Source organism: Schistocerca americana, chromosome 7 (genome assembly GCF_021461395.2).
Source record: "Schistocerca americana isolate TAMUIC-IGC-003095 chromosome 7, iqSchAmer2.1, whole genome shotgun sequence".
NCBI classification, from domain to species: Eukaryota; Metazoa; Arthropoda; class Insecta; order Orthoptera; family Acrididae; genus Schistocerca; species Schistocerca americana.
This window is the reverse complement of record NC_060125.1, coordinates 117,881,702-118,025,880: the sequence shown is the minus strand read 5'-3', so window position 1 is coordinate 118,025,880 and position 144,179 is coordinate 117,881,702. Positions and strand designations below refer to the sequence as shown.

The window sequence follows — 144,179 nt, the reverse complement described above, 5'->3', positions numbered from 1 at the left end:
GCTTAATTTCCATGTTGGAGCTCATTTTAGTTTCGTCAGTATATACTGTACTTCCTCGATTCACCGCCAGTTGGCCCAATTGAAGGAAGGTAATGTTGACTTCGGTGCTTGTGTTGACATGCGACTCATTGCTCTACAGTACTAGCATCAAGCACATCAGTACGTAGCATCAACAGGTTAGTGTTCATCACGAACGTGGTTTTGCAGTCAGTGCAGTGTTTACAAATGCGGAGTTGGCAGATGCCCATTTGATGTATGGATTAGCACGGGGAAATAGCCGTGGCGCGTCACGTTTGTATCGAGACAGATTTCCAGAACGAAGGTGTCCCGACAGGAAGACGTTCGAAGCAATTGATCGGCGTCTTAGGGAGCACGGAACATTCCAGCCTATGACTCGCGACTGGGGAAGACCTAGAACGACGAGGACACCTGCAATGGACGAGGCAATTCTTCGTGCAGCTGACGATAACCCTAATGTCGGCGTCAGAGAAGTTGCTGCTGTACAAGTTAACGTTGACCACGTCACTGTATGGAGAGTGCTACGGGAGAACCAGTTGTTTCCGTACCATGTACAGCTTGTGAAGGCACTATCAGCAGATGATTGGCCTCCACGGGTACACTTCTGCGAATGGTTCATCCAACAATGTGTCAATCCTCATTTCAGTGCAAATGTTCTCTTTACGGATGAGGCTTCATTCCAACGTGATCAAATTGTAAATTTTCACAATCAACATGTGTGGGCTGACAAGAATCCGCACGCAGTTGTGCAGTCACGTAATCAACACAGATTTTCTGTGAACGTTTGGGCAGGCATTGTTGGTGATGTCTTGATTGGGCCCCATGTTCTTCCACCTACGCTCAATGGAGCACGTTATCATGATTTCATACGGGATACTCTACCTGTGCTGCTAGAACATGTGCCTTTACAAGTACGACACAACATGTGGTTCATGCACGATGGAGCTCCTGCACATTTCAGTCGAACTGTTCGTACGCTTCTCAACAACAGATTCGGTGACCGATGGATTGGTAGAGGCGGACCAATTCCATGGCCTCCACGCTCTCCTGACCTAACCCTCTTGACTTTCATTTATAGGGGCATTTGAAAGCTCTTGTCTACGCAATCCCGGTACCAAATGTAGAGACTCTTCGTGCTCGTATTGTGGACGGCTATGATACAATACGCCATTCTCCAGGGCTGCATCAGCGCATCAGGGATTCCATGCGACGGAGGGCGGATGCATGTATCCTCGCTAACGGAGGACATTTTGAACATTTCCTGTAACAAAGTATTTGAAGTCACGCTGGTACGTTCTGTTGCTGTGTGTTTCCATTCCATGATTAATGTGATTTGAAGAGAAGTAATAAAATGAGCTCTAACATGGAAAGTAAGCGTTTCCGGACTCTTTCTTTGAGTGTGAGGAACGTTTCCTGAAAGTTTAGCCGTACCTTTTTATAACACCCTGTATGCAGATGGCGACAGTATTGCTTACACAAGGTATGAAACGGCAGCACACTGGCGAAGCTGTTATTCATTCAAAGGTGGATCATGTTAAAAACTTCCCGAAGTGATTGTGACCATACGGTGAGAATTATGACTTTCGTCGCGGAATGATAGGTAGAGTAGACGCACGGGAGATTCCGTTTCGGAAATCGTTAGGAAATGTAGTATTCCGAGATCCACAGAGTCGAGAATCTGCGGGGAACACCAAATTTCAGGCATTGCCTCTCAGCACGAACTACGCAGTAGCCGATGGCCTTCACTTAAAGACCGAGAGCAGCGGAGTTTGCGTAAGGTTGTCAATGCATACAGACAAGCAACGCTATATGATATTACCACACAAATCAGTGCGGGACGTACGACGAACATATCCGCTAGGACAGTGCTGCGAAGTGTGGCACCAGTGGGCTGTGGCATCAGGCGAGTGCCTTTGCTAACAGCACGACACGGCCTGGAGGGCACCTCCTGGGCGCGTGCCCTTATCGGCTGGACCCTAGACGACTGGAAAACTGTGGCCTGGTCAGAGGCGTCCCGATTTTAGTTGGTGAACGCTGATGGTAGGGTTCGAATATGTCGCAGACCGCACGAAGCCTTGGACCCAAGTTGTCAACAAGGCTTTGTGTAAGCTGGTGGTGACTCCATAATGGTGCAGGCTGTGTTAACATGGAATGGATTGGATTCTGTGGTCCAACTGAACCGATCATTGACTGGAAATAGCTATGTTCGGCTACTTTGCCATCATTTTGAGTCATCCATGGACTTCATGTTCCCGAACAACTGTGAAATTTTTATGGGTGACAATGCACCAAGTCACCGGACAACAGTTGTTCGCGATTGGTTTGAAGAACATTCTGGAAATTCACCCAAATGATTTGGCCACCCACATCGCCCGACATGAAGCCCATCGAACATTTATGGACATAATCGAGAGGTCAGTTCGTACACAAAATCCTGCACCGGCACACACTTTCGCAATTATGGAGGGCTGTGAATTTACTGGATCCTCTGGTCCTCCTGAGCTGATCATTGACTGGAAATGGTTATGATCTGTTACTTGGAAACCATTACGAGCCATTCACTGACTCAGTGTTCCCAAACAACGATGGAATTTTTCTAGATAACAATGTGCCATTTCACTGGGCCACAGTTGTTAGCGATTGGTTTGAAGAACGTTCCGGACAGTTCTACGAAATGACTAGGCCACCCAGGTCGCCTGTCATCAATCCATCGAACATTTATGGGATGAAATCGATAGGTCAGTTCGTACACAAAATCCTGCACCGGCAACAGTTGCGCTGTTATGGACGGCCTGAGTATTTCTGCAGGGGACTCCCAACGATTTATTGTCGATTCCATGCCAGGTCGGGTTGCTGCACTACGCCGGGCTGAAAGAGGTCCTACTCGGTATTGGGGAGGGGGGGGGGGTGGTATCCCATGACTTTTGTCATCTCATCGTATAGACTGAAGTACACACAAAACGGCGGCTTCGTGAAAACTCGAGTGGACAATCACCATATACAAAAATTTTCTAGCAAAGAAAAAGCTCTTTATGTGACCAAGCAAGTACACATCTCCGTAAAAACGAACTGGGAAAGTATTACTAACAGGAAAATTTGCACAGAATCACCAGTAATTAGTCACGTTCAGGATGCTATAAAGCGTCTAAGGTATTATAGCCTTTGTACAAGCAAAGCAGGAACGAACATGCAAATGGAGATTACCTTTCTTTAGTATTTATTCTACAGTTCACCCGCAGAGCCGCGCGGGATTAGCCGAATGGTCTGAGGCGCTGCATTCATGGACTGTGCGGCTGGTCCCGGCGGAGGTTCGAGTCCTCCCTCGGGCATGGTTGTGTGTGTTTGTTCTTAGGATAATTTAGGTTAAGTAGTGTGTAAGCTTAGGGACTGATGACATTAGAAGTTAAGTCCCATAAAATTTCACACACATTTGAACATTTTTTTCACCCGCAGAGAGTTGTTTGTGGCTAATTGAAATCTTGAATTACCTCAGTTTATCTGTGGCTTGCGAGAGGCTTGAATTACGAAAATTTATTTATTTAAAAAAAATGTTTGTGTTAGAGCATAAAAGTGTTAACCAGCACAAGGTGAGTCCGGAATGCAATAGTTTATTAGAGCCATCTGGCTATGGACTTTTAAACGTCCCGAATTGATAGTGGTTAAATGTGAACAAATCTTTTATGCTGTAAGGTAAAGAATGTAAAGTTCCGTGTTCTGGTGCTAGACGGGCCAATCGCGTCCGACCGACCGCCGTGTCGCCCTCTTCTAATGGTGTCATTGTACGCGGTATGGAGGGGCATGTGGTCGGCACACTGCTCTCCCGGTCGTTGTCGGCTTTCTCGACCTTGAAGCCGCTACTGCTCGGTCGAGCGGCTCCTCGCTTGGCCTCGCCATAGTGAATGCATCCCGCACCAGGCCTCCCAACGAGGAAGAATCCCTGACTGCACTGCGCATGGATGGCAGGTCGCCCACACGGCCATCAGCAGTGTTGACCAATCGGCCGCGCAGGCGGACTCTTTGTACTGTACCGTATTGCAATTACACTACAATCCTAATAATTCTACTACAGCCAAGTTTGTCGTATTGTCTGTTTTTGACTATATGGCGTTGAACATGTGTTGCCGGATGTCTTTTTTTACCGTTATATTGCTATTATCAATTTTAACTTAACGGTAGATACTTGGACAGACTAAACAGACAATGTGGGGACGTTCATCTTTCCAGATAGTATACGCTCAGACCGTTTAGAAATTATTTTAACTGAAGTGCACTGGTTGTTTATAAGACAAAAAAATGTTGAGCAGGAGCAAAGTAAAGTATAAAATTGTCGCACACTGCAACAAGAAAGGGTAAAATCGTACGTTATACGCCAAAAATATAGAAAAGAGGAACACACCTCCTGGCTGCAAGATAGTCGTATTATGGAACTGAAAAGTGAGTAGTGGTGAAACTCAACCGACAGGAAGTGCTACTAAGAATCTGCACCAGAAAGAATCCCTGATGATGATATGATGATATGTAATATAAAATATCTGAAAAGGAATTCATCCGGAGTATCCATTAAGGGACACCTTGGTAGCAGGGAGTAAAAGTTGTGGCGTAAGGTAGTATGTATCGTACCGACTGCATCTCGCCTACTGAGACTGATCGTTCACGTACAATCTACAGTTTCAACACGGAAACTATATTGACACAACACTGCAATTTAAGAGGCTGGCCATGAAAATCGTTGCGCTGAATACTACTAGATTACTAGCAATTAACGTAAGGTAACACATGCCAGTCATTATTTAAATTATTTGTTTGGAAATATAATCCACTATTTCCAATTAATTTGGCTTTTCGCTGAACTTGAGCGTCATTATTGTTGTTGATTCCCTGGAGGTTGACAGCAAATAGAGATTTACTATTAAGCACCTTGCAGTAAGCAGTAGAGACCAACTAGTTAACAACGGAATGATGGATTTTATGTCAGCATTTGTGAGATAAGCAACGCGAAGTCACTTCGTTCTCTGAACACCAAGTTTCGTCGTAAATGAAGAGTGGTCGTATGTCATTAAAGACGTGAATTACCAACAACAAAATTTGTTACCTTTCTTGGCTTAAATGTGTCACTCGTGTTCCACGCTCCAAAACTACCTTTTTCCAGATGTTCTTTCTCACAAGGGTTGGGGTTAAGGGACATGATGTGACAACATGGTTGGTGGGGATACTAATGAAGAGGAGAAAGTGCTACAGGAAACATTCTGCAAGTATTTCACAACGGTACTTGCACGACATGCGAGTGTTGTTTGTTGTAGGACATGATGTCTCTTAAAAGAGTGCACTTTCTGGAGGACACTTACACAAAACGGACTGTATCTTCACAGGTAGGTCTGGGACGTATGAAACTTTTTAGATGCAGTGGCGTGTCGAAGAGGCAAATAGGAGCAGCCGTTTTAAGTTTTACATTTGAATAAGGCTTGTCAGTTGGCAGGGGCGATTCTAGAAGTCGGTCAACGGGGGAAGGGCTAATGGGGGGGGAGGGGGCGGGAAGGGGGTTTGGGGAAATGGAATATGGCTTAACAAAAGGAGAGTTGGGGTCCTCTACCGACAAACTGGTAAACTTTGGTGTTGCTTAAAGCAGTTTTGGTAACTGCTTTGGAGTTCAGGGCAAAAAATGTGTATTAATAAATAATAAGATGCCTGTTTTAAGTCAGATGATATTTATTGGTTTAGGTAGTAAGATATTTGCCGCTCTTATTCTTTTGTTAAAATGTGTTTGGAATACATTGCAACCTATATTGCTACATAATTGTAAAAAAATGATTGAACCTGTTGGAGTAATATATCCGCTGATTTCTGAAGTAATTTTATCCACTGTAATATGATACTCCATGGGGGGTGGGGGCTGTAGCCCCCATAGCAGCCCCCCCCCCCCCTTACCACCTGCCCTGTCGGTTGGGATACAGTTGTAGCACATGTTTATACTCGCAGTAGGCAGCGGGGTGAGTTCTACGTTCTTGAATTAGATGATCATTGTAGGCAAGGAAGCAACAGAATATCTTCCTCGTAAATTCAGCGCTAAACAGTAATAAACGAGAACCGTGAGACATTGTTTGTTGCCCTATCTAACGACGTATTACATCTTTGACAATAAAATAGTCCAACACAAATTATTTGTCAGCGGCTGTTAATAATGAAACCTGTCACATTACTACATTACAAAACACGACCAGAATATAATGCTTTTACAAGAAAATTATGTGCCAAGATGTATAGTGCATGATAGTAATGTCTTGTCATTCTTCACTCATCATGGTGGGTGAGATGCTGACTTAGTTCTTGAGGCAGACTGAGGCAGACTGAAGACATGCATGGGGCAGAGTTGCACGTTCCCGGGCTCGGAGTCAGTTTTTCGAACAGAGTGGAGTTGGTGCAAGGTACACAACAACACGTTAGTGGTCCAGGAGTCACCAGTGGGTGTCCTTAACCTGTCTAGCGTTGAACCGAAAAACCATATTTTATACGGTATCGTGTTACTTGGAGCAAAGTGTGTGTAAATGAAATAACAGTGTGGAATAGCGGCTAACTGAGCAAGACAGGACAGTTGTTAAGACACTGACCTCGTTTTCGAGAGGCTGGAGTTTGTTCTGTCCGGTAATACTGATGTAGGTTTGCCGTGGTCCTCCTAGATCATTTCAGGGAAGTGGTGGCGTGGTTCCTTCATCGAGGCCGTGGCCGACAACCTGTTCTGTATTCTGTTTAAATGTATGTTTTCAGCTATTTATTATAATGAAAAATCGTACATCACTGTGAGATGATCTCTGGATGAATAAATAAATAAATGACTAAATAAAAATAAGCAACCAGTGCATTAATATTTGGCTTTCTGATGCACTGTGAAGTCTTTGACGTTGTTGTAGTAGGTGGCTAAAAGATGAATGACGAATCCGGTCAACGTCCGAAAACAGATAGGCAGGGAAACGGCTTGGTCACGCCGAGCCCACCACTCAGGGCTCCACTAGAGGGCGTGGTCGGCTCCCCACCACTGCTCCGATACTGGGATCCCCGTCGCGTGTGCTCGGTTCTTGCTGATTCACTGGAGCGACTCGGCGCGGTGCAGAATCTGTCGTGTCACTTCATCGAAGAAGCCTGGCCGCTGACGTAAGGGAAGGACGCAGCAGAATTTGGTGACCTATAAATACCGGCCGTAGTGAGTAGTGAAAGCAGGAGTCGGATTCCACACAGTCGCGTTAAGGACTGTCTGTATTACGTTTCGGTCCGACCGGTTCTACACCTCGTCGATCTGGACTCTGCCTCTCTCCAGTTAAAGAAGTCATCGACTGTGGAATCGGAAGCTAACAACGTTACACCCAGTGCTGCCGTTTCAAGGTACGTATCTGTCGCGTCAGCACTTGAGTACTCACAGCCGTACCCCGAGCCCGATGGTCTGCCCGCTCGGTAGTGGCTCATGTGCGTCCACAGACCGGTCTTCTTACAACCGTACATTCTTGTGACCACAGCTGTCAGCAGCCACGTATAGTAACTACATCCCTGCAGTATCGCACAAGCGACATCATGTCGCCCTGTTACTCAACCTCGTTCATACCCACTGAGGCGGCTTAAAAGCATTCTTGACTAACATCAACTCACCACGTCCAATCTCAAAGGCAGTGAAAACTGAAATGATCGAATGGCATTGTTGGCCGGGAGGCCCCATGCGGGGAAGTTCGGCAGCCGTATTGCAAGTGCTTATTAGTTTGCGCCACTTCGGCAACTTGCGAGTCAGTGATGATGGAGAACACACAACACCCAGTCATCACGAGGCAGAGAAAATCCCTAACCCCGCGGGGAATCGAACCCGGGACCCCGTGCGAAGGAAGCGAGAACGCTACCGCAAGACCACGAGATGAGGACTCAAAGGCAGTTAACGCTCACAACTTTCACAGCGTGTATTTAAAGCAAACCTGATTTGCACCCACATAGAGGCGTTACTAGCGCCACTATTATTCGACTGGCGCGAAATTTGAATGAACGTAATCTTTCAGATGTAGAAACACGCCTATCAACTTTCGTTTATGTTGCACAACTCATTCACGGTCTTACGGTTTTTTTAGTGAGGTATAGATTTAGTTAAAGTTAAGGCTATTTGTCGAATATTATCCTATCGTTCTAAATCAATACTATACAGGTTAGTAATTCAGTTACTAGTTGTTAATAGATATATGCAGATTTCAGGTTATTGCAATGTGACAGGATTTTGGTTAATGAGAATAGGTCTTTGTGTAAGGTGCGGAGATGTCGAGATGAGAAGCCGGCCGGGGAGGCCGAGCGGTTCTGGGCGCTACAGTCTGGAACCGCGCGACCGCTACGGTCGCAGGTTCGAATCGTGCCTCGGGCATGGATGTGTGTGATGACCTTAGGTTAGTTAGATTTAAGTAGTTCTAAGTTCTAGGCGACTGATGACCGCAGAAGTTAAGTTCCACGGTGCTCAGAGCCATTTGTCGAGATGAAAAGAGAACAGAAGAAGAGGCGGCCGTTGTGGCCGAGCGGTTCTAGGCGCTTCAGTCCGGGACCGCGCTTCTGCTACGGTCGCAGGTTCGAATCCTGCCGCGCGCATGGATGTGTGTGATGGCCTTAGGTTTAAGTAGTTCTAAGTCTAGGGGAGTGATGACGTCACATGTTAAGTCCCATAGTGCTCAGAGCCATTTGAACCATTTGAGCAGAAGAAGGGTGGGTAAGGAGATCGACCTGCCCTTCAGCTGCGAATCATTCAAGTATTGACGTCGCGTGATTTACACAAACCACGAATGACCTAAATCAGCTCGGCCAGGGCGTGATTTGAACCGCTTTCCTATTGTATACAAATTATGTGTGTTAACAACTCTGCAACCTGGCTAACCAACATCTTTCTCTTATCCGTGTCCGTGGCTGTTGAGCGACACCAAATACCTTTCCTGGTCGACAGGCGTTCTCTGCACTGAGAGTGACGATGCTTTCTCTTCAGCCTGCTCGTATTATTCTATGAGAACAATCTGTTCGACAGCCCATCAGAACAGTGAAACCCAGTGCGAATGAACCTGCTGTGACGCGTGTCTGGACAAGGGATTATAACGAGGCTGCGTGACGCCGGCGACCTCGTGGATACGTGTGCGCCGTCGGTTGTGGACACGACCTTCACTCTGGTAACGGGGTGAGAGTTCGCTGAACGGGCAAACGCAGCCGGACCTCCTCAACGTTTCCGGCAGCTCTGATGTTTTCGTAGACGACACATCTATTTTCCGCCCCATGGTAACAAAGTATGTTAGCGAGTTGCCGATCTGCTAATCGTCCGTGCTGATCACAGAAATGTATTCAGTTGCTAGTTAGGTTCCGTTTGTCACCAGGCTGCTAGAGTGCTACCGTTACCAGCTGCTAGATCCAAGAACTCGGTCCAATTCCGACTCCCACCTCTCACCCTGTAAGTAGACAATGTCAACATCTACATCTACATCTGATATACACGCTGGCGGCCACCGTATATCTGTAACTGACCTGAGCGCTGTGTAATGAAATGAGCACATTGAAGGTATAAGGAAAGGGAAATTACCACGTAATGACACTGTGCGTCAAATTTTAAAGGCGCAAACCCACCTTTATACAGCAGGTTATGTGGAAATAAGCCAAAAGTAACTTACGTAATACGTTACAGAAACACTTGAGACTAAACGAAAGTAGACTAAGTCATTTAATAAATGTAGTTTCTAGGGGAAACGTTCAGGGATAAATGTTTCTCAGAACCCTTGTGGCGTTTTATTTTTATGTCACCTCAAGCTTCCTCTGTAGTCACGAGTTGTCGTAGGGCCGAGTGATTCTGTCTATAGTTGGGCGAATTACGTTATGGAGTCGTAAGGAAATCACGGAACTTCTGTTCGGTACCAGAGATTATTTTAACGTCAACGATTGCAGATTCCGTTACATGGTGGACGACCCAGGTTATTTCTCTGTAGCCTTTCGGTATCAAGCTCACCACTAATCGTATTTTCGCTGTCTCAGTTGATGTCTTTGCTCCGTCTGATCTCGATGGCTTCTTTAATGACAGAATGCCAGTGGGCAGATGCATGGAATATGATGTTCGTTTCATCAAACATCATCGTATGTTTCTTTATGACGCTGTAATCGGCAAACGCACATTAGCTGAACTCGCGATTTTTAATGTGTTCTGTATATAAAGTTCTGAAATTATTATACGTATAGTCTGACCAATGTAACTACCACGTTATTCACAGCGGGTTTTACAAATTCCGGGAACTCGGAGACCACGGGTGTTACAGAGTGCAGCATCTGTTAAGTTTTCTTCCGTGGTCGGAAAATTAACTGAATACATTGCCTTCCCAGGACTATTATCTCGCTCAATAAAACTGTTCCTTTTTTTTAGATTACGTTTATCCAAACAAAAATCGTAGCCCCTACACCTACATTCTGAGATTCTGTCAAAGAAGCTAGCGAGATCAGTATGTGCAACAACTACATGAACTGACATCGTGGCTATACCTTTAGTGGTGCATGGAAACAGCACCACGATACTGAAATGCCACTGAGAAATAACATGATTACGCTCCATCAAGTGGCATCTGCATCGCTACTAAATTTACCCCGTCATACACATCGACGTAATCTATGGTACCACACGGACTTTCCGTGGCTTCGTGTCGTCCCCACTACACAATTCGGCCAATCAAATAAAGTAACACAGGCGTTACAAATAGTTATTGAGAATGCTCGAGATTACGTACAAATCTGACGTAGCAAAAAAACCCTGAAGCATTTATCGAAGCTGAGCCATCATTTGAAAACCAAATGGTATATATAATGTAAATAAATTTCTCGATAACCATTTGATGTACAAAACAGTGACTGCCTCCCTTCCTCCCCCCCCCCCCCCCGCCCCATTCTTTAAATATTCGTACTCCAGTTTATAAAACATCCGTTTCAAGCATCTCAATATTTACGTCACATCCTGAACTATGTGTCGTAGAATGATACTATTTTTGAAGGACATTCAGTGTTGTATGTCGATACTGCTTGCAAAATACATTAGTAATAAAGCTCACAGTAAAGAAGTAATAAAAAAATTAATTTACTATACGCGTAGCGAAAATGAAGTAAGTTAACTTTTTTCCTGTTCATCATTTTCTGGTGGTGTCTCAACGAGAGAAAAGTTTTGAAATTTTGTGTGTAGGCGGCTAGAAGTCGTTAAGAGCTATCATTCTCAAATACTTTATTACGATCTGCATAATTTGGCCTCTCTGATTTACGCTGCCTCGGGACATATACACCGGTTGTAACATAAATACTCGATTTACTGTGTTAAACGTTTAACGTAAGACTTAACTTTGTAATGAGTAGAATGTGGCAGTATTAAATTTTCAATTTTGGTCAATAGTGATCCGAAATACGGGACAATCAGACTTTGTTGAACCTGAAAGGCGGTAGATTGCAACCTGCAATTAAGCCTAGGTAGCAATGTTTCCCGTTCAGTAATCATATCGCTATACATCATGACAATGAACCCAGAATAATTAAACATGACACAATTTCGAGTTAGTCTCTCCAATAACAGCTGTTGATATAGGTGTTACCAACACTAACGTGAATTTGGTAGCCACATTTTACTGTGGGCCCTTATCCAGTTACTTCCACTTGCCCAACCGAAAAAAAGTTTCAGGGCCAGTAAAGTGACCGCAATGTTACACTTTTCTACTCCGCTTATGGTCGTACATTCCCTATCCTAAAATAATTTATTAGTTACTTTGGTTCCAGGATTCGAACACTGTTGTTGCACGTTCTGAAAATCTACCCGGTGATGTGTGTCAGCTCATTAATTGACTGTTCGTCGTATTCCACCACTTCGATAGCGTATTGCAAAAAAGCAACATTTTCTTTTCAGGCGAGATGAGTTCGTGCCTGGCGTTTGCGTTGTTGCTGTTGGCGGCAGTGGGCGGCTGCTGGTCGGCGGACATCTTGTTCGTCGCGCCGACGCCGTCCGTCAGCCACGCGCTGCCCATCAACGCCGTGATCCGCGCTCTGCTGGCCAGGGGGCACCGCGTCACACACATCACGCCGGACCCCATGCAGGTGAGGTGCCGACAACAGCAGCACGACGTCGGGAAATAACTTGTTGCAGCTCAACTGCGACCAGACCTCCTCTTGTAAAAGGAGGCACAGATACGTAGGGACATTTACAAGTTCTGTACGGTCCTCTCACTACAGGTGTTACGAAACAGAAATTCGTCACTACAGAAAAAATTCCTTAAAAGATGTATTTGGCCTCTCTACTTAAATGGCGTCTTCAAGAGGACCCCTTCTCTAACGAGGTCCGTCTTATTCTCTTACAGACTTAGACAATGCTACCACAGTTTTCTCCGTTGTTGTTGTTGTTGTTGTGGTCTTCAGTCATGAGACTGGTTTGATACAGCTTTCCATGCTACTCTATCCTGTGCTAGCTTCTTCATCTCCCAGTACCTACTGCAGCCTACATCCTTCTGAATCTGCTTAGTGTATTCATCTCTTGGTCTCCCTCTACGATTTTTACCCTCCACGCTGCCCTCCAATACTAAATTGCTGATCCCTTCATGCCTCAGAACATATCCTACTAACCGATCCCTTCTTCTAGTCAAGTTGTGCCACAAACTCCTCTTCTCCCAAATTCTATTCAATACCTCCTCATTAGTTGTGTGATCTACCCATCTAATCTTCAGCATTCTTCTGTAGCACCGAATTTCGAAAGCTTTTATTCTCTTCTTGTCCAAACTATTTATCGTCCATGTTTCGCTTCCACACATGGCTACACTCCATACAAATACTTTCAGAAACGACTTCCTGACATTTAAATCTATACTCGATGTAAACAAATTTCTCTCCTTCAGAAACGCTTTTCTTGCCCTTGCCAGTCTACATTTTAAATCCTCTCTACTTCGACCATCATCAGTTATTATGCTCCCCAAATAGCAAAACTCCATTACTACTTTAAATGTCTCATTTCCTAATCTAATTCCCTCAGCATTACCCGACTTAATTCGACTACATTCCATTATCCTGGTTTTGCTTTTGTTGATGTTCATCTTATATCCTCCTTTCAAGACACTGTCCATTCCGTTCAACTGTTCTTCCAAGTCCTTTGCTGTCTCTGACAGAATTACAATATCATCGGCAAACCTCAAAGTATTGTGGCCTTTCCTTAATCTTTCTTCTAAGATAAGTCGTAGGGTCAGTATTGCCTCACGTCTTCCAACATTTCTACGAAATCCAAACTGATCTTCCCTGAGGTCGGCTACTACCAGTTTCTCCATTCGTCTGTAAATAATTCGCGTTAGTACTTTGCAGCTGTGACTTATTAAACTGATAGTTCGGTAATTTTCACATCTCCGTTAGCAAAACTAAAACTAAACAATTTCTTTGTCCCTTAACGTATTATCTCCTTGTGGATTGTAATAGAAATAAAAAAAGAAATATTAGGTTGGTGCATAAATACGTAGCGTTTTTGTTTTGCATATTGTTATTCCGGTTGCTACGGGTTTATTTATCAACTGTCGTTTGCTATTTGTATTTCACTATTGATATCTGAGTTAATATATTGTTATTTTGTCATTTGGAGATAGTGAGTGGAGCTGTGGACTCTAGAAAATCGAGTGCCAAGTGAAGAGATAAGAAAATTTCCGACATATTCATCTGTCTGAATTTAGTAGTGGAGTGACAGCAGCGGAGGCAGCCTGAAACATTTGCCCGATGTGTGGGGATCAGGCCATTGGACGGAGCACGACGAGAAAATAGCTTTCCTCGTTTTAAGGTGGGCCTTTTTGTCGTTAGTCACTCTTCACTTTCAGGAAGACATTCGGGATTTGATGAAGATCGTTCAAATGCATTAATCGACAAAGATTTATGTCAGTGCACTTGACAACTGGCAAATGTGGTGAAATGTGATCATTCTCCCATCGTGTGACATTTGCAATTGGGAAGATTAAAAAATAGTCTGTTTGGGTACCGCATGCTCTAAGCCAAAATCACAAAACACAATGGGTGGTCATCGTTTAATAATGAAATTCGGAGGATAGTTATGAAGCAGAGGCTGTTGCACTCTCGGTTCAAAAGGGAACGCGCAAACGACGACAAGTGAACGTCGGCAAAGATTCGGGTGTCTGTGAAAAGATGCATGCGCGAAGCATACAGCTGGCAACAACACATCTTAGCAAAGTATCTGCTTGACATATTCAAGTCGTTTAAATATCTGGGCGTGACATTGCAAAGCGAAATAAGATGAAACGAGCATGTGAGAACTGTGGTAGGGAGAGCGAATGGTCGACTTTATTGGCGGAGTTTTAAGAGTGGTTCACCTGTAAAGGAGACCGCATATGGATCCCTGGTATGACCTATTCTTGAGTACTGCTCGATTGTTTGGGGTCCGTACCAGGTCGGATTGCAGCAATTAAGAGGCGCACTGCTAGATCTGTTACCGTAAGTGTTACGGAGATGCTTCGGGAACTCAAATGGGAATCCCTGGAGTGAAAGCGACGTTCTTTTCGAGAAGGACTGTTAAGAAAATTTAGAGAGCCGGCATTTGAGGCTGACTGCCGAACGATACTACTGCTGCCAACATACGCTGCGCGTAAGCACCACGAATATAGGATACGAAAAGTTATAGCTCATACGGAGGCATACAGACAGTCTTTTTTCCCTCGCTCTGTTTGCGAGTGGATCAGGAAAGGAAATGACAAGTAGTGGTACAGGGTACCCTCCGCCACGGACCGTACTATGGCTTGCGGAGTATATATGTAAATGTAAATGGAGATATGTGCATCTCTACCTGTTTCTCGTCAACTGCCTCGTGAACCACACCGGCAATTCCTATCCTGTATAGCTACTGGTAATGAGAAACAATGTCTTCATGCTAACGTAAGAAAATGAAATGAGTGGTTGATCCCAAACAAAGCAACTCCTTGCACAAAGACCTGTGCAGCTCCACAATACAAAACGTTATGCACCTCACGGAACAGATACGGTGTGATGTGCTACGAACTGTTTCCGCGAGGTGTATCCATCACTGCTGACATTTTTTTGTCAACAACTGAGATGTCTTGCAGGCGCAATCCAAGAATAGCGTCCAAGAAGTCTGCGTGAAGTGGCGCTGCTCCACAACAATGCCCGCTTCCATTCTGCTAGACTGACAGTAAACGCTATACAAGACGTGGGGTTGGAAGTCCTTCAGCACCCTCGACATTCTCCTGATCTCACGTCCTCGGATTTTCCCCTTTTGCTCTCTCTATTGAATAGCTATTTAGAATTATCCTTTCCGGATAAAAATGCGCTCCAAACACAGCTCGACGAGTTCTTCGCCTCAAAACCATTTGATTTCTACAGTTTCGGAATCCTTAAATTATCACAGCGTTGGCAGACTGTTGTAAATAGTGAAGAAAAATCCATCACTGACGACTACATTCTTTGTTATGTGTTTGTCTTGTGTTTACTAAACTAACGGAAAAGCGCAACGAATTTATGCAACAACCCAATAACTATTCATATATAACCATTTAATTTTCGATCTTAATATATACATCCGGACAGTGTAATATTAACTTTTCCTGCTTTCGTTTAATTTCAGACCGAGAATAAGAATTACACACTGGTAGACTTATCATCAATTTATTGGGTTCTGAGCAGCCAGAACAAATCTGTCTGGGCAGATACTTGGCCTATGAAATTGGCCGAGGCATACCACGAACTGGGCGTCGGGTGCTGCGTCAATGAAATGAAGCATCCTGCACTACAAGACTGGCTAAAGTAAGTCTGTACTTCACGACATTCAACCAAAAAATTCATGGAAACAATCGTTGCAACTGTATGTCTCTAATGGTATATGAAAGACATGTGTTACGGGTGAAGATAATTTTGGGAGATGCATATTACATGGACTGTACCTAATTATATATGAGGGTTAGAACTTTAATAGTGGCAACTATTTATTTACAGCTCGTACAAAATAGATACCTGTTTCAAAGTTTCACTGACCTTCAAACTAGTCACCAGCATTGTGTATAAGCCATTGCCAGCGATGTGGAAGTCGTAGGATACTCTTAGGAGTGCCAGTTGTGTTGACAGTTCGAGCGATGCGGTCTACTGTCCGACGAATTTGTAGCAGTTCTGACGCGAATGCCATGGAGTGTTTCCATCAGTTTAGAAACTGAGTTGAACTCATGAGGGCTTAAGTCAGGGGAGTGCAGTAGGTGGTATAGCACTTAGCAGCCCAATCAGTCAAACAAATCAGTAGCAGCTTGCACTGTACGTGCTCGAGCATAGTCCTGCAAAATGATGGTCAGGTCCTGCAGAAAGTGTCATCACTTCTGTCTCTAAGCTGGTCGTAGGCTGTGTTCCAAAAATAAACAGCATAGAGACAGAAGTGGTGACAATTTCTGCAGGACCTGACCATCAATTTGCAGGACAATGCTCAAGCATGTACGGTGCAAGCTGTTACTGATTTGTTTGACTAATGGGGCTGCTAAGTGCTGTACCACCTACTCCACTCCACTGACTTAAGCCCTAGTGAGTTCTACTCGATTTCTAAACTGAAGGAAACACTTCACGGCATTCGCTTCAGAACTGCTACAAATTCGTCGGGCAATAGACCGCGCCGCTCGAACTGTCAACACAACTGGCACTGCTAAGAGTATCCTACGACTTCCACATCGCTGGCAACGGGTTATACACAATGATGGTGACTACTTTGAAAGTCAGTAAAACTTTGAAACACGTATCTATTTTGTACGAGCTGTAAATAAACAGTGGACACTATTAAAGTTCCTACCCTCGTATGTGCCATGTTATAAATCCACGGGTTTAAGGTTCAGTCTTACTATTTTTTCAATTTTCCTGTTTTTTCTGTAACTTATGGCTTCTTCCAGCTGTGTTACTGATACGTATATGTAAAAAAACTTCCACCGTGGTTGTCAGTCAACGCTGAACTGTACGTCCCCCTACGTAGTTGACAAAATAAGTCCGGTGCAGAAAATATTTACAATAAAGCTGAGGCACGACTGGCTTTTCTGACTGAACATCACAGAAGGTTCTGGAAATGACAAACTTTGATGCAGTTGTGCCACCAGCTTTTTTACTGCAGACATAGCAGGAGGTTTTGCTGCTAATACACTTCCGTTCTATAACTCTTGCACAAACATTTCCCTACAAATTTTCCAGGAACCTACCTCCCAACAAAGAACAAGTACTTAAGGTGAGCACTTAACACGTCTACTCCTCTGTCTCACTTACTCAATGTAATGACACAGTGGAGTACACAGGACAGAGCATGTGTGAAATGCGCAGGCGCGGGCATATGACGGCAAATCCACTGGTGCACTGAGCTCATCGTGACCACCATTTTCTGTGATGGCCCTCTTCTCCTGTTCATTAACAAGGGTCCTGTGAGTCTTACATTTCCTATTTCGCCACTCCTTATAAGTAATTGTATAAGTCGGTTCAAAGTCGGGCGCAGGGAATTTATACCGTGTGCAATGCGGTCACGCCTGTTGAAGCACGTTTGTATTGCGACTAACCTTAAGAATGAGGCGATCTTTCGCTTTGCATTAAGTGACTGGAAGGTTATCGTTTCTAAGTGGTGGGGTTAGAGATTCAGTTAAAAACTCGCAGCGAGCTAATAGGGAAGTACAGAGGCTATGACCATATCTAAACCATACTTGCTGACGATACACAAATCCTGTGTGCATTACACTGTAAGAGTTTGTGTAATGAGTGCCATTACATCCCTCTTTCTCACGAGCAACTGCAGTGTTCAGATGACGAGAGACAGTGTACTAGAACTCATTTGATGGAAGGCATGGTGAGGGGGGGGGGGGAGGACATGTGTGTGTTGGGGGGGGGAGGAGGGGGAGGAAGGGCGGGTGATGGGAAGATGTGCAGGAGCACTGAAGATCCTTTTTAATGGATGATAAGTTAAATATTAACATGTCGACTACGTTGTACTCATTACAACAGAGCATTGGGTCAGCTGGACAAGGATGGCGTAATGAAGTGACCTTGGTCCTTTTAAGGAACTATTCTGGCGTTTACCAGGAGCGACTAACAAAATTACAGGAAAAAATGAGGAGAATGAGGAGGATGGACGGTCTCTTGAACGACATGCCACCGAACAACTGAGAAATAGCATTGCTTTACCTTTGTTTTACTATTTGTAAGAGTTATTATTTTTGTAATTTCTGTTGATTTCGTTGTGGGTACATGGAGTGTTATTGTATAGGAGAACCCTACGTATTTAGCACATGTGTCACTATTATTACTAACGAGAATCATACATTCCAGGTCCGAACACCGGTTTGATTTGGTGATCATGGAACGACTGCCGTATCAGTGCTATTACGGACTGGTCCATAAAGTTGGTTCACCTCCGTTGGTCGGTTTTCTAACGCTGCCCGCCATGCTACCGGCTTACTACGCCATAGGGAACCCTATAAACCCAGCTTACCTACCAGACGTCTTCATCGGTTACAGCGACCACATGAATTTCTGGCAAAGGCTGTACAACACTTACTTCACCTTGAGGTTCCTCGATTATTGGCAGAGAACTGTATTGCCTGCTCACGAGGCCATCATGAGGGAACATTTTGGCCCGGAACCACCTTCCGTTTACGAAGTGGAACGCAACTTCAGTATGCTGATTGTAGCTGCCCATTTCAGCGGTCACTACCCGAGGCCAAATGTACCGAACGTGATTGAAGTCACGGGACTACACGTAGAAGATAAAGTGAAGCCTCTACCGAAGGTATGTGCAATATTTTCTTTATTTTGCCTGTGCCCATTCCTTTCACCCTCTCTGTTCATCTCCGCCTATCCGCTCCTCTCTCCACAAGATCACCCCCATACCAATAGGAAGTTGCTGGTCCTTACCCCCATAGTATTTTTTCCATTTAGAACGTAGTTTGTTTGAAATCGGTCAAATGGTTTAGGAGGAGCTTTTAACACGTGGATTTTCCCGCGCACGCAAATGTCACAAATACTCGTATTTAACATACTTCCCACATATTTGTCCACCGAGTTCACTTGTATCTGCAGCGAATCTTTCCACGCTGTTTCCTTTTAACGCAGCTCAATATTTATGATACTGTACCTCCTGAACTGTGTGTCGTATAATGATATAATTTTGTAGGTACATTCATCGGCATAAGTGGATACTGCCTGCGAAATATGTTGCAAATATAATCAGTAAAAAAGAGGTAATAAACTGAAAAGTGATGCATCATGCGTCAGTGTTTCACGCACCTCAGTAATTATGAGGTCATCTCTTCTGAACTATATGTAGTAAAATATTACAATTTTGTAGGTACATTCAGTGGTATATGAGAATACTGTCTGAAAAATGTGATGAGAATGCATTAGTAGTAAAGAAGTAATAAATTAAAACCTCATCGCTGACGTGGCAGATTTACATTATGAACAGCAAAATTTAGTAAGCGTAAACATTTTTCCTATCGTTTTTTCCTGGTGGAGTCAGCGAGTAAAAGTTTCTTAAAGGTGTGAAACTATGTGTTAAGTCTATTACAGGTCACTAACTACTCTCATTCTCAAATACTGGATGAATTTACTCTGGCTATTAGCATGTCATGGGCTACACTACTTTTTCACCCACACCCTCACCCTTGATTGGTAGGTGGTTCATACTCACAGACAGTAAGTGGTGGGTGTACCAAGTTTGGCTGAAACCGGTCCATTGGTTTAGGACGAGATGTGGAACATACATACATATATTTTTATAATGTGTGTGGATATAAAAATGTAATATTTTTTCACGATCATTATCATCACATTCTTTTTCTCTAAGTTAATATTAGAAATGGACGTGAATTGTATGATCCAATTTAAATATTGAACATTGTTCATATATAAGATCTCGATACTTATGATCACATTTGTGTTTTTAAAAGATGAATTTTTGGTTCCGGTTGACATTTTCACTTGTCACCTGACGATATCCTAAAATAACCAAAGACAGGTTTTTCACGAAATAAACTATTACAGAATATGAACGTGTGCTATTTTTTTCATGACGGTTATCATTGTCTTCCGAGATGAGTTAATATCAGAAACGAGTTTTCATGTAGTGTGGAATTACTATTCGTAATACGCAATGCTCTTCAGGAGTTTTACGTCACATAAAACTGGTAACGGCTGTGTTGATTTTCTATGTAGGATATCCAGAAGTTTCTGGACGAAGCAGAGCACGGCGTCGTCTACTTCAACCTGGGCTCGAACGTCAGGAGCAGCGAGCTGCCGGAACACAGGAGGCAGGCGTTCGTGGACGCCTTCAGGGAGATACCGCAGCGGGTTGTCTGGAAGTGGGAGGACGACAACATCCCTGACCTCCCAGACAACGTACTCGTGAGGAAGTGGCTCCCGCAGCAGGGCGTTCTGGGTAAACAACGTTATCTTATCCTGTGACTGTGTGGAAACAGCGTATCAGAAGTCAAGATCTTCATACATTCGCTTCTACTAAATCCAACCATTGCGTTGCATAAACCAGAATTGGCAGATTCAATGTTAATGCAAATTCATTCAAGCTTCCAGAATGAGATTTTCACTCTGCAGCGGAGTGTGCGCTGATATGAAACTTCCTGGCAGATTAAAACTGTGAGGACCGGGCGTGAGTCGTGCTTCGGTAGCTCAGATGGTAGAGCACTTGCCCGCGAAAGGCAAAGGTCTCGAGTTCGAGTCTCGATCGGGCACACAGTTTTAATCTGCCAGGAAGTTTCATATCAGCGCACACTCCGCTGCAGAGTGAAAATCTCATTCTGCAAACATCCCCCAGGCTGTGGCTAAGCCATGTCTCCGCAGTATCCTTTCTTTCAGGAGTGCTAGTTCTGCAAGGTTCGCAGAAGAGCTTCTGTAAAGTTTGGAAGGTAGGAGACGAGATACTGGCAGAAGTAAAGCTGTGACGACCGGGCGTGAGTCGTGCTTCGGTAGCTCAGATGGTAGAGCACTTGCCCGCGAAAGGCAAAGGTCCCGAGTTCGAGTCTCGGTCGGGCACACAGTTTTAATCTGCCAGGAAGTTTAATTCAAGCTTCATTAAATAAGATTACCCGTGATAAAATTTATAATTTAAATCAAAGAACAGTGGGAACATTTGTCGTTACGTAGGAATACCAGTTCTTTAAAAGCAACTGAATGTGCAGGGTGTTCGGAAATGCCCGTTACAAACTTCTAGGACTTATGGAGGGGGGTGAGTACGGAGTATTTTGAACAGGAACCGGAAACTACAGTTTCTGTTGTACGACGGTTTCAATACAGACGTTTAACTCACCCACTAATGCTTGAGGAATTGAATTAGGCGTGACGCAGTACAATTATCACGTAATAATAACGAATCAGCAGTTCATCACTTACACATTTTTTTTTAAAAAAAGCAACATACTATACGAACAGAAGGCTACTGATACAACAGCGGCTCGATGTGGCGACCACCAACGCTGTCACAGATATTGTACCTACAGGCGTTCTGGTACAAACTCTACATCCCACCTGGTGTCTCTTCAGTTTCTAGTGAAGCGGCCAGAACTCGTGCCAGCAGATCTTCCTCTGTCTCTACAGGCGTCTAGTCAATTAAACTTTGCATCTGATCCCACAAGATGTAATCCAGAGGAGTTAAATCCTGCGGCCGGGCGGTCGGAACGCCTCCGCCTATCCATCTTTAACCCTACCGTCTGTTTAGATGTCTCCGAGGCGCACATGAGAAGTGAGGTGGTGCACCATCGTGCTGCAACCACATTTCCTGACGGACGTCCAGTGGAACAGCTCCCAAGAACGGGTCCAATACGTTTCGTAGGAAGATAAAGTATTCAGGATCAGTTAAATGGGAGGAGGTATCGTCACATCTGTACTGAAACCGTCGTAGAAAGGAAACGGTACATTTCCAGACATGGGTTCCTATTCAAAATATTATGTACTCACTCCCCTCTACAAGGCCTAGAAGTTTGTCACGGGAGTTTCGGAACACGCTGTATGCGCAAAACAAGTTCATACTTTGCGTCCGCCCGCATCTCGTGGTCGTGCGGTAGCGTTCTCGCTTCCCACGCCCGGGTTCCCGGGTTCGATTCCCGGCGGGGTCAGGGATTTTCTCTGCCTCGTGATGGCTGGGTGTTGTGTGCTGTCCTTAGGTTTGTTAGGTTTAAGTAGTTCTAAGTTCTAGGGGACTGATGACCATAGATGTTAAGTCCCATAGTGCTCAGAGCCATTTTTTTGAACTTTGCGTCCGATAGGGAACTGCTTAAACACAAAAACCACTTCATGCCGCCATTCATAATTTATAGACACTGACAATTTGTCACTACATCTAACTTTCATTTATAATTTCATTTTATGTAGCATTTATTGAACTCAAAGTAGCGTTCCGATGGTGACACCAATAGCCAAAGATATACAACTATTAATCCAAGAGTGAAGAGGGCTGAAGTAAAACTATTTGTTTACCATGACTTGTGACAGCGTAAGTACTAGTGCACTATGGTAGTGCGGTTGATTATTATCTCAAGAAATTTCTTGACCACTGGTACAGTGTAAGCTATGAATTGCTGATTATACCACGTTTCATTAGGTCGCTTCTTGTCTGTCTGTCTGTCTATCTGTTTGGTACAAATTTTTCAGCTGAATTTAAACTAACTTCCCAGTTAGCTAGAGGCATGAAATGTTTAACATAGTTCAGGATTGTATGACAATGCTATATTAGCTTGCTTTGCTGTCTGGTGCGTGTCGGGACATACCGTGTGTACCACTACCGTTGACCGGTTTTCCTGTCCGAGTCGCGAATGGTTTCCAGGATAAACGATTGCTGGTAAGCATCCGTGTGAGCTCGAATTCCTCTATTTTTGCTCTCGTTCTTTTTGAGAGGTATGCGTGGAAGGTGGCCACATACTAGTTGAGTCACGTGAAATGAAACTGTTGTAATCTCGTCAAAATGTTTGAAATCTACTGAAAAATTTCGCGCACGCAGGAAGCTGTAAGTATTTTTTAAAATAAAAACGAATTTGTAATGTGCGACTCGTTTAACTCTGCCTAACAAGTATAAATTTAATTTTCCAACCTCATAAAAATTCCTAACACCATACAGATAAAAATGAAAACTTGTGACCATGAATTTTTAATAGCTATGAAAATTCGTGAAAGGTTGAAAACGGAGAATGTGGGACAAACGCTACACGTAATCGAAGCAAGAATATTTCATCTTCTTATTACTGTATTACACTACTTATAATCGATGCGTGAATCGATCACCTTCTTACTCTCATCTGTTGCATGCGCCCCATGTCTTTCATTCAAAACTTGCATGACTGACAAAAACTGACAATCACAAATTTCCAGAACTATCTGTATAGAGACAGGAATCTGTATGGGACAGCTGGCCGTTGTGGCCGAGTGGTTCTAGGAGCTACAGTCTGGAACTGCGCGACCGCTACGGTCGCAGATTCGAATCCTGCCTCGGGCATGGATGTGTGTGCTGTCCTTAGGTTAGTTGGGTTTAAGTAGTTCTAAGTCTAGGGGACTGATGACCTCTTCCAAGTCCTTTGCTGTCTCCGACAGAATTACAATGTCATCGGCGAACCTCAAAGTTTTTATTTCTTCTCCATGGATTTTAATACCTACTCCGAATTTTCCTTTTGTTTCCTTTACTGCTTGCTCAATATTTTTACCTAAGTACTTATTTTGTATATATGGACCGCATAATGTATGAAGCACACAACAATAATTTTATCCGTGCTTTTTTCATATGAATCAGCTCCTTCATAAGAGCGGCTGAATTGCTTTAGCTTTATGATAAGAGTTGAGTTGGTCAACCAAACAGCAGTCCCTTGAAAGTAGATCTTTAGTCAGTTCAATTTATGGTTTGGTCTTCATTTCACCTCGTAAGTGTGCAGGGTAGTACGAAATGAAGTGACACTACAGACAAGGGTGAGGAAACAACACATTATAACCTAACTCGTTCATGATGGTAAGAGCAAGAGAGTGAAACTAAGTGCTTCCTGTTTGTTTATGAATAAAGTACATTTTAAGACAAAAAACCGACACACCACCAAGAGATTATCGGAGTGGGGCGGAAATCAGTAGATGTGATATACACTCCTGGAAATTGAAATAAGAACACCGTGAATTCATTGTCCCAGGAAGGGGAAACTTTATTGACACAGTCCTGGGGTCAGATACATCACATGATCACACTGACAGAACCACAGGCACATAGACACAGGCAACAGAGCATGCACAATGTCGGCACTAGTACAGTGTATATCCACCTTTCGCAGCAATGCAGGCTGCTATTCTCCCATGGAGACGATCGTAGAGATGCTGGATGTAGTCCTGTGGAACGGCTTGCCATGCCATTTCCACCTGGCGCCTCAGTTGGACCAGCGATCGTGCTGGACGTGCAGACCGCGTGAGACGACGCTTCATCCAGTCCCAAACATGCTCAATGGGGGACAGATCCGGAGATCTTGCTGGCCAGGGTAGTTGGCTTCAAATGGCTCTGAGCACTATGGGACTTAACATCTATGGTCATCAGTCCCCTAGAACTTAGAACTACTTAAACCTAACTAAGGACAGCACACAACACCCAGCCATCACGAGGCAGAGAAAATCCCTGACCCCGCCGGGAATCGAACCCGGGAACCCGGGCGTGGGAAGCGAGAACGCTACCGCACGACCCAGGGTAGTTGACTTACACCTTCTAGAGCACGTTGGGTGGCACGGGATATGCGGACGTGCATTGTCCTGTTGGAACAGCAAGTTCCCTTGCCGGTCTAGGAATGGTAGAATGATGGGTTCGATGACGGTTTGGATGTACCGTGCACTATTCAGTGTCCCCTCGACGATCACCAGTGGTGTACGGCCAGTGTAGGAGATCGCTCCCCGCACCATGATGCCGGGTGTTGGCCCTGTGTGCCTCGGTCGTATACAGTCCTGATTGTGGCGCTCACCTGCACGGCGCCAAACACGCATACGACCATCATTGGCACCAAGGCAGAAGCGACTCTCATCGCTGAAGACGACACGTCTCCATTCGTCCCTCCATTCACGCCTGTCGCGACACCACTGGAGGCGGGCTGCACGATGTTGGGGCGTGAGGGGAAGACGGCCTAACGGTGTGCGGGACCGTAGCCCAGCTTCATGGAGACGGTTGCGAATGGTCCTCGACGATACCCCAGGAGCAACAGTGTCCCTAATTTGCTGGGAAGTGGCGGTGCGGTCCCCTACGGCACTGCGTAGGATCCTACGGTCTTGGCGTGCATCCGTGCGTCGCTGCGGTCCGGTCCCAGGTCGACGGGCACGTGCACCTTCCGCCGACCACTGGCGACAACATCGATGTACTGTGGAGACCTCACGCCCCACGTGTTGAGCAGTTCGGCGGTACGTCCACCCGGCCTCCCGCATGCCCACTATACGCCCTCGCTCAAAGTCCGTCAACTGCACATACGGTTCACGTCCACGCTGTCGCGGCATGCTACCAGTGTTAAAGACTGCGATGGAGCTCCGTATGCCACGGCAAACTGGCTGACACTGACGGCGGCGGTGCACAAATGCTGCGCAGCTAGCGCCATTCGACGGCCAACACCGCGGTTCCTGGTGTGTCCGCTGTGCCGTGCGTGTGATCATTGCTTGTACAGCCCTCTCGCAGTGTCCGGAGCAAGTATGGTGGGTCTGACACACCGGTGTCAATGTGTTCTTTTTTCCATTTCCAGGAGTGTACATGTACGGAGAAATAAATGACTATAATTTCAGAAAAGAAAGAGCTTCACAAGTTGAACAAGTCAATAACGCGTCGGTCTGTCCCTGGTTCTTAGGCAAGCATTTTATTCGGTGTGGCATTTACATGATGGCCGGCCGTTGTGGCCGAGCGGTTCTAGGCGCTTCAGTCTGGTACCACGCGACCGCTACAGTCGCAGGTTCGAATCCCGTCTCGGGCATGGATGTGTCTAATGTCCTTACGTTAGTTAGGTTTAAATAATTCTAAGTTCTAGGGGCCTGATGACCTCAGATAATCCATAGTGCTCAGAGCCATTTGAAACATTTTTCTTTTTCAGGATGTTCTCCTGATGGATAAGGCTCCAAAGTCTGTCCAACTGCAGTATTCCATCATCCCAATCCCGAGCTGGTTTTTAGGGCCGCGCCCATAATGCTGCAAACGTTCCCAATTGGGAAGATATCCGGCGACCTTACCGGCGAAGGTGGAGGTTGGCAGGCACGGGGACAAGCAGTGCAAACTCTCGCCGTTTGTGGACGGGGATTACCTTTCTTAAATGTAAGCGAAGGATTTGATTACCATGAAGGGTAACAAAACGGGGCATAGAAAGTCGTCACCGTACCGCCGTGCTGTAAGAGCGCTCCGGATGACCATCATGCTGTGAAAAGAAATGCCTCCCCAGCCTCCTGGCTGTGGTATGGCAGGTGACCCTCACGTTGGTACCCCGCCACTGCCCGAGGCATCTCCAGACACCTCTTCGTTGGCCATCGGCGCTCACTTCGAAGCGTAATTAGTCACTGAAGCCGGTTCTACTCCAGTCAACGGGATTACAGACCGTCTGGAGACGCCCTGGACAGCGGCTGACTGTCGCCCGCCATACAGCCCGACAACCAGAAATGATGGTCTGAGCAGCCATTTCTTTTCCATAGCAGGACCCCTCTGTTGGGCATCCACGGCCGCCTTACAGCGCAGCGATACGTCGACGATATTCTACGCACAGTTTTTTTTTTTTTTTTGCCCTTCATGGAAAGCTATCCTGGGCTTACCATTTCATCAAAATAATGCCCGCCCGCACACGGCCACAGTTTCTACTGCTTGTCCTCCTGCTTGCAAACCCTACATTGACCAGTAAGGTCGACAGATCTCTCTCCAACTGAGAACGTTTGGAGCATTATGGACAGGGCCCCCAACCATCTCGGGATTTTAATAATCTAACGTGCCAATTGGACACAATTTGGTATGATATCTCTCAGAAGGACATCCAACAACTTGTCAAGCCGAATAACTGCGTGTGTAACGCCCAGAGGTGGGGTAACACGTTATTAACTTGCTCAGTTCGTGAAGCTGTTTTTCTGAATTTGTAATCACTTATTTGTCTGTATAGATGAGCATCACATCTACCGATTTACGTCCCATTCGGACAATTCCTTTCTTTCTCTTATAATGCACTTTGAGGATATCAGCTTGAGCAAACAATAGTTTACTTCAACACGTACCAGTGGTTTTTCACCGTCACATGTGGGTCGGTTTACTCAAAAATGGGAGCTATAATGAGAGGCATGTGCATCTGGACATGGTTTTCGTCATCAATCAAAGTATAATTTTTTAAAGTACTTGTTCTGTAAACCTAAAGAGCGATATTGAAGTCTGACATCACGCATATAATATGTGATCAAACGTATCCGGACACCTGACTGAAAATGTAGTACTGAAGATTCCGTAAAACCAGAATCAGATTCAGAGATGATTACAAGAAATTTGACCTCAGAAAATGTTGAGATAAGTAGAAATATGACTGAAAGTAATATGCCCGTCAGTGAACAGCTTGAAAGTCCCCATGAACTTGAGGGAAAAGAAGCCGCATCCTCTTCAAATAGCGTGCAGAATACTCTTGGCAATCAATCCCTTAGCAAGTCCGTGACACCCCCCACCGGCAATGCTGGAATTAAATACGGTGTTGGCCCATCCTTAGCTTTGATGACAGCTTCCACTCTCGCAGGCATACGTTCAATCAGGTGCTGGAACGTTTCTTGGGGAATGTCAGACAATTCTTCACGGAGTGCTCCACTGAGTAGAGGTATTGGTGAAGCCTGGCACGAAGTCGGCGTTCCAAAATATCCCGAAGGTGTTCTATAGGATTCAGGTCGGGACTCTGTGCACGCAAATCCATTACAGGCATGTTATTGTCTTGTAAGCACTCCGCAACAGGCCGTGCATTATGAACAGGTCCTCGATCGTGTTGAAAGATGCAATCGCCATCCTCGAATTGCTCTTCAGCTGTGGGAAGTAAGAAGTTGCTTAAAACATCAATGGAGTCGTGTGCTGTGATAGTGCCACGCAAAACAACAAGGGGTGCAAGCCCCCTCCATGAAAAATACGACCACAGCATAACACCAGTGCCTCCCAATTTTACTGTTGGCACTACACACGCTGGCAGATGACGTTCACCGGGCATTCCCCATACCCACACCCTGTCATCCGATCACGACATAGTGTACCGTGATTCATCACTCCACACAACGTTTCTCCACTGTTCACTCGTCCAATGTTTACACTCCTTACACCAAGCGAGGCGTCGTTTGGCGTTTACCGGCGTGATGTGTGCCTTATGAGCAGCCCCTCGACCATGAAATCCAAGTTTTCCCACTTCCCGCCTAACTTTCATAGTACATGCAGTGGATCCTGATGCAGTTTGGAATTGCTGTGTGATGGTGTGGATAGAGCCTCTTCGACAGTCGGCGGTCTCTGTCAGTCAACAGACGAGGTCGGCCTGTACGCTTTCGTGCTGTACGTGTCTCTTCACGTTTCCACTTCACTATTGTTGTGGACTAGCAAGACAGCCAATCCACTATGACAGGAAGCCGAAAGGCACGCGTTTAAGCTCACGCAGGCTGGCGTGAGGTCTGGAAAATGACAAGGAATTGAGACTAGCAAAAAAAGGTACGTAGCTTCTGGAATACTTAACTTTAATCCATAATTGGTGAACATCGGTCTGACGGTACATGCATCCCAATATATATATAGCAATTGATAATGGCGCCTTGCTAGGCCGCAGCAAATGACGTAGCTGAAGGCTATGCTAACTATCGTCTCGGCAAATGAGAGCGTATTTTGTCAGTGAACCATCGCTAGCAAAGTCGGCTGTATAACTGGGCGAGTGCTAGGAAGTCTCTCTAGACCTGCCGTGTGGCGGCGCTCGGTCTGCAATCACTGATAGTGGCGACACGCGGGTCCGACGTATACTACCGGACCGCGGCCGATTTAAAGGCTACCACCTAGCAAGTGCGGTGTCTGGCAGTGACACCACAACTATAACGTCTGAAACAGTGGACCCAGGGGCGTGTAGGGGTGTGGAAATCTCACGTTCAGACGTATGACACACGTGACACCGAATCACCTGACCATATGAGTTGCGCTGAGCGCCCCATTTTGCTTTCTCACGGTGTCGAAAGACTACTGAGATCACTGATATGGAGTACCTCGCAATAGGTGCCAGCACAATGCACCTAATATGAAAAACATATATTTTTGGAGGTGTCCGGATACTTTTGATCATACAGTGTAGATGCACTTGTTTCTCAGTGTAGCTTGCAACACCTTTAATGCTAAAGAAGATAAACTCACTGCCAATGTCTAGTTAGGTAAAAGTGGAAAGCTGAACTTTGCTTGAGGCAGCATGCTCAATGTATCTTACGTGTTAAGTTATTTCAAAGAGATAATTTATGAATATATTTTTTTACAGCCCACCCGAAAGTAAAGCTGTTCATCATGCAAGGCGGACTGCAGAGCCTGAACGAAGCAGCTTACCGGGCTGTGCCCCTGATTGCCACTCCGTACTTCTCTGACCAGACGCACAACTGCGCGAAGATAAACTCAGCAGGCATCGGCATCCGTATCTATTTGAAGGATATCAGCAAGGAGACTGTGCTCGACGCCATCAACAAAATTATACATGATCCCAGGTACGAAATTTTAACGTAATCTCTAGTGAAATAATTCTGAGTTTAGTTGTAGAATGGACACTGATGACATATTGAAATGCATGATATGTTGGTATATGTAAGACCACTGTGCTGTAGCGCATAGAAGTACTGTGCGTCCCATGTACCGCAGACAGGTCTGATATATCGATTCAAGGTATCCAAACATCTTACTGAAGAAGCAGCCATGCGCGAAGGGTCAAGTATTTTGTTGTGCACTGAATACTCATTACTTTTTCTCTGCAAATGACTAATCAGAGATTTGCAGAGATTAAGAAAACCATGTAGTGAAACATGGTCGCCGGCCGTTGTAGCCGAGCGGTTCTAGGCGCTTCAGTCTGGAACCGCGCGACCGCTACTGTCGCAGGTTCGAATCCTGCGTCGGGCATGGATGTGTGTGATGTCAATAGTTTAGTTAGGTTGAAGTAGTTCTAAGTTCTAGGGGACTGATGACCTCAGATGTTAAGTTTTATAGTGCTCAGAGCCATTTTAACCATTTTTTTGAAACATCGTCAGTAGGAAAACCGGAACAGAAGAGTATCGAAGCATTTAAGGGGATACGGAATCGGATTTTGGGTTAAAAAATCGAATTTTTTTTTATTGGCGTATTATATTCTGCCATGTTTCCTCTTTAAAATGACGTATCATACATAGCTCTACTACAATTATAACTATTTTATTTTTATATATTTGTGAGATCGGGTATTGCGCTTTAGTTATACACGTCTCTCGTGGCTGACCATGAACTTTTTGGCAGTACCTTTAAAGTGACATGAATTGAAATATCCCGGTTTCCAGCGACTATTTATACACTAGTTGCCCGAAAATGTTTCTCTCTGGTTTCCTCAAGTTACTCTTTGACTTTGTGGCGGGACTGTTTTGTAAACAGTGTGATATAAGAAAGTAGTTGTTGTTGAGTTATTTCGTATTTAGTGCTTCATTTTTCGCAGTGAAAATGCCTAGAGCTAAAGCAAAAGTATTTAAAAAGCTTGTGAACTGGCAAAAGAAAAGAAATAATGATTCATTAGCAAAGCAAAGCAGTTTATCATCATCACTGTTGGAAAATGTGAATCCACTTATTACTGATTTGCCGAACGAACTTACACCAAATGAAAACAGTGCTTCTCATAAAAAACTAAGAGATTTGGAAGAGAAATATAATTTACTTGATAGAGGGAATGAAGTTTTTGAACTCATTGATACGAATATATTGTGTGAAGCTCTTGAAAACAGTTTGTGCTGCAAAAAATGTCATGGAAACGTTTCTCTGAAAGTAGAATCCCATGTTGGCCTGGCTGCCCAGTTTAATTTAATATGCAGTGTTTGTAAATACAGCTGTAAGTTTCCAAGTTCGGTTTCAGTAACTGTAAATAATGGATACAAGAAAACTGAACTTTGTAGTGTAAATATTAGGTTAGTTTATGGATTGCGAGCAATTGGTAAGGGCAAAGCAGCTGGTGATATGCTATGTGGTGTTCTAAATCTTCCAAGTGCACCTTCAAAGTTTGAAGCTTACAATTATGTACTAGGATCTGCAGTTGAAGATGTAGCACAGAAGTCAATGCAGGTTGCTGTGGAAGAAGCAGTGGAAGAAAATGACGGCAGTCGTGACCTCACAGTGGCGTTTGATGGCACGTGGCAGAAAAGGGGCCACACCTCCAACAATGGTGTTGTAACAGCAACTAGTGTTGATACTGGCAAGGTTATTGATGTTGCAATAATGTCTAAATACTGTAGGTGCACAGGCAGGCTGAAAAATGAACACAGTGATGACTGTATTGCTAATTATTATGGTAGTAGTGGTGGCATGGAGGTTGCTGGGGTGAAGAAAATTTTTCATCGCTCTTCACAGTGGTATAATGTTCGCTATGTCAAATATCTGGGAGATGGTGACTCTAAAGCATTCAAAGAAGTTTTGGAAAGCAAACCATATGGGAACAGTGTAAATATAAGCAAACTTGAATGTATAGGACATGTGCAGAAGAGAATGGGTGCCAGGCTGAGAAGGTTAAAATCAGTTATGAAAGGGAAAAAACTAGATGATGGGAAAACCTTGGATGGCAGAGGAAGATTGACTGATTCCATAATAGACCACATTCAGAACTGCTATGGCCTTGCAATCAGGCAAAATACAGGCAATCTTGAAGAAATCAGGAGAGCTATATGGGCTTTATATTTCCACACCGCATCCACGGATGAGCATCCACAACATGGTTTGTGCCCCAAAGGTGAAAACAGCTGGTGTAAATACAATAGGGGACTAACAACAGGAGAGAAATACATTCACCACCACAGTCTACCATCAGCCATCATGGCAGAAATAAAGCCCATTTTCAGAGATCTGGCTGACAGAAGTCTTCTGATGAAATGTCTTCACGGAAAAACGCAGAACCCCAACGAGTGCTTGAATAGTGTGATATGGCATCGTCTCCCAAAAACAGTGTTTGTCGGAATTAATACACTACATTTTGGTGTGTATGATGCTGTGGCAACCTTCAGTCTTGGAAATATAACTAAATGCCAGGTCCTTCAAAAGTTGGGTATGTGTGTTGGTTCCCGTACGGTACGTGCTATGTTCTTTTTAGATCAGCACAGACTAAGGCATGCTGATAATATAATCAAGACATTAATGAAAAAAGCAAGACAGGTGCAGAGGGGTGCCAAAAGAAGACTTGAAGATGATTATGAAGACTGTGAAGGGGGTATTAGCTACGGATCAGGAATGTTTTAATCTTCTTTCTCCGTTTCCCGTGAGTTTACTTTTTACTTCATCTAGGAACATTATCTCAGGTACTGGTCAACCTAGAAGTCTGAAATTTTTATGACGTAGTGACATAGGTCCCTATTACATACTGAAACAACGATTTTTTAATTACTTGATTTACAAAAGACTTAGGGGTGATAGTCTAGTAAAAAGCGATGGAAAAAATTTACTTAAAAATAAATGTACAATATCTCTGTAAGAAAATACTTTGACAATAAACTGTTGTTTCAGTATTGTTGTGACATATGAATGCACATACAGTAAAATTTTTACCTCTCTGTCTCCAGTAGTTTGTGAGAAAATGTTCCCTATAGTAGGCATATATTAACATTGCGGGGATAGGTGATTCCGTATCCCCTTAAGATGAGGTGCTGCAGACGAATGTTGAAAATTAGGTGGACCGATAAGGTAAGGAATGAGGCGGTTCTGCGCAGAATCGGAGAGGCTAGGAAGATATGGAAAACACTGACAAGGAGAAGGGACGGGATGATAGGACATATGTTAAGAAATCAGGGAATGACTTCGATGGTACTAGAGGGAGCTGTAGAGGGCAAAAACTGTAGAGGGAGACAGAGATTGGAAACATCCAGCAAATAACTGAGGACGTAGGTTGCAAGCGCTACTCTGAGATGAAGAGGTTAGCACAGGATAGGAATTCGTGGCGGACCGCATCAAACCAGTCAGAAAACTGATGACCAAAAGAAAGAAAATAAGAAACAATCCTTGTTCTAACTCAGTGAGTCGTCGTGTGGGACTCTTTCCTCATGGTTTACCGTGAAGTTCTCGAAGTTTATGGCCCTCGAAAAGGCAGTATCGGAGCCGTCGAGTTCTTTGTAAAGAGCAATTGTACTTCCTGTGCTTCTGAGCGACGAAGCGGGAAGCTGTATTATTCGAAAATTGACGTGGGATGCCACTATGATGTACTTATTTACTCAACACCAAACGATGGTAGGCAACGTAACTCCGGTTCGTTTCATTTTATAGGAGAAGTAAATAGGGTTTCTTAAAAAATATGTAAAGTGATACAGATAATGTTGCTCCATACAAGAAGCTAGTTACAGACATGTTAGAGAAATGTATGCAGTTTCAAATCTGTCTTTGACAATGGAGTTGCTGGTTATTAGAATTCCAAAGCTTTCACAGACTGATGGAGGTTGGGGATTTTCATTGCCTACCATCGATAAACTGATAATTTCGACAGAATTGACAGTGATTTAAATGAAAATTAACACTTTGCTGGTGAGGATGGTCTTATGACAGAACTAGATCGGAAGGCATCCAGTCGGCGACCGTCCGACTATGGCACGTCAGTGTGTACCTCGTAGTTACACTCGTGATACTTCGTAGCCATTCGTACATTTTGGCTAGCTTGAACTTTGTCAAAAAAAAAAAAATGGTTCAAATGGCTCTGAGAACTATGGGACTTAACATCTGAGGTCATCAGTCCCCTAGAACTTAAACCTACTACTTAAACCTAACTAAACTAAGGACATCACACACATCCATGCCCAAAGCAGGATTCGAACTTGCGACCGTAGCAGTCACGTGGTTCCGGACTGCAGCGCCTAGAACTTTCAGATAATGAATCCAATGAACTGATTGCAAAGAAGGTTACTGTTGCATCTTTCTGCGGAATTTGTGTCAGTGACGTCAATGAATATCTCTCAGTACTGACGTTCGCCGTATCAAAAAGTCAAATTTGTGCCAATATTGAGCACCTGTACTGTGAATTAAAAACTTGGATAGACGATCTATCCATCGACATGTATCTCTATATGTCTTATAGATCTGAGGCAGTTTTCTGAAACCCCGGAGGTATCTGTGAATAACCCTGTATTATGACCCACAGTGCCAGTAACATCGGTAAACGTGCGTGATGATTGCAAAATGATGAAGAAAAAGGGTTCAGGAATTATTTTACATTGTTGTATTCTACTCAGAGTACCTGCAGTATTGCTATAATAGAAATCCTTTTCATTCGCTGTAAAGTCCAGACTTGACGAATGAACATTTCGTTTCGTAGACATAACATACAAGGTGACAATTATTGATCTATATGAAACAAAATCGACATAACTTCTGAACAGTTTGCGTTAGGACGCTCAAACTACACGGTTGGCTGCGGAGCATGATGGGAATTATTAAGGGAATTAGTATCTGCATGTATGGTTTGGTTTAGCGACGAAGCCCACTTTCATCTGGATGGGCTCGTCAGTAAGCAAAATTGGCGCATCTGGGAGACTTAGAATCCGCATTTTGCGATCGAGAAGTCTCTTCACCCTCAGCGGGTGACTGTGTTCTGTGCAGTGTCCATTCACGGACACAGTGACAACCGAACGCTACGTGAAGGTTTTGGAACACGCTATCATCCCCATTATCCAAAGCGACCCTGATTACGACATGATGTGGGTCATGCAAGACGGAGCTCGACCCCATAGAAGCAGGAGAGTGTGTGGTGTCCTGGAGGAGCTTTTTGGGGACCGCATTCTGGCTCTGGGGTACAGAGAAGCCACTGTCACAGGCCTTGATTGGTTGCCATATTCTCCGGATCTGAACACATGCAACTCCTTTTTGTGGGGCTATATTAAAGACAAGGGGTACAACAATAACCCCAAAACCATTGCTGAAGTGAAAACAGCCATTCAGGTCATCGACAGCATCGATGTCCCGACACTTCAGCGTACCATGGCAGAACATCGCTATTCGTCTGCGCCACACCGTTGTCAATGATGGCAGGCATATCGAAAATGTCATAACCTGAATATCTGTAGTGACGTTTACATGTTGAATAAACTGTGTGCACGCCGTAGTTTAGAACTAATTTACGTTTTTTATGCTGTTGTTGTTGTGGTCTTCAGTCCAGAGACTGGTTTGATGCAGCTCTCCATGCTACCTATCCTGTGCAAGCTTCTTCATCTCCCAGTACCTACTGCAGCCTATATCCTTCTGAATCTGCTTAGTGTATTCATCTCTAGGTCTCCCTCTACGATTTTTACCCTCCAGGCTGCCCTCCAATACGAAATTAGTGATCCCTTGATGCTTCAGAACATGTCCTACCAACCGGTCCCTTCTTCTAGTCAAGTTGTGCCACAAACTCCTCTTCTTCCCAATTCTATTCAATACTTCCTCATTAATTATGTGGTCTACTCATCTAGCATTTGTTGACTTAGAGAAAGCTTTTGACAATGTTGACTGGAATACTCTCTTTCAAATTCTGAAGGTGGCAGGGGTAAAAAACAGGGAGCGAAAGGCTATTTACTATTTGTACAGAAACCAGATGGCAGTTAGAAGAGTGGAGGGGAATGAAAGGGAAGCAGTGGTTGGGAAGGGAGTGAGATAGGGTTGTAGCCTATCCCCGATGTTATTCAATCTGTATATTGAGCAAGCAGTAAAGGAAACAAAAGAAAAGGTCGAGTAGGTATTAAACTCCATGGAGAAGAAATAAAAACCTTGAGGTTCGCCCATGACATTGTAATTCTGCAGAGACAGCAAAGGACTTGGAAGAGCAGTTGAACGGAATGGACAGTGTCTTGAAAGGAGGGTATAAGATGAACATCAACAAAAGCAAAACGAGGATAATGGAATGTAGTCGAATTAAGTCGGGTGATGCTGAGGGAATTAGATTAGGAAATGAGACACTTAAAGTAGTAAAAAAGTTTTGCTATTTGGGGAGCAAAATAACTGATGATGGTCGAAGTAGAGAGGATATAAAATGCAGACTGGCAATGGTAAGGAAAGCGTTTCTGAAGAAGAAAAATTTGTTAACATCGAGTATAGATTTAAATGTCAGCAAGTCGTTTCTGAAAGTATTTGTATGGAGTGTAGCCATCTATGGAAGTGAAACATGAACGATAAGTAGTTTAGACAAGAAGAGAATAGAAGCTTTGGAAATGTGGTGCTGCAGAAGAATTCTGAAGATTGGATGGGTAGATGACATAACTGATGAGGAGGTATTGAATAGGATTGGGGAGAAGAGGAGTTTGTGGCACAACTTGACTAGAAGAAGGGATTGGTTGGTAGGACATGTTGTGAGACATCGAGGGATCACCAATTTCGTATTGGAGGGCACCGTGGAGGGTAAAAATCGTAGAGGGAGACCAAGAGATGAATACACTAAGCAGATTCAGAAGGATGTAGGTTGCAGTAAGTACTGGGAGATGAAGAAGCTTGCACAGGATAGAGTAGCACGGAGAGCTGCATCAAACCAGTCTCAGGACTGAAGACCACAACAACAACAACAACAACAACAACCCATCTATTCTTCAGCATTCTTATGTAGCACCATATTTCGGAAGCTTCTATTCTCTTCTTGCCTAAACTACTTATCGTCCATGTTTCACTTCCATACATGGCTACAGTCCATACAAATACTTCCAGAAAGGACTTCCTGACATTTAAATCTATACTCGATGTTAACGAATTTCTCTTCTTCAGAAACGCTTCCCTTGCCATCGCCAGTCTGCATTTTATATCCTACTTCGACCATCATCAGTTATTTTGCTCCCCAAATAGCAAAACTCCTTTACTACTTTAAGTGTCTCATTTCCTAATCTAATTCCCTCAGTATCACCCGGTTTAATTCGACTACATTCCATTATCCTCGTTTTGCTTTTGTTGATGTTCATCTTATATCCTCCTTTCCACATCTTTTTATACAGTTCAATAATTGTCACCCTGCATCTGTAATTGCAGAATGAGAAACGTCGTAATTGTGAGTGACGCTCCAGCCCATTTCCTTTGCAGCTACAAGGAGAGGATGGCGCAGTATTCTCGGCTGTTCCGCGAGCACCGCGAGCAGTCTGTGGAGACGGCGGTGTGGTGGCTGGAGTACGTGGTCCGCCACCAGGGAGCGCCGCACCTGCGCAGCGCCGCCCTGGACCTGCCCTGGTGGCAGCTGCTGCTGGTCGACGTCGTCGCCTTCGTGCTGGCCGCCGCCGCCGCCGCCGTCACCGCCCTCTGGTTCGTGGCCAGGAGGCTGCTGGCCGCCTTCACAGCGCGGAAGGACAAGCTCAAGACCCACTGAGCCACCCCCACCAGCGACAACGTGCCGCGGCTTCATCTCCCGAGTTTCGACAAAAATACGAGGTTATTCGTAATTGTCTCATGACGACTGCTTGAAAACTAGGAAACCCGCACGAAACACAGTGTCTATGGCGCCTCTACAAATTTTAAACCCACATTGAGTATTAATATGGGCACCGTTTGTGACGGCGCAAAATATCAACACTCGCGTGCAGTTAATTGACACAAACACCCTGGGGTAACGCGGCGTCAGCAGGCTTTGGAAATCTGTTGGCTATCCCATGCAACAATATCGAGCGGACGATTTGCCTACTCGTTCTTGCTCTGACACGCTTGCCCCTAGTGCGACGCTCTGATAGCTGCTATTTGATATTTTTTCGGTTCCATAATTCACTTACAGGATCACTTTCTTGTCCGCATACCTGTCTGTCTCACTGTGCAACTGTTAACAGCTCTTTTTCTCAAGAAAGGGTAAAGTTGAAATATAAGTGAAGTGCCAAGATCTGTGGTCCCTTAACGATGCAAGGAATTTAAGCTTGTAAGTCAGTGCAGTCAGAAGATATAGCCATCTATGTCATACATATTGATACTCCCAAACCTACTCATCAATACTTCCTGCTGACATAGAATCATGAAATTTCACAAAAAGCAAGGTTTCCTAGTACAAGTAAAGCAAATATCCGAAAATTAGTTTGAAATAGCATAACCGTTATTTTTGTTCTTCCCATCTCTTAAGAGGCCTTTTTCCTCAGAAACGGGTAAACATACCAAGTTGAAATTTATGCCAAATACTAGAGTCTACGGTCGCTTCGCGGTGTAAATAATCTGAGCTTCTACGTCAACGCATTCAAAAGACGGCCACATACGCTATATATTATCATACACGCAAACTCTCTATTCAAAGCTCTGGATGAACTGTTTACATCGACCTGGTAGTCTACGGGTGAAATGCGAGCCTGGAACTCGACAGGGCAAAATCTCGGTCCGGCCATGGACTTTTCAGTCTCTTTTCGACCTAGCTTTCACCTCCCAAAAACGATATGATGAGTCGCCGCAAGCAACACGTGGCTTGGATTCCACGTTAAACTGTAGGCCCCCTATCATCGGTCGGATAACTTGGCTAGGCGTTACAGACACGTAACTTGCCGAGGTGGCGTTCGATAGAAAGACTTACACCAAGCCATTGAGTCACATGATATTGTTATTATTAACTATAAACGTAACTAAGTTTGTAGTTATTATTATCCATAAACATAATTAAGTTTCTACGGAACCATCAGGGCACAGGTCTTGTTCTCTGTGTCTTGTAGTTCTTGGGAAGTCGTCTTCTGAACAACCAGAGGTACATTTAATAACTCAGTAGTGCATCAACAACCGAAACATATTCTTATATGTCGACTGCATTTCCTCGAAAAAGTTATTACCATTGTGATCTCTAGTCCTCAATAACTTGGAAGAAAATAACGTTACTTGGAAGTACTTTTGTTTAGTTAATTTACCGTGTGCTGTACAAGCTATTATCATGATATCTTGCACACTCTGATATGAACACAGTTCAATAAAATTACACATTGTTGCCAGTGGGCTATATATTAATGTGCAGGCCAAGACATCTGTTCTGTTAACTGCATATATTTGCCCGTCTCGACTTTCCGATATTGCGAGGAATATTACATAATACAAAGTTAATGTTCACATCTCACTGATGGACAACGCTGTACTAATAAACAAGACCCTTAATGTGGACATTGTTAGAATTCACATGATTTGCTAAATAATTTCGATAGCTTCGACGGATGCCTTAATGATGTGAGTTTTATGGGTTTGGGTACATTGCTGTCTCTGAATTCTTCAACTAGCCTGTCCCCCCAATGACCACTTATCGCCGGCCGAAGTGGCCGTGGGGTTCATGCCTCGGGCATGGATGTGTGTGATGTCCTTAGGATAGTTAGGTTTAACTAGTTCTAAGTTCTAGGGGACTAATGACCTCAGAAGTTGAGTCCCATAGTGCTCAGAGCCATTTGAACCATTTTTTTTTGTCCGCTTATCTCTCACCCCTCTCTGACTCCCTAACCTCCTCCCCTCTATCTTTTTCTTTTTTCTCCCCCCACTCACCAACTCATACATATATACATATAAAGACAAAAGACATTGAGAGAAATGGCACAGTAGCTCTGTGAATGACCGGTTTAACAACAGTTATATAGTCACTCATATTTAGGATTTCTGTGTATTCCCTAAATCTCATAAGGCGATTCATAGAACATTTCCCTAGTAACGTCTAATTATTCCCCTCTTACTTGAACATAATTCCTACTTTGTGCTATGTCTTTAGTATCTCCACCGTCTATAGGATGTTACAGTAGGAACAGCTGTGCAGCTGTCTCCTTACTGATGCGGTGAAGGTATGTAAGTAAAGTCACACGACAAACAGACAAGCTGATTTAAGATACATTTTTGTTTTAACACATCTATACCTTTTGGTAGATATAGTAGGTAGTGTTACACATCTGTAGTTCATTTCGCGTGATTTCGAGAACAACTGATGATCCACGTTACCTTCATTTACCAATACTATAATACTATAAAGTGTATAAAGTAGAACAACAACTGTTTTTTAAGGACTTATTGTTGCATATGTCACTATGATTTTTGTAACTTATTTTTCAGTTCCGTATACTTGTTAGTTAATTCAGTCAAATTTAGTTTACAAGAAACGGGATATCTGTAGCACTATCACTAATCCTAACTGTTATATAATGGTAACTTTTATGCAAAGACTGTGATATTTATCGACTGTGATGCCATTATGTATATTTTATTACTGAAATGACATGTAGCTTTAATAAACTTGTTAATATATTTACTTGTGTTATACATTGGTGTTTGCGTTTTGTCTTCATAGTGATCTCCTTTTGTAACGTCTCCACCAAACTTGTTTCTATATTACATTTAGCACTACTTCACCTCCCACTCTATAAAAGTCTACGTATTAATGGTGGGCTCCATGTGGTTCCCAAGTTGTGCAGCGACTGTAAACCATAAAACTATCAAATAAGCAGCAACCAGCCGCAAAATCATGTTTTATTTATTTACTTTTGCAAATCGATTTCAACTGATTAACAGCCATCATCGGTGCTTTCAACGAATATGTGCCCTGAGTAGTAGCACTGTCTTAAGCAGAGATCAAACGTAAAGTCAACATGATTTTGCGACATGTTGCTTCTTATTTGATAATTTTAAGTCTACGTATTACCAACTCTGTGTACCCACAGACTGTTATCCAAGCAAAACTCGTATGCTCACCTTTGACTACACTGAACCTAATCTGAACTGCAACTGATCTGAATGCAAATTCTCTTTGTATTAAATGCACAACTGAAGTATCTGGCCCTAATCAAAATTTCCACTTACGTCTTGACAACATTGTTGCAGATTTCTCGAAAGCACAACAGCAAACAGGAAGCAGGCAGTGGCTAAGCTAGATTTCTATTTTTAAATAAAATTTCCAAACTATACTCCAACTGTTTCATACCACAGGGTACAATGAGGTAATGTGTAATGATAAACAGTGGGATGGGGAGAGTACCTAATCCTATGAAATGATATTCCGTGACAACGATTTTAGAATGAAGTATATATTCAAAAAGAGTAGAACTTCGAGTGATCTTCATACATAACATAGGTCTGAACAGTACTGTGCTTAACAAAGTGAACAATTTGCGGCGGCGCTGTTCTTTCCGTCCCTTTACGACGGACCTGCACCTACCTGTGAACATTGTCTCAGCAGATCATCAGTAGGAAAGCTGAGTGAAACCTACTGTACTTGGACGTGAACCAGGCTGCAATTAAAGTCACTAATCTACGTTTCGGGAGAATGTTTTCACACAAATGAAAGTTTGGGAATTTTGTCCTCAGTTAATATATTCTGCAACTTAGGTGAACAGGTATCATTGCCAAGCCCGTGCTAGTCCTAACACAGTCACTCACAATCCCTTTCACTCACGTTACCAAGTTTTGGTGTTGCATTTCCCGAAAACGTAATAGCTACAAATAAAACTGATTGTTTTAGATCGATAATGCTCGCCAAATATTAAGTCTGTCGGTACCAAATGCAGTCACAGTTTTTAGCCACCGACCTGCTCAATGCGCCACGCGGAATATATGTCTTATCTCGTCACAAAATGCACTTAAAAATTCCGAAATTTCTACACACACATCGGAATAATTATGCCGTCACTTTCAAACACTTTTGATGTATGAAACACTGCTAGATCCGGCAACTTATCATTTCCATCGGAACTACTACTACACACGTCCGATCTGTTTCATGGCTAGGCTTCGACTCTTCTAGAATACTCTAAGTCTTCTCTATCAGCAGAGAAAGGCGCGCGAAGAATATTGCTTTACCATTGGTCAGTTTACTCAATAGCCAATAGCAAAACAACATTCTCCCGCGTCAGTCCGCGCTTTTCATCAATAACCAATCGCATAATAGTAAACCTAACGACTGCACTTTTTACCGACGTAATTATCTAATATGCTGAAGTTTTGCTTATGCGTAAAGTTATTTACTATTGTTATTTATACCCGAATCAACTTTCTCTTTACCATAAACTTACTTTACAAATCTATTCTACAAAAATCCCCTTTGTCCATATCCATACTTCTTCGAAATGTTCCCACACTAAATCCTACTACATAACTCGTTAAAACAATTATCTTCATATTAACCTTAAACCCCACTCCCGCATTATTCATACTGCTAAAACACATTTATAACATTTTACGTACACAAAAAGACGTAATAACACTTTATGAAAATACTGGATCAGTTTATAAAAAACATTCTATTACTTTAGTGCACTCTAGTGGGCACAGTCGAAACTAAAATCACAGTCCCCCTATCCAATATTGTCCCGTATCGGCTGATACATAAACTACGTGCGCGTCCAGTCTCGCGTCAGCATCTGTCACTATCCTGCTCTGAGACACATTTCCCACTTAACCGCCTCCAAGGCAGAATCGTTATACGGCGCTACGCCTCAAATTATTCAAAGAGGGTACAGTACTAAAAGAGAATTCCCATAAAAATCAAACAGCTTAATCAGATGATATGTCAATGCATGACTCAGGGAAGTGGGGTGGTCTTTCTCTCAGCTCTGAGCAGATGAACAAAGTTAACTAGCTGACAATAGTCTCTCTGACAAACTAGCTGCGCTGTGCTGCAGTCTTACCTCAAACTTCTTCTTCTCAAAAACTGATAACATTACTAAAATTTATTTTCTCATCGCTTGCTAATATATACATACTAGTCATGCTTCCTGTCCTTTACAATCAACCTTTCTTCGTCTAACAGATGCAATCATAGCTCCACACAACAGTACCAAATACGTCCATCATCTACCACATTTCAACTAAGAATGTATCAAACTGCGCAAAGACAGTGCCACGGCAAGACCAAACATTGTTTAACAGTAACGTAACGTGCTCTCTCTCTCTGATATGCACACCGGTAACATACAAAAACCAAAATGACAAGACCACTCAGCGCGGGGTAGCCGCGTGGTCTAGGACGCCTTGCGTGGTTCGCGAGGCTCCCCCATCGAAGGTTCGAGTCCTCCCTCGGGCACGGATGTGTGTGTTGTCCTTAGCCTAAGTTAATTAGTTGGTTTGAGTTAGATTAATTAGTGTGTAAGCCTAGGGACCGATGACCTCAGCAGTTTGGTCCCATAGGAACTTACCACCACCACATGACCACCTTACACCTTCACCCAAGTTATTTATTGACTTGTGGAATTATTTAGTGGAACAAGTATCGATACCATCTCACAGGCGTCAAAGTTAGCAATGGATTTCTAAGTTTCCATCAGATGCCGATAGCGGTCGTGCAGGATCCGACAGACCCAACTGAGCAGGCCGTATGAGCCACGCCTGCAGAGGCTCTGCCGCCGGCTACAGCCACACTACCCAACAGCACTTGGAGCCTCTTCGCTATGTGAAGCTATGCAGATGCCTCCTAGTTGCGGCTCCGACACATCGTTCGTACTTTAGATCAGAAAGCCACGTCCTTGCTGCTACTGTAGTACGAGGGTTGTTTTTTAAGTAAGGGCCGTTCGCGCGTATAGTCCCGTAGTTCGCGTGGACGCCGCAACAAGCCACCGCGCCACTTGCCGGCATCCTTCCCGTTCACACTGATGCAAGTTGCAGCTCTGTAGCTGACGTGTACGCATCGCTGTGCTATTTTATAATGTTTACGATTATCGAATCGCCCGCCGCGTGTGAGATACGGTCAGTGATACGTTTTTTGACCGCAAGAAGCCTATCAGCTGCAGAAATTCATCGTCAGTTGACAGAAGTTTATGGCTTGAATGCAATGAGTGAAGGTAAAGAGCGTCAATGGGTTAGAGAGTTTAAAAATGGCCGTCAAAACGTCCATGACGAAGAACGCTCAGGCCGGCCCTCTGTGATCACTGCTGACTTGGTGGCTGCAGTCGAAACGAAGATTCGTGAGGACAGAAGATTCACAATTTCCACCCTCTCTTTGGAATTTCCACAAGTTTCAAGATCGGTTTTGTACAAAATTGTGTCTGAAAACCTGAACTTTAAGAAACTGTGTTCTCGGTGGGTACCCAGACTCCTCACAGAGGACCACAAAGAGATTAGCCACTTCATTGGACTTTTTGATTCGTTACAAGGAGGAAAGGGATGACATTTTAAGTCAAATTGTCACTGGAGATGAAACATGGGTATCCCATATCACTCCTGAAAGCAAGCGACAATCGATGGAATGGCGACACACAACCTCACCTGTCAAGGTCAAAGCCAAACAGACGCTGTCAAAGGGCAAGATTATGGCAACTGTGTTCTGGGACCGGCGCGGTGTTTTGCTAGTGGACTTTATGCCACGAGGAACGACACTCAACTCAGATGCCTACTGTGCAACTGTAAAGAAGCTCCGCAGAGCAATTCAAAACAAAAGGCGCGGCATGCTGACAAAAGGAGTTTTGCTCCTGCACGATAACGCTAGGCCTCACACCTCTCAAAAAACTCGGAATTTGATTGATTCTTTTGGCTGGGACGTTTTGGACCATGCACTATACAACCCCTACCTTGCTCCTAGCGATTTTCACCTTTTCCGGTACCTGAAACACCATCTTGGCGGGCAGCGCTTCAATGACGACGATGAAGTGTAAGCGGCCGTGAACTCTTGGCTGTCGGAGCAGGCGGCCGAATTCTTTGAAGAGGGAATTAAAAACTTAGTTGTACGGTATGACAAGTGCTTAAATAAGCAAGGCAACTATGTAGAAAAATAGGTAAAAGTGTGTAGAATCAGAAAATAAATGTTTTTTTTACAAAAGTATTAGTACCTTTTTTAAAAAATAAAAAGGGTCCTTACTTAAAAAACAACCCTCGTAGTAGTGACTCTTAGTACACTTGGAGAAATACTGGTTGAGTAAAGCATCTGTTCACTGTGTTAATTTGTTCGCCAATCATTTCTGCTCCTGTCCAGCTTTCCTATGACAACAGTTGCTGCACCTCTCTGAAGCCCATCTCTCCTTATCGTTGTGCACGAAGTCGTACACAATAATCTGGCGACGAGTCATCAACGACAATCAAGTCTAGTTGCTTTCTTCCTCTTCTGTCGTCGTCTTTTTGCTTGGTTTTTGGTATTTTTGTTTGTCTTTCGTGCTCTTTGTGTTCTAGAATCCACGGTTGCAGCCTTTTGCACTTTTTCCTTTTTCTGTACTTATTTGTGTTTTTATTTTGTACATTGCTTAACATGGCTACTAAACTGCAATCGATCCACTTCTTCTGCTTAAGTATGAGAAGCCATCCGGAGGATTTCCGGCAAACACAGTCGTTTACCAACAGCAACTGTGCTGAAACAGAGATGTCTCCAAGTAACACCTGGAGACATCACTCAGTTACCGGACGAGCATTTTGCAAAGACTACTGCCAACGCAGGCCATGACCTGGCATTTCGTCGCTACCGTGTGACTGTAGAGAGGGCAAGTTGGACGTCAAACCCAACAGTTCTGGGTCCTGCAACTCCCCTTTCTCCATGTGGGAGCTGGAATCGGCACTACGTGAGACTCGAGACATTGCACCAAGTCACTACCAAATCTTCTACCTTTCCCAGGAGCATCAAAGGAAATCCTCCTCAAAAGTTTGTCTTATATGGCACACAGGAAATTTCCCCAACTTGTGGAGAGAGGCAGTTTCTCTCCTCAAACCAGGAAGGATCGGACATGTTCCAGTGGTTACAGGAGTATCGCCTTAACAAAGCGGTGAATCCGCCGCGGCCCGGAGCGAATGGTTAACTGTCGTCTGGTCTGGCTGTTAGAGACCAGGCTACTCTTTAGTCGCTCTCGGTGGGGTTTCTGGAGATTATGATCCACTGTCGACAACTTGACCCTGCTAGAGGCGGTTATTTAGCAGCTTTTCCTACATAAACATCTATGTACTGGCATAATCTTGATATCTGTAAGGCATATGACAGTACTTGCAGAGTCCGCAGCTCGTGGTCTAGTGGCTAGCGTTGTTGCCTCTGAATCACGGGGTTCCGGGTTCGATCTCCGGCCGGGTTGGGGATTTTCTCTTCCCGGGGACTGGGTGTTTGTGTTGTCCTCATCATTTCATCCTCACCATCAACATTTGTGACAGTGGCTCCATTAGACCGTGTAGAAAAATTGGACTGTGTAAAACTTGGGGCTTTGTACAGGTGCTGATCACTGCGCAGTTGAGCATCCCACAAACCAAACATTGTCAGTACTTGCAGACACAATATTCCCAAAGAGATGCATCAATGGGGCTTTCGTGGCCACCTCCTCATCCTCCTATGCTCTTTACTCTCTCAGCTGCTTTTAGGTCCCAAGCTGGTGACACGATTTCCGTTTCGAGCAGGAAAATTGTGTCCCTCATGGCATTGTTTTAAGTGTTTCCCTCTGCCATAGCCATAAACAGTATCACGTCTATGGTAAGGAGTCCTCTACAGTGCTCCTTACTTGTGGATGGTTTTGCTCTTTTCTGTTCCTCCTGCAGAGTTGCAACTGTGAGCTGTCAGTTTCAGCTTACATTGCGGAAGAACAGGAGTGAGCTGCGAAGACGGGTTTTCAGTTTTCTGCAGGTAAGTATGTGCGTGTTCATTTTAATCGTTCTCATCGTATTTTTAATTTACCTGACTTGCATAGGAGGGACATCTTTCTGCATCTTCAAATCTCAGTGCAGTTTATGGGCTTCATTTTTGACTCCAAACTATCGTGGTTGCCACACCTGAGAGGCCTGAAATCCAGGACCCTGAAGGCACTGAACATCATAAACTACCTTAGGCAGAGGTCTTGGGCGCCTTTGCTCCAGTTTTGTAAGCTTCCGTGCGTTCACGGTTATGCTATGGGTCCACGATGCATGGATCGGCGAGACCTATTCGTTTGAAGATCACTGATGCTGTCCACCATGAGGGGATTAGGCTGGTCACAAGTTCTTATAGGACCAGCCTCATACCCAGTCACGGAATGGCCACTTACAGCTCGACAACGACTCCTCATGGCGCGTCAGGCACCTAAGTTCCTCACAGCTCTGAATTCACCCACATACCATACTGTTGCCCATCTCTGTTTGGAACGCTTTTCCTCCCATTGCCCACGAGCAACAAGGCCACTGGCGATCTGCGCGCGACATGTCCTGGATTCATTTGGTGTGAAGACTAGATTAGATTAGTGCTTGTTCCACAGATCATGAATACGACACTTCGTAATGATGTGGAACGTGTCAGGTTAATAAAAGGTGTCTATACAAGATATTACATTAGACAAAATATTACACGACACTCAGTATCTTTTTAATTATATATATATATATATATATATATATATATATATATATATATATATATATATATATTATGGGATTGGGAAATTACCCACTTACTATATCCAAAAATTCATCTAATGAGTAGAAGGAGTTGCCATTAAGAAATTCTTTTAATTTCCTTTTAAATGCTATATGGCTATCTGTCAGACTTTTGATGCTATTAGGTAAGTGACGAAAGACTTTTGTGGCAGCATAATTAACCCCCTTCCGAGCCAAAGTTAGATTTAACCTAGAGTAGTGAAGATCATCCTTTCTCCCAGTGTTGTAGCCATGTACACTGCTATCACTTTTGAATTCGTTCGGATTGTTAATAACAAATTTCATAATATATAGTGAGGCTACAGTGAAGATCTCTAGCTCTTTAAATAAGAGTCTGCAGGATGATCTTGGATGAGCTCCAGCAATTATTCTGATTACACGCTTTTGTGCAATGAACACTCTTTTACTCAGTGACGAGTCACCCCAAAATATGATGCCACACGAAAGCAGAGAATGAAAATAGGCGTGGTAAGCTAATTTATTCAGATGTATATCGTTAAAATTTCCAATGACCCTAATAGCATAAGTAGCTGAACTCAAACGTTTCAGCAGATCCTTGGTGTGTTTTTTCCAGTTCAACTCCTCAGCACTGCATACACCTAGAAATTTTGTATATTCTATCTTAGCTACCGATTTCTGATCGAAGTCTATATTTATTAATGGGGTCATTCCATTTACTGTGCAGGTACAACCTCAAATCCAGGGTTTTTACCAACTACCACCTTGGTTACTGCAGACAGCCAGATTCATTTTAGATTTAGTGCAGTACAGGAGAGATTGCATCCCTGCTTTTGTTTTTAATGCTATATTTTCCGATATTTTATATAAGCACCACAAGTATGTTGCTGTCTTTAAGGATGGGTCTAAACAGGGGGACTCCGTTGGTTTCTCTGTTGTTTTCCCGGATGGCGTCCTCAGTTTCCACCGCCTCAAGACTTTACTGTCTTCGACGCAAAGTTATAAGTGATCTTGCGGACTCTGAGCAGATGAGACATTCTTCCAGTGCTGTTCCGATTCTCTGAATGCCTACACTCCCTACAACGTCTCCCAGCAGATAAAGTAGTCCAAATATCTAGGATGCCCTCCTCCAACTACAACGACTGCGAAAAGAGGTGTCTTTCTGATGGGTGCTATTGCACATGGATATTGTCGGAAAGGAAAGGGGAGATCTAGCAGCGAAGGAGGTGCGTAGTGATCCTCAATTATCTCAGTGTGCCATCCCCCTGAATACTATAGCCTCGCTGTTGAGGAGTCTTGGATCGGTGGAGTGAGAGGGGCTGGAAGTGACAGACAGCAAGCTCCGTCTAGTAAAGCCCACATCAAGGCCATGGCGCACCTGTTCCCAGCCACGTTGACGGGATGAGGTCCTTACTTGTCTTCGCCTAGACCACAGCCCCTGACGCTTAGCTTCTTGCTCTGGGAAGAGGACCTTCCAATGTGTGGTGCTCGTGGCGTATAGATTACTATGCGCCACATTTTATTTGACTATGTTTTATTTTCCGACCAGCGGGCCGCGGCGGATTTGCCGACTGATCTACTCTTTATTTTAAGCAACGTTCAAACGAACGTGGTTAGTGTTTAAATTTTTGTGAATTGTCCAATATCTTTTCCAAGATTTTAGGCAGGTGGTTTTAATGTGTTAACAGGGTGACTGGCTCACTCATGTTTTGTAAGTGGTCAGCCAGTGACCTTTTCCTGTGCCCTTCTTTTAGCTCCTCTGTCGTTTGTGTTTTTATCTCACAAGTGTCATGCTATGGAGACGCCGCTTAGTGGCGACTCCGACACCATCGTCCATCCTTTAGTTCCGAGAGCCTCAGCCTAGTTACTACTTTAATAACTGCACTTTTTCCTTGTTGCATTATTTCTTTTTCTAATGAATGTTCGTATGGTGGAGAAATGCAAGTTCGCTATTATAATAGCTGGAATTATTCGTTGTTGCGTTATTTCTGTTTGTATTAAGTTTTCGTATACTCGCAGAAATGCGAGTTCGCTAATCACTTCTGCTCTCTTCCGGCTTTCCTACGACGACAGTTGCCACGCCACTCTGTAGCGCACCTCTCCTTACCACTGTGCACAAAGTCGTACACAACAGTTTGCATCATACAGTATCAAACGGTTCTCTCGTAGTCCATGCGATTTTGCCATCGCATGAGACAAATGTGCAGCAACAGTAAAAGAAGAATTCAAAATTGGGGGTAATGAAGTTTCATTCGAAGAACCGAAATTCTCACAAACCTACATTTTTAATCAACATTATCGAGACTACATATGAGGAACGTCTGATATGATGTGGCAAAATATCTGCTGAATCTGTATGTTTCAAGCTCTCTCTTACATAAGTTAAAAAATGTAAATGTCGTGTGACTAGGGCCTCCCGTCGGTTAGACCGTTCGCCGGGTGCACGTCTTTCGATATGATGCCACTTCGGCGACTTGCCCGTCGATGAGGATGAAATGATGATGATTAGGATAACACAACACCCAGTCCCCGAGCGGAGAAAATCTCTCACCCTCCCGGAAATCGAACCCGGGCCATTAGGATTGACATTTTGTCGCATTGACCACTTTTTTTTAATATTTAGTGCCATGTTGCTTATAGGGTTCCTTGTCCAACAGGTGGGTCATTCGTTTAATATATAACACCGTACACTTTCGGTTAAAGTCAGGCATGTTGAGTCCGCCGGCCTGTCTGGAAGATGTCACCCTGGTGTATTTCTCTTTAAACGGATGCCCTTGCCAGCTTATAAAACATAACAAAAATTTTAAACTGATAATAGCATCTTCAGTCCAGACAGAGATATAGAACTAAAACGCAAACATATATATATATATATACATGGTGTCCCAGCTATCTTGTCCACCCAAAATATCTCTGGAACAATAACAGCTATTGGAAACCGACTATCACCGGTATCAATGTAGGGCTGGGGCCCATGAATGTACATATTTGGGCCCGCATCTCGTGGTCGTGCGGTAGCGTTCTCACTTCCCACGCCCGGGTTCCCGGGTTCGATTCCCGGCGGGGTCAGGGATTTTCTCTGCCTCGTGATGGCTGGGTGTTGTGTGCTGTCCTTATGTTAGTTAGGTTTAAGTAGTTCTAAGTTCTAGGGGACTGATGACCATAGATGTTAAGTCCCATAGTGCTCAGACCCATTTTTTGTACATATTTGGAAACATTCTAAAACGAAAGCATATGTGTTTTTTAACACAAACTTATGTTTTTTTAATGGACCTCCTATATTTTTCCTTCAGCAATCCATAGCATGACAAAGCACATACACAATGGCGTTGATTGCATTGCAATATTCCCATTACACCCCGAGATATTGAGACGCGAAGTTGACACTTGAAACACCCGACATGCGCTGCTAGCGCACGTCCTGAGGCTCAGGCGTGAACCCCATGCTGCCCGTAATCGCGATGTGATTGACATGTGTAACCACGCCTCCTTACTTATCAAGAGGTCCGAAACGAATAATACTGTCTGCTGCCATCAACTCTAATAAGCACATAATGGTTTCCCTCTTGCACGTTTTACGTATCTACGTACACAATATGACCCAGCACCGATCGGTGTACACCCGTCAGGTTGTCTTATTTATCCTGCACACCCAAAATAAGGTTTATCTAATGCGATATATGACTCATTGTGCCTGTCGCGCAGGGCCTGGCTCTACCTAGTCAAGTGTCCAACGTAGTTCCCACTACTGCCACAGTTACCACTTCGCCTTGTTTATGATTTGCGACCCATGCAAACTCCTGTACTCCACTACCCTCCAAGCATCCCATTTGTTGTTGCTTTGGCGTGCAGTACACCGCTTGCCAGTGTAGTCGTGCGTCAGAGTAATCTAGTGACGGCACGGAGGTAGTACACATTGTGCATAAACGTTGTGTTGTGGAACTTATACTGTACAGTATAATGTACACACATGAAGATATGGTAGAAATGCTGCTGATCTATGGAGAATGTACATTGACGGGAAATACGTTACGAGATTGCTTGTTTGTTGATAGTACTGTTAGCGAACATTATGATTATTAAGTTAATATGTCTGTTTTCTACCCTACTCTACATACCTGTACTGTACCCTGTTGTAGGTGGACGAAATGCTGTTCAGGCAGAACGACTGTACAGAAGACGATTTCCTGACAAGCCATCGCCTTCGCGCCGGATGTTTGGTCGTCTCACATCTCGTCTACATGAAACGGGAAGCTTAAATTGAAGACCTCGACATCGTCCTAGAGCACGCACAGATGAACGTGCTGAAGTTTCTGTGCTCGCTACCATAGCTGTGAATCTTCAAATCAGCACACGTCGAATTGAACGTGAAGTTGGTGTGTCGAAATCAAGTGCACAGCGTATTCTTAAACGTCATAAATTTCATCCTTACCATGTTCATTTACACCAGGATCTTCATGGACTTCTGAACCGTAAGTTCCCTGGTAGGTGGATTGGACGAGGTGGCCCAGTTAGGTGGCCTGCCCGACCTCCGGACCTTACACCGCTGGATTATTTTCTTTGGGGAGCAGTGAAGGATGCTGTTTACCAACATGAACCAACAACATCAGAGGACCTGAAGCAACGCATTATTGATACTTGTACAGCAATCAAAGAGGAAACACGAAGTAGGGCATCCTTCATCCGCAGAGTGACGCTATGTATGCAAGCCAATGGGCATCACTTTGAGCATGAGATGTGAACGCTATGTTTAGTATGTAGTGCTGGTATCACAGTGGAAGTTTCTACAAAGGGCCATTTTACCAAGTGATGTTAAGAAACATTTGTTTGCAACAATTTGTAATTTAACGCATTAGATAAACATAACATTGATAATTATGTGATAATAAAACTAATTGGTTAAACATGTTTACATTCATCTTCTATGTCCTACCTGAACTTCCCAAATCAAAACATTTTTACCTAAACAACGGTAAAACTTTTAGTCCACTTGCTCCTTTCACTAAAACCATCAACATGAATTTTACTATTACGAGTGAATGATTAACTGTCACTTGCGCTAGATCTACAGTAAAGTAAAGTTTTAACGTTGAACGGCATTACCATTTCAGTAACGGATTAACGATAAGCGAAGTTAACTTTGTGACTAACGTTGCGGTACACAGATACATTACAAAACCGCATCACTCCTAGCCTATAGGATAAATACCTGCTGGAATGTACGACGTTAATGCAGGATGGCAGCAAACCGTATTATTCGTTTCGGACCTCTTGATAAGTATGGAAGTGTGATTACGCATGTCAATCACATCGCGATTACGGGCAGCACGGGGTTCACGCCTGAGCCTCAGGACGTGCGCTAGCAGCGCATGTCGGGTGTTTCAAGCGTCAACTTCGCGTCTTAATATCTCGGGATGTAATGGGAATATTGCGATGCAATCAACGCCATTGTGTATATGCTTTGTCATGCTATGGATTGCTGAAGAAAAAATATAGGAGGTCCATTTAAAAAAAACATAAGTTTGTGTTAAAAAACACATATGCTTTCGTTTTAGAGTGTTTCCAAATATGTACATTCATGGGCCCCAGCCCTACATTGATATCGGTGAAAGTCGTTTTCCAATAGCTGTTATTGTTCCAGAGATATTTTGGGTGGACAAGATAGCTGGGACACCCTGTATATAGTCATTTGGAGCATACAAACTAATAACAAAGACATGCACAGGCAACATAAATAAAGGAAAACGTCATAATGAAGTTAATAAACACCGTTGAGAAGTTGGGAGCAGTCGTGGGAACAAGTATTACCCCTTATTTGTTGTGTATTTTGTCCGCTACATCGTCGTGCATGTGATTTGTGTCCTTACCGGCGTCGAGAATTACCCTACGCCTTGTTTTTCAAAAATTATGTCTGACATGTTACCAAACAACGTAGCGGGAAAATTTTTCGTGTCCGGACAGAGCAGGATGTCGGTGCAGTGGCTGGCTGGGCTGCTGCGGGTAATCAGGCCCAGCCTCTGCTGCACCCATTTCCAGTTAATGAGAGGGCCGCCACAAGTGAAGCGATGGCGTAAGGTGTCGACCAGGCCACAGCGGACGCATTTATCACTGTCACATAAGCCGATTCTATGCAACCTTTCATTAGTGGGTATAACATCGTTTACCACTTTATACCATGTGGATGCCACCTCAGCAATGTGGACGGTTAAACTTATGTTGTCTTAAACTGCTTTACAGTGAACACACGGGTATTTAAGTTCAATGGGATTCCGGACTATTGGAGATGTCCATTTTTTTAATGACAGGTGCGTCGTCGGTAAATTCTGCGTCAGATAGTTTCCATCTATATAGCTTACTTCAAAAAAAAATTGCTTGACATGTCGTAATTTGTAATGCATTTTACCTACATCAATGGGTGGGTGCATTTCGGTGGGTTGTAAGGTTCGGAAGAGCCAACTGGTTAGGCTGAGAGGTTCCTTGTCCAACAGGTGGGTGATTCGTTTAATAAATAACTCCGTACACTTTCGGTTAATGTCAGGCATGTTGAGTCCGCCGGCCTGTCTGGAAGACATGAGCGTAGTGTATTTCACTTTAAACGGATGCCCTTGCCAGATAAATCTGTTAGAGATTTTCATCACGTGTTTGGCCTGGATCTTGGGGATTGGAAATATTTGGGCCGTATAGTACGCTTTACTGAATATATAACTGCTGAGGAGTCCCATGTGTTGGGGAATGTCAACGGACCGCCAATTGTTTTCATAGATGGCACCTTGCATTTTATTAGTGACCTGCTTCCAATTATTGCATTCGTTTTTAGCGGTCATTTGTCGATAATCATCCCCAGAGTGCTCTGGTCTTCGACACGCTTCGCCCAAGGTACAACACCTGCGTCGAATCCCCGAATGTTGACAATGGTGCATTTTTCAGTGTTGATTTTAGCACCGAAAGCACGACAGTACTCGTCTACCGCGGTCTTGAGGGTTGATACGTCTCCGTCGTTGCGCAATAACACTCCGACGTCGTCGGCGTAAGCACGAACCACGAAGGACGTCCCGGCGATCGAAAGGCCTGCAAGTTTGTCATGAATAGAGCGTAAGAGCGGCTTGAGCGATAAAACAAATAACACCATGGAGAGGTCTCCCCTGAGGCACTCCTCTTTGGACGTCGATGCTGAGACAGTGATAAGCTGTCCATTTACGCTGACTTTGGTTGTAATGCCCGTGACGAAATGTTGTACGACATTAATAACCCGTTGATCAAAACCGCACCGCTGCAGTAGCTGAAGGAGATACTCGTGGCGAACGCGATCAAATGCCTTGCAAAAGTAGATAAACAGCAATGCGAGATTCACGTCAGTGACTGACGCTATGGCTATTACTTCTCTATATTCCGAAAGGGACGTCATAATAGTGCGACTAGGGAAGCATGACCATTAATGGAGACAATCTGCTGTTGAGTGCTCTGGCAAGGGTTTTGTAATCAAAGTGGAGTAAAATGGGTCGGAAGTTATCTAAGGTTTTTCGGTGTTTGCTTTTTGGTATCAATACAATTCGGCCTTCCTTCATTTCGGCCGGCGCGTCACTCCCTCGCATCACTTCATTGAGAACATCTGTAAATGCGTGTCCGATTATGGGCCAGAAGCGCACATAAAATTCCCGTGGCAAACCACCAGGGCCAGGGGATTTATTCGGTGGTGAGACAGAAATCACTTCAAGGACTTCGTCTGGAGCAAAATCGTGTACGACCGCCGAGTTATCAGCAGGCTTGACTACGGGGGGCAGAGCACGCACGATCTCGCCGCCGTCATCACCATGTGTATCACATTGCGAGTACAGATCCGTGAAGTACTGGGAAACTGCAGTAAGGATATCACTCTGTTGGGTCAAACGGAGTCCATCATCTGTGTCCAGCTCCCCGATAAAAGCTCGCTTGCGATTTTCACGATGTTTTATGAGGTGATACAGCGATGTAAGTTCGTCCTCTTGAAGCGATTTTGCTTTAGATCTGATCTTCAGTCCTTCAAGCTGCGTTCGCTTTATGCCTATAAGCTTCGCCTTTATTTGTTTGATGGTTGCCAGCTGCGTGTTGGTTGGTGACATAGTCGCATACAACTCTCGCAGAACTGTCTGGTAAAAGTCAGTCGTGCGTTTGACATCTTGCACCCATTGCCAACTGTAGTCTTTTCAAAGGATAATCGCATTTTCCGTTTGGCCACAACATTCCACCAGGCTATCTTGCTCGGATATCTACAGCATTGTTTGAGACAGTCCGCCCATGTCGTGGAGATGACATCTCGTAGCGCGGCATCGGCGAGAATAGAAACATTTAGGCCCCACGGAATCCTATGCCATTTTGTATGCAGTTTGGCAAGATTTATCGTGACACAGAGGGCGCAGTGGTTGGAGAAACCAGCCTGAATGACATCGGAGTCCAGAACATGTTGGCAAATGTTCTGAGAGATGTAGAAACGGTCTAGACGGCTACATGCGGTGGGAGGTCAGGTACGTGTACTTTACTGCGGTAGGAAATTTTAGTTCCCACGCATCCTTCAGCTGCAGGTGATGCACCAAATCATGTAATTCCCTACAATAATTAAAGTTTGGCGATTGATATTTACTGTGGGTCACACAGTTAAAATCACCACTAATTATGAACTCGGTTGGGTTGCGGCGTAATAAGTAGATGATGTCTTGTTTAAAGACGTTTGCTCTTTCTGATTTTAGAGTCGTTCCAGATGGAGCAGAGATATTGTTGAGGGGGACATCAAAAATTTGGCAAGCTATGCCTCTACCGGAGTCCAACATTTCGACATTTCTCACTGGGATCCCGTCTCGGCACTTCCTGTAACAGAACTATATCAGCGTCGGACTCATAGATAAACTGCCGTAGCATTGCTAATTTTAAATCTGTCCTAACTCTATTAATGTTCAGTGAGAAAAGCTTGACTCATGATCGTCAGAGACGTGTGGGTGTTGGGAAGCGTTGGAGGCCCAGTCCATCTCACCGTCGGACTTCGAACCTACATCCGCAAGTTTTTTACCAGTTTTTGCGCTGACTTTACTTTTTGACTTACAATCCAGCCACGGAGTCATTTGGTTTAATTTTATTTTGCCGTCGTACAGTCGCCCGAAGCGTCATAGAAGACGGACGAGTTGACGAGTCTTGGTTGCAACGAGTATGTGAAAGTCCTCGCTTCGGAACGGGTGACGGCAAGTCCGACGACGCGTCTTCAGTAGGCTCATTGTGTTTGTTTGGAGCCGCACTGGCTGTTTGTATACAGCTTTCCGGTTCCTCGCGTTGTTTGGAAGCAGTTTCGAGGTGGCGGGTGTTTATGTTATGCTCTACATCGCGTGCATCATCCGCTGTGTTTACGATTTGCAGTTGACTGACTGCCGCCTCTTGTGTGTTGACCACCTGTGGCGAGTCGAGAAGCGGCATCGGAACGGATTGCTGTAAACACTCGACTGCCCTCGTATTGACAGTTTCTGCGTCGGGAGTTTCAATGTGAATTTGGCGGATCGTAACTGAGCCGTCCGACATATGCGTGTCCTGTGTAGAGACCCGTGACTCTGCGTCATCGGTTTGATTTTTTACGACCTGGTCACCGGGGCCACTACCGTCACTAGTACGGCGTCGTTTGTTAGCGACAGATAACGCAACATCGGCGGCTAAGGGGTGACCGGCCACGGGTTTCTGAGGGAAGGGTGGGATGGCGCCGTTACCGAGATCGTTGTCCTCTGACACAGATGCACTCGGTTGGCAGTCAATCACAGAAAGCATCTGATTCTGAATTAGGACATCAGCCAATGTTAATCTCTGTAGTTGTTGGAGATTGTTGGAAGTACGAAAACAAGCCGTGGTCAATCATCTCGTAAATGGCCACTCGTGTTACAGATGAAACAAGTGCCTACTTGTCCATCGTGAATGAAATGAGCCTTATATCCACAAACCATTGTATAGGATGGGATATTGACTTTAACGGCCATGTCAACTGATCGAACCCCAGTATAACATTGGAGTTTGTGACGGCTCGACCATTTTTCGTTTCTAATCTGTCGGACGTCACCGTACTTGGCAAGGACATCTCTAAGAAACCAATTCTCAACCTCATGTGGCAAACTGAAAACACGCACTTGTTTATATTCGATGTCAGCACTAGTAATTGAAACTGTACTCACCGACTGATCACGATGTCAGAACTCTGCTTTCCCCACCAGTATTCACCAAAATTTTCTCCAGTTGTATCTGATCTAAAAACTTCACACAGAAACAGTATTCCGCCATGTCATAAAATGATGTGTGGACCTGGTCGGACGTGATGCCAATAATATCTACTATCCAGTCATAGATCTCTAGAGAACTCGGTTGCACATTCCTGGAAGATCTCTCAAATGGCTCTGAGCACTATGGGACTCTTCTGAGTTCATCAGTCCCCTAGAACTTAGAACTACTTAAACCTAACTGACCTAAGGACATCACACACATCCATGCCCGAGGCAGGATTCGAACCTGCAACCGTAGCGATCACGCGGTTCCAGACTGAAGCGCCTAGAACCGCTCGGCCACAACGGCCGGCGAAGATTTCACAAATGCGAAACACAGGGTATCCTTACGGGGTACACTGGGAGCCATAACTGCACTATATGAGCGGCCGAGACCGCTGTGAGTTAATTAATAAGCGTGTGTACGACGGTAGTGAAGAAGCACTGAGACTATAACAGGTCACAACCCAAGAATTCCTATAAACACGACTTGCGGCGCTAGACTACACGGAAGTACCGGCACGTCCGGTCGCTGTCGTGTCCCAAGCGGCACTGCCCACTCAGCTACCGGGAGCGTAGTTATATGAGAACTTCCTTCCATATAACTGCTGATACGATGTTTAATCCATTTGTTCGAACTCTGTTGAAAATTCTAAAATCAAACAAGTTAGGATCACATCCAAACAGATTGTCAGTCTGCTCTGTATTGGATGAAATAGCGATGACTGTAAAAATGTGAAATAATGTGTTTTTAATATCCTACGAGAGCGGGAGGAAAAGTAATGCCTCTGAATTTCTTATGTGAAAACTATTAAAACTTAATAATTAAAAAAACGTTGTTAACATTCTACAGCACTATTCTCTCAAAGCACAGTTACTCTGGCGACGAACACATTTCTCCCAATGAGAGACCAGTTTGTTGATACCGTCACTGTAGAATGTTTGACTTTTTTGACGGAGCCCCAACCTCACATCTGCTTGCAGCACTTCCTCACTATCAAAGTGAACTCCTCGAAGGTGTCCCTTAAGTTCTGGAAACAGATGAAAATCGGATGGGGCCAAGTTGGGAGTGTACGCAAGATAATCGGCAACAGTGAATCCAAGACGTCGGATTATTGCAGACTTCGCAGCGCCCGTGTGTGGTTTAGTACTGTTGTGCTGAAGGAGAGGGTTGCAAATACGTAGACATGAAGAACAAAGATGTGGAATACTAATGTTGTCTACATAGTTCCGTGTAGTCAGCGCGTACACAACTTTCCCACTAGAGCGCGCCTCGCTAAGCACAACAGCGCAGGCGCAGCGCTCGTCTGTCTCCGCACTACGAGATGGCGCTGTCTTAGAGACAGACCAAATTCCGCTTCCGCCGATCCGCGTACTAATGTGTAACGCAGCCAATGAGATTGCTGCTAACGTGGAACCTCTTCTCCTCGCGGATCACACTCGCGCAGTGATACCTGAACGCTCGAGGTATTATAACGAGTGTACTGACATCCGATTAGTCAGTCTGCCCTAGTCTGCATTTGTCTGCACCAGTCTGTACCAGTCTGCATTAGTCTGTACCAGTCTATAGTCAAGTTTCAGTCTGCGCCTAATAAGATTATCATATTCCTGTACATAGCCATGAAGGTAAATGAATAGACACTTTTTTCAAGTATCAGAGATATGTGAGAATGAGATTAACGTACCAAGACCAAAGGAACTTCAGATTGTCAATTGTAAACAGCATCCCGAATAAAGTTAAGTAATGTTTATGCTTTTTATTATTTTAATAAATGTGTGTGAAAATTAATCAAGTTCTGTTTAAAGTTGGTCACCGTCAATCTGCTACTCTAAGCGTGCAAGTGGCATTTCTATAGTGTGACCTAACGGCAGAAGATAAACACGCCACAATAAGACCACGAGACATTGCTGACACTCGCCTACTTCCTTAGAGCGACAAATAATCTGATGGTCTGTGTACCAAAGGTCTTACAGTACGCACACCACAGCTAATGAAGTTTTATTTAGAAAGCCTTAAGAGTTTCCAAATAAAAAATTCGGAAGCACTACTTTTCAGCACGCCCTCACACATGAACGTTTGGTGTAGGTAACTGCGGCGAGTTTGGAGCACGCTACACGTACACAAGTGAAAGTGCTTGCTTTGTAAGCTTATGTATCATGAAACGTGAAAACACTTCTTCTTATCGGCTGTAAACAATCCAGCAGAAACTATCACTTTTTGCTGTAAATGACAATTATTTTCTTGTGTAGTGGTGGCACAGGACTCCTTACGAGAGACAAAAAGTATCCTCTAACAGTTATAGCTCATAGTTTTGTCGTATTCCGGAATCTCAGCAGTCGGTAGTTTAAATGATTCTTCAGCAGATATCGATGTTAACACGTTCTCCCATGCTTACCGCGTTCAGATACCATACCTTCTACGAAGGTCTCAATACAGACAAGCCCGCAAGTAGTCAAATAATTTGTAGGTCTTTTAAGCTGTAATGCTACAACTATGAAGAATGGTGAAACACTCAGAAAGGAATGTAAGGGTCTCCACAGTTAAAGTTCCAGTTTGAAACGCTGTAAAAATGGTTCAAATGGTTCTGAGCACAATGGAACTTAACACCTGTGGTCATCAGCCCCCTAGAACTTAGAACCACTTAAACCTAACTAACTTAAGGACATCACACACATCCATGCCCGAGGCAGGATTCGAACCTGCGACCGTAGCAGTCGCTCGGTTCCGGACTGAGCGCCTAGAACCACTCGGCAACCGCGGCCGGCTGAAAACGCTGTAGAAAGTGAATCACTGCTCAGAATGACGTCAATGAGAACAGCGTGTTACTGGCACACGGGGAAATCGTCATGGACACAAACAAAAAAAAAAAAAATTACTAGCGAAAATTTGACCAACAGATGGCGCTTTAAGCATCAGAATACGCACGCCAACAGTGGGGCGGCACAAACCTGTTCCTCAGTTTGGGTTCGAGTCGCCCAAAATGACTGTCTCCGTGAAGGATTGCACGCTGCAGTAGTGGCGACTGTACACCAGAGGTCACCAGAAGTTCCGGACATTATAGGTTTTGAAAAAAGGCATTAGTCTGATGTTTGCTAAGGGTGCGCAGAAAATTATTACAAAATTCCAAAACACAGGTTCTTTTGAAGAGCAATCTGGCAGAGGGAGTAATGCGGTCGATCCGACTTCTGTCGAAGATGTGGACACAGCATTGCAGGAGGGGTCGAGTGGTGGTGTGAATACAGTATACGGGGAATTGCCCGAACGTTGAACAGGCCTGCGAGCATAGTGCATAAAATCCCATGAAACATACTGATACGCCCGCTAAACCAGCATGGCAGAACAGGTGATTAGGATTGTGGAAAGGGCCAAATAAGGTGGCGGTCAGTTTCACTTCAAAATTGTAATTTATTGTAATTTAATAACACATTTAAAACAAAATGTCACATAGCCTGACCTTTACAACTACGAGTTTCAAAATCAAATTCTTTCACGGCTGAATGCCTCCAAACAAGAAATCTTAAAAATCAACAAGATAAATTTCAAGTGACTCAAGACACGCAGTTAAAATTGCAAATAAAATAATTCAAATATATATGCATATATCACAGCTACGCCGAAAGCCTCAAGGCAAAAGTGGACAGAACAAACATGAACAAGGTGCAATACCAACGGCTGATGGCCACAAGTAAATTTCAAAATTTTAAAATATATTACCATAATCTTTTAAGGCAGAAGGCCACAATGTTGTCGCTCAAGGGGAAGTTTTAAGAATAAGGCTTTAAGCGGCTGAAGGCCCACATCTGATTTTCAAAAATTTCAAGAAACAGCTTAAACCTTTAAGTCTTAAGTGGTCAAAAGCACACTAAATGAAAAGGCAGCGCAACAACAATAACTAAATTTAAGAATAAGGTTTTAAGCAGCTGAAGCCCCCACGATTGATTTTCCAAAAATTAAAAATACCTTAAACGTTTAAGTTTTAAGCGGTTGACAGCGCACTAAATGAAAAGATAGCACAACAGTAACTTTCAGCAAAATATCCACTTGCCACAATTCAAACTTACTTATACGGGCTGAAAGCCCTTGGTTTACATAAAACTCAATAATAAGTTTTTTCCTTTAAATCATTGGCTATAAACGACCACCAACAGACCATTAAACACCCATGAAAACGACAGTATAGACAACGGCACTCAGACGCCTCCGGGGAGGGAGGGGATGGGTGGGGGGGGAGGGGGGGGCTGCTCTCAAAACATTAACGTTCACTTAGGTGAGACAGGTGGTGGGCTCAACTACACTTGATCCGTCGGTAACCCAACCAAGAGACAGTCACGGACTGACCGACCAAACGACTTGCTAACCACCAATCGGTAAATGAAAACTCAAAGACCAAACTCTTACGGACGTGGTTATCCACAATGAAATATGTATTAATCTGGCAAAACTACACACCGTGTTGGACAGCGAAAATAGGTGAGGAAGGGAGACTTCCTGAAATTACATTAGTGGCCAGGGCAGGTAACCGGAAAAGTAACGGCCACAATGCAGAAAATTCCGCTGGTGCACTTGAATTGTAGTGAACCAATATAGTTAATTCCACCACACGGCGGATCGATTTCACCACTACAAACACTCGGTGTTGCTCACAGGAAAAGCTCCCCAACAGCGAGCCACTGAAACGAACGACACAACACGAACGGGCGTGGCTTCGGTACTTAAGACACCACTCAACTTTGACGTCCTGGGTCGGTGAGCCACGAAGCTCGTAGCGATCGGACAGCTCCACACACGCTCCGACACTGTGCAGGGACCACCAGCGGACCCAGCCGACTGCGGCGCACGGAGATAACATCCCTGGTCCGCACCAACCGACCGACTGCCCGCACAACCCCTAGCCGGAAACTATATGCACAACACCAAAGATGGTACACGATGCAAATATCGATACACATCGCTGCTGCCACACGTAGAAGGAGGAAGAACCACGGCATAACTTCAATAACGGCGGGAAACCAAACACAGATAGACAGCCAAGTTCAAGGAGAAGCATAGTTCGGAGTGAGCAACGCTCACATACTGTATTGCTATCCGTAAAAAATCACCCATGGACAGGAATTACTTCCTGCTGTTCTGCCAGCAAGATAAACGTTCACTCTGGAATTTCTTGCTTGTCTGGAAGTGGACAATGAATGACGAGGATATGTAAATACGCAGTATTGCAGAACATGGAAAATGTAAAATCCGCAAGCACGTCAACTGATACCACTTCATTCTGCAAAGGTGACAGTGGGTGCGGGTCGTGGCACAGAGTATTGCAGGGTCGCAGTTTTTCGAAGAGATGAGTCCTGTGGGTCCTGTTACCTTTACGTCACTGGAAAACGCTGTAAGAGTCTATCGCGCACCAGCGTCATTGCAACCCGCAACAGTGTGGATATTCGGTTAGGACATTTTATGCAAGATAGCACTCCTCCGCACATTGCGCAGGCAGTGAAGGGGTTGCTGCAGAGGCATTTCGCAAACGCTATAATTATCAGTAGTCATATACCTACAGCCTGGGCATCCAAATCGTCAAATCTTAATCCGTGTGACCAGTGGCTGTGGGGTTATCTGAATGATATGTTCAATTATGAACGAATCTGAATTGAAGGCAAGCGTTCCGCAGCGCATTGTGGATGTGATCCCGAGGCGCTCCGATCTGTTGTGGAATATGTTTTTCTCGATTTTAACTTGTGGCAGGAAACTGTGGACAGCATGTTGAACATGTCTTGCGTCAGTCTGACGACTGTTAGGAACCGATGTCATTTTGCTTTCTTTGCGGTTTCTGGCCCCAGGGGAATTAAAAACCGATATCAATTTTACGTGTAGTATTCTTGGCGTTAGGACAATTAAAAACCGATTTTTTCCCATTCTATGAGGTACGATCTTGCCATCGTGCATAGGCTTACGCAACTTAAACTGCAGAATTTCTGCAGTCATGCACACTGAACAGTACAGATGGTGTAATATGCAACTCAAACCACAGCCGTTGTACTGCGGTTCATGTGTCGTTTGAAACCGACCCCATTTACATTAAGACGCTGACAGCGGCAGGTATTGGCAAAATATTCGATAATTCTGTTTTGTCCCATGACGTTTCCACCTGCGTCAATGATACGTTGTTCAAATCTGACGTCATTCTGAGCAGTGGTTCTCTTTCTACGTCGTTTTCAAACTGGAATTTTAACTATGGACACCCTCTACTAGCGATTCTGTAAGATGTTTTAAACTTTTTGTGTGAATACTACTTTGCCGATGACGTGGTGTCTTGTGAAGAATGCACAACGGCAAGATACCCTGTGAAATCTAACCGTAAATGACACCACCTCATGTGAGTAATCGCAACTGAAGAGTCGTTTATGTCATATTCTTAGATACAATCAAATCAATGTCTGCAAGACATTATTACAGAATTAGAAGCTCTCAGGTGTAGAAACACGTATGGGTAAACAAAAGTAAAACGGAACACCTTATTCGTGCTTATCTTCATCAAATGAATGACAGAGAGCCAACCTAAATAACATCTGTACCAATTCTTCTCCATGGAACCTGCCTGCACCTACCTATCTCCGTCACAGGTCAAGCCGTCGCGACGGAGACGCAAGAGTACGTGTGTACTGAAGCCCAGTGGTTAAGGCAGGCCAGCCTGGATTTGCGCAAGCATGGCAAGTTTCAAGGGACCCATTCAGCCTGCTGCGCCTGACATCAGGTTTCGCGGTCAATTCGACGTGGCTAGAGAATAGCCAGGTATACCGTATGTTTGCGTAAATAGTTTCACTGTAGATCACTTATCGCAAAGATTGGAGCAGCAAAATCAACAAACCAAACTTCAGGCAAATAGAGCAGAAATTCAAAATATATACTAGTCTCGAAACAGAGCGCAAGTCGAGCACGGGATAAGTTTTCGTTTGTTTATGAGAGAGCTCCAGATAATCGGTAAGTGTCTCGCAATGCAAATTGCGCAGAAAGTTACTCAGCACTCATTTGGGAAACTCGAATATGTTATGATGCATTCGTTAATTTGACCATCAATTCCCTTACTCCATAAATGTTTTGAACGAGGACAAAGACTTAGAGGCTGACAAACGGGTGGAAATGTGTGCTAATGACATGAGGCCATTTAGCAACACAGAGGAAGGATTTCTAAATTTGAGGCAAACATAGACTGAAATAGGAAAAAAAATATGGCTTAGTGGATATTAAAAAAAATATTATGCCTTCAGTCCCCCTACCCCCGCCCCCCCCCCCCCCCCCCCCATGTGAACCATGGACCTTGCCGTTGGTGGGGAGGCTTGCGTGCCTCAGCGATACAGATAGCCGTACCGTAGGTGCAACCACAACAGAGGGGTATCTGTTGAGAGGCCAGACAAACGTGTGGTTCCTCAAGAGGGGCAGCAGCCGTGTAAGTAGTAGCAGGGGCAACAGTCTGACTGATCTGGCCTTGTACCACTAACCAAAACGGCCTTGCTGTGCTGGTACTGCGAACAGCTGAAAGGGTAAATTACAGACGTAATTTTTCCCAACGGCATGCAGCTTTGCTGCATGGTTAAATGATGATGGCGTCCTCTTGGGTAAAATATTCCGGAGGTAAAATAGTCCTCCATTCGGATATACGGGCGCGTTGTTAGCAGGAGAAAGAAAACTGCCGTTCTACGGATCGGAGCGTGGAATGGCAGATCCCTTAAACGGGCAGGTAGGTTAGAAAATTTAAAAAGGGATAGGTTAAAGTTAGATAAAGTGGGAATTAGTGAAGTTCGGTGGCAGGAGGAAGAAGACTTCTGGTCAGGTGAATACAGGGTTATAAATACAAAATCACATAGGGGTAATGCACGAGTAGGTTTAGTAATTAACAGGAAAATAGGAGTGCGGGTTAGCTACTACGAACAGCATAGTGAACGCATTATTGCGGCCAAGATAGATAGGAAGCCCATGCCTACCACAGTAGTACAAGTTTATATGCCAATTAGCTCCGCGGATGACGAAGAGATTGATGAAATGTATGATGAGATAAAATAAATTATTCAGATAGTGAAGAGAGAGGAAAATTTAATAGTCATGGGTGACTGGATCTTGATAGTAGGAAAAGGAAAAGAAGGAAACGTAGTAGGTGAAAATGGAATGGGAGTAAGGAATAAAAGAGGAAGCCGCCTGGTGAAATTTAAAACAGAGCACAACTTAATCTTAGCTAACACTTGGTTTAAGTATCATAAAAGAAAGTTGTATACATGTAAGAAGTCTGGAGATACTGAAGGTCTCTGATAGATTATATAATGGTAAGACAGAGATTTAGGAAGCAGGTTTTAAATTGTAAGACATTTCCAGGGGCAGATGTGGACTCTGACCAAAATCTATTGGTTATGAACTGCAGATTAAAACTGAAAAAACTACAAAAAGGTGGGAATTTAAGGAGATGGGACCTGGATAAACTGAAAGAACCAGAGGTTGTGCAGTGGTTCAGGGAGACCATAAGGGAACGATTGACAAGAATGGGGGAAAGAAATACAGTAGAAGAAGAATGGGTAGCTTTGAGGGATGAAGTAATGAAGGCAGCAGAGGATCAAGTAGGTAAAAATATGAGGGCTAGTAAAAATCCTTGGGTAACAGAAGAGATATTGAATTTAATTGATGAAAGGAGACAATATAAAAATGCAGTAAATGAAGCAGGAAAAAAGGGATTCAAATGTCCCAAAAATGAGATCGACAGGAAGTGCAAAATGGCTAAGCAGGGATGGCTAGAGGACAAATGTAAGGATGTAGAGGCTTATATCACTAGGGGTAAGATAGATACTGCCTACAGGAAAATTAAATAGACCTTTGGAGAAAAGAGAACCACGTGTATGAATATCAAGAGCTCAGATGGAAACCCAGTTCCAAGCAAAGAAGGGAAAGCAGGAAGGTGTTAATATAGATGGTCTATACAAGGGCGATGTTTTTGAGGACAATATTATGGAAATGGAAGAGAATGTTATGAAGAAGAAGATATGATATTGCGTGAAGAGTTTGACAGAGCACTGAAAGACCTAAGTCGAAACAAGGCCCCCGGAGTAGAAAACATTCCACTAGAACTACTGACAGCCTTGGGAGAGCCAGGCCTAACAAAACTCTACCATCTAGTGAGCAAGATGTATGAAAGCAGGTGTTGACAGATGTGAAAATTACCGAACTATCAGTTTAATAAGCCACGGCTGCAAAATACTAACACGAATCCTTTACAGACGAATGGAAAATCTGGTAGAAGCCGACCTCGGGGAAGATCAGTTTGGATTCCGTAGAAATGTTGGAACACGTGAGGTAATACTGGCCCTACGACTTATCTTAGAAAATAGATTAAGGAAAGGTAAACCTATATTTATACCATTTGTAGACTTAGAGAAAGCTTTTCACAATCTTGACCGGAATACTCTCTTTCAAATTCTGAAGGTGGCAGGGGTAAAATACAAGGAGCGAAAAGCTATGTATAATTAGTACAGAAACCAGATGGCAGTTATAAGAGTTGAGGGGCATGAAAGGGAAGTCGTGGTTTGGAAGGGAGTGAGACAGGGTTGTAGCCTCTCCCCGATGCTATTCAATCTGTATATTGAGCAAGCAGTAAAGGGAACAAAAGAAAAATTCGGAGTAGGAATTAAAATCCATGGAGAAGGAATAAAAACTTTGAGGTTCACCGATGACATTGTAATTCTGTCAGAAACAGCAAAAGACCTGGAAGAGCAACTGAACGGAATGGACAGTGTCTTGAAAGGAGGGTATAAGATGAACATCAACAAAAGCAAAACGAGGATAATGGAATGTAGTCGAATTAAGTCAGGTGATGCTGAGGGAACTAGATTAGGAAGTGAGGCACTTAGGGTAGTAAAGGAGTTTTGCTATTCGGGAAGAAAAATAACTGATGATGGTCGAAGTAGAGAGGATATAAAATGTAGACTGACTATTGCAAGGAAAGCGTTTCTGAAGAAGAGAAATTTGTTAACATCGACTATTGATTTAAGTGTGAAGAGGTCGTTTCTGAAAGTGTTTTGTAGTCGTGTATGGAAGTGAAACATGGACGATAAATAGTTTGGACAAGAAGAGAATAGAAGCTTTCGAAATGTGGTACTATAGAAGAATGCTGAAGATTAGATGGGTAGATCACATATCTAATGAGAAGGTATTGAATAGGATTGGGGAGAAGAGAAGTTTGTGGCACATCTTGACTAGAAGAAGGGATCGGTTGGTAGGGCATATTCTGAGGCATCAAGGGGTCTGCAATATAGCATTGGAGGGCAGCGTGGAGGGTAAAAATCGTAGAGGGACACCAAGAGATGAATACACTAAACAGATTCAGAAGGATGTTGGTTGCAGTAGGTACTGGGAGATAAAGAGGCTTGCACAGGATAGAGTAGCATGGAGAGCTGCATCAAACCAGACTCTGGACTGAGGACCGCAACAACAACATGCCTTCTGGAGAAACAGTAGGCAGTGAAGTCCAAAATTTAGCTGATAAAGGTAAACTACATAGCTGCAAACTATGTGTAATTCTCCTCGTATGAACCTTCGTGTATTAACACATGTAATAAAATTGCTGTTTTGTTTTGTGGTCGCCGTCGATAGAACTTTAACACCTTGTCTCTTCTATTTCAAATGCGCTCCGATTTTTATTGTGAAAGCATCGCTATAGGCAGTTTTGTCCTCCTGCTCTGGATAGACATTGCCTGGATGTAGCCATTCGCTCAGAATTAGCAGTGCGGGAGCCGACCTAAATGGACGGCTGCGAGTCAGCGACCAGCGGCGAAAGCAGCGGCTCCGTCCGAAGCAGCAAAATTGTCGTCTGGTCCAGTGACACTACCTTGAGCTCAGATAAAAAGAGTCTTTGACTCAAAGTTCCCACAGCCTCGGTTGCACCGTCCCCAGCGGGACTCTCCCGTTCTGTGGTAGGATGTGCCAGTGTCAGGGGCCCCTTCTCGTCGGATAACCCAGTGCACTGTGGGCATTTCTCATCTGCCCGTGCTCTCTTGCGCTGCGCATTGCAGCTTGTGCTGACAAGTCGTAGGGACTTCCTACTTCTTTACGGCACGAATTACATCTCTTTCTCTCAGGGTGAAGAAGCAGACTCTCTAGTAGAAATCCTTATGCTGGGCAGAGTGCGAATCCCGCGCAGCGGATTCCAGTCCACCAGTCGCGGCACGACGCATGCGGCACAAGCGGCGGAAGCGCCGACTCTTCCCGCCAGCATCTCTGCCCCGCTCGCCGCCGTTGGAGAATGGTGGCTCAAATGGCTCTGAGCACTATGGGACTTAACTTCTGAGGTCATCAGTCCCCTAGAACTTGGAACTACTTAAACCTAACTAGCCTAAGGACATCACACACATCCATGCCCGAAGCAGGATCCGAACCGGCGACCGTAGGAGCAGCGCCGTCCCGGACTAAAGCGCCTAGAACCGTTCGGTCACCCGGGCCGGCAGGAGAATCGTGGCCCAGGTACGGCCGTGCATTGTCCAACTGATGGCTGGCGGCGACAAGTCGCAAACAGTGGCACAACACCTACATCTGCATCTACATGGTTACTCTGCAATTCACACTCAAGTGCCTGGAGGAGGGTTCATCGAACCATTTTCATACTTCTTCTCTACCGTTCCACTCTCGAATGGCGCGTGGGACAAAAGATAACCTAAATGTTTCCGTTCGAGCTGTGATTTCTCTTATTTTATAATGATGATCATTTCTACCTACGTAGGTGGGTGTCAGCAAAATATTTTCCCATTCGTAAGAGAAAGTTCGTGATTGAAATTTCGTAAATAAATCTCGCCGGAAAATAAACAGCATTTGTTTCAGTGACTGTCACCCCAACTCGCCTATCATATCAGAGACAACTCACCCCTATTGCGCGATAACACGAAACGAGCTGCCCTTCTTTGCACTTTTTCGATGTCCCCTGTGAATCCTACCTGGTAAGGATCCCATACCGCGCAGCAGTATTCCAGCAGAGGACGGAGAAGTGTAATGTAGGCTGTCTTTTTAGTGGTGACACACAACTAGATTCAACCAAATTTTCTGCTGTACTGAATCACTGTTACTGAATACTATACCATCTCTCAACGTGGTCTTTTGATGTATCAGGCACTTGTGGCTACTGAACATCATTTTCTGTAGGCTCGTTGAACGTGAAAATGCTATGTGGACTTCCACGTAAAAGTGGTAATGAATATTAATTCGGACTCCATAAAAACAGCATCTGCATGTTAGACTTGTGGGAGCTAAAATGCTTAAACGACGTGATGCGACAAGCGATCCGTCTTTATCCCTTCAAGCAATGCGTGCACAGTTTCCTGATACAGCTTCTGGTACACATGAAATCATCAGAATAAAACTAATATGGTAATGATAAAAGGTGATTACAATGAATGCAGACATCAGAAATTATGGATAAAACGATTACTGTTCATAAGTCAGATATTACAACACGTGACTCCTAATGCCTCAGAGTCAGAGCTGACAATACATGCAACTTCAAATATCGAAAATGGTTCAATTGGCTCTAAGCACTATGCGACTAAACATCTGAGGTCATCAGTCCCCTAGACTTAGAACTACGTAAACCTAGCTAACCTAAGGACATCACACACATCCATGCCCGAGGCAGGATTCGAACCTGCGACCGTAGCAGCAGCGCGATTCCGGACTGAACCGCTCGGCCACAGCGGCCGGCCTTGAAATATCAACTAGCACGACACATACCCAGTTTCTTTCACAATTTGAGAGTATATGATTCTCACTTTCTTATTGATCACTTGAGAAATTTTGGTTTCGAAGCAACTAAGGTTAGTGTCTTGGCTGCTAAAGTTGAAAAATACATGTGCTTCGCCAAACGACTCACGCCAAAATTGTCGCTTCGGTTCCTGGGCTCCCTTTCTACCACGCACGCACCTCTTCAAAAATTGGCTGAGACACTACGTCAGGAGAACATGCGTATTTCTGCACGTCCTGATGACGCAGTGTTTCAGTTTGTGGTGGAAAGGGGAATCTTTCCTTGCGAATACCTGGATTCGAAGGAGATATTCGACGAAATGACATTGTCTGGGATAGCTGCATTCACCAGTAAACTTAACAGACACTGCAATATCGGATCTAGATTACGGGCACGCGGCGAATGTTTGGCAGGAGTTTGTCATCCCTGTTTTAGGTGAATATGCCCGACTCTACTTTGACACAGACGTGCGCCTACTCGCCAACATTTTCGATGAATCCCGGGATGTGTGCATGAACACATACACTCTCGATCTTGCTTATTATTACACAGCACCAGGGCTTTCGTGGGTGGCAAGGTAAAAAAGACACATGTCAAACATTTTAGGTTGGACTTTGCCGGGACCATTCTTCTCCTCCCTCATTCACAGGTTATTCGCCTTGGCGTACCTGTGCACACACTGGTAAAGAGGAACGCGAATCCCGCCTTTGGAAAAAAAGAAGCATAACAACATACGACAATAATTCGATATCGGCAAATGTCTCGAACGAAACAAGTTTACTATTGCCAGTCACTGTTTATTTATCTCTACGACGCATTTCGGAAGTTTAAACACCCATCAGCGGATGGACGTATGTGTGTTAATACACTACTGGCCATTAAAATTGCTACACCAAGAAGAAATGCAGATGATAAACGGATATTCATTGGACAAATATATTATACTAGAACTGACATGTGATAACATTTGCACGCAATTTGGGTGCATAGATACTGAGAAATCAGTACCCAGAACAACCACCTCTGGCCGCAATAACGGCCTTGACAAGCCTGGGCGTTGAGCCAAATGGAGCTTGGATGGCGTGTACAGGTACAGCTGCCCACGCAGCTTCAACATGATACCACAGTTCATCAAGAGTAATGACTGCCGTATTGTGACGAGCCAGTTGCTCGACCACCATTGAACAGACGTTTTCAGTTGGTGAGACATCTGGAGAATGTGCTGGCCAGGGCAGCAGTTGAACATTTTCTGTATCCAGAGAGACCCGCAACATGCGGTCGTGCATTATCCTGCTGAAATGTAGGGTTTCGCAGGGACCGAATGAGGGGTAGAGCCACGGGTCGTAACACATCTGAAATGTAACGTCCACTGTTCAAAGTGCCGTGACTCAGGGATCGAGACGTGGCTGCACGATCCGTTACAGCCATGCGGATAAGATGCCTGGCATCTCGACTGCTAGTGATACGAGGCCGTTGGGATCCAGCACGGCTTTCCGTGTTACCCTCCTGAACCCACCGATTCCATATTCTGCTAACAGTCATTGGATCTCGAACAACGCGAGCAGCAATGTCGCGATACGATAAACCGCAATCGCGATAGGCGACGATCCGACCTTTATCAAAGTCGGAAACGTGATGGTACGCATTTGTCCTCCTTACGCGAGGCATCACAAGAACGTTTCACCAGGCAACGCCGGTGAACTGCTGTTTGTGTATGAGAAATCGTTTGGAAACTTTCCTCATGTCAGCACGTTGTAGGTGTCGCCACTGGCGCCAGCCTTGTGTGAATGCTCTGAAAAGCTAAGCATTTGCGTACCACAGCATTTTCTTCGTGTTGGTTAAATTTCGCGTCTGTAGCACGTCATCTGCATGGTGTAGCAATTTTAATGGCCAGTAGTGTATGACATGTGTGTGTTATGTTAGGATTCTGGAGGAGCTTGTGGCACTACCTAGTGGAGAAACACACTCTATTTCAGAATATGGTTTTGGGGGATTTTTTGACTAAAAGCTAAACATCTATCTAATGTGGAATACCTCCAGTACCTTTCACTGTCGTAACGCGTTACGTGTAAACTGTCACATTTTTTAAACAACTAGGTGCAAACAAACTCCCCAAAACCAAGTTCTGAAATAGTGTTTTGTTTCCCACTAGACAGTTCTACAAGTTCCCCCGAAATCGTAACACTCACATGTCATGCTACAACGTATAATTGCACTTTGATTATGGAGATTTAAATCTTCTAAACGCGTCCTGGAGATAAATATACAGTGACTGGTAATAGTAAACTTGTTGTTTCATTCGAGACACGTGTCGATATCGAACTATTGTTGAATATTGTCATGCGAGATCCGCGGGGCTCTTTGCCAGTGTGTGCATAGGTCCGCCAAAACGAATGAGCGAGGAAGAGTACAGGCCTTCTTACGATCTCAGGTTTATCATATACTTGGATGCAAACAAGCAACACTATGCAACATTCTCTGCCGGTTGGAGAGTTCCGATGGTTGTCCGCAAAGGAAATCATCAGACAGGGTACGTTCGAAGAAGTGGCTGCAGGTAAGGGATATGTCGTGGAGGCAGAACTGTCATATCCAGTCCATTTCCATGGCGAGCACGGTGACTTGCCACTGTGTCCGGAGCAACCAGCTCCATGCAGTGCTTCATATGCCCAAGCTGACGACGACGCTGGAGAAAAAAACAGAGATAAATCTTGTACTACAGAAGCCTCTAGCAGTGGATCACTTTGGAAATAGAGCTTATTAAAGTCATCCGCACCATCTCCTTCGACAATCATCCCTCGTTGATACCGAAAAGAGTGCTGTCGCGAGATATGATTTTGAAAGCAATTTTTTAAAATTAATAAATGCGTCAATTTTTGGGGAAAAGTGTGGAGAAATTCATTTAGTTAACCGCTGATTTAATTAGATCACCAGGTAAAAGCAGGCTACTATCTTTTGTCAAGGATTAGTCGCTGTCGAGATGGCTAAGGTTGCAGTGGAGTTCTTGAAACTCGTCTGTGTTCGTATGTGTGCACTGGATCTTTCCAAACTCCACATAAAGCTTTCCAAGACGAAAATTTACCGATGCAAAGTTACTTTATACGGACGCAGACAGTTTCTTCTAGGAGGTGAAAGGCTGCGATCCATATCAAATAATAAGGTACCACCATGAAGCTTCGACGCGTTCGGATATGTGTCATAAACTCATGGAAACGAGAAAGTTGTCGGCCCTATAAAGGACGCGGCTGATGGTACACAGACTGTGGAGATTGTGTGGGGCTCGGATCGAAAATATACACATACTGTACAGATACAGGCGGTGCTCAGAGAGAGGCCAACGGTATGCATTGCGCGGCCTGAAACGTTCTCTCAGACGACGATTACGAGGGATGCCTGCTAGAGGGCATTGGCACCGTTCCACAAAGTGCTCCAAGTAGTCTTTAGATCTTGAGGCCTTGAGGTCCATAGTCCACTGCAGCTGGAAGTTGGGCTGTTGCGTCATGATGACAAAAGGTTCATCCGTGCCGTATTCGTCCTGTTAACTGACTGAGAGTGTGGCTGTGTATTTATTTATTTGTAAACAGTGAGTATGTGTGGAATAGATGGACGAACCACTTGTCATAGTTGTTTCGTTTGTGTGTGTATGTGTTGTAAACATAATTAATCTGTATTTGAATATGTTTTTTCTATTAAAGTAAAAGTAACAGTTATGTTGTTAAGTGACTTTGCAAAAAAAGAAATGTTTCATAAAAAAATTCTTAATAAAAAAGAATTCTGTTATGTACTCGTTATAATTTACAGAGAGAAAGACCCTGATCCTTCCAGTACTGGGTACAGACCTCGAATGAATGACGAAACTCACACAAGTAGAATAGTAAAAAGAGGGGATGGGGAACTTTATCCCTATTGGCCCAGTGACCTCGGCACACGAGAACAATGGCCCTTTGTTCCAGTACCGGCCATCTGATACGATGACCTCGCCTTGTGGGTCGGAGGGTGTTACCGTATTGTTGACCCAGGCATACTAAACCTAAGGACCCCTTTGTTCCAGTACCTACCCCGCCATACTACTCAAGTCATGCTGGTAAGTGGGCTCATACTGCAAAGCTTCCTTGTAAATTTGGCACGATATTGTTATCACAAAAATAACCTCACATAGCCTGTAACCCAAGCAGTTTCATTTCGTTTACTGCTCCCCTTCTGAGTGCTTCATATTTCCTCAGCACGCGGTGTGTTCTAGTAGTCAACCATCAACCTGCTGTATCACATCACAAGTCTGAGGTGCTTGACCATAATAAAACACTGACCTCATTCTGCAGTGAGGCGTGACATCGCTGTTCATCACTCTAGCACGTTTTACTGTACTGTATCTGATCATTATTGTTTTCATTACCCATGTCAAATAACTTTCGACAGAAGTTAGAGAATCAACATCAACAAGTTTGGTATTCTTTCGATAGTCAAGTCATTAAACACAGTATGTCAGCTTAGTTTTCTAGCAATGTGTAGAAATAATGGTCGATAATTTGCTTTGGGAAGCACATTTTGTTACTCGTGGTTTATGTAAGATGGCTTCAGTTGGTCTTGATTAGGTTTCCTCCAGGAAACGATTCCAGCTGTGAAGCGATACATATGTTATCTCTGTGACGATAAGTTAGCCACATAGTAAGTTACGTAGTTAACATCCAGGAGAATATGTATTCAGTATTTTACAGAAGTGTTACTATACAGTAGACTCAAATTTAATGAAGTTCGATAGGATTTAGGATCTCGCGACAGCCGACAAAGAGTAAGTACTTCATTGATTTGTGTATTCTTTGATGGTCTCAGAGCTTTTCAAAATTTGTATACACGTTCTGCAAATAGACGGTCTCACCTCCCGAGACCCGTCTATTTTTAGTTTGGTTCTAGACAAAGTTATCAGATAATTTGATAAAAAGCTTGAAGATAAGCGTCAAGGACGTATCACAAGTGGGTAATTAGGTGTTTCCGCCGCCCATCCACATCATGTATCGTAGTAGCAGAACTATTCAGAGAAAGACTGTAAAATCACGAGCGTAAATTCCCCGGTTGTACCACAACGACATGAGCAGATTCATACTCCCTATCTAAGGAATAAAAGCACGCGGAGGTCAATGGAGTCGAAGCAAAATGATTCTTGTCACGTTGTGCTAAAAGTAATATCCGAACAATACTTAGAGTATACTAACACCTCACTCGCGACAGAAACACTACATTTGGTGACAACATTTTTTTCGGTCCAGTGAATCTAGATATAGCAAACAGCAATTTAAGCCTAAAATAACATTATCACTAGCGCTGTTTTCCATATGTTTTCGACGATTTTGTGTATTTTCAGTCTAGTGCTTTCGTTGTCTCATTTCCAGATTCCTGCAATCACGCTATCTTCTCCAGGTGCTCTGTTATTTTTCAATGATTCTATTGTTTTCATGATCTTCTGGTGCGTCAGGGATTTGGAATCGAGGTTAGGTTCTGGCTTCTCGAACTGTAGACTCTGCATCGAGTTCTCACGGTTTAGTTCTGTGTCGGAGAATTGCGCCAATATTTCACAGTTCTTTTTCGGGTATGCCTCAAGCGTTCCGTCTTGCCTTTTGGAACGTAAGCTCTGTGGTCCATATACTGACATATTTTCTCTGAATGTTCAACAAAAACAAAACATGGATTTTTGTAGGAGTCCACTTCTATCTATTTCAATATGTTGTTTTCGTAAATCTTTTTTCTCTACGAAATATTTTCGAAGTGGTCTTCTTTATCCTGTTGAATTCTTCCAATTTAACGGATGTTCTATGACCGTTAAATTTATGGCAGCCTTGTATTTGCCTTCTATGACTCTGTGACATGTCATTTTCCACCAACTGCGTTTCCTCTTTCTCGGTGGTTGCCCCAATTTTATCAGTTCCTTCATTTTTTGTTACAGTTCTGTGCAGTTATTGCTGTCAGTATTCTTAATTTTTTTCTGTTATTCCTTTCTTATTTAATTCTAGCTACTCTGGGTCTGTTCTGAAAGTTCTTTTGGTTCTCTTGATCTGTCCGTTGGGTATAAATTTCGCTTTGATTACTAGTAGGTGATGATTGGCTTCGAAAAATCCTACCCTCGTTCTTACATTCATAACTTCTCTGGCATTTTTCGTAGGTATTGTTATGTGATCTATCTGAAACTCTATTGCTCGGTTTCTGAAATTTCATTAACATGATTCTGACGTCTCAATTCTTACAGAAGCTTATAATGTTCTCACCATTCTTGTTTGTTCTCTTGTGGGCCGTGAGTATTCCCGTTGAATCTAAGAATTACCTTTCCCAGCTAATTGGGCATTAAAAAAAATCTCCTGGCAATATTTTCACGTGCTTCGTGGGAACTTTGTTGGTAGTTTCGTACAGGTCATCCCAAAAATCTTCTGTCATCTGATGATTTTTCTTGTCGTAGTTATTCGTGTGGGGATAGGCTTTGTTGGGTGTTTTTTTCTAATTTTGAAGTGAACTCTATCACAGATTCCAGTAATGATTTGTGTACTGCAAATCCTGTTCCGAAGAGTTTGACATTTATTCCTGGAATGACTTCCCCTTGTATATTCTGTAGTTTTGTGGTTAAAAGTGGTTCTCCTCCGAGAATCGTGTTTCCTGTATTGACATTGCCATGGTGTTGGCCAGTTGTTTCAAGTTATCTGGTTTCACTAGTGTGTTGGTGTTGAATGTTCCCATGTAAAATATTTTCTTAGACTTGAGGATTTTTGAGAAGCTCTGATTCGCCTCTTCATGAGATGCCTGATCCCCTGAAAGCCGATGATCAGGTCTATTACCCAGTCCTACTAACTGGGGTCCAGGGTAGTTGGTTCTTACCCATTGTTCTGACGTTTTTATTGGTTTTTGTTGGGGTTTTGGTAGCGAAAACCCAAAGGACTTCAAATAATTTCGACAGTAGTTTTGAGTTCTAGAAGATTCAATCACGGCCGAGCTTACAGAGCCAACAGACGCCGCCCAGAGTACCCGTGGCAACCACACACACGTGTCTCGTTTTGAGGGGTTTTATATACGGTAATAATACTGACACGAAAAAATGATCGGTTGAAAAATTCAACTTATTCTTGGGCATAATTCGACGATAAGGGACACTTAACAAGGTGGATTAAAAGAGGAGCGATACGATTCAGAGAAAGGGTGCACCCATCCCACAGGTTCCTTCGTTACCGTGAGAATGTGACAAAATACTGGAAAAACTGTAGTAGTGGATGACTGCTAGAAAGGTGTTGTACTTCCTACAGAGTCTTACAAAATTCCAAGTGTCCGCTTTAAACATAAATCAAATAAGACACTATTTCCTCCAACATATCACTCGCACGACCTTTATAAAGACCACGCCGGTAACATTAGAGGAACTTGTGTTTATACAGAGGAATGGCAACAGTGTTTCTGTATGGTAGTCTATTACTCCGCAAATATTTTTAAATGTTTGTATTTGAACATTGCTTCTAAAAACGAAGTTATGAAAAACATTATTCTGTTTTAAAATGAACGTTTAACATTTACAGTCATTACTTCCAATACTGAAAACATAAATGGCTCAAGAAGACATCACGTTCCTGGCCAAGAAAGTCGATAGATCTTCATTTCAGTGTAAACTACGGGGGTATCATTGCTCGGTTAATAAACGCAACTACAAGAAAATTTTATAATAGGTATATATTTAATTATATTAGCCTATTATAAAAATGAATTTCCCTTTATATATGTAACTTATAAATAATTAAAAGGCTTAATTATATGATTAAAATTCATTGGTTTTATTTACACTGAAAAAACACATGAAAAAAATTGTAAATTTGAACTAACTTCTTGTAAGGATTTATTAATAGAATAAACAGTTTGAGCTGTTTATTTGTTCATTGTTTACCCAAATCTTCTTAGAATTACTAGTATGAATGTTACCGTTATGTGCTGTTGGTTGCACTTGTTAACAAACATAGATTCACAAAAATTTCGTTCTTTGTTTTAAGTAAATGTGACACTTATTAAATTATACACTGTGATGTAGTACAACCCCTAATCGTAAAACAATTACAGTCATCTTGAAACATTTACCGAGGAGATGGTACAGTTTTGATAGACGGTTACAATTATGACTGGAATCCAGCTTACCTATTATTTTCAGTTTTCTAACAATGTGAAGTATTTGAAATGTAATACGAAATGAAGGAAAGGAATAAAATATCACCTGACTCATGCGATTTTAGATAATAATTTCAGTAAGATGCAAATAAGATTGATCATTTCTCCAATGACAACATTATTACAAACTGTAAGTTTTTGATACCTTTTTACTAGCAAGTACCTGCTGAGCAAAATTAATTTCTCTTTTCTACTTGTCTCCTCAATACTGATGGTTACACATGTGTCAGTATGAACACTAATAGCCGTTTCTTACACCAATACAGTTGACAATGAACAGCAATTCTCAGTGTGTGTGTGATCCTGTGTTTTATCGGTGGATCAACTGCTTGCATTGACGATTGCATCCGAATGGACACCCAAAAAGAGTATTAACAGTTCCCATTGTGGTTTAAAATATGGATGTTATTTGTCAGATAATAATGCAACTGAAAATGGTTTGAAGTTGCTGAAACCACGCAATTTTCAACCAGTACTGCAATTACAACTCACCGGTACATAAGAAAGTTGATATCAATTCGTATTTCGTTTGAGCAATTGCTTTTCACACGTGTTTCTCCATTCACGAGAAACTAATATTACTCTTACTTCAAATCCCATTGCCTGCATGGGTGAATAAGTTCAGTGGTTGATGAAGAGTCCCTTTAAAAGCCCAGTATTGAAGATTGTTGTGTGTTCCCAGTATTACTCAATCTGTAGACTGAGCAAGCTGCGAAGAAAACCAAGCAGAAGATTGGAAAGGGAATTAAAGTTGGCGGAGAAGAAACAGAATTACAGTTTCAGTGGTAAACCTCAGAATTTTTGTCACAGAGGGGAAAGGGTTTGGAAGAGTGGTCGTCAAAATTTACACTCTGTAATATGAACAACTAGGAAAGTAAAACAAGGGTACTGGATAGTATTCGCATTAAATCAGGCGATGCTGAGAGAATTAGATGAGAAAATGAAACACTACCCTATGTGGGCAGTAAAATAACCGAATTTTATATTCTCTCTACTTCGACAGACTGTCAGTAGCAAGGGCAACATTGCTGAAAAAGAAGAACTTGTTAGCAGCTAACATCAGTCAGAGTGTTAGAAAGTCTGTTTCTGAAGGTATTTGGACGAGTGTAGCCTTGTATGGAACCGAAATGTGGAAGACAAGCATTTCAGACAAGAAGAAAATAGAAACTTTTGAAATGTGCTGCTGCAGAAGAAAGCTGAAGATTGGATGCGTACCACAATATCAAATAGGGAGGTAATGAGTCTAATAGGACAAAAAAGAAATTTATGGTACAATCTGACTAAAATAAGGAATGGGTTGTGTTGTGTACTTAGTTCCGCGTAGCCAGCGCGGACACAACTTTCCCACTAGAGCTCGCCCCACTAAGCACAACAGCGCAGGCGCAGCGCTCGTCCATCTTTGCACTACGAGATGGTGCTGCCTTAGAGACGGACCAAATTCTGCTTACGCCGATCCGCGTATTAATATGTAACGCAGCCAATGAGATTGCTGCTAACGTAGAACCTTTTCTCCTCGCGCATCACACTCGCGCAGTGATACATGAATGTGCGAGGTATTATAACGAGTGTACAGACCTCCGATTAGTCAGTCTGCATTAGTCTGCATTTATCTGCACCTGTCTGTACCAGTCTACATTAGTCTGTACCAGTCTATAGTCAAGTTTCAGTCTGCGCCTAATAAGATTACCATATTCCTGTACATAGCCAGAATGGCCGGAGACGGGATTGAACCGTCGTCCTCCCGAATGCGAGTCCAGTGTGCTAACCACTGCGCCACCTCGCTCGGTCGGAGATAAATGAATAGACACTTTGCCAAGTATCAGAGATATGTGAGAATAAGATTAACGTACCAAGCCCAAAGGAACTTCAGATTGTCAATTGTTAACAGCATCCAGAGTCGACTTACGTAATGTCTTTGCTTTTTATTATTTTAATAAATGTGTGTGAAAATTAATCAAGTTCTGTTTAAAGTTGGTCACCGTCAATCTGCTACTCTAAACGTGCAAGTGGCATTTCTATCGTCTGACCTAACGGCAGAAGATAAACACGCCACAATAAGACCACGAGACATAGTGCTGACATTCGCCTACTTCGCTAGAGCGACAAGTCAAATAATCTGATGGTGTGTGTACCGAAGGTCTTACAGTACGCACACCACAGGTTGATAGGACACATCCTGAATTATCAGGGAGTTATTATTCTGATAACGGAAGGAAGTTTTGGCGGGTAAGAATTGTACAGGGATGCCAAGATGGTACGCAGGTTCAAATGAATATAGGTTGCGGTAATTCTGCTGAGGTGAAGAGGCTCTCAGTGGACAAAGTAGCGTCGAGACCTGCATCAAACCACTCTTCGGACTGAAAACCACAGCAGCGTTCGTTATCAAATCCTCCATGTTGATGCAGTTTGTGGTAGGGATCGGGCCGTGTGAGTAACAGAGTGGGGGACTAGGAATAAGTGGGAGAGAAGTTGACAGCGATAACCAGCTCCCCACTCCTGAAAATGACCAACAATTTCTGGTTCGTTCTTTTCCCGCTGATTCACGCCAGACAGTAGCGGCCGGGTCTGAACCCGCAACATCACGCTGCGGTGAGTGCCTCACGGATGACGCAACACAGTTGGACCAGATATAAGCGCGCCGTGCGCCGTGCAGTGTCCAGCGGCCGCCGGAGCGCAACTGCGGAGACACCAGGAACAGGTCCGAGACGCTGCCGACGGACACGCCGGCTGCACTGGACGATTCTCAGAGCTGCACGGTAAAGCGCTGGCGTTCTGCCGCCTTAGACGGGGATTCCTGGGATCGCGCTCCGAAACACTTGCAGGTACTAGTTTCCATTATCTCTGGTCCCTGATGACTTCAACGCAGTAGGAGATTACTTCAGTAGCGTCTGCATCTTAGAGTCCGTGATAAGAGTTGTTGCTGTGATCTCAGTGCCAGATAAGGATCTTATCTATCGTTAAGGAAGTTCCAGATATTTTTAAGCGGTACTCAATCTGTCTGTCTGAATTTGATTCTGCACCGTAAAAGCTTTAAATTTTCAGAGGCCGTATTTCAGTCCCTTCATGACTGCATTTTGTTGCAGAATGAGATTTAGTGTTGCTTCCAAGCACTGTGGATGAAACGTGAAGTTCTGAGGAAACTCCACAATGCGAATGCCTACCGTATCCCGTGCAGTTGTGACATATCGCACATCGGTCAGACCTTCGAGACCGTGGAAGACCAGTAAAAGAGCAAGAGCCTTACATATGCCATCAATAGCCGAACGGGCTTGCTGAACATGGCCGTGAATCCGGTCACCAGATAGGAGTTAACAATGCAGAGATCCCGGCGCGCGCTTTCAGTTGCTTGAGTAGTGATACTGAGGTAGCTGTTGAAATTAAGTTAGCCATAGACGTTATGCTTTCTTTGCGAAAGCAGGTGTTGATAGATATGAAAATTACCGAACTATCAGTTTAATAAGCCACGGCTGCAAAATACTAACACGAATTCTTTACAGACGAATGGAAAAACTGGTAGAAGCCGACCTCGGGGAAGACCAGTTTGGATTCCATAGAAATGTTGGAACACGTGAGGCAATACTGACCGACGACTTATCTTAGAAAGTAGACTAAGGAAAGGCAAACCTACGTTTCTAGCATTTGTAGACTTACAGAAAGCTTTTAACAACGTTGACTAGAATACTCTCTTTCAAATTCTAAAGGTGGCAGGGGTAAAATACAGGGAGCGAAAGGCTATTTAATATTTGTACAGAAAGCAGATGGCAGTTATAAGAGTCGAGGGGCACGAAAGGGACGCAGTGATTGGGAAGGGAGTGAGACAGGGTTGTAGCCTCTCCACGATGTTATTCAATCTGTATATTGAGCAAGCAGTAAAGGAAACAAAAGAAAAACTCAGAGTAGGTACTAAAATCCATGAAGAAGAAATAAAAACTTTGAGGTTCACTGATGACATTGTAATTCTGTCAGAGACAGCAAAGGACTTGGAAGAGCAGTTGAACGGAATGGACAGTGTCTTGAAAGGAGGATATAGGATGAACATCAACAAAAGCAAAACGAGGATAATGGAATGTGGTCGAATTAAGTCGGGTGATGCTGAGGGAATTAGATTAGGAAATGAGACACTTAAAGTAGTAAAGAAGTTTTGCTATTTGGGGAGCAAAATAACTGATGATGGTCGAAGTAGAGAGGATATAAAACGCAGACTGGCAATGGCAAGGAGAGCGTTTCTGAAGAAGAGAAATTTGGTAACGTGGAGCATAGATGTAAGTGTCAGGAATTCGTTTCTGAACGTATTTGTACGGAGTGTAGCCATGTATGGAAGTGAAACATGGACGATAAATAGTTTGGACAAGAAGAGAATAGAAGTTTTCGAAATGTGGTGCTACAGAAGAACGTTGAAGATCAGTTGGGTAGATCGCACAACTAATGAGGAAGTATTGAACAGGATTGGGAAGAAGATGTGTTTGTGGCACAACTTGACTTGAAGAAGGGATCGGTTGGTAGGACACGTTCTGAGGCACTTAGTATTGGAGGGCAGCGTGGAGGGTAAAAATTGTAGAGAGAGACCAAGAGATGAATAGACTAAGCAGATTCAGAAGGATGTAGGTTGCAGTAGGTACTGGGAGATGAAGAAGCTTGCTCAGGATAGAGTAGCATGGAGAGCTGCATCAAACCAGTCTCAGGACTGAAGACCACAACAACAACAACAATGGTTGGTTTATGACAGCACTTTAAATTTCGTCAATAATTATGGGACATACTGAAAATCACATTATTGTCTCTCCTTCAAGCCTTTAGATAGGCAACCTGCGACTGGAACGAGGTAACCGGATGACCTTTCATACCTTTGCTCGTATAAGGGACGATCAAACAGTTTCATTTCGATGGCTGCACTGGCCAGAATCGATATGACACTATGGTGAATCCGCCGCGAGCAAATGGGGGGTGGGGGGAGGGACAATGAGCCCACAGACACCTAAGGTTTAAGTTAAACCTTTGGTAAATCACCGAGTCCTGGGTGAAGAAGTCTGTGACTGCCTGCTGTACATCGTCGTCCGAGAGGAACCGTCGACCGTACAAGGCCTCTTCCAAGCGACTGAAGTCGTGATAATCACATGAGGAGAAATGAGGACTACACAGCGTGTGCTCGAGTGTCTCCCACTCACCCGTAACGTACGAGGCTGGCTTCCCACATCGACCGGCGTCTGATGTCGATCCGCGCCCAGTACGGAACTTGACGCACGGTTCTACGACGGTGGTTACGACGGACACACTCCTCACTCTCCGATGGATGTCTATCGGTGTTTGCCCTTCGCAGCCAAGAAAAGAATAACAACACGCTGGTACTGTTTGGATGCAACTGGTAATAACGCGCATTAGTTGAAGTTTCGCATTTACGGGACGCACGTTGAAAGTACGCGAATGGCACACTAATCGCCTGCATACGTGACGGTGCTTATACACTGAAGAGGCACAGAAACTGGTAGACCTTGCGTAATACCGAGTAGGGTCCCCGGGAGCACGCAGGATTGCTGCAACGCGGCGTGGCATCTGTAGTAGTGGTGGAGGGAAATGAGGCCATGAATCTTGTAGGGCTGTCTACAAAACACTAAGAGCACGAGGGGGTGGAGATTTCTTCTGAACACCACGTCGTAAGGCATCCCAGATATGATCAATAATGTTCATGTCTGGGGAGTTTCGTGGTCAGCGGAAGTGTTTAAACTCAGAAAAGTGTTCCTGGTGCCACTCTGTAGCAATTCTGGACGTGTGGGGTGTCGCATTGTCCTGCTGGAATTGGCCAAGTCCATCGGAATGCTCAATGGACATGAATGCGTGCAGGTGATCAGACAGCATGCTCTCATACGTGTCACCTGTCAGAGTTGTGTGTAGGCGTATCAGTGGTCCCATACCACTCCAACTACACACGCCCCTCACCACTTTATTTGAAACGAGACACGTCCGACCAGGCAACGTTTCCAGTCATCATCTGTCCAATGTCGGTGTTGACGGGCCCAGGAGAGGCGTCAGGCTTTGAGTCGTGCAGTGCAGTCATCGAGGGTACAAGTCATCAAGCCCATATCGATGATGTTTCGTTGAACGGTTCGCACGCTGACTCTCGTTGATGGCCCAGCATTGAAATTGAAGCAATTTGTGGAAGAGTTGCACTTCTGTCACGCTGAACGACTCTCTTCAGTCGCCGTTGGTCCCGTTCTTGCAGGATCTTTCTCCGGCCGCAGAGATGTCGGAGATTTCATGTTTTAGCGGATTCCTAATATTTGCGGTACACTCGTTAAATGGTCTTACGGGAAAATCAACAGTTCATGACTACCTCGGAGGTCCTGTGTCCCATCGCTCGTGAACCGACTATAACACCACGTTCAGACTCTCCTAAATCTTGATAACTGCCATTGTAGCAGCAGTAGAAGAGCTAACAGCTGCGCCAGACATTTGTTATGTTATATAAGCGTTGCCGACCGCAGCGCCGTATTCTGCTTGTTTACGTATCTCTGTATTTGAATACGCGTGCCTATACCAGTTTCTCTGGGCCTCCAGTGTATAAGAGCATCGGATTTCAGCTACGTTGCATGTACGCTGCAGCAACGTCCTCATACGAAAACGTTTCGATCGCCCCTGATAGGAATACTGATTAGATGGACGTTAGAGACAACTTAGATAAGTGATATCTCTGCGTTTCGCTCACCATACGATACGGATTGCGCTGTTGGTGCTCTAATCCGAAGGTCGAATGCAGAGTCTGCAGTTGTTCCTCTGTGGCGCTACACGCGGCGGAGCTTGCGGTAGCAGCTGAGAGCAGGTCAGCGACGTTTGCTCCTCGGTGTCAGCCGCCATCGCCTCAACAACCGGGGAGGTGCCGGGGGACCGTCCCACCTGTTCGGCTAAGTGCGGTGAGCACGCGTCACGCCGGCATAGCGACAGCCGTGCGAACAGCAGCGGTGTCCACTGTTACACACTGGGGAAAGAGCAAGACTGACAGTATGAAAAAATCGTGTGAATAACCGCTATCTGTACGAGCCGAGCTATCGTAAAGCCGCGTACATCATAGAAATAACATTTTCTTATGTAAGTGGATAACTAACCGATGAATACTCAAGGACTTATTTTCGATTTTAGATAAGGTATGTAATTAAGTTCACAACTAGAAAATTAACATCTCTAAAACAAAGATGGACACGCTGACAGGTGCTATCGAATTGCTCCAGACGTCAGCAGTCAGCCATCACAGAGGAGATACTGCTAATTATCTTGTCATTAATTCGTAAGTAATTAAAAATACACTCCTGGAAATTGAAATAAGAACACCGTGAATTCATTGTCCCAGGAAGGGGAAACTTTATTGACACATTCCTGGGGTCAGATACATCACATGATCACACTGACAGAACCACAGACACATAGACACAGGCAACAGAGCATGCACAATGTCGGCACTAGTACAGTGTATATCCACCTCTCGCAGCAATGCAGGCTGCTATTCTCCCATGGAGACGATCGTAGAGATGCTGGATGTAGTCCTGTGGAACGGCTTGCTGTGCCATTTCCACCTGGCGCCTCAGTTGGACCAGCGTTCGTGCTGGACGTGCAGACCGCGTGAGACGACGCTTCATCCTGTCCCAAACATGCTCAATGGGGAACAGATCCGGAGATCTTGCTGGCCAGGGTAGTTGACTTACACCTTCTAGAGCACGTTGGGTAGCACGGGATACATGCGGACGTGCATTGTCCTGTTGGAACAGCAAGTTCCCTTGCCGGTCTAGGAATGGTAGAACGATGGGTTCGATGACGGTTTGGATGTACCGTGCACTATTCAGTGTCCCCTCGACGATCACCAGTGGTGTACGGCCAGTGTAGGAGATCGCTCCCCACACCATGATGCCGGGTGTTGGCCCTGTGTGCCTCGGTCGTATGCAGTCCTGATTGTGGCGCTCACCTGCACGGCGCCAAACACGCATACGACCATCATTGGCACCAAGGCAGAAGCGACTCTCATCGCTGAAGACGACACGTCTCCATTCGTCCCTCCATTCACGCCTGTCGCGACACCACTGGAGGCGGGCTGCACGATGTTGGGGCGTGAGCGGAAGACGGCCTAACGGTGTGCGGGACCGTAGCCCAGCTTCATGGAGACGGTTGCGAATGGTCCTCGCCGATACCCCAGGAGCAACAGTGTCCCTAATTTGCTGGGAAGTGGCGGTGCGGTCCCCTACGGCACTGCGTAGGATCCTACGGTCTTGGCGTGCATCCGTGCGTCGCTGCGGTCCGGTCCCAGGTCGACGGGCACGTGCACCTTCCGCCGACCACTGGCGACAACATCGATGTACTGTGGAGACCTCACGCCCCACGTGTTGAGCAATTCGGCGGTACGTCCACCCGGCCTCCCGCATGCCCACTATACGCCCTCGCTCAAAGTCCGTCAACTGCACATACGGTTCACGTCCACGCTGTCGCGGCATGCTACCAGTGTTAAAGACTGCGATGGAGCTCCGTATGCCACGGCAAACTGGCTGGCACTGACGGCGGCGGTGCACAAATGCTGCGCAGCTAGCGCCATTCGACGGCCAACACCGCGGTTACTGGTGTGTCCGCTGTGCCGTGCGGGTAATCATTACTTGTACAGCCCTCTCGCAGTGTCCGGAGCAAGTATGGTGGGTCTGACACACCGTTGTCAATGTGTTCTTTTTTCCATTTCCAGGAGTGTAGACACAAAGGTACGCGTGCCTGCGAGGCAAAGGTAATACATAGTAATAAGAGAATTATACGTTTATGGATTCGTACGTATTTTATGTAATAACAGACTCCAAAAACTTTATGACGCTATTTTGCTCAGATAAAATGCTTTGACGGATATTAAGTCTTCACTGGGGTACCAGCATGTCTATTTTGGTACCCCCGAGCAAAGGCAGCTTGTATTCTTCCAATATTGTAAAACAATTACAGAACGAATCTTCCATTCCGCAGCCAGATATTCGCTGTTTTGAAACTCCGACGGATTAAAGCTGTGCGCCGGGAAAGACAACTGCGTAGGGGTGCAGCAACGCGCGATAAGTCCCAGATATATGGTGGAAGTAGCGCCCAGATAATGGATACGTGGAGGCAGACAAGGGAAAACACTGACGTGAGCCTAACTAAGAGGAACGCCAATCAATGCACTAGGCAGCAAAGCCACACGTGCGATTTCGACATTTTTCACAGAGTATGACTCTTGTTCTTATTAATTTTGGGACACGATTGGATGTCAAGGTAACTTCGTACACATACACTCCACCAGCGGTTGTGTAAATGACTAGAGGTGCAGGTTTCCGTTGAAACGTCCCCTTTGAAAAATTAAGAATGACAATGCAGGAAAAACTATGTTATTTGATTTTCGAACAGCTGAGCAAAACTCAACGTACTGAAACAGTTTTCTCTTTACTTGTTCTGATCGTCACTAAACTGACACACAATATTTTTTGCGCAACGCAATCAGATTTTCAATAATCCCTACAAAAGAATGGCCCTGCCTAACAATAACCTATACCTTTCATGAATCACAAAAATGTTCGTTACTCGAACAACTGCAATACAGCGAGCGCAAATACTACCAGGTAAATAAAAGATTCTAAGTACTGTCCGCAGCTCGTGGTGGTGCGGTAGCGTTCTCGCTTCCCACGCCCGGGTTCCCGGGTTCGATTCCCGCCGGGGTCAGAGATTTTCTCTGCCTCGTGATGACTGGGTGTTGCGTGCTGTCCTTAGGTTAGTTAGGTTTAAGTAGTTCTAAGTTCTAGGGGACTGATGACCATAGCTGTTAAGTCCCATAGTGCTCAGACCCATTTGAACCATTTTTTTCTAACTACTGAAGGCACTAACTACTCATAGGCATATTTAGCAAATGGAAGATTTTGATAGAGAACAAACAATGTATTTACCTTAATATGGTTCAAAAGTCATTGTGACATCCAAGTAAACAAATTTCCTTTTTCTTTGGGACATACGTCCATATCGTCCTCTCAAAACTGTGGCATCTCTCTCCCCACATTGACCACTGCTGGCGGCTCACCTTCAATAGCCCAACGCTACGTGCTGTCCAGATCCAACTGGCCAACACTAGACAGGCGAATATTCCAACAATGAGTTCAACCGGTCTCAGACTGCACACAGCGCAGTCAGCGATTTTCATACAGAGCACTACGTGGCATTACCAACATAAAAACCTAAACAGCCTACTTACACCGTCAGAAGTAGGACGGGCACGAGAGTGCATTAGTGTTGTTCGTGTTTAGTGTTGTCACCAACAAGATAAGGTAGGTACACTGAGGTGACGAAAGTCATCGGATGGCGATACGCACATATACACAAGGTCACGACACCGCGTACGCAAGCTATAAAAGGGCAGCGCATTGTCGAAGCTGTCATTTGTACTCAGGCGAATCATGTGAAAAGGTTTCCGACGTGGTCATGGCCGCACGACGAGACTCCTGGAGTTAGACGCATGCGACATTCCATTTCGGAACTCGTTAGGCAATTCAGTATTCAGAGATGCTCAGTGTCAACAGTGTGACGTGAGTAGCACATTTCAAGCATCACCTCTCCCACGCACAACGCAGTAATTGTCGGCCTTCACTTGACGACCGACAACAGGGGCGTTTTTGTAGAGCCCAAAATGGTTCAAATGGCTCTGAGCACTATGGGACTTAACATCTATGGTCATCAGTCCCCTAGAACTTAGAACTACTTAAACCTAACTAACCTAAGGACAGCACACAACACCCAGCCATCACGAGGCAGAGAAAATCCCTGACCCCGCCGGGAATCGAACCCGGGAACCCGGGCGTGGGAAGCGAGAACGCTACCGCACGACCACGAGATGCGGGCTTTGTAGAGTCGTCAGTGCTAACAGACAAGCAACACTGCGTGAAATAACCGCAGAAATCAATGTGGGACGGACGACGGACGCTTCCGTTAGGACAGTGGGGCGGCATTCGGCGTTAATGGGCAATGGCAGCGCACTACATGCTAGCTGCACTACATCGCCTGCAGCGCCTCTCCTGGGCTCGTGACCATGTAAGTTGGACCCTAAATGACTGGACTTAGTGCATGGTCAGCTGAGTCCCCATTTCAGTTGGTGATGGTAAGATTCGTGTGACGCAGACCCCCAAGAAGCTATGGATCCAGGGCATCAACTACGCACCGTGCAAGCTGGTGGGCTGCGTTTACATGGATTGGACTGGATCCTCTGCCCCGTCTGAACCGATCATTGACTGCAAACGGTTATGTTGGACTACTTTGAGACCATTTGGAGCCATTTATAGACTTTAGGCGTCGAAACAACGATGGAATTTTTATGGATGACAGTGCGCCACCTCACCAGGCGACAATTGTTCGCAATTTGTCTGAAGAACATTCTGGACAACTCGAGCGAATGATTTGTCCCCACAGACCGTCCCACGACCGTCCCATCGAACATTTATGGACATAATCGACAGGTCAGTTCGTTCACAAAACACTGCACCGGCAACTCTTTCGCAATTATGGACGTCACTAAAGGCATAATGGCTCAGTATTTCTGCGAGGGACTTCCATCGACTTTTGAGTCCACGCCACATCGATCTGCTGCAGTACGCTCTGCAAAGGGAGGCCCGGTACGACATTAGGAGGTATTCCACGACTTCTGTCACCTTAGGGTACACGAGTTTTTCGCCAAGACGTGAAGGCTCAAGGGATGTTGCAATCACACCCTCCTTCCTTCTCCAATCTATTGTCCAGATTCAACAATGCCGATTCCAAGTTAATAATAAGCAGGTATTTTATGAAGATGGGACGGGAGCGAATATTACAATAAACTTTCAAGTTTATTGTCATATTGTGATGGCTTCAGTTCTTCTTGTCTAGGGGTCTGATTCTTCAAGCTGAAAATCTAACATCAGGTCATCACGATTGGTTTGAAGTAAATAAATTGGAGGATTGTTGTTGCAGAATTTTTCTTACGTAAATATATTTTCCACTGATTTTGTCACATTTTAGTATATCGTACAGTATTTTGATTCTTGACATTAACAAAGCCTAAATTACATTGTTCGCACCTATTATACAAAAATACGTCCGATAACATCAGAGGCAAACTTACGACTCTCTCGCTCTGCGGAAATAACAATATTGCAAAGGGTTTACAACTTTTCTTAATAAATGAAGTCCTTCTAGTTTTCGTTACATTATTAATTTCGATTATTATTTCATAAATGAATCCAAAAATAATCATTGTAAACAGCTCAAAAATGCGTAATTAATAACAGAAATTTTGTGTGTGCTAATAATTCGTAATTTCAAATATTTTAAAAAAGACATTCAGAACTAGTACTTATCGATTATAACATCGAAACTAAAATATTTTATAAAATAATTCCTTTTCATAAATTTTAGCTTGAAATATAACATGGTGTGTATAAAATTATATGAAAGTTTTCAGAAAAGCAACTGAGAAAATAGTCACCTGTCCAAAATTCGAAAAAAAAATAATACTGGTATCGACAACTACTCTTGAGGGAAAGTAATGCTAGAGGCGGACGTCCCGTGACATCGTCAACCGTCAAGCAGCTCATGCCCTGCCTTGTGGCGTCGTGCAGACGCGGCATGAAGGATCACGTGGTGGGCACGCCGCTCTCCCCGCCGCTCTGCACAGTTTCCAGAGCGTGGAGCCGCTACTGCTCGGTCGAGCAGCTCCTCATCTTGCGTCACGACGCTGAGTCCTCCTGCCAGGGAAAAACTCTTGGCAGTACCGGGAACCAAATCTAGCTCCTCCGCATGTCAGCCATCCATGCTGACCACTCAGCTATGGAAGTGCGCTAGCAAGCTATGTAACAGACGTGAAAAGGGTCACATGTTGCGTGATCACTGTGAGGCATACAGAAATGACGCTTACTGGTGTGAGGCGGTATGTCAGCACCTGACACGGTTTTAAAGAGACTCCATTTGGGCGCCTGGTAAAATCGTGTAGTATCCAAATTTGTGGGGCATTCGGATGTGACGGTGGCCTCATGTTGGACTGCACCGGAATGTGAGGGCAGTCAAGTTTCCGGTTGACAACGCCTGACCACCACAAAGGAGGTCTGCAGTATTGCTCACCACGTACAGTATAAGCCCTTCACATTTGTGGCACCATCCGACAAGTGATGGACTCCCTTCGAGATTCTGTACCATCTCCCATCAGTGGTCAGAAACTACCAGCAGCTGGACTGGGGAATTTATGTTCCATGTGTGGGCTGCCGTTAACACCAGAACTTACACGACTGGGTTTTGGAAAGGGCGCCAGGAAATACGGACTGCTAATGAATGGCGACGCACTGTGTTCAGCGATGAACTGCGATTCTCCACTACTCCGTAGGACCTGCGCCGGTGAATATGTCGGCGTCCTGGAGAGAGGTCCCATTAATCCAGTGTTTCGAGAGGGCAGAGCGGTGTTACCATCGATGTCACGGTAGGGGGAGACATCGGGTACGACTTCGGAACATGGCTGGTACTGATTAAGAGAACTCTGATGTCACAGTTGTGCGTCACTAACATCCTGCGTCGTCTTATACATTATCGTTGTGGTATCAGCAGGAAATCTCTCGTCCACACATGGTGCGTGTCTCTACGAACTATATGTGTGATATTTAGATACTTCCCTTTCAAGGAAGACCCCCAAATCTATCCCTGACAAAACATTTGTGCGACTATTTTTGACATCAAGTCCGTTCCAGTGGCAATAGCAAGAATATGAACGACCAGTTACAACAGTTGTGACCTACCTTGCCTGACGAGTGGATACAAGGCTACATGGCAGCCTTCCTCAACCGAATCAGTGTGTGCATCTGGGCCAGTGGCAGTACAGTGTTACACTGATACGTCGGATCCTACTCCAGTCTCGTAGTAAATTTGACTCTGTAATAACAGAAATAACATCACTTTCCGTCTTCCAGAATGAGATTTTTACTCTCCGGTGGAGTGTGCGCTGATATGAAACTGCCTGGCAACTGTATGCTGGACCGAGACTCGAACTCGGGACCTTTGCCTTTTGCGGGCAAGTGCTCTACCATCTGAGCTACCGAAGCACGACTACGCCCGTCCTCACAGCTTCAGTTCTGCCAGTACCTCGTCTCCTTCCTTCGAATCTCGGTCCGGTACACAATTTTAATCTGTTAGGAACTTACATATCGGCGCACACTCCGCTGCAGAGTGAATCTCATTCAGGATTTGTAATGTAGTTTGAATTTATTAACATTTCTTCAGATATACAAACATTTCAACGAGTCACTTGAGGAGTTACTACTCTTGAATGTAGTAGTAAATTTCATGATGCTGAACATTAACTTCGAACTTCCGAATTTATAAACCGAGCTTTGTAACATCATTGATGCGCTTTCGAGCAATCGAATCTGTAATTACTAGCCACCGTGTTCTCAGTTAAGCATTTATAAGTTTCAATTTGCTCAAAAATATTCTCATATTGAGTCAGCAATGAGTCTACGTTTGTATAATTTTTATTACAGGTTGAGTAATTGCAGATAATAAACGTCTGCTCCCCCCTTGAGCATAAGCAGGCGATAGCAGCCGACCACGATGGCCACGCATCGTTCGTCCGACGTCTTATATAGCTACTCGTCCACAGTTAACTTATCATAGGCTGCAGTATTTCATCTGAGAGCAAGAACCGTAAGCCATGGGTATAGTACGAAGCCAGAGACAATCATTCATCGCGCACGGGGACTGCACCATATCGAGAGGACTTAATTTTGCCACTGTGGCCTCTTCACGAGATGCATGTTGACAAAAATGATACGCCCCTCGGCTGATAGTATTGCGACATGAATTGTGCATATAAATCCCCCTGCGACACATAACGCCAATGCTGTCGCTTGTCTCATTGAGCTTTCGTTGACGTTTGTTTTTCTGATGCTCTCGCGCTGATTAAACAAACACACCACGAGCTGCACTGCTATTCTTTGAATCTTATATACACACATCAAAAAACGTTTTGCATCACCCAGGTTCCCAGAACTCCTGTGGATATTGTGCCATAGACACAGTTCCTTTCACTTTTCAGAGAAGTCATTATACCCGCCCTAAGATCGATGGATGAGCAGCGCCTATTAGACGGAGGGGGTCCGATAGCCGAACAGTTACACTCATTCCACCAGGAAGGAGGTACAGGGCTTGTGTTGTCTGTATTTCAACCATGCCTAGACGGTCAATACTGCGATTCGATCTCGTCCGCATTGATACTTTGTGCCAGGAAGGGTTCTCAACAAGGGAAGTGTCCAGGCGTCTCGGTGTAAATCAAGGCGATGTTGTTCGGACATGAAGGAGATAGAGAGAGACAGGAACTGTCGATGACATGCCTCGCTCTGGCCGCCTAGGGGCTGATACGGCAAAGGATGACCGCTGCCTACGGATTATGGCTCGGAGGAATCCCGACAGCAACGCCACCATGTTAAATAATGCTTTTCATGCAGCCACAAGACGTCGTATTACGATTCAATAGACTGCATGATGCCCACCTTCACTCCCCACGTCTATGCCAAGGTCCATCTTTGCAACCACGACACCATGCAGCGCGGTACAGATGAGCCCAACAACATGCCGAATGGGCAGCTCGGGATTGGCATCACGTTCTCTTCACCGATGAGTGTCGCCTATGCCTTCAACCAGACAATCGTCGGAGACGTGTTTGGAGGCAAACTGGTCAGGCAGAACGCCTTAGAGAGACTGTCCAGCGTGTGCGGCAGGATGGAGGGTCCCAGCTGTTTTGGGGTGACATTATGTGAGGCCGACGTACGCCGCTGGTGGTCGTGAAAGGCGCCGTAACGGCTGTACGATACGTGAATGCCATCCTCCGACAAACAGTGCAACCATATCGGCAATATAATGGCGAGTCATTCGTCTTCATGGACGACAATTCGTGAAACCATCGTGCACATCTTGTGAATGACTTCCTTCAGGATAACGACATCGCTAGACTAGAGTGGCCAGCATGTTCTACAGACATGAACGCTATCGAACATGCCTGGGATCGATTGTAAAGGGCTGTTAATGGACAACGTGACCCACCAACCACTCTGTGGGATCTACGCCGTACCGACGTTGAGGAGTGGGACAATCTGTGCCAATAGTACCTTGATGAACTTGCGGATAGCATGCGACGACGAATACAGGCATGCATCAACGCAAGAGGACGTGCTACTGGGTAATAGAGGTACCGGTGGGTACAGCAATGTGGACCACCACATCTGAAGGTCTCGCTGTATGGTGGTACAAAATGCAATGTGTGGTTTTCATGAGCAATAAGAAGGGCGGAAATGATTTTTATGTTGATCTCTATTCCAGTTTTCTGTACAGGTTCCGGAACTCTCGGAACCGAGCTGATGCAAAACTTTTTTTGATGTGTATATTACAAGCGGTTATCTGACTTGTAAAGGTTTCATACTGAAACTTGAAGCTCAGGAATTGTTTGAACGAAGTTTGTGTAATCGGCAGCTTCCTTGGGTAAATTATATTTCCTTAGGATTCTGCCAATTAGTTCGTCTCTGTTAGCCCCCTCCTTTACGAGTAGATGTATGCAGTAGTTCAACTGTAAATCTTTCTGGACAAATACCCGTAGCTATTTCATGACAGTGATTAGTTTCACTGATGAACCTCCGATCGCGTTGTGAAACTGTTTGTAGTGTTTTCGTCTATTTATGTTGAGGATTAGATGCCACTCTTTTAATCAAACGCTTATCATCTGCTAGTTGTCCTGTATATAAAATTTTATTTATCGGTTTGAAGTCGTTGTACACGAGAATGTCACTTTCTGCGAATCAAAATACTATGGAAGTCCCTCTTCATTAATATCAGGATTTCTGTAGTTGTCCCACTATGATTATCCAGAAGGTAGCGTCAATTTGTGATGAGAGATGCAATTTCTTATTAGTCACTCTAACTGTACCGGTAGATTTTCTTTTTTTCCTGCAGGCCTGTGATTTGAGAGCGGTAACATCCAACGGCTAATGTGCATTTACAGTGTATCCTGATCTTCCGTTGCGTGCTGCAGTTGGCAGTTCGTTACCTCTGATCGTAGCCTATCAGTTGGTAGTATACGGCTGCCAGTGAAAAGCGTTCATGAAATTTATAGTCTTGAAAGTCACAAATATTTGGCTATTTTCTTTTATCGAATATATCTCGATTTCCAAAGTTGTGATTAGGCTGGGACCTAATATCACAGTTTAAATTACTGTCAGTGGAACGAACAGCAAAGAAATTTATAATCATGTCCGTATCATACATTCCATTGTCTTTTCGGAATCTGTTATAATTTGCGAGAACATGGTTGGCGCGGGACCTCAGAGCACAGTACATCAACAATGTTTACAATCATTTTTATCACAAACTTTTCGCTGCTTTTCGTAGTATATCGTGAGTTAATTGTTCCATAACCACTCATAAATATGTAACATCTATCTTTATTTCTTTTTTGTTGTTGTCTTCCATATAAATTCTGGTCTGATGAAGCTTCCCACAATCGTCCATCCCGTTCATTCAAGCTTCATCATGTCTGTGTAACTTCTGGAAACTACATTCATTTGAACCTGCTTACTGTAGTCAAGCCTTAATCTCCCTCAAAAATTTTTATCCCCCGTACTTTGCCTCACTACCAAATTGATTATTCTTTGAATCCACAGCATGTCTCCTATCAATCAATCAATCCCTTCTTTGAGTCAGTTTATGCTATAAATTTCTTTTCTCTCAGTACTCTACCATAATTTGACCACTGAATCACCTTTCCTCCCTACTACCTCCCTTTTCACCCCCCCCCCCCCCCAGCAGAGCGCCACCCAATGCTGCTCTTACCTGTCCACACCATGTCCCTGCACACTGCCACATGTAGCACTGCGTATTCACCCATCCCTACCCTACAATCCTTCCCACTTCCAGTCCCATGGTCTTCCTTACTCCCATCAACCCCAGCTACACTGCTGCTCACATCAGGTGCAGTTGTAGTCATGCTTTGCGGGTGGTGACAGTGGCCATGTACGCATGAGTAGCTGTTGTGTGAATGTGCAACCGTTTCCTACTTCTAAAACGTGAAATATTTACCGTATTCTTTATCACTAGGGTGAGACCTAATAACTCACCTTACACTGCAGTGGGTAAAACAAAATACCTGCTAACTTCACTGACGAACCATACGAAATTAAGAACTAGCAATGTTATTGGCTGTCCCTCATCCCACCCGCGGTTTGTAATGTTTACTTCCCATCATTCATCACCCTAACCATTTTTTTTTTCTTTATTGATTTTCAATTCCCCCCGAAGGGGGCGGGCTGGCAGCAGCTTAGTACGCTTCTCTACAGCCTACGGACTTTTTTAAAAAAAAAACGGAAGAAGAAAAGAAACAAGAAAAACAGGCGATAAAACGGTGACTTAAAGTGTAAAATGGCGCAAAAATGCGGAAAGTTAAAACAGAAAGCAAAAGGGGGTTGGCAATGTTAATAAAAGACACAGGATTCAGACAAGTAACGTACTACACACACAATTTAAAAAAAATATGGCGACAGTCTGGTTTCTGTTCGCAAGAGATAAAAGCACATCCAGCGACAGTATGATGGCAGTTCGCAACACTTCCCAAAAAAACACAACACGGAACACTCACTGTAAAACACTCACTGTAAAACACTGCACGAAAAATGGCGGCACAAAGATGACACTCCCGAGCCAAAGGCAGATGGGGCCCGAACCATTACTAGCACGCTACGGAAAAGCCGCTGACACCGTAAGTGCACTTTCACGCATTCAGCATGGAATGGAGAATTAACCAGACTTTGGTATGCTATCGGAAGTCTTAAATTTGCAGGAAACATGGGAATGGCGAGGGCGTGGCTTCTCTTGGTGCTGACCGCGCACTGCTCCCGGTCGGCGGACATCCTGTTCGTGGCGCCCACGTGGGCTGTCAGCCACGCGCTGCCCCTGCACAAGGTGGTGACCGCACTGCTCGACAGGGGGCACCACGTCACCTACGTCACGCCGCACCCCCTGCAGGTAAGCTGGCTCTGTGGCTCTGACGATGCTACGCACTATGCACTCCAAAGGCACCTTCTACGTTGTAAGGTGTCAGGCAAATCCAACACCTTCCATGAAAACCCTTACATGATAAGCAAATCCAGTAGTATGTCATATAGCTCCGAATTAATCGTGACATTAAATTAACCAAAGTAATACGAGTAACGAGTGAGCAAATGGAATACCACAGACTAACACAAGAATGCCTAAATGCACGTCATACCTTCCCACCGTGAGACAGACGCAGTTCCGAGGGGAGAAACAGAAGCCGAGAGCAGAACCGTGTTAAGCGAGAAGGCCCTACGATAAGGGACGGACACCCGCGTCGCCAGCTAACCGCTACGACCACACCACCCGCAAGTTTTTAGCGTGAGACTTTTTCGCGTCTCTGTTACGTTAGGACCACCCCCCAGCCCACGTTAAAAGCTAGAGCCCTCCAGAAGAACAGTGTAGATCTTACGATAACGCTAAAAGGGCTACACCACCCGCAAGTTTTAGCGTGAGACTTTTTCGCGTCTCTGTTACGTTACGACCACCCCCCAGCCCATGTTAAAAGATAGAGCCCTCCAGAAGAACAGTATAGATCTTACGATAACGCTAAAAGGACCACAGCAGCTGCAAGTTTTAGCGTGAGACTTTTTCGCTTCTCTGTTACGTTACAAACTTTAAAAACATTGCCCCACCATGAAAAGTATAACGTTTCTCATTGGATAGACATAATTTTTGTAGGCGGAGCTTAAGGTTAACATTGAGACCCTGATTGGTCAGATGAAAACACAGCCAGATAGTTTTTTTTTTAAACCAACTTGGATAAATTGTAGTAAGGAGAAGTTAGAAGAGAGTTGCTTCCGAGAGGGCGAGCTGGACGGAGTTGCGCCGGCCGCTGCCCCCTGACGAACACCGACAAGGTAATGAACGCACGCGATGCCGCATTTTTGAGCGCATAAGGCTTCACTCAGAACTGCAGAAGTCTCATCTGTTACATCCCCTTCACGTAATATTAGTGTCGATCGTCAATTAAAGCTCATGGTGTTCACATTTGCCATTTGAAGTAAAAATCTGAAACTCGATGATTTTTCTGTTATATAATTATTGAGAAGCCACATCAGCCACTGTAATTTACGACAAGTTAGATAAGTAATTAAAGATTATTGAGGGTCACTATAGACCATTTTGATAGTTTTCTCTCTTGTGAAACTTAATTTAAACCTAGATTATAGATGTGATATGGCATAGGTCATCCTTCGATCCATTGTAGAACTTAGAAACCCATTCAGGGAATATTCGTTCACATTTTTGTTGAACGCAGTTGGTTTTTACCATCCTGTATTAAAACATTTCCTTTTATCAATAGTGCAATTTATAAACAATGTTTTGTGAGTAGAATAAAATTTCCAATGGTAAACTTAACTGCTTTTTCGACGTTATTTTACCAGCTAACTAAAAACAGGAAAGCCTGAACCCCTTCCACTAAATTTAGTTAGTATTAAGATTCTTTTACAGGGAGTGCAGTGGAGCTGACGCTGAAATCATTAAGTATTTGGTTATATCATCGCTAGTCTCACTGAACTCTTGTGAATTCTACATGTCATGCGTGGTCTGGCGTCTCCTTACCAGCAACAGGTCCCAGGTTCAAACTAGTCAATTCCCTAAAAAACACGCTCAGAGCGTCGTTGCGCGAAAGTGGTAGGGAGACACGACATGGAACAAACAGACACCACGCAGAATGTTTAGAACGTAACTAACAGTGCGTAGATTTCCCAATTGCAAGTGTTACATTGTTAGAGCTCCTGATACTCGTACACCCGGGACAATAATTACGAGGGTTAGGTCTTAAATAGTGGCAACTATTTATTCACAACCTATTCGAAAGAGTTACACGTTTGCACCTGTTACTGTCCTTCAAAGCGGTCACCAGCGTTGTGTAGATCCCGTTGCCAGCGATGTGGAAGTCGTAGTATACCGATAGCAGAGCCTGTTCTTTCGATAGTGCGCATGGAGCGGTGTAAAGTTATGGTGGTTCTCGTGTACGAGTGTGATGGTGTTATCCTAACGCATTACGTTCGTCCACGGCAGACCTTCAATGCACAGTATTACTGTTCGTTTTTGGAGCATCACCTGCGAACGGATTTGCGAAAGAAGCAGCAACACTTTCTGTGCAAGCCAGGCATCATTTTGTACGACAATGCGCGGGCGCATACAGCACAAACTGTGGCTGCTCTGTTGGGTCGACGGGACTGGGAAGTACTGTACCATCCAAAAATTCTCCCCGGACTTAAGTCCTTGTTACTTTGACTTTATTCCGAAGATGAAGGAACCACTTCGTGGCATTTCCAGGACTGTTTCCAGAGATTCGACAGGCAGTAGGCCGCTCCATTCGCACCATCAACAGAACAGCCTCTGCTAACGGTATACTACGCCTTCCACATCGCTGGCAACGGGTTCTACACAACGCTAGTGACTACTTTCAAGGACAGTAACAGGGGCAAACATGTAAATCTTTTGTGTCGGTTGTGAATAAATAGTTGCCACTGTTTAAGATCCAACCCTCGTATTTACCTTCTTCCTCTATCTTAGAGATTAGTCGTTGTAGCATTTTAGGCGAATTTACACGAAACAGCCTGCCAGATTCAGATAGAGATTTTGACCAGACCAGTCTATCGAATGTAGCAGATTGTTTTTGAGTCACAGTACAATGCTCTTTGCTTTGTACGCAGTGGAATTATGGTAATAAACTAAAGTTCAGATTCCAGACTTTTGCCAAGATCAGAGCGGACAGCATTACCTGAAATATTTTTTTAAGCTCTTACGTGAATGTTCTGCATAATTTTACTTCTGCTATTCAGCTTTAGTTGCTTCTGCTATACAATCAACACTTTGGTGTCGAAAATTCTGCTATTCCGAGAATTTGTTTATTTATTCGTTAGTACTGACTTCTGACTTGCTGCCAAGGAGATTTATTATGTCGCGTTACAAGTCGTAGCATTATTATTTTCAATCTATTTTACATTTACACTACGCTTAACAAGGTGAGGATTCCATTCAGCAATGTTGTGGAGAAAACATTGTGGTAAGTTCCTATGGGACCAAACTGCTGAGGCCATCGGTCCCTAGTCTTACACACTACTTAATCCAACTTAAACTAAGGACAACACACACACAGACACACACACATGCTGACGGAGGACTCGATCCTCGCACAGGGGGAGCCGTGCGAACCGTGGCAAGGCGCCTGAGACCACGCGGCTACCCACGCGTCCAGCAATGTTACGTTGATATGCTAATATACTATAGCTGCGTGTATTGTTCTAATACGTTAATATGCAAATACATTAAATATATTATAGAACAATAAGACGGAATTACCATATAATCTATAGTACATGTTAATATATTCCAAAAAAGCCTATGCTCTGTTAGCTAGTTTGTGATACTGTAGAGCTAAAACCGGGTTTTAATGTATCAGGGGTTACCAAAATTTTTCCGTTTGAGGGTGTTTCTGCAGCGTGTACGTAACGTACGCGAAGCCGGTGCGCATGCATAAGAACCGTCAAGTAGGCACGGGATTAATGTGTCGCTCGTGTCTTTCCGATGTGCATGCGGTAGATACGGAAACATGAACAATGGCGACGTTATTTCCAAATGCGTCCAAACAGAACCAATGGACTGTTATTAGCGGGTGTAGAAATATGAAACCGGAAATTCCCTATAGACGGTGCTAGCCGTCAGTGTAGGGCCCGTGAGACCTCGTCAGCTGCGCCGTCTGCTTGCTGTAACGGCTGACGAAAAATGTCAACACACAGTAGCTCAAGTTCCATGCATCGGTATCTGTTTCAAACCCGTAAAAATGTCGAGCTTTGTGCCTACGAACTACTATTTGAAGAAAACTGCTGCAGAATTGGATCGAATGCTTGTCGAAGCTTTCGGCGAATATGCTCTTGGGGAAAACACAGTGTTTCGAGTGGTTCAAAAAAATCAGAAGTGGTGATTTTGACGTGAGAAACGACGAGTGCAGCAAACCACCGAAAAAGTTCGAAGACAAAGAATTGCAGGCCTTATTGGATGAAGATGATACTAAGACTCAACACGAACTCGCTGAACGATTGAATGTGACGCAGAAAGCCGTTTCTCTTCGGTTGAAAGCCATGGGAAAAGTGGAGAAAATGGGAAAATGAGTCCCGCATGAAATGAATTAAAGACAGCAGCAAATCGAAAGACGACTTGTGAAATTCTGCTCGTCAGATACAAAATAAAGTTCTTTCTCCATGGAGTAGTGACAGGTGACGGAAAGTGGATATATTTTGAGAATCCTAAGGCTCGTAAACCACGGGAGGCTCCAGGCAAACCATCTATATCCACTGCAAGATAAAATCGCTTTGGAAAGAAGACAATGCTCTGTGTTTGTTCGGATCAGAAGGATGTCATCTATTATGAAACTCTAAAACCTGGTGAAACTCTTAACATTGACCGCTACCGACAGCAAACGATCTACACTCCTGGAAATGGAAAAAAGAACACATTGACACCGGTGTGTCAGACCCACCATACTTGCTCCGGACACTGCGAGAGGGCTGTACAAGCAATAATCACACGCACGGCACAGCGGACACACCAGGAACCGCGGTGTTGGCCGTCGAATGGCGCTAGCTGCGCAGCATTTGTGCACCGCCGCCGTCAGTGTCAGCCAGTTTGCCGTGGAATACGGAGCTCCATCGCAGTCTTTAACACTGGTAGCATGCCGCGACAGCGTGGACGTGAACCGTATGTGCAGTTGACGGACTTTGAGCGAGGGCGTATAGTGGGCATGCGGGAGGCCGGGTGGACGTACCGCCGAATTGCTCAACACGTGGGGCGTGAGGTCTCCACAGTACATCGATGTTGTCGCCAGTGGTCGGCGGAAGGTGCACGTGCCCGTCGACCTGGGACCGGACCGCAGCGACGCACGGATGCACGCCAAGACCGTAGGATCCTACGCAGTGCCGTAGGGGACCGCACCGCCACTTCCCAGCAAATTAGGGACACTGTTGCTCCTGGGGTATCGGCGAGGACCATTCGCAACCGTCTCCATGAAGCTGGGCTACGGTCCCGCACACCGTTAGGCCGTCTACCGCTCACGCCCCAACATCGTGCAGCCCGCCTCCAGTGGTGTCGCGACAGGCGTGAATGGAGGGACGAATGGAGACGTGTCGTCTTCAGCGATGAGAGTCGCTTCTGCCTTGGTGCCAATGATGGTCGTATGCGTGTTTGGCGCCGTGCAGGTGAGCGCCACAATCAGGACTGCATACGACCGAGGCACACAGGGCCAACACCCGGCATCATGGTGTGGGGAGCGATCTCCTACACTGACCGTACATCACTGGTGATCGTCGAGGGGACACTGAATAGTGCACGGTACATCCAAACCGTCATCGAACCCATCGTTCTACCATTCCTAGACCGGCAAGGGAACTTGCTGTTCCAACAGGACAATGCACGTCCGCATGTATCCCGTGCCACCCAACGTGCTCTAGAAGGTGTAAGTCAACTACCCTGGACAGCAAGATCTCCGGATCTGTCCCCCATTGAGCATGTTTGGGACTGGATGAAGCGTCGTCTCACGCGGTCTGCACGTCCAGCACGAACGATGGTCCAACTGAGGCGCCAGGTGGAAATGGCATGGCAAGCCGTTCCACAGGACTACATCCAGCATCTCTACGATCGTCTCCATGGGAGAATAGCAGCCTGCATTGCTGCGAAAGGTGGATATACACTGTACTAGTGCCGACATTGTGCATGCTCTGTTGCCTGTGTCTATGTGCCTGTGGTTCTGTCAGTGTGATCATGTGATGTATCTGACCCCAGGAATGTGTCAATAAAGTTTCCCCTTCCTGGGACAATGAATTCACGGTGTTCTTATTTCAATTTCCAGGAGTGTATTTGAATCGAGCATTACGTTAAAAACGACCGGACTATGGAAAAAGGCAACACGAAGTCATATTGTTCCATGATAACGCCCCATCACACACCGCAAAGCGGGCCAGGGAAACGATCGAGGCATTCATTTGGGAAATACTAATGCATGCGGCGTATTCTCCAGACTTGGCTCCGTCGATTATCATCTATTTGCATCACTAGGACACGCTCTCGCTGAATAACGCTTCAGTTTGTATGAAAATGTACGAAAATGGCTCGCTGACTATTTGTTTAAAAGAAGAACTGCTTCTTTAGCGTGGAATTCGTAGCCTGCCGGTGAGTTGGGAGAAATGTATAAATAGCAATAGAGATTATTTTGAATAAAATATCGTTTATCAGTTCCAAACAACAGACGTGTAATTATTGCAACCAAATTCCGGTTTCATACTTCTACACCTGTTATTTCCATGGCTGCCGAAAGGACAAATACCGATAAACATTAGTCGAAGAATGAAGAACGTGTAGAGTGCAGCATGTCTGTCGAAAAGCACCTTTGGAGGGTGGTGCGACAAGCGGTGCTGATGCTTCATGGTGACGCACGTTCCCGTATCGGAAATTTCGTAACGCAGAAGCTACACCAACTTTTGTGGGAGCCTCTCTAGCACCCGCCCTCCTGATCACTTCTCATGCGATGATTACACGTTCGGTCGCTTCAAAAAGGCCGTGAATGGTCGATTCTTCTCGGACGAGAGTGTGCAGCACGCAGACTTCTTCACGCAGGAGGGCACAGTGCTTTGCAAACGGGTATCTTCAACCTGGCGTGTCGGTGGGATGACAGGCTCGATGTTCACGGCGATTTTGACACATTGGCGTACCGATTCTGGACTGCACCGTCTTCGAACGGGCACTTTTCGATCGCCTCGTGTACTTATGGTCCAACAAACGTCATTATTTTACACGTGAGCGGGCGCGCAGGAAAACTGTCAGCTTTGCTTACAAAATAGTGATACCATAATCGGGCCAAACAATGAACTACAGAGCCACCAAACTACAGCTGTAGGTATTCTCACGGCTGGAGAGCTCGGTGACAGCATATACTACGTCATATGGTGTTGATAGCGGGTCGATCATGTGAGGCCGGCCGCTGTGGACGAGCGGTTCTAGGCGCTTCAGTCTGGAACCGTGCGACCGCTGCTGTCGCAGGTTCGAATGCCCCCTCGGGCATGAATGTGTGTGATGTCCTTAGGTTAGTTAGGTTTAAGTAGTCCTAAGTTCTAGGGGACTGATGACCTCAGAAGGTAAGTCCCATAGTGCTCAGAGCTATTTGAACCATTTTGATCATGTGAAGAGCGGCTCACTACGTGGTAAAATATCTTGCACTCAGACAAACAAATCATTGATCACCAAAAGGCTATTAACGATAATAATGCGTTCTGATAATGAAAAAAAAAGTCATGGGAACTCTGTTAATCATTGGTCATCTTTGTCGCATTATTGCAATGCAGTGAACTTCAAATTTTATTAGACAAATGATGGGGGCAAAGTCAGGTGAGCGCTTACACACACACGCACACACACACACACACACACACACACACACACACACACACAAACGCACATAAAGTGGTACGAAGATCAAAACATGTCTCGTTGTAGGTTTTGTAGAGCACCGCACGTGTCAGCCTGCGCTTAGACTGATCCAGCCTAGATTTCCATTTTTTAGTTAGTTATGTCTAGTAGAAACCCCATCCCTTAATGAATCGAATTCACATGTATGACACAGTTTCAAACGTCTGATTACTTTACAAATGGGTTAATGAGTCAAATGTTTTTCGTGAAGCCTGTAAGAACTTTATGGTCGAAGACGCAAAACCTTAATTGTGTGAGTTTCATTAGTTTCGGATTATACACTAACAGAGGTTGGAAATTATGTCTGCAGCTTGTTCGAAGTCGGTAAGGGCTGTCATTACCGAGCACTGGATATGAACAGTCCTGGAAATGTGTGCCCCATTTTAAGAGAAGCTGAGTTTTGACGCATCTCAGTGCTTATAACGTCATACTCGTGTACGATCTGCCGTAAAATGATATAATTTTCCAGGTACATTCAGCGGTGTATGTGAATGTTGCCAGAATGTGTTGCGAATAGAGTTAATAGGACAGAATGAATAAATTAAAACGGCATGCGTGATGCTGAAACTTTACTGGATAAAGAACGAAGATGTAGTAAGCCGAAAAGCTTTTCCTTTCTTTGTGTGTGTGTGTATATGTGTGTTTTTGTGTGTAGAGGAGGGGAGGGGGCGGGGGAGGGGGGAGTTACGCAACATGCAACTAGCATTTGCTGACCAGGTGACCTTTTCACACATTTGGTTTCAATAAACACACCATTATGGCATTTCGATTTTTCACTTAATGGTATTAGAAGCACCATTTCGACCGTTTGCACTGTGATAGCGCCACCGACTGCGGGGGACATCGACAGAATGAAGGGCAATGCGGAGCACTGTCGAAATACTTAGTCAAGAGGTAAACCCATGGCCAAGAATTAGCTTCAGTTTGCCTCCCCCAGCGGTTTCGCCCGGTGGATCACAGAAGCGTCTGCTTCTAATTAAAAGTGTTAAGGGGAAGTGCGAGAGATATGTAGCGTACTCACGGAACCAAAACAACAAGTACACGCGTTCTATTAATTTTACATGTCTGTAATGGAGCTACATAATGGCGGTTTTCCGAAGTGGCGTCCCTCACATTCATCCAAGTACTCGGTACCGAGCGGTGTCCTCGTCGTCGATCGTATCGTGATACCACTTGCTGCGTTTCACTTAGTGGCCGGCCGAAGTGGCCATGCGGTTCTAGGTGCTGCAGTCTGGATCCGCGAGACCGCTACCGTCGCAGGTTCGAATCCTGCCTCGGGCATGGATGTGTGTGATGTCCTTAGGTTAGTTAGGTTTAAGTAGTTCTAAGTTCTAGGGGACTAATGACCTCAGAAGTTGAGTCCCATAGTGCTCAGAGACATTTGAACCATTTTTCACTTAGTGGCTGGAACTGTCTAGAAAACATTGTATCTGTCCAATGTCCCCCGCTTTCCTTTTTTTTCGTCAGTCCTCTGAGTGGTCTGATAGGGCCCGCCATCACTCCCTGCCATGTGCCAAATTCTTCATCCCGAAGCGTCACGCACTCCCAATGTCCTCAGTTATTTCGTTGAATACGTTCCGATCACGAAGTTCCCCTACACGTTTTACTCTCTACAGCTCCGTCTATTGCCATGGAAGTTATGTTGATGTTTTCCACATATTTCTTCGCAGAGCTTCCTTCCATTACTAAGCGCAACGTCGGGACTGCCTCTCCGGCACCTTTAACTTTCCTAAGGCCAAACTGATCGTTATGTAACAGGATCCTCAATTTTATTTTCTTCTGTATATTATTCTTTTCACTAGCTTGTACGCATGAGTTTTTAAGTTGATTGTGTGAAGGTTCTTGCATTTATCAGCTCTTGCTATCTTCGGAATTATGTGAATGATCTTTTCCAAATGTCTGGTGGTACGTTGCCAGTCTCATAGATTCCACACCAAATTGAATATTCGTTTGCTTGCTACTTCCCCCAATGGCTTTAAAAATTCCTATGGAACGTTATCTATACCAGCTGCCTTATTTGATCTCAAGTATTCCTGAACGCTATTAAATTTTGAATAATACTGCTTCTTCCATATTGATTCAAATTTCTTCCTCTAAAACTCTTCTTACAAGTCCCCCCCGTCGTAGAGTCCTTGAGTGTACTCTTCCACCTATCCGCACTCTCGTCTGAGTTTAACAAAGAAATTCCTCTTGCACTCTTTATGTTGAGTTCAAATGGCTGAGCATTATGGGACTGAACATCTATGGTCATGAGTCCCCTAGAACTTAGAACTACTTAAACCTAACTAACCTAAGGACCTCAGACAACACCCAGTCATCACGAGGCAGGGAAAATCCCTGACCCCGCCGGGAATCGGACCCGGGAACCCGGGCGTGGGAAGCGAGAACGCTAGCGCACGACCACGAGCTGCGGACTTTATGTTGAGTCCTTTACTTTTAATTTCAGATGGCCTACAGTGTTCATTTGGTTGTCCACATACGAAAATAATTTGTGCTAATCACATGACCAGGTACAACGGCATTTCACTAGGTTTCTTCGACTATACACACATACGGCAGTGTCATACTAACCGTATGCTCCCCACTTAACCCCCATTACCAGCCATAACAAATTTATTGCTTTCCTTCACTTTTCAATAGCGCATTTATGGTGGAAATTCCACCAGGAATTTTTGTCAGAGGAAAGATGGGCATAATCTGATCTTATTTTTATGTGCCAATACTATTTATGTTTAGGATTGACCCTGACATCAACATCTTTCATATTTAGTTCGTTTTCTCTATGCAGGTTAGTGTTTGTGATGTAACTGACAACCTTCACATCTCTTGCTTAGATTTGTTTGGTGTTGGCCAATATAGATACAAGTTTCAAGTCCTTAAATAAGGGCTGATGCAAAATGTGTTTTATAGCTACATGATTGGTTTTGCACTCTCTACCTTTTGATCTGGAAAGAGCGTGAAATTACTTTCAACTAGGAAAAGAAGAAAAATATGCAAGTAAAATGAGATAATATACATCTTTTATTATTTCCGTCATAAAATGAAAAATGTTAACCTTCTTATGTTACAGCCCGAGAAGAACGAGAATTACACCCTGGTTGACCTGACTCTACCTGTCATGAAACCTGCAATAGTGAACAGGTCAATCTTGGCAGATACGTGGCCAATGAGGCTAGTTGAAGCGTACCACGAAGCTGGTGTTCTATGCTGCAACAGACTGAAGCACCCAGCAATGCAAGAATGGCTCAAGTAAGTGAAAGTTTCTTTATATTCTGTATAATTTTTGATTTATAGAAACTAAAAACAGTGATGCAGTAAGCTGTACATCTGTAACGCGTTGGTCACCGCACGCTGTGTCTCGCAGAGAGTACTTAGTGCCCCAAGATTATCTCCCTCTTTCCCATTCGGTTTCTGGGAGGCACAAGGGAAGAGGGACTGGCGGCGTTCTCTATATGAGCCTTCATTTTTCTAATGACACCGTTGAGTGCATGTATATTGGGGGAAGTAAGATGTTTCCTGATTAATTTAGGGATTTTGTAAGGCTCAGACCGCTGCACGGCGACTTTCTTGTGCCCTCCGGCCCCGCAGTCTGTGACGCTCTTCAAATAACTCAACAGACTTGTGACGAATCGTCCGGGTCTTCTGCGAAGCTTTGCTACCTCTTTCGTCATTTGAATTGGTAAGGAATCATTATCCGTGAGCAGTACTGAAAGAATGGTTGTGGAGTTTTGTAAGCCAGCAGCTTCCCGAACAGATTGCGTAACCTAAGGATTCTTCCAATAAATCTGTCTAGAGTCGCTTAGCTTTATGTATCGGTTTCATTTAGAATCGCTCCGGGCAAATTCTCCTAGACAGCGACGGTAATGACTGATTTCGAAGACTTATCGCCAATCACTTAATCAGCTGTTACTGTATATTTTCGTCTTATTATCTGTTTTAAATTACGTTCAATCACGCCCAAAGTAACTGTCAATATTTACATCGAGTGCTCACCAGGCGTAAGGTTCCCCGCAATTCCTAGCAAGTTTTAAACGGTATCGTCTCCCTGTACAAAGTTCAAATGTTCAAATGTGTGTGATTTCCTAAGGAACGAAACTGCTGAGGTCATCGGTCCCTAGACTTACACACTACTTAAACTAACTTATGCTAAGAATAACACAGACACACCCATGCCCGAGGCAGGACTCGAACTTCCGACGGGGGCAGCCGCGCAGACCGTGACAAGGAAGCAGCCCCAGACAGCGCGGCTACCCGCGCGGCGGCTCTACAAGAGAGATACATGAAAGGCTATCAATAAAAGTACATTGGTACAATTACATGAAACGTACTTCGTACAAACGGAAGAAGGAAACAATCTATGGAAAATACTGATAAAATACGGGAAATGCACATCATAAAAATGACAGATAGAGCTCGCCAAATTATGTACAACACATTCTAGAGTAAAACTAAACTGAATTTGTCAGATACGTATACAAAGTATCTGATCTAAATTATTTGATGACATCGGAGTGCAAACTCACTGTTAGTGAATAACAGAAAAACAACATCTGTCTCTGTGTGACCTTCCAGACTTATAAGTCGCAACACATTGCTGCTATGTTTTATCTAACGTATCCTGGTTTTATATACTGTTACCTCAGTTTTTATGTATTGAAGATTCTATCACAAGCGGAATATTATTGCACAAAAGCGCTAGATGTTTAGTGGTACGTTCACACAACCTTTGATTAGTAGGCTGCACATGATTTGACAGATGCTAATTTTTACGTTTTATCTTGAGTTGCATATTAAATACACACTCATCTGGAGTTTTCCTATCCTTAGATATATTATATTTTGTACTTTACCTCTGCTAAATTGTTACATACCAGATACGCTTCCTGTCATTCTGTGTGCAACCTGGTAAATTTTGTTTTGCCTTATGTTTAGAATGACAATATACCGATTTTGACGTTTTCATGTAAGCATTGATTTAAATTACGAATTTGGTTCAAGTGGCTCTGAGCACTATGGCACTTAACTTCTGAGGTCATCAGTCCCCTAGAACTTAGAACTACTTAAACCTAACTAACCTAAGGACATCACACACATCCATGCCCGAGGCAGGAGTCGAACCTGCGACCGTAGCGGTCACGCGGTTCCAGACTGTAGCGCCTAGAACCGCTCGGCCGCCCCGGCCGGCAAATTACGAATTTATTGTAATATATTATTTTATCGAACAGATAGAAGTTCACTTATTTTAATTAATTTTTTATACATAAGAATATTTGATAGATAATAAATGGAGTGATGTAATAGATGTAATACAATGTTAGTGGCCATTTAAAACTACATTGTATGAATCAGTTGTATCAGTACTTACGTATTTCAGAACATAAATTTTCATTAATGCCGTATGGTACTGCCACCTGACGTCTTCTTCTCTTACTTCGGTGTGTACGGAGAATCAGCTTTCACTCAGATGTCATAAAATAATGTAGACCACATATTTTGTATCCAAGTTTGATAAATTCTGTTTCGTTTTACCTAAGTTTGTGTTATAGACATTTTGGTGGGTTCTACCTCTCATTTTTATGATGTATATTTCATGTACTTCATCAATGTTTTTCACTGATTGCTTGCTTCTTCCGTTTCTACGAAGTTTTACGTAACTGTACCAATGTATTTTCACTGACAGGCTTTCATCTGTTTCTCTTGTAGAGCTTTTGAGAATGACGTAAGGCCGAAACGCGTGAGGCAGTATGAAATTAATAAGCACTGTGGTCATGACTAATATTAGTTTTTGAGTATACCGCCAATACTAACACGTTAAGGATGCTGAACAGTATTAGCACAGGAAGGGGAAGTGACTCCTCGAAGGTACCTGCAGATTTCTTCCGAAGTAGTGCATCGCGAACCGAGGTCAGCAACACAGTTGCATACTAACTGTGTCCGTACACATCCACATGGTCTGGGAACGCCGAGAAGAGCCCAGAGGGTTTTCGTTGGAGCCAGTTGCACGCCTCTCCACCATTCGTTCTCCACGTGCCGCAGGTCTACATCTGAAGGCTCGTCTACTGATGGGATGAAGACACGGTCCGTGGATTTCACCAACCTCTCCAGTTGAATAGTGAATTGTTACTTGCTAGTGTGAATGCACGTTTCTCCTCTAGAGTAACAGGATCTGAAAATGGCAGTTTGAGAGGGACGAAATCACTCATCTGTTAGGATTATTCTAGCTGAGTCGGAAAATTTTAAACAAGCAGATTATTGCTTGTATTTCGCATCAAAATTCAAAAGAAACAGAGAAGCATATACTTAAACGTAAAAGCATACACTTAAACAAGCTCGGGTCGTTTTCGACATTTCTTTTCGCAGGTGACCAAATCATAATACAAGGAACAGTACATGGCCCTCAGACAATAGCGCATCAGGTAGAGACCAACTACACAAAATTTTAAATATGAACCGAAAAAACGTAAAGATGTTGCACATTGACAAGTACCAACTGACAGGAAATAGATAGGTAGCTAGTCTTGATACGCAAGTGTATAAAAAATTAGAAATTCAACTCAACAGACGGTGTAACAAGTGCGAAATGCGTAAAGAGCGAATGATAAAACTGTACCAAATACATGCAGTTCCTACTTTAACATCAGGATGCAAGGCATGGGTGGGTGGAAGGAAAGATAAAGTAAGATTACAGACAATTGAAATGCTGTTACTGAGATCAATTAAAGGCAGAATGACATTAGAAATATGAAATAATACGTGCATAGTCATTGACTGAGAGTGTAAATGAACACAATCGGGAATCATATCAATAATGAATAATGATGGAATATCTCCCGAAAGTGACAGACTTTGGAACAGGGAGAACTATGGAACCTGTGGTTGGACACCCTTGATGAGGCATTCCTGTCCATCAAAATTTAAGCTCAGTGCTTCAAATGTTTCAAATGGCTCTAAGCACTATGGGACTTAGCATCTGAGGGCATCAGTCCACTAGACTTAGAACTATTTAAACTTAGCTAACCTAAGGACATCACACACATCCATCCCCAAGGCAGGATTCGAACCTGCGACCGTAGCAGCAGTGCGGTTGCGGATTGAAGCGCCTAGAACCGCTCGGCCACTGAGGCCGGCCTCAGTGGTTCATTGCAGAAAGTTTTTCAAGCTGTGGAAGTAGCCACTCGTTTGCCTTTGACACATACACGGTATAGCGCACTGACGCACTGGCATCACAGTTGACCGCAGCGGGTCCAAAGTCTAGTTCTGCCATCCGCATGCACGATTTTCGACGTTTTCCATGCCTGGTTAGATCATTTCAAAAGACGAAGTCGATTTCCTTTAAAGTCCACGTCTTATTCAAGCTTGCAGTCCATTTCTAATCAACTCGTCATCGTCGGAACGTTAACTACTATTCATAATAAAAAGTGCAAGGGCAAAGTTTGAAAAGGGCGCTAGAAACGCTGTATTCAATAGAGGCCTGATAAAGAATAAAGAAATGTGACATTGGACCTGAGCATTAAAATTCCTCAAGGACCACGCGGAACACATTCCTTGCGGCATGATACAACGAAGTATTTCGCAAAATATTTAAATAATGTTCATCTTGTGTGTGAAATCTTATGGGACTTAACTGCTAAGATCATCAGTCCCTAAGCTTACACACTACTTAACCTAAATTATCCTAAGGACAAATACACTCACCCATGCCCGAGGGAGGACTCGACCCTCCGCCGCGATCAGCCGCACAGTCCATGACTGCAGCGTCTTAGACCGCTTAATGTTCATCTTCTTTGCCGCCAGATCAACTTGTAAATTTGTCTCGTCACGTTTGTTTTTCTGCCTACCAAGCTACAGCACGTCTGTAAATCATTTCTTGCTTGTATTGATAACAAGAGTAGTAACAGCCTAGTTTGCGGTCGTTAGTTTCCCTATCTGCATTATGATAGCTGTAACTAGAAGTTGGTTAGCTTTCAAAATGTTTCATTATAATTATACTCCTTTTCCAATCGACTTTAAAGGAAATGTTCCTCATGACATTGTTCGTTCCAGGTCTGACCATAGGTTTGATCTTGTCGTCATGGAGCGTCTGCCGTACCAGTGTTTCTACGGGCTGGTGCACAAAGTGGGGCTGCCCCCCATGGTTGGCATCCTGACACTTCCTGCTATGGCACCAACCTACTACGCCATAGGCAACCCCATAAACCCAGCATATCTGTCAGATGTTTTCATTGGATACACCGACCACATGAATTTCTGGCAGCGGCTGTACAACACTTACTTCATCGCAAGGTTTCTCTATTTCTGGCAGACAACAGTACTGCCTGCCCATGAAGCGATTATGAGGGAAATTTTTGGCCCAGATCCACCATCAGTTTACGAAATGGAGCGCAACTTCAGCATGCTGATAGTTGATGTTCATTTCAGTGGGGATTACCCTAGACCAAATGTACCAAATGTGATTGAAGTCACAGGACTGCACGTAGAAGACAATGTCGAACCATTACCACAGGTAGGTGTAAGGTGATTATATAACATTTATATCTTTGTATCATAATCTTATCTTTTTAATATACGCTATGCGAAAGAACCAAAAAGAGGGGCATTAAAAATTTTATACTTTTATTACACATTCGGATTTTCCATTTTCTAGGACAATGTGTTTAGACAGATTTGTATCAAAATCCTTATTTGCTTCTATCCCGCGCGTATGTTACAATCTCTTGTACATATCACTTTGCGGCTCCGAGTACCGCATTGTATCCGTTGCGTTCATGTAAGGGTTCTTCCATAGCTAAGTGATTGTATTACAGACATCTTAAGACGTGAACCGACACCTAACGCCTTTAGGTACGAGTTTTGTGCACAGACTTATCCCCCCACCTAAGTTTATAAACGCCTCATATTTGCCTACTGAAGTTTGGACGGATCATATCAGAGCTTGTTTAATCTAATCACACCTTGCCAGGTGCCGGGGCTAGTAGTGTATTTAACACTAATTTCTTCTACAATATTCATATGGAAATGATGCTCTAACCCCCCCCCCCTTTTCTAACTCCAACTTTTGCTGTTGCACATGGATTAAGAAGAAACGCGAACTGACTGTAACTGGCCCTGAAAGTGGAGTAGAAAAGAGTTTGGCACCTGAAATAATTTAATTTGATAGAAATTAATTTGATAAAGGAAAGTTTCATTAACGTAGTAAGAAATGAAAGGGTTGCTCTACAGATCAACAGAATGAAAGTTCTGTCCAAAATAACAATTTGATTTACTATAACTAAACTCAAAATAATAAACAAAACACATGAAACAGTTACAATACATCAAATTGGGTACTCAAATAAATGCTGTGAAGGTGAAGTTGTCCATAAACTAGATTGTGACATTTATGACCAAGTGGCATGTGGAGCCAATTCCTTGCAACTCAAATCTTAAGAGGAACACTCAGGCAATCCAACATTAATTGCTGCTACAGTAGTGAGAACTCAGACAATGAACACATAAGACAGAACCACTTTAGAAAAGACGGGAATAGGCGCGCTCTGCTGAGCTCTGATTGTCACATAGCTAAATTCCCTCATCTGCCGGTGCTGCGGACATACATTACCAAGCTGTCTTCTTAACTACAAGGACACGATGTGGCATACCGGAGGTGATGGCTGGTTGCTTCGACATCCCGTCTGGTTGCTCCAGACAAAAGACTTCCTAGCAACACAAATGCTGAAACGTCCCCTTTGAACAATTATACAGGACTGTGCTTAAACTGACACACAATATTTTGTTAGCGCAACGCAATCTGACTTTCAAAATTCCCTACAAAAGAATGGCCCTGACTAACATTAAACTATACCCTTCACAAATCACTTACCTCACAAAAATCTTCGCCGCTCAAGCTACTGCAATACAGCGAGCGCCACTACTGCCAGCTAAATAAAAGATTCAAACTATGGAAAGCACTAACTACTGATAGGGATAGTTAGCAAATGAAAGATATTAATAGAGAACAAACAATGTATTTACCTTGATATCATCATAAGTCCTAATATATATATCAGTTCATGACAAATTACAAACCTCCGCCATCTCTCTCCCCACATCCACCACTGCTGGCGGCTCACCTCCAACTGCGCAACGCTACGCGCTGTTCACAGCCAGCTGCCTAACACTACAATGGCGAGTATTACAACAATGCAAAGCAGCCACAGACTGCACACAGCACAGCCAGTGATTTTCATATTGAGCGCTACGTAACGTTGCCAATAAGAAAACATAAACAGCCTACTTACATAGAGAAAACATAAACAGCCTACTTACATAGAGAAAACATAAACAGCCTACTTACATAGCCCCCATGCTCCCCACAAAAAATTTTACAAATTTTTTTTTTTGGGCAGTGGCCAATAATGATTTGATAAAATTTTTCATAATTACAATAACAAAGAAATCAAATGCACACACTTATTGATATTATGTTGGTCAAAAGCTCAAATTTTCTCACAGTCCATAAAGACAGTCCTAATCGTACATAACAGGAGAATAGCAGTGTTTTTCTCAAAGTCTGAGCAGTAAAAGAAAATGCACACAGAAGTAGTGGATTTCCATGCAGTCTTGAAGAAGTAGTGTTGTCCTTCCAACGGAAAGACAGTGCTGACTCTCGACATGCAGACAAGTATTGGTCCACAACAGAGCAAACCCACAGCAGAGTCAGTCGAAGTTTTGATGAATATTGGTAGGTAGGTCATCACAGAGCAGACCCACTGTAGTCCTGGTAGAGATTACGGTATTGGTGGGCCATCAAAGATGTAGACCCACTGTAGTCCTTGTAGAGACGGCCAGCAGCCATCTGTTGCAAATGTGCAGGTGCACAATCACCATCGAAGAGTCTTGCAGAGAATATAGCAAGTCCATAAACCACCACTTGTGCACTCACAAAGTTTTTGAAATTGTCCTTAGAACCAGCAATGCTGTTATCCAGTCCCTTGCTGAGTTATTAACACACGTGCAAACACTAACAGTCCCTACTTCTCACATATTGTCCACATACTATGACCAACAGAAACGTGTGCAGTGAAATGTAACTAACAAGTTAATAATGTCATGAACTGGTGACAATTACAATGTTATAACATAAGAATACAATAACAAAGGTACAAAATACATCATTAAAAACATAATAATACAGATAACATTTGTAGTACAGGCTTTACAAAAGAATAGAAATAAACATATACATCAGTGTTACAAAAATAGTGACATAAGTACATACATAAAATAATGAGAATAGTTTTCGAAACATTAATTTCACACATGAACATTGAAACAGAACAGAATTGTAAACAACTTTACAAAGAAAATAACATATTATTAATGCAACTTATATTTGAGGATAACAGTATTCCTCCTCATAGTGAATGTAGCTTAATATTAAAAGAAAAAAAAATTCTATGAAACTACACAGAGACAGGAAGAAAACAAATACACAAGGGTACACAAACACATAGTGGGATAACACCAATAGGAAAGGACAGGGTTCGTTTTCAGTGTAACATTTGGTACTGCAGTCCATCCCAAAACTTCATATATCTTTCCTCTTATTTCATCCTTTGTTTCCACCAAAAAAAATTCTATCTAAGCATGCTTTCTGTATTTATATGTTCACACATTTCTTACCTCAACATTTATTTCCAAGAAAATCCTACCTAAACCTGTTTTCTCAATGCATTTCTTCCAATTCATCGCAACTCATTCTCTTAGAGGCTGCCCCCTCTTAAGCTAACTTAAATCTACTGAGCTCAGATGCTAAACTAAGGGACGAGGCAATGCAGCATCACATAACAAATCAACACAAACAGCAATGCAAAAAAATGCAAATTGGCAAAGCTAGCAGCATAAATGAGCAAAAGTCAAATTCAATAACACTATGCCTGGCAAACAGCAGCAACTTATACCTAAACATGACATAGCGCAAGCAGAAAAAATATTACACTAAACAACAATGCAGATAAGGGAAATGTATATTCACATCTTAATGTCTATGTAATTAAAGTGGTGCACCACAAGAAGTTATTCTACTAAAAAGTTACCAATTACTTGAAAAGAAAATTATGAATGCAGTTACTAGTTCCTTCTTATTGTTCTTTCCTTTCCAAGTGCTCCTTTTTTAAAGAATGTGGATCATAAAATAATTATTTAATAGATCTGTTGACAGAAAGTGTTCACATTAGCAAATGCATTTAATTTTATTTTATGAAACCAATGCTGCAACACAGCTGGAAAACAGATGTCAAATGAAATAAGCAATTACGCAAACCAAAGCATAAAAACATCATTCAATAGCTATGTGGCATTTCGTAAGTCAGTAGCTCTCAATTCTCGTAGAAAGACACTTGTCATTATCAGGTTTGCAGATGTAAGAATATTTCCAAGGATAATGGCCTCCCCTTTTTTTTGTGCTACCTGTGCCGCTGAAAAGGGCTCGCAATAATGGCTTTTTCTCCAGGCGTCTGACACAGCTGGGTGCCCGCGACGCATTACGTGCAGGTGGTCACTTAACTTTCGTACGGAAATATTTACGACAGGAGATTCTGCTACCGTGGTAGTCTCATATAAAAATATTTCACAGGTCAAGAATTAGCGTTGCAAATCTGTAGAAACAAAACCCTATAAATATAACAGTGTCCAAAAAAATTTTCAGTGGCATTGTGATACATTCATGCATATACACACAGATTTCATAACTCTTAAAGTACGATTCTTGGTTTCCAACAACCTTTTCATAAATCAGAGTCCCTAACCCCTACTCCTTATTCCTTACCTTATTACACATATACATATTCATATTCATCAACACGTCTTCAATATTTCATCATAATAGCTACATAGCATAATCAGATTCCTCATATAGCATCAGCTTATTTATCATAAACATACCTCAACAGCATAGTACACATCGTCGTCGTAATAATAACATCATAACATTTCAGTCAAATCTTAAAAACGTCGTAACTTCCTCCAATAATTTCAAAACCTAAAAAAATTCTCTGCTCATTTCAATAGTGTCATCTACCTCAAACGTACTTTAAAATCATGCTCCCTTACCAAATATATCATTCAAATCTCTCATAGTATCACAATGGTTCCGAAAAAATATGAACAGTTTACAAAGTACAGACAAAATACAGTTTCATAAGTGTGAAGTTATCCAACCGTGTAATTGCGTAAACATGTGTCACTGATGCAGTAAAATAAATGTTTGTCTCTCTCAGTTAAATAATCAGATAGCTGTGTAATTTGTGTGTTAGAGAAATAAGGTACCGATGTGTAAAGTTGTATAAGCAAATACCATATTAGCTAGGGTTCCTTGTGGTTGCCACACACATGGTACACAAAGTAAGCGTGTACCCCCCTGAGGATTAATGTAATTATGCCCTCAGGTGTTACAAATTACAGCAATGGAATGAAATGTATCACGGAAAACTTTCTTTGTAATTAAAAAATCTTTAAAAATAAATGTTTCAAGTACAAAATTAATCACTCAAATACGTGTACTGTAGCGCTAAATGTGCGTCTTGTTGCAACATAATCTGTGTGGAAGTGTCGTAGTTATCGTCCTCCGAAAGCTAAGTTCTGCAGAAGCCAATGTACTTACCTCATGATAAACAAAAGCGAAATGCTTTGCGTAGAGATATCTTAGTTATTACGCTTATTGTTGTGATGATGAAAGTACTGTGCTGTAACGTGTTGTTGTGCTATGGAAAAGGCTGTCTCCTTGTAGCTATACCACAAAAGTTACTAATAAAACATGTTTTGATTTCCAGAAGAATTCAGAAAAACTGTGCAGATATAAAACAGAAACACCGCAAAATCAACATTGTACATTGTCACTCATTAGTAGCGTCATGATAAAAATCGTGTAGCTATCACATAAACTAACCACTGTGTCGTCTGGTATCTCACAGAAAGTACTTTAAACCCAGAATGTATTTTCAAGTAAACCAAAATGTTGCATTAAAATCTCATTAGCAGTACCAGTATGTGTCCTAAGTATGTAACCCTGATAGTCGTTACGTAGTCGTGCAACTAACAAGCAAGAATGTACAAATACAACACTGTGTCGTCTGTTCACTATAACAATGCATTCGTAATTTCTGTTTTAAAAATGTTCCCTAGGTTCTAGACTGGATATTTAACTTCAAACATTGTTGCATGTTAACAGTTTCTTAAGTCTGACAAAGCATACTAGAAATGTGAAGTGAAAAGTTTTATGGCAAAGACAAAGTTAAAAAGCAGATTATCTTTCAATAAACGGTTTTACATGTGAAATGTGGTGTAAACCTTTACTCTTCCTAGTACGCAGAGTTTCAACTTCAACGCAATTATCATGTGGTATACGTCAGTAAAGAATGCTCAAATTTTTCTCAAGGCTAGCGTCTTATGTTATTTTTCTCGGAGCCAGCGGGCGCACGCGGCTGCCTGCTGTGCGAGTCATTGTCTGTCTCTTTGTTGGCGCGCGCCGTTATTGGGATTAGGAGACCTAACTTCTACAAAGTCACTTTGACGGGAAGGCCCTGCCCTGTTTGAAGCTCGCCAGTTCTGATGGAATTCAGGTCTGTCGTTTTGTCGGTAGTTTACACAGTTTCTTTCTTGTCGGCCACGTGGTGGAGAATTTCTCCCTGAATCGTAACTGCGCGCTGGTCCGTTGCGTCTAAAGTTATTCTGTCTCCATTGACAATAATAGTTCTGGTTACCATATTGTATGTTTCTCTTATTGTCTCTGTGATAGTCATTACCACGGAGAGGTGATCTTTCCCTGTAGTTACTACTACTCTGCCAACGGTTGTCATACGGGTGGTGTCTGTTTTGGTCACGATATGTGTTGTGAGAATAGCCTTGTCGTGTCCAGTTATTATTTCTTTCATCGTGGAATTGTGACAGATGTGACCTGTAATTGTTGTGCTCCTCTTTCCGCGTTCCCCGATTGTCAGTGTCAATTTCCAATTCTTGTAACAGACCCTGAAATGCTTCAATGTCATCTTTGCAACGTCCTGCTAAAATAATATGTCGTAAATGTTCAGGCAATTTGAGTAAGCAAATGCGGATGAGTTCTGAGGGGCTGTATGGGTTTGAAAGATACTGATTCTTATGCAACATGTCTTCAAAATATTTCATAAGACTGGAAAATTCAGATTGTTCGAAGTGTTTCATCATCATGATGCTATGTTTTACACGGTCTTGTGTAGCTTGAGACCAATACGCTGAGAGGAAGGCATGGTAAAATTCTCCTTCACTGTGGCAATCGTGAATTACCGATCGCATTCTTACAGCTGGTTCATTCTCCAAGTAGCCACACATAAATTCTAATCTGTGTTCCAATGACCAGTTGGGAGGGAAACAATGAGAGAATTGATGGAGCCACGCTTGTGGATGAATGTCGTTGGCAGAATTCTTAAACGTTTTGAATTTACGTGTAGTAATGAACAGCTTATAGTCAAAATCATCGTGTCGGCGAGTAGCATCTCGGTCATAGTTACGTCGTGTCGGCGGTTCCATCTCAAAATTCGGTGTACCTTGCCAATTTCTTTCATAATTACCGAAATGCCCTGTGTTATTATTTTGAGGCTTTTGCGTATTTCTAAGTTCCTCTTCCCGTGTTGGAGCGCGAGTGTCTTCTGAAATACGTAATTCTTGTATTACCTGTGTCAGCTGATCTTGTACTTCCCGGATTTCTCTTTGGTGTTGTGTATTAATTTGATTCTGATTTTGTTTCAGTTTCCTAATTTGTTCGCTCTGTTCTGTGTCATTAAAGACTACCGGTTTTGCGTCATTCAGATTATCATCTACCTTCGTAGATAAATTATTTAGCTGATCCGAAAGTTCAACTACTTTCTCTGATAATGAACACATTTCCTCAGTGTGTTTTTCTGAACCAAGCTTCAGAGTGTCCATTTGTGTTGAAATCGAATCTACTGTGTCCTTTAAGTTTTCCTGAGTTTTTGCAAGTTGCGTAACCGAATCGGTAGATGCAACTGAGTCAATTTTAGCCCACAAGGTCTCATGATTTTCATGAACAATAATTTGCAGTTCTTTTATGGCTGCTTCGTGATTCTGTAATGCATTTTCATGCCGCGAAAAAATAGGTTGAAAATGCTCACAAATTTGTGTTTTTACGTCATTACAGACTTTTTGACATTTCGATTCAATGTTATGTAACTCAGTAGTTAAATCTTCACGCGTTTGTTCAAGAGTTTGTTCCAATGAGTCTAACTTTTGAAGCTGTTGCTGTGTTTGTCTTTGATTTTGTTCCATTGTGTCTAACTTTTCAAGCTTTTGCTGTGTTTGTCTCTGATTTTGTTCCATTTGTTGCATTAATTGCAATAATAATGTATTAGTGTCTGGAATCTGTTTCTCTACGCTTTTCGGCAGTGCATTTGCACCGGCAACATTCACATTTTGACAAGCAGAAAATGTGTCTTGACTTATTTGAGAAAACGGTGATGACCCAAAACCTGAATCTACAGTATTTGCGAAATTGTGTCCTGTCATTTCGGATTCCTGAGGCGAGCTGTTGCTGACCGATCGATCGATAATGCTTCCCTCTTCACTAATTGTTTCACTGTCCACGCCATTGTTTGCCGCCCGCTCCATTTCCCTATGCACGATTACCAAATTACTGCTTTGAACATCAGTTAATTCATTACTCGGTGGCGCTAACACACTGCTTTCATTTCCACTGTCATTTCTCAGTTTACTTTGGAGCCTAGTATTACGTTTTTCACACGCCATTATTGTCACAGTATTTCACACGACAACACAGAAAAACACAATTTGAAGAGCAAAAATAAAATAACATAGCAATGGAAATAATGTCTACTTAATTGCCAGCGCAGCTGCGAAATACTTGGTGCAAATCTACATGCATGCCACAACTGTTTTACTGTACAACAATGAAAAACTACAACTACAAAGGAGATTCTCTCTACAATTACGCGCTAGCAATAAACAAAAGCTACACTAAATACACAAACTACAAGAAAAAATCAGAAGATTCCAGTGAGGTATCCTGGCAGGGTCGCCATATGAAACGTCCCCTTTGAACAATTATACAGGACTGTGCTTAAACTGACACACAATATTTTGTTAGCGCAACGCAATCTGACTTTCAAAATTCCCTACAAAAGAATGGCCCTGACTAACATTAAACTATACCCTTCACAAATCACTTACCTCACAAAAATCTTCGCTGCTCAAGCTACTGCAATACAGCGAGCGCCACTACTGCCAGCTAAATAAAAGATTCAAACTATGGAAAACACTAACTACTGATAGGGATAGTTAGCAAATGAAAGATATTAATAGAGAACAAACAATGTATTTACCTTGATATCATCATAAGTCCTAATATATATATCAGTTCATGACAAATTACAAACCTCCGCCATCTCTCTCCCTACATCCACCACTGCTGGCGGCTCACCTCCAACTGCGCAACGCTACGCGCTGTTCACAGCCAGCTGCCTAACACTACAATGGCGAGTATTACAACAATGCAAAGCAGCCACAGACTGCACACAGCACAGCCAGTGATTTTCATATTGAGCGCTACGTAACGTTGCCAATAAGAAAACATAAACAGCCTACTTACATAGAGAAAACATAAACAGCCTACTTACATAGAGAAAACATAAACAGCCTACTTACAATGCGCCTCTGAGGGAGTCGAAGAAGGCTCGCTAAACAATCACTGATGGTACAGTGATTGATTTTAACAAGCAAAGTCACAAGTAACTCCGATACAGTCAACTTTAGCCAAAACTGCTCAAGGCGGACAACATAGGCGCTTGTATGCAGAACGCTCAATTGCCAAAAACTCGGAAAGTTATGTTGAAGTCGAAACTTCAACAACTTCATCAAACAGTTACAATTAAATGAAAGTATATTAGATAGCCAACGGAAGGCAGGCTGTCCGGAGCAGCGAAGGCTCAGTCTTGTAACCTACTCCGACCAAAAGGCGAGAGCTGACCCTCTCAAGAGCACCCGTACAAGCCGAACACAGAACATTACCGCCCCCACCACAGTAGCCGTGGTTAAACGTGCCAATCAACAACTCGAGAACCGGCGGAAAATTACACTCTATTGCCGAAGCACTACTATTCCACCAATGGAGATACTTGGCGCCAATTTCTGCGCCGATTGTGCTATGACCCGGAGCTATCCCCTGAGCAAGCCAATCACAGTTACGATTTTGCAGAAAACGCGGGAATTTGCCCGCCAAGACTGCCTGGGAACACAAGTAATTCGCACGCCTCTCTGGTAGCCCGTCAGAAAGTGTTTTCACTAAGTTTCTACGAAGTAACGGAATCTCTAGCCCCAGCCACTCCTTCAGGCCCCTGTGGGCGTGTCGCCCACGCTCTTATGACAATGTCAGCGTCTGGACAGCATCCACTCGACTCCCTCACACCTGTCGGCTTAACCCTTTCAAGATCAGCAGAACTCGCCTGTCACCACACCACCCGGGTGACGAGAGACACTGCGGGGGAATTTTGCGTGTGAAGCAATAGCAACTTTTCACCACATGCAATTAGAGAGGAATATATTCATATCTTCTGAGTTCCCAATACTAGCCTTGTAATGACAGTACTCGGTCATACTTCCCCAAATCGAATTACTCAGAGTAAGATATAAATATGAGAGGGGGCAAGCCACTGTGTGCATCTAAAGGCATGCCACCTCTCAACCTTAACGTGGCATTTCTTTAGTATTCTGTGGAGTTTAGATTGTTCAGTCAGTAATTAAACACTTCAGGTATGTCGGGTATACTCGTTACTTCCAATTTAACACATGAAATGTTACGTACTGTTGACTTTGTTGTGTGGAATGGAAGCCGGAATATTCATGATCTCGCAAAAAGAGGTACGACGTTCGATGTGTATGATAGGGAGATGAAAGCATCATGGCTTCGCAGGTAACCAGTGACGAAGTACTTGAGCACCCTGAAGTGCTGACCATCACCACTGAAACACGTATGTAACGCAGCAGCGATGGCGAGGCATTGTAGCATCTGTGACCAGAGAGTATGCGCTTGACCGCGCGAGTGTTGCGAGCGGTTCTCAGTCAGTAGTAGTCTTTGCGAGTTAGTTGTCGCTATGCAGAGTAGCAGTCAGTCAGTCGTTGCGAGTCTGTAGCTCTGTCTAGTTGAGAGCAGTACTCAGTCTGTAGTCGTCATGCAGAGCGGTCGGTCAGTAGTAGCAGCCCAGTGCGGTTGTGTGATGAAGGCGGTCGGCAACAATGGTCAAGATGAGGAATAAGGTATACTGTTAATTAATATAATCATTAGATAATGAAAAATTTTATTTATTGTAATTATTCTCCAACAAGTCTCCCAATAATAATTTTTTATTTCAAAAGCATTTTCTCAAAAGTTTAATTTTTTTGAACTAAAGATCTCGTTGCACTTCCCATTTCATTCCACTTCCTTTTGAAGAAAAATTTCACTAGAATTACAAAAAAAAGAGGAGAATATTATTATCTGCAATGTAGTTCCTCCAAGCGGTGCGCAACAACAAGAGCAGATATGTGACATCTATTTATTCTGAGGTAAGACTTTAATTCTGACTGTTTTTACACAGGGCCAAAAACCGATATTTCGGTTTAATTGAATTTTCTTGTCACTGAATGGACTTTAATTTTTTGAAGGATTTATAATTGAGTCAGATTGCGAATTTCACATTTGTTGCCATTGTCAGTACATTTGATTGTAGGCAGATTACGCATAGAGCCATGTCCATCAGCATTTCTAATTAGTATCGTTATATTTTCTTTTAAAAATTGCGGTGGTATGTCTGCCGTAAAGAAAGTGCCTAAATCTCGTGAAAGCCCATACAACACATAATGTTTCCAATTCTGTAACAGAGTAATTTCGCTCAGCAGGTGACAGAATGCGGCTTGCAAATGCGATGTTTTTGATTACTATTGAACCATCTTCTTCAATTTCCTGGAAAATGTGTACGCCTAAAGCGGTGTTAGAACTGTCGGTGGCAATGGAAAAATTTCTAGTAAGATCTGGGTGCGATAATAGTGGTGCATTCAACAAAGCATGTTTCAAATAACATTCTCGTGAACAAAATTCTGCGTGTCAAAAGTAATGTTTGCGTTTCTGTAATATGCAATCTGTGCTGTATCTGGTTAAAATCTATCGTACGTGTTATTATTTACGGGAGAATGTTGTGGCATATCCACTATATGAACTGTTCTGTTATTTCATACTGACGTGTTACGCTATGGATGACACCTATTGTCTGGATCATTCATGATAATGTGTTGTTGCTAATGTTCTTGCTGCTGAAAAGATCGACTGTTATTAAATGTACGCTGAAAATTGTGCTCATCATTTTTACGTCTGTCATGATAGTAATTTCTATACGGCGCATAGCGATGCGAGTTGAAATAGTGTGTTGTCTGTACGTAGTTATTTCTTTGCTGCCATGCGTTACTATTTGTTGGAGCTGGGACTATACGTGCACGCGGCGAAACATTAAAGTTTGGTTGACCTTGTAGACTGCATTGTTGGTTAGGTATGCTAAGCGGTTGACTTTCATGCTATTGTGGTGAAAAACATCTATTGTTACCAAAATGTAGTTCCTGTTACTAATAATTTTACACATACTGATGACTACGATTTTATCTGTTATTTAAAATTACGGCGGTAGTTGTCATTACGGGAGTGCCTACTGAAAATTGTCACATTCGGTAAAAGTTAGTCACATCGGGTTTTCATTACTCGTTTCTTAATACTACGTAGAGCAATAGTTAAAGAGCAATTTTGATAGATATAAAGGATAGTAGAAGAAAAGGCAGCAGTGCAGAAAACTAAAGATGAAATAGCACTACTACAGCTCGGGGCCCTATGCTCGCTACGGCACATATTCATTAAAGCGTAATGAATCCCCTGAGGTCATTTACGCACTGCAAATAAATTTTAGCTTTTGTGTTACAGGCAATAGCGGTAAAATTCCAAAGGCAAATTGTTGTATCCGTGCTAATTCAAGTTTCCTCATTACAGGCAATGCTGATGAAAATGCAATAGCAAATTGTCGCATCAGGTTCAAAGCTAGTTTCTGCATTACAGGTAATAGCGGTGAATGTACAAAAACAAATTGTCGTATACAGCTCAAAGCGTGTACCTGTGTTCTGTCATTATTAAACTCTTTACATTTTCTTACAAATGCAAATTGCTCGAAATCTACGTTCTCGTCACTGAATTTGAGAACACGTTCAGGTTTGTGTGAAAGTCTATTCGTCTGTGTCGTTTCGTACTTCAAGTTACGTAGCTTTTCAGATTTTAAGTCGCGTGGCTTTTCGGATTTTACGTCTCGTAGTCTCTGTAAATTACTCACATTATACGCGCTGCGTGACTCTGACACATGTTCATAAAGTGGCGTCTGTTGTGGTATGTTATTAACTGACATGTTTTTCATCTCTGTTACTTCTTGTTGTAAATTTGATAACTTCCGACGTAACGTGTTGTTAGATGAATCGATTTCATTAATTGTCAGCTGTAAATTTTGAAATTCAGGTGTTTGGATAAAAGAAACCGGTGCAGTATCGTCTGATTTATTGTCATTAGTATTTTCGATAACATCAATACGACTGGCCAATTCATCACATTTTTCAGTCAGTATTTTAACCTGATCATCGGTTTTAGAATCAGACGCATTAATCTGTTTTTGCAACTTGCGCGTAGTTTCGCTCAGTTTTTTAACATCAGCTTTGATGACATCGCAATCCTGTGTTAGATCTAGTTGTTCGAATCTATCTGTCACTGTTTGAATATTTACTGTGTGTGTATCCGTTTTTGCTTTAAGATCAGAAATTTCATCCCGTAATTCCGCGTTCAATTGTTCTATGGTATTAATTTTGTCGGACACTGTAGTAATATTATTGTCTACATACGTCTTCGCTTTCGCGAATATTTTACGTTTGTCCTCTTGTCTCTGTGCAGTGATTGTTTCCATGACTTGTCGTTTTACTTTGTTTTGATCTTGAATAAATCTGCGGAAACGCATATCACTGTTCTGTATGTGCTGACTAAAGCGCTCGTTAATCTGAGTGTTCTGCTGTTCGAATTTCGCGTCTATCTTTGCGTCCATAGTGCGCGAAAGTTCTACCGTCATTGCTTTCAACTCATCCCGTAATTGTGCAGCTTTTTCAGAGCATTGTTTAGCGACTCCGCTAATTTCGTCTCTGAGTGTTTCTGTTGCGGCTGTTTGCATTTCTCTTAATTCTTGCGCAACAGACTTAATTTCTTCGCTATTTTTTTGAGAACAAGCCTCAATTTCCACGCGCAACTGTTCCTTAGTGTCATGGCACTGCGCGGCAACGTCTCTAATTTGTTCACTAAGTTTGTCTTGTTTTTTGTCATTATTGTCAAGTTTTTCGTTAATTTTATTAAATTTTTTATCCTGTTCACTAAATTGTTGTTTGAAATTGTTGTTTATTTTCTCACTTTGCTGTTGTATCAAACTTGTCATAATTCGTACCAAGTCAAAATTAGCGTTTATATTCTCTGCGCTGTTTAGTGGTGGATCTGGAATTGTCTCGTTTACTGTAACCATTTGGTTATTCTGTATTGTAGAAAAAGGTTTGCCAGTCAAATGTATACTATCAGTCATTGTTTCGGAATTAAATAAATCTGTCGTACCTTGTGTATCCTCTTCATTTTCATTAGACAAATTTGTCTGTACATTACTTAGATTTTCTAAATCGGGTGTGTTAAGCTCGGCAGCGCTCATTACTATAGACCGCTCTGCGTCATCAATTGTCGTCAAGTTAACAGATGAGACAATTGAGTTCGTTTGTTCATCATTAAGGTGAAAGTCATCATTAGTGGTTGGAATGCACTGATTGTTAGTGAACGCAGGATTGACATCATTACGTTGCGTATCACAATTACTATCGGTCACGTTGTTTAAGTCGGTAATTTCATTCACAATACTTCGCGATACACTATTCACAGTCTTTCGCGGCATTTTTACAATAGTCAAAATTTTTCACAAAACAAATCAACACAATGCAAAAGCAACACACAAATACAACAAAGCAGCAAATTGCCGTTGACCTGTAGAAAGAAAGTCACAATATTATTAAAAGCGTTGCGCCAAATCCTAATTATCTAAGCAAATAAGAGCAGATATCTGACTGTCGCTCAAAAGACTCTCAACGAAATACGATCCTGGACTGGGTGTCGCCAAGTGTAACCTCCCCACCGCAATTTTTAAAAGAAAATATAACGATACTAATTAGAAATGCTGATGGACATGGCTCTATGCGTAATCTGCCTACAATCAAATGTACTGACAATGGCAACAAATGTGAAATTCGCAATCTGACTCAATTATAAATCCTTCAAAAAATTAAAGTCCATTCAGTGACAAGAAAATTCAATTAAACCGAAATATCGGTTTTTGGCCCTGTGTAAAAACAGTCAGAATTAAAGTCTTACCTCAGAATAAATAGATGTCACATATCTGCTCTTGTTGTTGCGCACCGCTTGGAGGAACTACATTGCAGATAATAATATTCTCCTCTTTTTTTTGTAATTCTAGTGAAATTTTTCTTCAAAAGGAAGTGGAATGAAATGGGAAGTGCAACGAGATCTTTAGTTCAAAAAAATTAAACTTTTGAGAAAATGCTTTTGAAATAAAAAATTATTATTGGGAGACTTGTTGGAGAATAATTACAATAAATAAAATTTTTCATTATCTAATGATTATATTAATTAACAGTATACCTTATTCCTCATCTTGACCATTGTTGCCGACCGCCTTCATCACACAACCGCACTGGGCTGCTACTACTGACCGACCGCTCTGCATGACGACTACAGACTGAGTACTGCTCTCAACTAGACAGAGCTACAGACTCGCAACGACTGACTGACTGCTACTCTGCATAGCGACAACTAACTCGCAAAGACTACTACTGACTGAGAACCGCTCGCAACACTCGCGCGGTCAAGCGCATACTCTCTGGTCACAGATGCTACAATGCCTCGCCATCGCTGCTGCGTTACATACGTGTTTCACCACACGCTGGAAAGGCTTTCTCTCAAAACTTCGGCCACTTTGTCATCCAACTTATCAGCAAAGAAAAGATTGCGGGCGAACATAGTCATGGAAAGCAGATAGTTTCATGGTCACAGAATCGTCGATAGGTTCTTGACGTCAAGGCATTGGCAGGTTGATCTAAACAGTTGAATATCGAAAACAATATTTCATTACGGCCGCCCACTCTCTGTTGGAACCAGAATCCTGAAGAAACAAAAACGAAAATTATCTCGTAGAAATGCACTCTTTCAGAATTTTCTGAGTTTCATCGTAGTTTCAACACGATTACATTTATTTTGTTGAAAATGGCTTGCTTCATCTGTTTTGTTCTCTTGTTTGATATAATCTTCGTTGACAGACCACAAAACGCTTCAGTGTTTCTACTCTCAGCTTCTTTCAGTTTTAAATTTTTAACGTTCTAACGGTGATAGGACAGCTTTAGATAACGACTGTTGCTACACCTTCGTTTGAGGTGAACATACTGTCATAATCCTAGAAATTCGCTTATACTTATTAAAGGTCTCCTAAATTTAAACAATGTGGTTGCATCCTTTGTCAACGGTGACACCTTGTTCTTCTTCCTCCTTTTACTATCGACTCTGCCTTGTATATCACTTTATTTTTTCCATCTGTAGCACGCGTCTAAAGAGATGTTCTTGTTCTTTTTGTTGACGAGATTATTTGTCACGTTTTGTTTCCTGGGTGTCACAAATTTCTCATGACAGTATGATTTCCCCTACTCGCTTCATTGCATTATGTATTGTGTGAATCCGGACACATAAAGAAGCGCCTTATAACTGAACGTGTAACATATAAATTTATTTTAGTAACTGCTAGCAATGCTTGGCTGCGAAATCTAGAAGTATATGGTAAATTAGTTGTCTTCCTTAAAAACGTTTATTTACAGCAGTTCGAGCTGTTGATCTGTATTAGTTGTAACGTGATTTCCACCTGTTCAAATATTTAAACTTGCACCACGCTGGTTGGTTGATGTATGTCTTACGTTATGGAGATAGATGAAAATATGGAATCTGTTTAAAAATAGCTTTCTGAATATTTGACACTACAGACATGTGACACGTGGGTGTTGTGATGCCCTGCTGTGCAGGATATCCAGAAGTTTCTGGACGAAGCAGAGCACGGCGTCATCTACTTCAACCTCGGCTCGAACGTCAAGAGCAGCACGCTGCCGGAACATAGAAGGCAGGCGTTCGTGGACGCCTTCAGGGAGATACCGCAGAGGGTTGTCTGGAAGTGGGAGGACGACAACATCCCTGACCTCCCAGACAACGTACTCGTGAGGAAGTGGCTCCCTCAGCAGGGCATTCTGGGTATGTCATCTTTGCGTCATTGTACGACTCGCGCAAGTATATCACCATCAATGCGCGAAACGTTAGTGAGAGCAGTTGTATACCGTGGGTTACATTTGTAACATGTAACATTTTTTATAATTCGATTAATTAACATTCAAGGAGTAAAACTCGAAGTGAATGACGCTTTATACAGGTAAAAATTTGCAAACAGTAATAAGTAGCCTGTCTCGTGATTATCTACTACAGTTTAAATATTTCACTAGTTTACCAACATTTTCGGTGTATGTAAAATCTGTCGCAACGTTTCAAGCGAATAATCCTCACCAATTCGGAAGCAATAATAAATTCACACAACACTAAAAAGTTAGTGTTACACTACTGGCCATTAAAATTGCTACACCACGAAGATGACGTGCTACAGACGCCAAATTTAACCAACACGAAGAAAATGCTGTGATACGCAAATGATTAGCTTTTCAGAGGATTTACACAAGGTTGGCGCCGGTGGCGACACCTACAAAAAGCCGACATGAGGAAAGTTTCCAACCGATTTCTCATAAACACACAGCAGTTGACCGGCGTTGCCTGGTAAAACGTTGTTGTGATGCCTCGTGTAAGAAGGAGAAATGCGTACCATCACGTTTCCGACTTTGGTAAAGATCGGATTGTAGCCTATCGCGATTGCGGTTTATCGTATCGCAACATTGCAGCTCGCGTTGGTCGAGATGCAATGACTGTTAGCAGAATATGGAATCGGTGGGTTCAGGAGGGTAATAGGGAACGCCGAGCTGGATCCCGACGGCCTCGTATGACTAGCAGTCGAGATGATAGGCATCTTATCCGCATGGCTGTAACGGATCGTGCAGCCACGTCTCGATCCCCGAGTCAACAGATGGGGACGTCTGCAAGACAACAACCATCTGCACCAACAGTTCGACGACGTTTGCAGCAGCATGGACTGTCAGCTCGGAGACCACGGCTGCGGTTAACCTTGACACTGCATCACAGACAGGAGCGCCTGCGATGGTGTACTCAAAGACGAACCTAGGTGCACGAATGGCAAAACATCATTTTTTCGGATGAATACAGGTTCTGTTTACAGCATCATGATGGTCGCATCCGTGTTTGGCGACATCGCGGTGAACGCACATTGGAAGCGTGTATTCGTCATCGCCATACTGGCGTATCACGCGGTATGATGGTAAGGGGTGCCATTGGTTACACGTCTCGGCCACCTCTTGTTCGCACTGACGGCACTTTGAACAGTGGACGTTACATTTCAGATGTGTTACTACCCGTGGCTCTACCCTTCATTCGATCCCTGCAAACTAAGGCGCTGCAGTCATGGACTGTGCGGATGATACCGGCGGAGGTTCGAGTCCGCCCTAGGGCATGGGTGTGTATGTTTGTCCTGAGGAAAATTTAGGTTAAGTAGTGTGTAAGCTTCGGGACTGAAGACGTTAGCAGTTAAGTCCCGTAAGATTTCACACACATTGGAACATTTTTTTGATCCGTGCAAAATCGTACACTTCAGCAGGATAATGGACGACCGCATGTTGCAGGTCCTGTACGGGCCTTTCTGGATACAGAAAATGTTCGACTGCTGCCCTGGCCAGCACATTCTCCATATCTCTCACCAATTGAAAACGTCTGGTCAATTGTGGCGGAGCAACTGGCTCGTCACAATACACCAGTCACTCCTCTTGATGATCCGTGATATCGTGTTGAAGCTGCATGGGCAGCTGTACCTGTACACGCCATCTAAGCTCTGTTTAACTCTATGCCCAGGCGTATCAAGGCCAATATCACGACCAGAGGTGGTTGTTCTGGGTACTGATTTCTCAGGATCTATGCACCCAAATTGCGTGAAAGTGTAATCACATGTCAGTTCTAGTATAATATATTTGTCCAATGAATACCCGTTTATCATCTGCATTTCTTCTTGGTGTAGCAGTTTTAATGGCCAATAGTGTAAATTAACAATAAGATGTTCGTGGTATTTGCATTTGTTGAGTCTTGGTTTTGACACGTTAAGGACGTCTTGGCGTTGGCCTGCAGAGTCGACGTTTTGTATGGCCTGCTGCAGTGCGGTGTAAGAGGGCCTTTACACACCTTGTTGCCTGATGCTTGGATCTCTATATATTCAGCCGCGACTGGTGGAAGTTGGCTATTTCTCCACTATCTTCTTCACACACAGTAAGATGTTGATTCCGAAACTAAAGTTGGCCGTCGTTCAGAAACAGCTGGAATATACTGCTCCAAATGAACTTCTTCCATTTAAAACTCCTGCTGCAGTGCTTTCTGTCTCTTCCTGCCCAGAGTCTATTGCTCCAGTCATGAAAGCATATCCCTAAGAAAGAAACTGAAAGCTGTTAGTCTGATGCGCAACGCTATAAACTGAGTGGCCTTCTTCGGCTCGTTCGAAAATGTCTTCGCCGAATGCTGCGTGCGAAGCGAGCCCAGACGCCACGCTTGGGCAACCTCTTGCTAAAGACGCGCGTGTAACGACCGAGCTTGACACAGTCGAAATGCGGCAACATAATCGGGACGAGGCACGTGGGTTACGGCACATCGGACGTTACGAACATTTTGGCTTTCGGAGGTCAGCAGTGTTCTGGCTGGATCACGAATACCACAGAGACGATGTTCTCGCACTCGTAAAACCGCCGCACGGGATGACGACAAGTGCTCGACGGATTCCCCCCGCGGCGCTCGTGCAGTCGTGGAGGCGGTGACGGTCCACTGCGCCACATATGCTACTGTACGTTCTCTACGCATGCGAAAGGCAAAAGAGGAGCATTAGAGACATTTGTTCCGACGCAGTATACCACTACTTGGAATTACGACGCATTAGCTTTTCAATAAGAATTCCTCAATTCTGAAGATGGTAGTAAGCCTAAATACAGAAACCTCCGTTACATCGGCGATCACTGGTATTAAACGGAAAAGTACTTGACATGATTTCTGATAATGGTGTCTTCTGCTCACATACGAAAGCTCGTAGAAGCAAAGTTTATTGGCGTAGACAGGTTTTTAAGATATAACAATTTCACCACATCTGCAGTTTATTCAGTGGTACATAACACCTTCTCCGGCTGTCTTGTGAAATGGTTTAATTATAGTATTCAATGCTTGATTCCGTTACCAGGAGGGTCAGTAGATAAATACTGCACAAAATTTGATTCCAGCCATTAATATTTGTAGGGTGGCCGTACAGGTCGAGCTGGCTGAGGTACCGTGTGGAACTCTCGTTCCAGTCCTACACTGGCCGCGAGACGACTTAGCCTACTATCAAATGAATACAAGCGATCTTTCTCGGGGGTAAAAGATGGCTCAGGTGGTTGCCCTCCTAGTGCTGCGGCGAAGAAAGGTGAAAGACTACTCCACTTTCAGTCCGGCCAACAGTTCAGTCACGAGCTGTGGGCCGCTGTCGGTATGGGGTGTCGGTCGTGGTTGGAGGATAACCCTGTTATGCACAACACCAAACTACAGCGTAAGGAACCGTTCCCAACGGTCGTGCAATATGATTTTAAACAAGGATACTGTTGCACAGTGTAAATGCCTTATTTAAAGCCACGCGTGGTAGCCGTGCAGTCTGGGGCGCCTTGACACGGTTCGCAGGGCTCCCCTCGGCGGATGTTCGAGTCCTCCCTCGGGCATGGGTGTGCGTGTTGTCCTTAGCGTAAATTAGTTTAAGTTATATTAAGTAGTGTGTACGCTTAGGGAATGATGGCTTCAGCAGTTTGGTCCCATAGGAAGTTACCACAAATTTCCAAAATATTTCTTATTTAAATGAATATTAACAGAGGTGGCTCAATTAAGCATGAAACTAACGGAAGCCACACGACTCATACAGACAAATTAATTAGAGGAGAGATCTCTTAGTTACGAGAGGAAAAAAAGTCGTTATAAAAATAGATTTATTGGCTTTAAACATGAAAATTAACTATTCATGCATTAAAAAGAACCATTGGCAAACATATAAGGAATCATAACTCTAAAACACAACCTTGGCGTAGGTGGCCTGGGAGGATGAAACAGAGTTTCATTAATAATTCTCGGACATAGCCAGTGACTGCCTAAGTTGTTTGCTACGTACTGAAAGCACACGGAAAGATAAAGGCGAACACCACGAGGTTGCCAAAGTGCGAGCTGAGAGCAACCAGCTGGGTGCGCGACTATGAAACAGGGTTCTGGTCTCCTGGAGGGGGGCGAGTCAACTCCACGTGTGAAGGGCATCAGCGGGTGCGACCGTGGCGCACCTTACCAAACACGTGGCGGGGGGGGGGCGGGGGGGGGGGTGAATACAGCAGGCGGAGCGGCGGCTGCAGCGACTGGAGGACACGGTTCCAGCCCCCTCTCCGCACCTGATGCTCGACTGCACACATCCTTCCAGCGGCACCCGGGTTCGTCCCATCACACGTCTCTTAAGAGTCTCTCTCCTGCCTAACCTCAACACTCTACCGAATTAAAAATCCAAGCCTTTACTGCCCGAAAATCTAAAGACCAGTGTGCCGGTGTGAACACTCTACAACTTGGCTGTCTTTTCGCCAGACCGGTAACTCACAGCCTAATGAGCACAGAGATTGCTGTTCAAAAGTACCGTACGTAACTGAATCAAGCACTCCCCTACCCTCTTCTGTCTCATTATTCCTAAGCCAACAAGCGATCAAACAGAACCAGGAGACTTCTCCAGCTCCACGACACGGTTCTGCAACGGACGAACGCCAAACTCGCCACGTAGGCCCCAGGTCAAAACCGCGCGAAATCGTGAGAGGGAGAGAGGGTGAGCCAATAGGATTTCTGTAGTCTGAAAATTTTGAACAAGCCGCGGAAACAGCGACGCCTCCCACACTGAGCCAACAAAGCGACGTCTGTGTACAAATTTGTTATCTCTTAGTTATGTCACAGAACTCTACGAATTAATTTTTCCCGGAAATGAAAGAAATCACTAAGATGAAAATGCTTTCACGCTACATGCATCACCATTTCCAACGTAGGTGGCCCCTTTTATTCCGTCACAATGTTAAAACCTCTGTGACATGCAGCATAGATAGACGGCGAAAAAGATGTGATTTCACCAGCAGGATACTACGTGGAGATATTACAAGAATTTTCAACTCATGTCCTTTCGTTTTTCGTATACGCAACATACACCACCACGTTAAGAAAGAGAGACCTGGTACTTCGAGTAAAATAAGACTATTGATGATAGAGCACATTAATTATTTTATATCAAGTATGCTTGAATGGTAATGGCGAGATACTAACAAATTAAAAACTTATCTAATAGGTTGCTGGAGGAATGTATATGTCCTATACGCCAGAACAATATCGTCTCTCCAGAATGCAGTAAACAATCCATGTCATTCAGAAAATATTAAAACCAGAGACACAAATTAGTCTGAAGATTACTTCTCATTAGAAAAACAGAGCATCTCGCCATCGCAAGACGTCTATAATTTGCGAAACGACACCTATTCTTTGACAGCTGTAGATTAAGAAAGAATTTTTAGTGGTTCTGAAAACTCTATGCTCCCTGAAACTAACAAAGCTTACGTTTTTTTCAGCTCATCCAAAAGTGAAACTGTTCATCATGCAAGGCGGTATACAAAGCCTAAATGAAGCAGCGTTTCGCTCCATACCGCTGATCGCCGTGCCGTTCTTCTCTGACCAGCGTCACAACTGTGCCAAGATAAACGCAGCAGGAATTGGTGTCCGAATTTACCTCAAGGACATCACGAAGGAATCTGTCCTTGATGCCATACACAGAGTTCTGGAAGACCCCAGGTAAGTAGCGTAAATGATAGACGTCTTTATTATAAACACGGTACACAAAGATACACTCATGTTCAGAAAAAAACAGAACATCTTGAACGACTAGATATAGAACAATCATATTCAAACGACATGTACATTAGTATCTTCTACAGAAATAATTAGCAATGCAGTCACCTCGGTTCAGCATGTGTCCTGGTGCGGAGTAGGTACAGGGTCCGCCATGGCCCCTGGTAACTTGCTCCATGCGTGATGCCATCGAAGCATATCGGGCACGAATGGCGTCCCCTGGTATAGCCATCCATGCAGCATTTACTTGGTTACGAAATTCATCTGTGGTTGTTGGCATTTGGTCACAGCGCAGCAGCCATCGTTTCAATATATCCCACACATTTTCGATTGGTGAGAAGTCTGGAGATCCGGCGGTGAAGGACAAAAGGCTGACATCCTATGGCACCAAAATGCACGTGTTCGTGCAGCAAGAAGTGATCATGCATTGTCTCGCTGAAAAATGGCGTCTCGGGTTTTGTGCAGAAAGAGTGTGGCTACGGGTCGCAGGATGTCATTCATATACGTCACGCTGATCTCAGAGCCCTGGACACGCACGAACTGTGATCTGTGGCTGCACCCAGTAGCACACCATACCATAAGACGTTGAGCTGGAGCTGCGTGGCTTATGTGAATGCACTCACTGTGATGCGTCGAACAAAAATGCGGCAATCATTTTCAGATAAAGAGCCAGAATTCCTCCAGAATAGCTACGTGATACCATTCCTGTCCCCAGTGACGTCGTTCCATACATCGTTGCCATTTAGCATGTTTCTGCACATTCATCAAAGGTAGTAGGAGAAGTGGAAGACGCACACGTAACCCATGCTGTAATGAACATCGACGGACTGTCACCCGTCATAGTGTACGATGTGTTCCAATGTTGTGCCAGAGCCTAGGAGGACTCTAGGTTGTGCGACGTGACCCATATCGTCGTATTCTACGACCATTCTGCACACACCCGTTGCACTGCGTAAACACTTCGTCCCACACGAGCAGCAGTTACCTGGATGCATGCTTCACATTCTCTAGCGCCAATAATGCGCCCTCTTTCACACTCATCGATTTGACGGTACGATTCGCACGTATCTCTGCGAGGCATCCTGCACGTCTGTTCAAGTCACACTGACCCAGTACCTTCGGTTTATAGCGACAACGAGCGCCGCGTGCATGTTTTACCGGTAGGTGGTGTTGCGCCGCAATATCGATGTTGAACTTGAACCCGCGACATGGTTCAAATGCTAATCATTTCTGTAGAACATACTAATGTACGTGTCTTGTGAAAATGAACGTTCTATCTCTAGTCGTTCAAGGTGATCTGTTTCTTTTTTTTCTGAACGTGAGTGTACAGTGGAAGGAGTTTAGGCTTATTGCTGTTAATTTATTGCCCAGTTCTGTGAAACGCTCGAGCAGTTAAAAAGATGGATTATCTCACTGTAACCGAATACCTTTACAGTTTGTGCAGTGAATATTTGAATTTAAACTGTTTTACAGTGAAGCATGTTTACCGGCATGCTATAAAATTAATTAGTTATTCATCTAAGGTCTTGCTAAATATTGTTAAAAGATGCCAAAGAAAATATCAGGACTGAATAAAACTCTTCCGTTTTCTCTCCTGTCTCTCATTGATATTGTTCTGTATGTAGGCTGACTGGGCAGCTTATGCAAATGTAGACGACGAGTGAGCAAGCAGATGCGATATGTAAGGATGAACGTGCAAATCTCCAGTGCCAAATTTATTAAGACTGGTGTCCATGCAACTTTAACGTAATTTCTACTCGAACAAATAATGCATTTATAATGTGCACAATGAAGGAAGGCTGGCGAGCCCAGTTACAGTTTGTCAGCTGTTAAGCTAACAAAGGTTTCGCTATTTGTGTTGAAAAGTTTGGAGAAGCATATTCAAAGTCAGCTATGCAGATTTGGCCCAATATAGTTAACTGTGTTAACGTTAGGTCTTGATGCAAGACAGTATCGTGTAGAATATAGGTTTGCAGTTCTGCGGTGTCGTCTGTTGCGTTACTAATTTCACCAGCCATGTCACCAATTTGACATGGGGTGAACCTATGAGAAATATGAGGTGTGTTATATTTACATAAGTGGGCGCTGACGTATATATATTGAAGAAAGCTGATGGTGCATAATTGACTTTGATGGAAGCTACCGCAAAATTTACGTTGAGAACGATGCAAGTCGATAACAGCTGAAACCTTATGAGCCATAGGAATCTGTCATGACGAGATCGTGCACTAGAGGAATTATGGTTCTTGAGGGCCAGATAACTGCTGAATTTGATGAGAACTAATGTCAAACCCACATTACAGTGGTGCGGTAACACTCACCGAGGGGTAACCATCTCGAATATTAGGTGTGGAAAAAATTGTTATGGTGTTTGAAAAATGAGTGGAGGAAAGATGGTGGCTTAAAATTCTTGATAGAATCCTGAGTTACAGTTCATTCCCCTGTCAAAGGATGAGGGCTGATACTGTTAAAGGTTATATGTACATCGAAGTGTGACATTAAGGTGGACAGTCCCTTTAGCGAATTAAACAGAAATAGGCTGTGGGACACCAACGCAAACACTATACTCGCCATACATTAGTTAATATGACGAAGACTGGGGGAATATAATAACAATCCAGCGCCACTAGGTCGCAGGTAAGAGAAAAATGTGGAAACCAGCAAATTCCCATTGTTTTTCGATTAATCTCGCTTACACATTTCATACCGGAATAGTCTCATGTGTGTTAGACATAATCTGGCAGCTCGTATTGATTAGCGGCTTTGCACCAAATGTTCTGAGCGCAATCCGAGCAGAAAACAGCTTCCTCACGGAGGTTATTGCCACTCCATCAGAATACTTCTGACGCCGTGTTTAAATGTAACGATTGCCATCCACTTGTGGCGATGGATGTATAATCAATTATCTCCGAAATTTGGCTTGTAACATTGCCCTTTTTACTGCCTTTTTTATCTGGCATGTTGCCCATCGAGTATGTGTGGGATGTAGTTGGTTAGCAATTTGATCGTCACACTGCTGCTGCTACCAAAGTTAATGGTACGCAGAGTCTGACCCGTTCTCATTGAGCAAACATTCCACGACCTCATGCAGGCTCCTCTCGATCCCATGCCAAGTTATTTAGATGCTCTCATCGCAGCGCTTGTGGTTGCACATCGTACTGAATCTCAAAGTCACAACACGTACTGTTATGTAATGATAAATACGTACACTACGTGATCAAAAATAACCAGGCACCTGGCTGAAAATAACTTACAAGTTCGTGGCGCCTTCCATCGGTATTGCTAGAATTCAATATCGTGCCAGCCGCTGAGCCCGAGCGGTTCTAGGCGCTTCAGTCCGTAACCGCGCGACCGCTACGGTCGCAGGTTCGAATCCTGCCTGGGGCATAGATGTGTGTGATGTCCTTAGGTTGGTTATGTTTAAGTAGCTCTAAGTTCTAGGGGACTGATGACCTCAGATGTTAAATCCCATAGTGCTCAGAGCCATTTGAACCATTTTTAAATATCGTGCTGCCCAACCCTTAGCCTTTGTCACAGCTTCCACTCTCGCAGGCATACGTTCAATCAGGTGCTGGAAGGTTTCTTGGGGAATGGCAGCCCATTCTTCACGGAGTGCTGCACTGAGGAGAGGTATCGATGTCGGTCGGTGACGCCTGGCACAAAGTCGGCGTTACAAAACATCCTAAAGTTATTCTACAGGATTCAGGTCAGAACTCTGTGCAAGGCCAGCCCATTACAGGGATGTTATTGTCGTGTAACCACTCCGCCACAGGCCGTGCATTGTGAACATGTGCTGGATCGTGTTGAAAGAAGCAATCGCTATCCCCAAATTACTCTTCAACAGTGGGTAGCAACAAGGTGCTTAAAACATCAATCTAAGCCTGTGCTGTGATAGTGCCACCCAAGACAACAAGAGGTGCAAGCCCCCTCCATGAAAAACACGACCACACCATAACACCACCGCCTCCGAATTTTACTGTTATCACTACACACGCTGGCAGATGATGTTCACGGTCCATTTTCCTTATCCACCCTCCGCCATCGGATCGCCACATTGTATACCGTGATTCGTTAGTCCACACAACGTTTTTCCACTATTCAATCGTCAAATATTTACGCTCCTTACACAAAGCGAGTCGTCGTTTGCCAATTACCGGCGTGATGTGTTGCTTATGAGTAGCCGCTGGAACTAGCAAATCCAAGTTTTCTCACCTCCCGCCTAACTGTCATAGTACTTGCAGTGGATCCTGATGCAGTTTGGAATTTCTGTGTGATGGTCTGGATAGATATCTGCCTACTAGACATTACAACCCTCTTCAACTGTCGGCGGTCTCTGTTAGTCAACAGACGTGGTCGGCCTGTACGCTTTTGTGCTGTCCGTGTCCCTTCGCGTTTCCACTTCACTCTCGAATCGGAAACAATGGACCTAGGGATGTTTTTTATCTCGCGTACAGACGTGACACCGAATCAGCTGACCACGTTCGAAGTCCGTGAGTTCCGCGGAGCGCCCCATTCTGCTCTCTCACGATGTCTAATGACTACTGAGGTCGCTGATATGGAGTACCTGGCAGTAGGTGGCAGCAAAATGCTCGTGATACGAAAAACGTATGCCTTTGGGGGTGTTCGGATACTTTTGATCACATAGTATATGTATTATTACGTGCTATAACACAATCTTGCTCTGGTATTCAGCCTGACGGATGCTTTGATGCTTCTCTCCACTATAGGCTATCCTGCGCAAGCGTCTTCATCTCTGCACAGCCACTGCAACAAACGTCCATTTGCATCTGCTCTTTGGTTTGAAGTCTTGGCATCCTTCTACAATTTTTACCCCCCACACTTCCCTCGATCTACAAACTGATGATTGCTGGATGCTTCGGAACGTATACCATCAACCAGCTCCTTCTTTAGTTCGAGTTCCACAAATATCTTTTTTTCAGTTCGACTCAGTACCTCTTCATTAGTTATTCGATCTGCACTATTTTTCTGTAGTACAGCATTTAAGAATCTTCTATTCTCTTCTTGGTTTAATGGTCACCATCCAAGTTTTACTTCTATACAGTGCTATAGTCCAAATAAATACCTTTAGAAGAGGCTTCCTAACACTTTATGTTTGATGTTAACAAATTTAGGTTTTTCCTAAATGCTTTTCTTGCTATTGCTATTTCACTCTCTACTTCATCTGCCATTTGCTATTTTAATGCTCAAATAGCAAAACTCATCTACTACTTTCACTGTCTCATTTCCTCAGCTAATTTCCTGCATTCCATTACCTTTGTTTTACTTTTGTGGATGTTCTTCTTATAACTTCTTTTCAACTGCCCTTCCACGTTCTCTGCCATCTGTGATAGAATTACAATGTCCCTGGCAAACCTCCAAGTTTTATTTGTCCTTGATTTTTAATTCCGTTTCAAATTTTCTACTTGCTTTCCTTAGCTGCAAGCTGCTCATATTGTCGAGTATATATTTTATAGTGCAGGGCAGTCATAATAAGACTAGCCCGACTAAAATACGAGTATTCCATGTGTCTTAAGGGAGGCATCCTGTGGTGTGGGTACTGTAAGACCTTCGGTACACTCACCATCAGATTACTTGACTTGTCGCTCTAACGAAGTAGGCGAGTGTCAGCAATATGTCTCGTAGTCTTATCGTGGCGTGTTTATCTTCTGCCGTTAGGTCAGACGATAGAAATGCCACTTGCACGCTTGGAGTAGCAGATCGCCGGTGACCAAAATTGACAATCTGAAGTTCCTTTGGTCTTGGTACAATAATCTTATTCTCACATATCTCTGATACTTGACAAAGTGTCTATACATTTATCTTCACGGCTATGTACAGGAATATGATAATCTTCTTAGGTGCTGACTGAAACTTGACTATAGACTGGTACAGACTAATGCAGACTGGTACAGACTGGTGCAGACAAATGCAGACTGACCAATCGGAGGTCTGCACACTCGTTATAATACCTCGCGTGTTCAGGTATCAAAGCGCGAGTGTGATCCGCGAGGAGAAAAGGTTCTACATTAGCCTCAATCTCATTGGCTGCGTTACATATTAATATGCGGATCAGCGGAAGTAGAATTTGGTCCGTCTCTAAGGCAGCGCCATCTCGTAGTGCGGAGATGGACGAGCGCTGTGTCTGCGCTGTTGTGCTTAGCGGGGTGCACTCTAGTGGGAAAGTTGTGTACACGCTGACTATGCGGAACTATGTACACAACACATCCGAACTCACATCGTCAGCATAGGGGCACCTTAAGGTGCGTGGAATAGTTGCTGCGCCAGTATTACTTTGCCTGTCCTGTACAAAGTGAATTCCTGTCTCGTGTATCGTGCTCGGTGTTCTTATTTTGATAGGAGTTGTTATAGTTTCAAACCTGATAGTGTGACGTCCTAAAGTTTTAAGTTTAAATGATAAGGTTTAAGGTTTTAAGTTTACGGTTAAAATCCAAAGTTTTCAGTGTCTCTCTTTTACTTGCAGCTACAAGAAGAACATGGCGCAGTATTCTCGGCTGTTCCGCGAGCACCGCGAGCAGTCTGTGGAGACGGCGGTGTGGTGGCTGGAGTACGTGGTCCGCCACAGGGGAGCGTCGCACCTGCGCAGCGCCACCCTGGACCTCCGCTGGTGGCAGCTGCTGCTGGTCGACGTCGTCGCCTTCGTGCTGGCCGCCGCCGCCGCCGCCGTCACCGCCCTCTGGTTCGTGGCCAGGAGGCTGCTGGCCGCCTTCACAGCGCGGAAGGACAAGCTCAAGACCCACTGAGCCACACCTGCCTGCGAGGTGTGACAGTAGCGCGATGTACAAAGTTACCGCAAAGAATGCTGCACCGAATAATTGATCAAATATTGTGATGATCCCTACATTAAGGCAACATCGGGACTAATTATCTGGTGATTTACTGTAAACACAACCATATACAATAGCCTTAAGTGTGGTATTTGCCATCAACGGAAGTAAAATGGACTGGTGTTGAGCTGCAACAATGTAATTAATGTATATCATAGTTGTTTGTATTTCACTACAATACATATGTTTTCGACCATTGGTGGTAGTTACCGCGCAAGGTGGCGCAGTTGTAAGAAAATGGACTCTTATTCTGGAGGACGCCAGCTCAAATTCACGTCCGGTCTTCCCTGATTTCAGTAAATCGCTTAAGAGAAATGCTACGACGGTTCCTTTGAAGGGCAAGGTTGATGACTTCCTCAACACGAACTTGTATTCCTTGTCTTATGAACTCGTCTTCGATGGGACACTGAAATCTTATCTTCCACTTTTATTGTAGTGTTGGGGTGACGGGTTCGTTAGTGGAGGTAGATGGGCGGCATGGGTCACGAAGTCCGCCCCCGGTAGCTGAGTGGTGGTTAGTTGCCTCTGTAATAAAAAAACTGAGTTAATGGGTCAACGACGGGTGTCTTGCGACTTCCGCCTCTAGCACATACAACGAACGAAAACGAACAAAACGAGATTTAAAAAAGAAAGTGGTCAGTGTGACAGAATGTCAATCCTAAGGTCCCGGGTTCGATTCCCGGCTGGGTCGGACATTTTCTCCGCTCAGGGACTGGGTATTGTGTTGTCCTAATCATCATCATTTCATTCCCATCGACGCGCAGGTCGCCGAAGTGGCGTAAACTCGAAAGACCTGCACCAGGCGAACGGTCTACCCGGCGGGAGGCCCTAGCCACACCACATTATTATTATTATTATAGGTCACGAACAGCTCTGTGGCAGTTTAGTCCTTAA

At 43.8% G+C, this 144,179-nt stretch overlaps 2 protein-coding genes across 2 annotated transcripts; both read left to right on the top strand.

The window, feature by feature from the left end:
* The first annotated feature begins 7,264 nt into the window (after positions 1-7,264).
* LOC124622766 (UDP-glycosyltransferase UGT5-like) lies at positions 7,265-37,532 on the top strand. The gene is made up of 7 exons (XM_047148557.1): positions 7,265-7,392; positions 11,930-12,117; positions 15,638-15,816; positions 18,346-18,805; positions 20,230-20,452; positions 29,508-29,727; positions 37,253-37,532. Exons 2-7 carry the CDS (start codon positions 11,935-11,937, stop codon positions 37,530-37,532), a joined length of 1,545 nt encoding a protein of 514 aa, XP_047004513.1. The 5' UTR covers positions 7,265-7,392; positions 11,930-11,934.
* A 43,764-nt stretch (positions 37,533-81,296) lies between these two features.
* On the top strand, positions 81,297-143,816 carry LOC124622199 (UDP-glucosyltransferase 2-like). The gene is made up of 7 exons (XM_047147849.1): positions 81,297-81,421; positions 97,462-97,646; positions 108,259-108,437; positions 113,232-113,691; positions 130,389-130,611; positions 136,164-136,383; positions 142,922-143,816. The coding sequence occupies exons 2-7, from the start codon at positions 97,467-97,469 to the stop codon at positions 143,199-143,201; spliced, it is 1,542 nt and encodes a 513-aa protein (XP_047003805.1). The 5' UTR covers positions 81,297-81,421; positions 97,462-97,466; the 3' UTR covers positions 143,202-143,816.
* Positions 143,817-144,179: the final 363 nt, after the last annotated feature.

Excerpts from the sequence above, each read along its gene's own strand:
- LOC124622766 (XM_047148557.1), top strand. The coding sequence starts at position 11,935 with ATGAGTTCGTGCCTGGCGTTTGCGTTGTTGCTGTTGGCGGCAGTGGGC. Across the intron at positions 12,118-15,637 it reads TCACGCCGGACCCCATGCAG|ACCGAGAATAAGAATTACAC; the intron begins GTGAGGTGCCGA and ends GTTTAATTTCAG. Across the intron at positions 15,817-18,345 it reads GCACTACAAGACTGGCTAAA|GTCCGAACACCGGTTTGATT; the intron begins GTAAGTCTGTAC and ends CATACATTCCAG.
- LOC124622199 (XM_047147849.1), top strand. The coding sequence starts at position 97,467 with ATGGGAATGGCGAGGGCGTGGCTTCTCTTGGTGCTGACCGCGCACTGC. Across the intron at positions 97,647-108,258 it reads TCACGCCGCACCCCCTGCAG|CCCGAGAAGAACGAGAATTA; the intron begins GTAAGCTGGCTC and ends CTTATGTTACAG. Across the intron at positions 108,438-113,231 it reads GCAATGCAAGAATGGCTCAA|GTCTGACCATAGGTTTGATC; the intron begins GTAAGTGAAAGT and ends TGTTCGTTCCAG.